Source organism: Platalea leucorodia (genome assembly GCF_965183815.1).
Source record: "Platalea leucorodia genome assembly, chromosome: 1".
Classification (NCBI taxonomy): domain Eukaryota; kingdom Metazoa; phylum Chordata; class Aves; order Pelecaniformes; family Threskiornithidae; genus Platalea; species Platalea leucorodia.
Window position 1 is genome coordinate 50,642,975 of NC_138823.1, and position 144,179 is coordinate 50,787,153.

Consider the following 144,179-nt stretch of genomic DNA (forward strand, 5'->3'; position numbering starts at 1 on the left):
GGGGGGGGACGGGACCGACCCGGCCGCCGCCGCAGCTCAAGGCTTCCCTGAGGCGGCTCCCGCGCGCCCCGCCCCGCGCGGCGCGGCTGCTAGAGTGAGCTGCCCGGGCGCAACCAACTGCCGCGGCGGGTAGAGGGGGGAGGAACGCGCGCCGCGCGTCACAGCCGGAGCGCGTCCCTTGTGCCGTGCGCACCACAGCGCTCCCATCCCCCCCCCGCCGCCGGCCGTACCACTTCCCTGCCTGTCCGGCGCTGAGGCGCGTTGGGCAGGAACGTACCAACGCTGCGGAGGGGAAAGGGGTAGCCAAGAAGGTCGCGCGACGAGGGGAGGTCATGTTTAAATGGCGCAGCGCCGACTCTCGGTCCCGTTGTTTTGGCCGAGCGGTACGATGCGCCCGCGGCCTCCGCGGGGCTCCCCCTCGCAGCGGGAAAAGGGGGAGGAGCAGCCGGTCCTCCTTAACCCTTCCCCGGCGGGACGGGGATGGGCCGTCCCGCTGGGCAGCCGCCCCCGCCCCCCGCGCGCAGCGTTCTTCCCGGATCGCTGCCGCCTCCCGCCGCTGCTGGTGCCGCGGGGCGCGTGAGCCGACCCTCCCGCTGGCGGCCCGACATGTCGGTGGCGTTCGCGGCCCCCAGGCAGCGGGGGAAGGGCGAGATCACGCCGGCCGCCATCCAGAAGGTGAGGGCGAGAGGAGCCCGGCCCCGGGGGCTGCAGCTGCTTCCTGCCGCCGGGCCGCGCGGGGAAGGGGGTGGCGGCGCCCCGGAGCGCCAAGGCCGCGGCGGGGGGAACGACCGGGCCGCGCTCGCTTGCGCTCGGGGCACGGCCCTGGCGGGGGCGGTCGGTAACACACTGCCTCTCTGCACTTCGGCACTTGTTTGGGGGTCCCGGGGCCGGGGGGAGGCGCCGAGCGGGCGGGCTGCGCCGTCTGCGGCGGGGCGGGGCGCGGGGGGAACATGGGGGGGCGGCCGATGGCCCTGGGCCCCCCCGGCCGCCCTGGGGCTCCCCCAAGGCTGCGGGCCTGAGCTAATCCGTAAGATCTCGGGCTGGCGCGGTGGGGAAACGGAGGAGTGGAGTAACTCCTTCCTGTGAGGGGTGGCTGTAAGTCGGGTTGTGCCGAAAGCCTGTCTAACTTTGGGCTCTGCCTCCGCGGGGTAAGCGGCGCCTGCAGCTCCCAAACTTGGTCCGTCTAGTAGTAAGGCTGCCCCTGAACTTTTAAGTGTTATTAACGAAGAACACGATGGTCGGAGCCAATGACAGCAGCTCTGAACGACTCCATTTAAGCTTTTGTGGGAGGGAGCACTTAACTCGCTAAAGCAGTCAGAGAAAAGCATATATAGGATTTGTAATAATGCACGATGTTTTGTATTGGCAGAAGCAAAGGAGCATGTTCAAGTTCGCTAGTAACTGGTGGTATTTAGAAACTTAATTGAAGAGTCGCACTGTTATCGGTGTAAATAGTCATGAGTCAAACAGATTTGAGATTACTACAAGCTCCTTGTGTAGGAGCCTTTTGGGTAGATACAGCTAAGCTATGGTTTAGTAAAGAATGAGAGCATCAATAAGGTAGGTGTTGCAGGGATTGAAGACCCCTCCTCAAAGAAGACCCCAAAGTTATAATGGAGACCTCCAGGTTACTGTAGCAGAAGTCAGTGCTTGAGAAGTGTAGATGAAAAATACATACCCACTCGGTGGAAAGCTGCCTAAAGGTAGTCAGTAGAGACATCAGGTCACTGGGGTGCATATGGAGAGTGCAGACAATTAAGTTCTTCTTCTTCTGTAGTCAAACCACTAATTTGATGGTGGTGTGGTGGCAAAATCCTAGTATAGTTAAAGCTGAAGAATCTTTGTAATGTACATAAGTCGTTAGAAGCCCTGGAGGTGTCCTCATCCAGCTGGAAACTAAGTGCTCTTTTTGATGGTAGGTGTTTATAATTCTTTCAAAGAATTATTTCAATTTTCTATCAGTAACTGCTCAATCAAACTTGTATAAAACAGTGCCTGCAGCCCCGCCTAGGATACAGTTTTATTCCTTCTTGTTTGCTTTCTTCTTGGCCCTAGCTTTCCTTTCCTCCCCTGTCCCCTGCCAAGAGGTCCAGCTCACATGGCGACAGTGAAGAAAGCAACCATCTCACTGATGGTCTCAAGGTCTACCTGTCTGCTAAGCATTAAGTATCTGCCACCTTCCTCTGGAAGGTGAGAGACATTCTGAGGAGAGCCTTGATTCAAGGCTTCCTTTGCAAGTGCTCTATTAGACTTTGGTATCAAACGTATTAGCTCCTTTTTCCTTATTTTTTTCTGGTGAAAATGGCCACTGTGTTTCTTACAAGACTTGATGTTAGCACATGTGAAACGTGTCTGTGTAGCAGTGTGTTTGTGATCTTCTTCAGAGTGTGAAACTACAGTTCTGCCTAGTTTCTGAGGCTCAGACAGTAACTCAAAATACTGCGGCTCTGTCTGTGTTTAGTGCTAAATGATAGTGTTTCCAGATCCAGCAGTTTCAGGCAAAATAATTACTCGGTGATTGTTCTAGTCAGTTCTGGTGAATTACTGGTTTAAATTTAGGAAGACTCAGCTGGTTGGCTTGTTCTTACATGGATATAAGTCCTGAGTGGACTTCATGAGGCTTCTGACTCCATACGTTTTTCATAGTAGAGATGGCTTAGTCGGAAGAAAAAAAGTGTCAGTACTTATTCCCCCCCCATAGAATTTGTTTAGGTTGGATTCCTAGGGAAATAAAGGTGATGTAATAACACTGTTTGTGCTTTCCTTGTAGAAGCGTGAGCCTTTTGGCTAGTCTCAACCATGTCTGGAAGAAGGAAAGAGTCATGCAGATGGTTAAGATCCTATTAGTTTTGTGAAGTTCAGCAGCTGGGTAAAGGGATCTAAACTATCTTTCCACTGAGAGGAAGCAAAGGGAGAAATAAATTCAAAATTTTCTATTAGGCAGTAAACTCTCCATTTAGTTCAGTTGACTTAGGTAACTTGGCTGGTCGCTCAGATTAGCCGTGGTTCTGCTGACTTGTCAGATCAGAGTGTGGGAGAATGGTTAAAGAGACATGAGTGTGGGGATGTGCAGCTCTAGGAAACCAGGCTTTATTTTTTCCCTGTTTAGGGAGCTTGGAATGCCTTGAATTCATGAGCTTTTAGTAGAAAGCCATGAGGTTTGCAATTTCCCATGATTTTAGGACTACTATTTTTTGGCAGAAAATTAATTTACATATACTTCAGAAGTGTCCAGGAGTATGAACATAATAGGTTTATTGTGTCCATTATACAGAATATTTACGAAGTGTAGTTTATTTAGAGAATCTTCATGTAAATACAGCCTAGCTTTTCCAGTGCATTTCCTTGAAGCGAACCTGTCTGGTAAGCTCAGTTTCTATCAATAACCATTTCAATGCCTTTTATTATTAAATTTATGAACAATTGCAGGCTTTAGAAGGAGAAGGGAAACTAATTTTTTTAAGTAAATTTCTTGGTAGAGATCAAACAAAGAAATGCAAAACTTTGAAAACTTCTTAAGAACTTGGTGCAGAACAAGCATAGGTATTCGAATGGGAAGCTTCACAAATTTAGCTATAATAGTGATATGAAACCCTTAAACTGAAAGCTGTAAAACTAATCGGAGGGGGGGAAATGAGCATTCTAGAAAGAGTGTTCTATAAATAATTGATTAAAGTAGAACTTTCTGGAATACTACTTTTTTGTTGGTTTGTTTTTTTTTTTTAAAAAAAAAAACTCTGAGAAGAGGAGCAAGACTCAAACTTATCTTCAGTTTCTTTCCACAAAGAGCATGAAACTTACTTCAAACTTCTTCTTTATCATTTCAGATGTTGGATGAAAATAACCATCTTATTCAGTGTATAATGGACTATCAGAACAAAGGAAAGACTTCTGAATGCTCTCAGTAAGACATTAATCCAAATCTACTGTGGACTGGGTGAATTTCCATCTAGATCACCATTCTTGATTTGTTTAGCTTACCTTGTAGGAGAACTGTGCTGTGAAGAACAGAAAAGTATTGCTACAGATACTACACTTAAAATTTATGGGTTTTTTATTTGCCATATGACTATCATTTCTGTCACTGAAATGTTGCAACTTGCCTACTGCAAGTTCATGTCATGATAATGACGCTCATAAAAATGGGGACTGTATAACCAAGGTCTTTTTCCTCTGTATTGTAATTACACCTTGGGAAAGAGGTAGTTTTCTCAAACCTTTCAAAATCATGTAGGGATCACAGAATCGTAGAATAGTTAAGGTTGGAAAAGACCCTTAAGATCATGAAGTCCAACCGTTAACCTAGCACTGCCAAGTCCACCACTAAACCATGTCCTCGAGCACCACGCCTACCCGTCTTTTAAATACCTCCAGGGATGGAGACTCAACCACTTCCCTGGGCAGCCTGGTCCAGTGCCTGACTACCCTTTTGGTGAAGAAGTTTTTCCTAATATCCAACCTAAACTTCCCCTGGCGCAGCTTGAGGCCATTTCCTCTCGTCCTATCGCTTGTTACTAGGGAGAAGAGACCGACCCCCACCTCGCTACAACCTCCTTTCAGGTAGTTGTAGAGAGCAATAAGGTCGCCCCTCAGCCTCCTCTTCGCCAGACTAAACAACCCCAGTTCCCTCAGCCTTTCCTCATAAGACTTGTTCTTCTAGACCCTTCACCAACTTCGTTGCCCTCCTCTGGACACGCTCCAGCACCTCGATGTCCTTCTTGTAGTGAGGGGCCCAAAACTGAACCCAGTACTCGAGGTGTGGCCTCACCACTGCTGAGTACATGGGTCAATCACTTCCCTAGTCCTGCTGACCACACTATTCCTGATACAAGCCAGGATGCCATTGGCCCTCTTGGCCACCTGAGCACACTGCTGGCTCATGTTCAGGCGCCTGTCAACCAACATCCCCAGGTCCTTTTCTGCCAGGCAGCTCTCCAGCCACTCCTCCCTAAGCCTGTAGCGTTGCATGGGGTTGTTGTGACCCAAGTGCAGGACCTGGCACTTGGCCTTGTTGAATCTCATGCAGTTGGCCCTGACCCAATGATCCAACCTGTCCAGGTCCCTCTGCAGGGCCTTCCTGCCCTCCAGCAGATCGACAGTTCCACCCAACTTGGTGTCATCTGCAGACTTACTGAGGGTGCACTCAATCCCCTCATCCCCAACACTGAGCCCTGGGGAACACCACTTGTGACCAGCTGCCAACTGGATTTGACTCCATTCACCACCACTCTCTGGGCTGGGTCGTCCAGCCAGTGTTTAACCCAGCGTAGAGTCGACCTTTCTCCCTCCTGATGGCATATTTGAAAACTACCTGCTTACTAGTTGCCCAAGAACAAACAGCCTTGTCTGAAAGATTTGGCTTGCCAGGATATCCCACATGGACTTGCTGTCCAGCGGGGTCTCTGGAGAGTGATCTGAGAGAACTGTGGAAGGAGTGAATTATTAAGGAATATTATTTTCCCGTTACTCTTTTCTGGCATGGGATGATCATGGCACCCTTGGAATTGGACGAATACGGAGTCATGCGATAGGGCATCGCAGTATGGCTCAAGTCCCTTACTAAAAGAAGTGGTAGTCTGGGAGTAGGAGGGGAGTCATAAATAGTAGGTATTTTTGCTTTAAGGGAATGCTTTTATTGTAGCACCGTTACTGTATTAAGCTGTGTGCAAGTGTGTAGTTATGTATTAATAATCTGTTCCTGCTTTCAAGGTTATTTTTGTGACTGTGGGCTAGATGTTGAGACTCTGGAATGTGGTTCTATAACAGAAAAACAATTCCATAGCAAACTTCCAAAGCTCGAGGTTCTGATGAAATACTTGCACTGTTCTTGATCACGATTCACATAAATCTATGATCTCTTGTATCTGGGGACATAATAGAAGGAGCTTTCTTTCCGTAATGTTTGTGATGGAAATTACACCAAACAGCCACGCATACACTGTATATGTCTCCTGGTGACTTAGTTTGGGGCGGGAAGTGAAATAGGTGAGAACAGTGTCACCCAGCTTTAGTTTTTTCATAGCAAGACAGAAGTTGTAGAGAAGATAGAGGCACAGATTTGATGGAGACATTGGGAAAGATTGGGTAATAGGTAACTGTGAGGGGAAAAGTCTTAGGATTCCTAATAACGGTATTCTTGTAACTCTCTTGAATCTTGTTTTACGTAGGTAACTTTCTTCGTATGTGTAGAATTAAAGTAAATTCTGATGTTATTGTGTTTGTGACTTAAGATCTGTTTCGCTTTTGTTTATTTTGATAGATACCAGCAGATGCTGCATACAAATTTGGTTTACCTAGCCACTATAGCTGACTCCAACCAGAACATGCAGTCTCTACTACCAGCAGTAAGTACAAAGTAGTGTAAAAGTAGGGAACAGATTTCATTTGGGTTCTTGGAGGGGGTAAAAAACCAAAACCAAACAGAAGTGTTTGAGGTAATGACCAAACATTTAGCCTCTAATTTACTGTACAGTGAATACATGATGCAGTGTCTCTTCATGCTGTATTTGGAGTCATCTCACTGCTTAGGTCTTGCTCAAAATCTGACTTGTTTAACTGAAGACTTACTCTAACTTAAATGTGCAGTGCACAGATTATCTGGCCTGCATCACAGATAGTCTTAGATTTTTATTCCCCCCCTCCCCAGCTGAGAATTCTAGTGGTGTGGCTCTTAGCTCCTACAGCAGTATTCTGTTTTTCCTCTTATGTTAGGGAAAGGTGGAGGGGGGATGGGATTTTTTTGTTATTATTATTTTTTTTTATTTTTTGCTGGAATATCATCCATTCTTTTGCCTCAGTGGAAGGAGGTTGGGTAAATCTTTGTCTGCTTTTCTATACTCTAGGTGACTCTCTTAAATTCTTTGCCTCTCTCCTGTATCAGAAAGCAACCTTTTTTTAAGATGGATAATGATAATATGCAAAAAATAAGGTCACACAGGCTTAACTTGAAACACTGCATCACTTTACAAATGAAGCATTTCTTGGATAATGTTTCTGGGTTTTTTTTGTTTTGTTTTGTTTTAATCAGGAGTTTTCTGAATCTGTATTCCTAAACTCTTTATTTTATAAGATACGTCAATTTTTTTTCCTTTTTTGTTGTTTATGGAGCAGTAAGGAAAGATACAACAAACATTAAAATAGCTTGCTGTCTGTTTGCTTTTTGTGTTAATCGGAAAGCTTGGGGAGTTCATTGTGAGTAACACAAGGAAGTTCTTTGTTTTTTGGTAATAAGACTTTTCTTGAATTAATATAGTCTTGATTCATTTCTGTAATATGAAGCTAAAAAGAATGTCTATAAAACAGCCATTCCTAGATACTAGTTTTCACCAACTGAAATTGAATTACTTTTTCTTTGGTCTCTGGAGAAGTGTTCTCCAATCATTGCTACTAGCGAAGCATCCTTTCAAGTTGGTACCTAGAGGACCATAGAAGCAGTGCTTCATTATGTCCAACCTGTTGTGCCTGTAGAGGCTTTTCTCTTTATAAATCCATGCTTGTAGCTGAGGGGGAGGGAAAGAAACCTTTAAGAGGGCTGTGTGTATTACTCAACTAATATGTTTTTGGAGGCTTAATTCATATCATGGTTCTGATGACAACTGAAAATGAATTTGACCTTATCCTAGTCCCTCAAGAACAGCCCTGTTCTTGAAGTTGAATGTGATGACATTCTTTTCTTAAAGGAAAACGAAGGTAGGGCTGGGAAAGACTTCTGCAGATCAGGACTGAAGTGCATTTCTGATCTTGAATGTAACGAGTATTCCACAGTAGTAAGAAAGTAGCGTACTGTGTTTTTGTTTAGGGAGGGAGGGAGAGTCCCCTTGGGACAACTGAGGAGGGGGATAAAAAGGTAGCTTCTTGGTTTTTCTTTCAAACTAAATTACAAAATGAAATTTAGATGTTCAGTCTTACCTAAGTGTAGATGCTCTCACCTACCGAGTCAAATCTTTGAAGATTTGCCTGAAATGTGGTGACATAATCAGATAAAATGACTTTTTGTTGGTGTTTTTAGAAAAATGTTCTTTAAATTCTTTCTGTCTTCCCAACAAATTTTAGCTAGAATAAATCGGGAACATGTGAGTCAGTGGTGAGTTTTTTTTTTTTTTTTTTTTGTCTCCGTGTCCCCCCCCCATGCAAGGTAAACTAAACTACTTCAGAATCTTTTCCTTTATTGGCTTTCTGTTTAAGAACTGATGAGGCTCAAGTTGACTTGGAAGTATTATGTTTCTGCTCACCATGCTTCTGTGTCAGCTGTTGAACAGTCTTACTAAATTCAAGTGTTGTGGGTGGCAACAGTTAAATATGGAGCAGCTACTGTGTGTGTAAACATCTACTATTTTTAATAGTGAAATACATCAACTTTATGATACTAGCATTGCGGTAGTTTCCCGCATAACTTAGGAGGGCTTGAGTCTGGATAGCTTCTGAAGTTGGATTGTATCTGAGCTATTAATATTGGGAAGATTGTTCCCCTAGTAAACTATACTTTTTTTTTTGTTTAAATTTAATCTTGTTTTTGTTCTAATCTGGTAAATAACACTCTCAAGAAATCTCACAACTTTAATATTACTTTTTATAAAATGCTTTATGTGATAAAATGAGGTTGAAAAGAGAATACTGCTGTTAAGGTAGCATTCACACTGAACAAAAGAGCTAAATGGTCAGATTCATTGAAGTTTTTAATATAAGCTAAAATGACTTGAATCTGATGATAATTTCGTTGTATCCTCTCACAATACTCCTTAGCCTTAAGGCTTCATATTGTTAGGAAAAAATGCTGGTAGTCAGCTTCTGTGCCTCTGTCCAAATCTTTTAGAATGCGCTATTCTAATCAAATGACTGCGTCCTTCCTGAAAGTGTGGTATTGCCTGTAGAGAACAAGATAAATCTTATACTAAACAAAAGTATAGTGAACCAACTGTGCTATGCAGAGAAATGCTTCTATAAAGGGGACCTGGAAGTGAGGAAAAGGTGAAACGAGCATTGCAGGGTGTGGGTGAAGGGAACTAGAAAGACTTTGAAACTCCAGTGTCAGAACAAAGCTCCTGTTGTCTTTATGCATGATAAATGTAGAGTATTAAATTAGACTTCTGGGGTAAGAGACGTTCCTTTGCATCAGAAGACAGAAGTGTGAGGTTCGTCTTGAGTCAACCAGTCTTTTCTCAACCATGTGAACAGCAGCCTTACGAAGGACAGGGCTGTTTTGGAGTGTCTTCCCAGCTGGATGAACGTGGTGGCTAAGTCTGCCTGTGAAGTTGATGCAATTTTTTGCTGCCTCTTTCCGAGTTATGGCAGGTGTTCTCTTCCTTGGACAGCAGTCGAAAGTCTATTTACCGCCACCATATGGGATAAGGTAGCTTCACTAAAAGGGCTTGTATGGCGAGGAACACAACACTGTTGCATTCTTCTGATTTTTCATTGGTGCTACTTTTTGAGGGGGGCAACAGCAAAGTATTGATCTCCTTGAACTGTAGAGAGCAAAGATACAATTAAAGTTTGTTACTGGGACTTCCAAGAGAACCTTCAAAAATAATAGTGAAGTATTGTGTGTGTGTGTTTCCAAACACATTAAGTTTCAAACTGCAGTACAGGCATCTTATCTTCCACAACTTTTTGTTTTGTTTTCTTGAGAGAGAGCGTTTTAGTGGCATTAAAAAGTCATTGAAAACTATTGAATAAAACAAACAAACAAACAAAAACCAAAGACCTTTTCCATTTGGACATTTTCCCTCTGCCATATGTCTTCATTTTGCCAAATATTTATAAGAAAACAACCCATGACCATCACTTTATTGGGAAGAGTAGAGGGGAACTTTTGTCCTGCACTCCAGCTTTTTCATTTTGGCATTAGTTTTATAATAGGCAAATATTGAGGTCTGCAGGAATTATTTGATTGTGAACATTTGTGGGTTTTTTTGTTTTTTTTTTTTTTTTTTTTTTTTTTAAACACAGAAAAAGTGATTTTTTTTTTTTTCAGGGTTTTTCTTACATAATGCAACTTGCCTTCTGTCAGCGTGCAGAGCTCTTGATTTCAATATGTATTTCAAGAAGGTGATGAAAATAAATGCTTATGATTATTACTTCTATAATGTACCAGTTTTCTTTTATATTGAAAGTGCTAGTTTCTTCCAGTAGCAAGCTAAACTCTGTGTGTGAAGTGACTTCCAAGAAAACTCATTGTGCCTGAGTTGTAGAAAAATGTGCACATTGTTTCTCTTAATTTCATAATCTTGGAAAGATTATTAATAAATTTATTAATAAAAAAGTGATTTTTTTCTTGCTTGAGATACTTCTCTCAAAACTAATGCTTTTTGTAGCACTTGTGAAATCCCTTAATGTATGCTGTTCCCAAACTTGTCACACAGATTACGGCAGAGTCCATGTCATTTTAGTTACAAAACACTTCTATACAAAATGGTGATTGCTTTTTATAAACACCCAACATCAACAAACACTGAAATGCTGGTTACTTCCAAAGAAACTGCTTCAAGAGATAGAACCATTAAACAACATTACTAGCATCTGACTAAAACTTTTGTTCAAGTTCCTTATTGGAAGATGGGGGGGGTTGTTTTCTTTTGTTTTTAAAGCTGCGGAGTTTGGGTGACTAGGAGTCTTCAGTGAAAGAATGGTTTTACTCAATTAGTAGAAAGTCTCATATGATCTTAAATACACTTCAGTATTTTTCAAAGGGGTAATGTGCAATCTCTGTACTTGTGATTAGTTTGTAGAAACAATTCAGAGTCTTAGGAACAGAACAGTGTACTCTGCCTTTTTTTTTTTTTTAGTAGCCTTCATTTTGAACATAAAAGTTGTCTAAAATATGTATGTTAATTGAATTATCTTGATACCGTTTTTCTTGAAAAAAGCAAGGTGGCATCCAGGAAAGCAGAATATGGCTCACTTCTAATATCTTAAAATAAAATTTGCAAATAAAACTCCTGTACTGAAGATGAGAAGAATCCTCAATTAATAAAATTCTTGTCCAGTTACGTACCAAATGCCTGGGAAAGTCTGGTATCTGTGGTAGTATAGCAGAAAGTCTGTTTGTGGTGTCTGCTTTCCTGCTGATCACAGCTGGCATTGGTCTTTAAACCTCTGGCTTAATTCTGTGTATATGTAATGTTAGTGTGTTGATTAAATTAGTTTTAAAGCAGATACACCATACTGCTTTGTGTATTATTCTGCATTAGCCTTTCAGAACACAAGTCCATGCCAAATTCAAGTTCAACTATTCATAAACTGAATTAATAGAGAACAGAGCAAAAGAAAGGTTGAATGTTTCCTGTCAAGAGGCAAGGGAGCTATTAGTCAGAAGTGGAGCTTGGATTTTAAAGAATAATTGCTCTGATTAAACGTTTGTTAAACAGTTTTCAAAAATCATCGTAATTTCTAAAGGCTTCTTAAAAGAGAAACATTAGGTAGCAGATTTTTTGAGAGGGAGGAAAGGTGTTGCATTCATACCTACCATATTATTCAAGTACACTCCAAGGAACTTTGCTGTGGCTCTTGAAACGAGAGGCAAGTAGAGCCACTGTGGTTGGGATGGGTAAAAGAAATCAAGCTTCACGTTCCTGTGCTGTTACTAGAAACTATCAAGATGGTGCAAATCCCTAATTGGTAAAAGCTAGTCTATTTGTGCTTTCATCCTCCCTGAAGAACATAATTTCTTAAATTATTCCTTCCTCCAGCAGTTCATACTCTAGCTTTTTATTTGCTATGTTGATTTTGCATAGCAAAAAATATTTCCTGTGTTTTGTGAGCAAGAAACACATGCGGTAAGCCTCCTTTGGTAATAGTCTCTAGCCCCCAGGTAGTTAGGCTTTGTCACTGAAGCACGGGAAATGTGGGACATTTAAGTTCACGTTCTAATATGACGTTACTCTAAGAATTCAGCGTTACCACTGTGTTAGTGATCTCGGAGATTCAGCCCTTTGAACAAAATGGTAAATAAGACTTTTCCTGATGTTGTACAGTATTACAGGTCTGTTAGAGATGAGATTTAATTCTTTATTGCTGTCAGTAGCTTAGTTCTTAGGTATCACTGCAATAACCAGTCATAAAAGCAATGCATTAAGATCTAGCTGTGTAAGTGCTTACAGAGAGGTCTAGTGTGTCTGTGTCTCTTAATTGTCTTTGCTCCAAGGCCAGGATGTGATCATCTGTATCCATTTTCTTTCTTTGAGGCTTTGCATGCTGTTTGACTTCTGACCTCTCAGTGAACACTCTGCCTACACGTTCATTGTATGTAAAAATGTGGTTATGGGGTATTAACCATAAGAGAAATAGTTTTGCGGATAGCTACTCAGATTTTTTTCTTTTTTTTTTTTGGGTAGAGCATGAAAGAACACATCTATCGCTTATGCTGTGAAACTGAAAAACTACTCATTATGGGAAGGAAATCTTGTAAAAATGTCAAGCATTTTAGAAGACTTGAAGGCAAAACAACCAAATTTGCTATGGTTTAAGTTTTGTGGGTTGTTTCTCCCTAGCCTGTTAGTTCAGTCTCTGTAACAACACCAGTCCTTGTGTTGATACACATCTTTCGGGGCTAGTAGTATCATCCCGCTTTAGCAAAAGAGAATTGGGTATGCTGCATTTCTAAAAGAATTTTCATATTGTGGATCCTCAGTTTATCCATGTATGCCATGGTCTTATAATAAAAATTGCTTTTCCAGGTTGTTCGTTTTGCTCCAGAGAGACTTTTAAACGTTGGAAAGAAGTTTGGCTGTTGTTTGACAAGATTTCCTTTTGATAGTAATGGTTATGATGATGTAATCAGAGCTGTATTCTCCTCAGCTGCAGTTCTGCTGTGTGGTGTTTTAAAGTTGTTGGATGATGAACCAATCTGGAGAATCAGTCCAGATTAATTAGGTGGAAAGGGGGATATTTTCATTCTGGATTAGTTCAGATTAACCGCAGGGATATATAAATGGCTGTGTTGGCACAACTGAAAGAGTAGTACTGGGAAATGGAGAGCAGCTGGATGGAGCTTCTTAAGCCAGCAATTCCACTAAAAAAAAAAAAAAAAAAAAAAAAATCAGAATATTGGAATTTAAGGTGTTATCATGTTAGGAGTGAATTCGTAGACCACTAGTGTACTCCACTTCAAATAAGAGAATCACTCTAACTTCTGTAAGCTACTTTGCATGTATTGCTAATCAGGTGTGTCCACATGGGGAGCTAGTGCACTGTACACAAAAAACTACTTATATTGCCTACTAACTTCTGTGGCTGATTTGGAAATCACTAAAAATAGCAGCCAATATGAATTAGGAGTATGCTCTAAAGTGTAGTTCTTTCATACTCGAAGATGTGATTTGCCTCTCTGTAGTACAGTATCTGTGAAATAAATATCTGTTTCAACCCTAGGCAGTTTGCTGAGAGCTGTACCGGGCAGTCTGGTAACATAGATGCTGAGTCCTTTAGCCTACATGGTTTTGCTGTTTCCCCAACGAAATGCTCTGAGGGTTCTGCAGGATTCTTTCTGCTTTAATTGAGCTTACATAAGGCCTGCCAGCTGGAATACAGGTGGAATTTTTCTCTTAGGTTACTAAGTGCAAGCAAAACCTGTAAACATTGGACCAGGCGTTAAACCATCTTAAAAGGTAAAGAGGCAGGAGGTAAACAGCTGTGAAACAGAAAGCTCCTGCTTTTGAGGACAGATATGAACTGCATTTTATGGGGGAATTATAGAGTACCTCTGAAGTTGTCTAGTTTCTGTAGCTCAGTGTCTCCCAAGTTAATGTCCACAGTTAACTTATTTGTAGTCACTTAAAATAAAACCATCTGAATTCGTACCAGACTGTTTAACTTCTGAGTTAAATAATTTCTAGTTATATCAAGAGTTAAGAATTTTGTGTGATTATTTTTTATGTATCAGAAGAGCTATTGCTATGTGGACATTAAGTATTTTAGGGTTAAATTTTCTGGTTGTTAAAATGATGCTAAGGAATATTTGTACAGTGAAATATTTTTGTACAGTGATATATGCAATTTGAAACAACTAAAGATTCCAATTTCCTCTTTAAACAAAGTGTTTAAGTATTACATTATGCACTACTTTAACATTTTGTTCAAATATTAAGTCAGAGTTTCTCTGATTTTTGAAGATACTGACGTAAATTGAGATTTAGAAACTCTTTGTCATTCTAAAGTTAGAATTCCTTACTGCTAGTGTCACAACTGGTACTTCCAACAGTGAGAGCACAAATTACATTTGTAATTAACTTCACTATTTAGACATGATTGTAAATGCTTTTCACGTAGAAGTCCTCCCTACCCCCAAATATTACACTTCCTGAGAATTGATACAGGTTCGTTATTAAGATACGCTCAGAACTAGAATACCCTGCACCTTGTAGAAGAAGAGTCGTAACCCAGTTAAATAAATCTCGCCGCTTTCAAATCTCGGAAATGTATTCCTTTATGATCTTATTTCCCAGTCTGACACCTCACTAAGTACTCTGCAGGTGCCATCACCACCTATCAACAGAGTGCTGTTCTCTGAGACTGGGACAGGTGCTGTGATATTAGCAATGTGATATTAGCAGGGCAGGGTACCTCCTGGGATGGGATATTTTGCTTTGTAGAAAATGGTGTTTAAGAACTGAAAACAAAGATGATTGATGAAATCCTGAGCTACAGCTTCTCTTAGAAAGATCAGAAGGCTTTTATGTTTGTGTTCCATGTAGCTTTTAATTGTTATTCTGAGAGAATTTCAAGAAAATTGTATTTCTGATGGTGTACTTTAAGTATCTATTGCTATTTGTATTGATTATGTCTTTTACATTTTATTGACAACTGAGTTGTTATTCTGTCTCAGTTTTTATAACAATAAATGTTCCATAAACAAATCTTTCAACTTGCTATTGATGATAAGAAAAATCTGATAATATAAAGTAGGGCAGAGAAGAGATGATAGATTAAAGTTCTGGGTGTACAGTTCCACCATGACAGCTTTTATTGTTTGCTGTCTTGCATTTGATCTAATTTATTATTTAAAAGAAAATTTTCTAAAAAAAAAATGCAGTTTGGCTATTGTTTTAAGTGTATGCTTTCAAATAATTTTTGGGATTAGTAGGATTTTGTTTGCTAAAAGTTGTTAGTTAAAATCTAATGGGTTTTTTCCTTGTCTCTTTTATTTGGTTACAACTGCAGGTCAGTTTCAGTCTTTTTCCAGTTCAGATTTCCAGAGTTGGACAAAATAGCTTATAATTTTTTTCTTTTTCATGCTCTGATAAATTTTAAAAGCTCATAGTGGCTATAAATTGTAATCTGTGTGTTTAGGGAAGTGAGCCAAAAATTAGTGTTTAGCAAGTGAAGCTACGTCTAACATCTTACTTCTAATTCTTTAATTTACCTTTTACTGATAGTAAAATATTTAACATTTCCTACTTCATAATCAGCAGTGATTTTAATTTCCATTCTTTTCTGTCACTCATGCAGCAGAAAGAGGAAAGTAGCCTTTCGTTTGGTTCTGTTAACGTAGCTACATTTGAACGTTATTTCACCCTTCATATCTAGACTGAAGGGGTAGGGTTCATGTTAGGTTAACTTTCTTTTCACAAAGGATGGGGGGTTTCTATTTCTCTTTTCTTAATAGTTGGCTTTTGAATACTGTGTGGTCATTTTGTATTTTAAAAGGTCTTTATCATGCGTAGTGCATATTACTGGGCATAGTCAATTTCCTTAACTTCTGTAAAGAGCAAAAAAGGTTAAATGACCCAGGTTTTGTAGGTTGGTTGGTTTGTTTGTTTTAAAATTAAAGGTGATTTAAAAGAAGTCTATCACCTGTAAAAGCTTAGATCAACTCTGATAGAAATAGGGAAGTTGCCATTTAAAAACAATTTTTCCTTGTTTTCTTCTGGATGTGGCCAGTAGAAAAATACTCTGGAGGAATTTCACTGGGGAATAATTATATCTGCAAGAGACATTTCTTTTTAATTACTATCAGGTAGGGATTGGTTTACAACCCTGACACGAAGGCTTATAACACACTTTTAAAATACCCTATATAATGTAACTGTTTTGATTGTATATATCTATGTGTAATTATCTCTGAATCTTAAACTTTGTTCTAGTGCCTTGTGTTGATGAATTCCTCAGGTTTATGTGATTTATGTGGTGTCTTGTATGTTTAATGTTATTCCTCAATTTATTGACCATTCTCCTGGGGTTTTCTTTGTTGTTAAAGCATAAATTGGATGATCTACTTTTTGTATGTATCGTACATTAAACTGTATTTCTGTCATATCTTCTTACGTTCATTTCCTTTCAATGTAAAAAAAAAAAAAAATACATCCTTTTTGCCTTGTTTCGGGTGAAAGACATTCAAAATCTTTAATCACTGATTCCTTGTCTTTGGAATTCTTCTGCTTTTACAGTTTATTTTTGTGATTGCTTTCCTCAAATAGAGCATGTATCATGATCAGAAATACCATGGCGTTTTTTTTCTTGCATATTGTACCTCACTTTTGATATATCAAGTACTGCAGGTAATCAGAAAGTGAACACAGGTAATTTGAGTAGTTTTTATGGGTTATTTTTTAATTATTTTTTCCCACCAAACTGCCTGAGTAGTGGTTAATTCTTTTTTTTTTTTTTTCTTTTTTTTTTTTTTTCTTCTTTTTCCCCTGGATTAGTGGCAATAGGAGTTTCCTCTTTCTGAAAAAAGAGTGGTTCAACATTCAGTATAATTGCCATATATTTATCCATGTTGAATTTCACCTAGCACCATTCTGCTTATTCTTTCTTCCACAATTTTCAGTATTTAATGTTGCAACATCTTCAAATGTTGACATTAACTAATAGATACTTTCAGGGGACCTCTATGTGTTCCTTTATTCTTTGAACTTCATGTAAGGTTATTGCTTATTTCTTCGCTTTGGGCAGTTTCTGATCAGTGAAAGTATGTAGCCCTGGACAACGTATTTTTCCAAATGGCTTTGTCAAAAAACTTGTATTAAGAAGTTTTTGTTAAACATGCAGCTAAGTGGTTTAATTTATATATTTGAAAATTTCTAATGGATTAGAAAGGTATGACTTCCCTGTATTGACACTTTAGTAACTTATCTTTATTTTTATAATCCTTGGAGTTTTATAGTACTCTAATTATTTTCATCAATTCACTTGTAGCTTGGGAAACAAGGCGCACAGATTTATGATTCTTAGAATTGGTCCTACTACTTTTTTATAAGAAGAGGTACAGTGTTCGTCTACCTTCTAGTCATCTTACAGGGTAGTTTATTTTAATGAAAGATTGAATTTTTTAGCAAGTTGGACCTTTTCCTTGCATTATTTTCAAGAATCTGAAATGCATTCACACAGGTCTTTGGGCTATTTCCATATCTAGAAGTTCCTATTGCTAAATTATTTTCTGGTAGTACCTTTTTGGGTGTTTTTAATTACTTCCTCAGTTCTCTCAGTTCCCTGTGGTTTGTGAAGTCTTGAAGGTTTTTGTATCTAATGGGATTTTTAAAATCCTTAATACTTTTTTTCCCTGTGCTTGAATGTTTGTGCTCTCACTGCTGTTTTTTTGATCACTGCAGTGTTTGTCTTAATGTTAAACAATAGTTGTTTTGAAAACTTCCAGAATAAATTTCAGAATTGAAATATATAGTTTTGTCTCAAATAACCTTTGGAGTTTTTTTCGTCCATCTTTCCATGCATAAGGGCATGCCCATGTTTGTGCAGTAACACCTGCAGGAAAGCTAAAACCTAGGTATGATCTAATATTTGTTAGTACTTCGTAGTATTTTTCATTATCAGCATGTTTTGTGAACATTGGATTTACTAATGATTTATACTTGGAATCTAAGAAGTTGATTTTAATTCTGAAAATATTTCAACTTGGATGTTTTTTGGCTTTGCTCTCTTTGCTGAAATGGGGCTGCTGTTACGCTCTGAACTCTGGCTGCTCATGTGGAGGTACCAAGTGTTAGGTGCAAAAGTAGGATGATAGCGAGATTTTGAAGGTGAAGGAAGATGTAACTGAAGCGGCCTTACTTTGGTTGCTCACTAGTGGAGGAACATCAAGCAAAACAGAGCAGCATTTCACTCACTGTTCAGAGAGTAGGGCTGCCTTTCACTCTTACCTTTCCTACCTTCTGCCACTTCTGCTATGGGATGAGGAATAAACTTGCTTATAAAAGGCCATTCTCTTCATCATGGAAGAGTGAAAGGAATTTAGTAAGAGAAGTCGCCTACTTGTTTGCGTTTTCCTTCATCTTCTTCCTTCCTCCTGCTGAAAAAAGCCTTCCACTAATTTCTGGAGGTATTTTTAAAAATATTGTGGGAAAAATAATACCTGCCTGAGGTGTTTGAAGAAATGTTGAGAACATAAATTAATACCATTCCCCCCTTCCTCCTGGGGAGTGAATACATGTACGTGTCTCTGCATTACCCAGATGTTGCCATCTCCAAGGCCAAAAAGGGGTCCTGCCTTACACTCATTTGGAAAGCGTTACTCTTTTCTACTGTATTACAGCGTGTCTTTATGAATGTCCTGATGAGTAGGTGTAGGTATAAGGGGGGGCCGGGCTAGATGGGTACTTAGGGATCACCCCGTTCGTTCTTTCTGTGAAGAGAAATGTTGAAAAATACACGTTTATCTCACGGGAAGGGTTTTGCCTAAATAGTTACAGCCTTTTAGAGGGGGTCCTCAAAAGCCAGAGACCCAGGCGTTCGCTCTCACAGAGATGATTTTTATTCCCCTGAAAGCATTTGGCTAAGGTATGTGAGGAGGATCGTACAGTCTCGCAGGTGTTTTTAATAGGAAAATGAAGCTGGCTTCTAGCAGTTTCTGCATCTCCTTACATTGCCGTGTGTAGAACCTAATAGTAAATTCCCCCTTGTATTTACTGTTTTTCTTGCTCTCCCTCTTTGAACTCTCAAGGTTATTCAGTTATTTTCCTCACAATTTCATTAGGAAATTTGCCAAAAACATCCTTTCTAGGCAGCTGTCTCTGGACCTTTGGAGGCCAGCACTAATGTGCTTTCAGTCTGTAGGGGGTGTTTGGCACGAAATTATGAACTAGGCCTTCAGCGCTTCGGGGGAGAGAGGGGAAGAGATCGCAAACGTTTTACCACACCCAGGTGCAAATTTTTGCTAGTCTATGAGCATTCAGAGGCTTTCATCTCTTGTTGTACCTGTTTTGTCCCGGTGCAAGGTCTGTTAGCAGCAACAAATTGTTGATGTGAGAGAATTGTAAGGGAAGAGTTATTTTTCTGTTCGCCAAATGTTGCTTTGAAGGAAAGCTTTTGTGTGTGGGGGTGGCAGCGACTCTGGCAATCTTAAACTGTCCAGATATAATTTTTTAATGAGGCATTGATTTGTATTTTTTATTTCAAAGCGGTGCTTGAAGGTGCTGTAGTGTTGTCTGCATGTAATACTTCATGTAAATTTGATTGAAATATTAAACGTTTTGCCGAAATTAATGCTGGGAGGAGTTAGACGTATCGGAAAGAGCAAGAAACGCGTTTCAGTGCTTTCTTTCATACCCCGCTTAACGATATAGGCAAGCGCTGTACCATATGTACATATAATGTATTTGTCAGACTAACTGCTTCTCGTGTTTGACTAAACTGTCTCCTTTCAGCCACCCACACAGAATATGCCTATGGGTCCGGGAGGGATGAGTCAGAGCGGCCCTCCCCCACCTCCGCGCTCGCACAGCATGTCTTCAGATGGTATGGTAGGTGGGGGCCCTCCTGCACCACACATGCAGAACCAGATGAACGGCCAGATGCCTGGTAAGTTTTTCTCCTCTAAGACATTAACACCAGCGTTGCCTGGCAACTGAAACGACATGGGGGCTCAAGGGATACTAGATTGTTGATGACAAAACTGCTTTGAATGCCCCCGAGTACAAGCTCTCTTAGAGTTTGTTAGCTACAGAGCTACGTGACCTGTATTCAGTGTTTATCAGGCTGCCCTTGGGCTTTGATGTAGCTGACACACAGCATTCCTCTGATGAACAGAACTGGCTAAATTTAGTCTGTTTGAAACCATGCAGTACAGCTGGCTTTAGAAGGCTTATTGGGGAAAGGCATTGGCCTGTGGCTGAGTGAACGCAAATACTTCCATAAAAAGACAATGTGAAATCATCGTAGCCAAATAATTAGATAATAATAAAATAGATATATCTTAAAGAGGACGTTTTGAATGTGGGTAAATGTTAAAAAAAAAAAAAAAAGAAAAACAATCGCTTTTATACAGGAAGTCATCCAGCTTCCACTAATCCTCTGTGTTCTTTATTATTGAAGATGTGTTGAATCGTAAGGGATTTGTAAAGAAATGGCCTCCAGATTATTGTTCTAGGTGTAAATTTTAAGTCACTTTTTATGCCATCCTGTCTTCTAATAAAAAGAAAAGTGCTTGGGAAGTCAGAAACAAAGCAGTGAAACAAGATGATAAAATTCCACATTGTGCCTACCGGTACTGGCTTTGGGGTAACTATTCCCTTTAGCAGTCAGATCGGAATGGAGTAGGCCCTGGAAAAGCTTGCTTCCTTATACAGAGGCTGTTTTCCAAAATTTCTACTCATAAAGTCATACTGCCTATTTCATGTGAATTGGCTTTCAGCTTAAAATTGCATTCCCAGGATTGCTTTTGTTCAGGACTCCTTCATTATTTTTTTTTTGTATGGAGGAACTTTTTGTACAAAAGGTCCTCAAGGTATTGATTCTTCCAAGAAAGGAAACTGCTGTCAAAGGGTCTTTGAAAATTCATCTCTCAGTGGTCACAAGGATAAGCTGCACGACAGCAAACACAGTAAATAACTATGCAAAACTTAATATGAAGTAAAAAATGTAATGATTGCTGTAGTCTCTAGTTTCTGTGCAAATCTTGATAAAATGGACCTGATAGCGTTAGGGACAGTTTTTCTGAGAAGAGTAGCTGAACAGCCTCCAGAGGCTGTGTGTAAGAAGTGTAATAAAAGATGGAGAAAAGAAGTTAGTTTCATCATACATGTTGGTCATGGTCTGCATTTGGAAGTGGAAAGAGAAATATATGCTGCTCCCTAAGTAGGGCAGAGATATTCTAGTTGTGGAGTCCTCTATCCACCTAAGATCCATCAACTCCCATGGAGAATAGCATTGCCTCTCACAAATCAGTCTCTTTGACCCTCTAGTGTAATCATATTATTGTTATTATAATGATCTTTTCCAAGGAGAAGGATTACTAAGTCACAATGTGAGCATAATGACTTCACTGCAGAGCCACGGGGGAGAAAAGTCACTCCTTAAACATACATATTTTGTAATTAGATAGAATAAGAAAAGAGCTGTTATGAAAATATGTGAAAGGTAAATAGGTTTGTTTTGGTATTCACCTAGACAGATACTTAAATACAGTTTCCAACTAAGCTTTAATTTAGCCTTTCTTCCAACATATTCCCTTTTTTGAATGTCTCTTCCTTCCCTTCTCTGTTTAAGGTTGTCTCTGAGGATGTGAAGATAAACAGCTTAGGATGAGGGCATCTCTAATATCGGAAAGGCATGCTAAAATAATTTCATAGTTAGGCATTGGAGAAGGGGAAACAGAATCATCTTGTTAAGTGGATAGCTGAATGATTATCTTATTTTTTAAGTGTTTGCTAGTTTGCCTGTATGTGAGCCTTTGTGTATTTCATAGACATGTATTTGTAGTCATTTCTGCAGTGTATCCATTTGCTTTCTCTTTATAGGGCACTTACTCTAAAGTTATGTAGACACTTTGTAATAGAAGCCAGCTACAAAACCTTAAATATCTGAAGAGATGATCTGTCCAAAAGGAATAAAGTCATTAAGGTGCAAACCGAGAGACTCCAGGGTCGGCAACCATGAGTTGACTAGCCTGGAAGAAATAAAATGCAGGCTCCTGAAAATACCAGCTAAGGATTTCTGGAAGGCCTTATCTGAGTAGGGGCTTCCACAGGACTGAGTACGGGTGGAAGGGTTGATGGGAGGAGTAAAAGAACTGCCTAGCGATGGTCAGGGCATGAGTTGATTTAAAGTTCTGCTGTAGACCTGTCACATTACCTAAAGGGCAAAGGATGATTTTTCTCATACTTGTGTTCTGGTTAATAAAGGACCTGAAGTGCTGCTGAGGCCCTTAATTGCATCCCCTGACAAATGAGTGTCTTTATCCTCTTACCAGGGAAGACAAGTCATGACAAACGGTTTTCAGCCTATGGTGGAATTGAGTGTTTTCTGTACCTGTGACAGATTATGGCTTTTACCTGAAAAAATTACTGTCTGAAGAGTTACATTCACTGAGAGTTTGTGTGATGCAAAGTAAGGGTGGTCTGGATTTGGAAGGGGATGATGAACTGGGTTTAGCTGGTGGCAAGTTATCGTCCCGATTTCTTGAGCTTGTTTATCATATGTAGAAAGTTGAAAGGTAAGACTAGCCGTAGGGTTCCCTGACCTTTGTCCTGGCACTGGTAGGTCACCTTCCGGAATAACTGGTGCTCGTGTATTACCAACAAGTTCTCTCAAAGTCATCTTTCCTTTCTGCAAATGTAGTCTCAAATACACTTGGCTCTGAGAAGCTGTAAGCCAGCCTTAGGTACTGTCCGTAAGTGGTTAAGAGGAAAAAGGACTTCCGTTTATAGTCAAGATAGATACTTATTCCACTAACTTTATTATAACACAGAATGTAATTAGTATGGCGTTTAAAGCAGTTATTTTAATGGCAGACATGCACTTCATGTCTCATTCATATTTCATTCATATTCCATTCTTCCTATTTCATTTATTCATATTAAAAAAAAAACCAAACCCAACTGTTGTGTCCTTATGTGCAGGAGAACCTTTAAGTATTTTGGCAAACTATAAAAAAATTTATTTGTAAAGCGTGTTCTTACTATTTTTCATTTGCAAGGATTTTTGATATTGTGGTCTTAGCTTTTCCTCTGTCCTTGTCTTCTAGCTTCTGACTAACAAACTACCTGATCTTGACCCCAGAACATAAGCATGCCTGATGTTTCGTGTGCCAGCTTTTTCTTAGGAGTGCTTTCTCCTGTTTTGGTGCTACTCGAGACGTGAAGTGTGAATCAGCCTTTTGGAGAAGGTGTTTTATTTTTTCAGCTTCTTCTCTCGCGCGATAATTTTTGCCTTCCCTGTTTTGGTTCTTCCGTTACTGGTTTTTAAAAACTTATTCCACTGTGCGCTTGGCTAGCTCTCTGAAATCTATTATTGACAGTTTCTTCCTTTAAACAAAAAGGAACAAAACCACTCCCAGACCCTGACTTTCTGGCACTAACCCTGTGTATTCCTTCCTTTTCTTAGGAAAGACATTAAGAAAGTATTCTTCCAGCAGTCTTGCAGTAGTTGCTTGCTTGGCACTACAGTCTGGAGCCTTTCTTCACCTCAGCTTTACTTTAACACATTGATGATTGATCTCATGGTTAGAGATGATTTCACTTTTTCAGAATTAAGCTGTCTCCATGTTCTCACTATTACAGAGTTAGGCAGTGTTGGCATCTATGCCATGGTCACAATCCTATTCACTGAGTTAGTTATTCTGTATTTGTGGTGGATCCACCTTTGTACAATTCAGCAATCTCTGCCCACCTTGTTTTGCAGGAGCAGTGAACTGCACCTATGATACCTCTTTTAGCTTTTTCACTTTCCTTGATAAAATAAGCTTATGTGTTCATTTCAGTAAGGTGCCTTGAAAAGGGCAAGAGGGTAAACATATTCTTAAATGTATTCTCTGTTTCTTACTGGCTTTTAGTAGCTGTGTTCCTTGATCATTGTTATCTTCTGCATCTTTTTGTTTGCAGGTCAGTTGGTATTGCCTCTGTGACCTTGTGTACAGCTCCTCTATGTCCTTATTTTAGCCTTCATTCTGTCTTAGATTAGTGCAGTTGTTTCTTTAGCCAAGACAGGACTTGGGAGCTGTTTACATCTGAAACCAGATACTTCCCCCCCCTGCCTCGCCCCAAGGAGATGTGTAACCATATCACTATCTTCCTACAACTGTACTGGCATAGTTTCTTTTAGGTTCCTCTTCTAAGTTTTCTGTATTTCTTATTTTTTTGTAGCTTAACAAAAACCCTGTGGCATGTTTGGCAACTATGGCATCTTCTCAGTGAACTCTGTATATATCAACACTTGCCTTGTTTACAGTTGACCTGCTCTGTCACATGCTCTGGTTGTACATATCTTTATAAACTCTTAATGTGGTACTTGTCATACATATAATCCTTGCATTTCATTTACTTTTTTCATTTGTCATATTTATATCCAGTCACAGCTCTTACTAATTTTACTCCTAGTAGCTGCTAACTTATCCCAGCTGAAGTAATGAGTAAACTGATCAGATGGTATTGTGATGTTTATATGTTTTAAAATACCCATTGAGAGTAGATTTAATTCAGAGAACAGTCCAATTCCAGCCGATGTTGTCAAGAAGTGAAATAAAGGGTGAAGAGATGTAGTTGGCCTCATGGGTATATGAACAGGTTGCTCTTCCTTTGAATCTTTGCAAGCATGAGAGGTGAGCTGATAATTTGATGGCTGTCCTTCCAGTCATCATCTCCCACCCAAGTAATCTGTAAATACAGTTGCAGAATATTGGCTATAGGTTATATGTTCAAACAATGTTAAATATGCCTTCAGCTATTTTTATTCTACATGTATTTGTACCATGTCAATGTTAATACTGCCTGACTTTTGGGAAAAGAAAAAAGTTAACTGTTACTTTCAGAGAAGTGTCTAGTACGGTTTGTTTTTAAATAAACTGAAATGTTACAGCTATTGTAAAAATTATATGTGTAGCTGTGATAGAGCTACCAAGCTGTCTGTTAAACTGATACCATGCAATTCAGGTTGAAATTCAGGGTGTGTTGTGCAGGTACTAAAAAGACTAGTTTTGCATATGATATGGATATAAGATGAGCTGTATGATATTTTACACCTTTGTTTTAGTAGCTTCAGCTGCTCAACAAAAGAAAATGTATTGCATAGTGGAGCTGAACTTTTTTGTTAACTATTTTTTTTTTTTTTCTAAATTTAAGTTGGTCATGAACAAACTCTGTTTTAGCTTTGTTTTAATGTAATTGTATTTAGTAACTTTTATTTAGTTTTGTGATTCAGTATGTCTAATTTGCTTGTTTTATGATACTTAATGTAGAACCTTTCTTCCTTATTTTTCTTTCTGAAGGACCTAACCATATGCCTATGCAAGGACCTGGACCTAACCAACTCAATATGACAAACAGTTCCATGAACATGCCTTCAAGTAGCCATGGGTCAATGGGCGGCTATAATCACTCAGTGCCATCCTCACAGAGTATGCCAGTGCAGAATCAGATGACTATGAGCCAGGGACAGCCGATGGGCAGCTACGGTCCCAGACCAAACATGAACATGCAACCAAACCAAGGTAAGTGAGGTGCTTGTTAGCTTCTGTAAAAAGGAAACATCTTGGTTACAGACTTCTTTTAAAGGTCTTTTCTTGTAGATTTCCTTCTCTAAATGCATTTGTACCCATGTTTGGAGGACTCTACTTCTCCTTTCTCCTGTGTGTCAGTGACTTTTTATTTATTTGCAGACATTGAACTGTTTTCAGGTATTGTGTGAGAATCTGGGAATGGATCTGCTTTCATCAGTTATAAGTTTGAACTACTGTTTATCTTTCTCAGACTTTACACTTCTATCTAAGTGTTATTATTGCTGGAGTTGATAAAATACATCTCTACTCTGAAGTCTCTTGGGTAAATTGAAAAATTAAAGTCAGGTAGCCCTCAGATTTTTGTACCTAATTAATCTTTGTTCTCTGCTGCATGCTGTTTTAGTGTGGAATGTCTGTTAATCTTAAAGAAATAAAATTCAGTTCCAGGAACAAATCCGCTACTCCCTACTGTTTTCAGGAGATGTCCTTGTGTATGTAGTAAAATTCAAAACTAATTTTGTATCTGGGATATTTGCATAGCATAAACAAATGATGTATCCTGTTGACAGTATGGTCCTTGTTGAAGTGCAAGGACATTGCAGAATTAAAATATTACATTAGAGTCACAATAGACCAAATTATTAAATCGTATGTATACTGCATATTCTTACAAATGTGCTTTACAAATCAGCAAGCAGTATTTTCAGTTTACCTGTTAAGTCTGTTACTATATTTGGATCTGGACGTACTACCTGCTAGAAGACATACTACAAAATTAAAAAAAAAAAAAAAAAACTTCTGCCAGGTTACAGCAAGTATAGTTTTTTGTCCCAGTATGTATGAACTCTTATGGCTATATTAGCTGAAGGATATGACTTGAGTCGAAGTTTTCATCTCTTTTCTGATGCTGTAGGAGAATGTATTTTTTTCTAAGGCTCCCTTCCTGATCGTTGTAGAAAAATAATCCTCCAGTGGCATAGGTTCTTCTTATTGCAGTATACTTTTGTTGAAGGCCAAAGCTCCACTTTGTTAGGTAGATACCATTTGTTCCTGAGGTGTTCAAACAGACCAGATCACATTGATGAGTTTGATTATTAGATCACAGAAAGGTTCAAAAGAAACAAAAGACTAAGTTTAATGAGAGACGAAAAATGAGTCAAGACGAAACAGCTGTTTCTGCAGTTTTCTTGGCAGTAGTGAAAGTGGGAAATCTGAGTCCTTCATTGTCCACATTGTTAATGACATTTTTCATAAAATTTAACAGCAGAGGAAACAAAAGATAGGCACATAGCAAAGGAAACCGTCACAAGTGGGAAGAGTTTTGACTGTCTCTCTGAACTGGCAAGTTAGCTGTGTATTCTGTGCAATACACAATGGAGTAATTCTGTAAACATTGTAAGATGCTTTAGAAAAGTCCTGTGCATGCTCAGTTGAAATTTCTTAGTTGCAGAGAGTTAGCAATAAACATGTAGCAGTATGTGTGAGGGAGCCATCCACTAAGTCGCTCTACAGAAAACAACTTACTTTGTATGAGTGGCTTACAATTTAGGACTAGTGATTATTCCATCTCAAAGTAGTGTTCTTTACTCTTCCTCATTCCCCTGCTGTATTTTCAGTACTCTGTCAAACTTGAAAATTGCTCATTAGAAATTAGGCAGAAAGACATTTAAAAGGTTTCTGTTCTGAACAAATAATAGTATTGAAGTGTCTTTGGGGAATAAAGCAGTATCTAACCAAATTATGCGTTCAAGAGCAAAAGCAAAATCTCTAGTTAGAACAAGAGCTGGTACCATTGTCTGCATTTAGGTCCACAGTAAGCTTTCACATTGAGTAATTCTAATTTTGCTAAATTTTGGCCCTTTAGACTGAGACTTTCTCCATTCCAAATGTCTGCTTCGAGGCTGATTTTTTTTTTTTTTTGCAAAAGTTTCACAGAAGTGGAGAGCCATTTCTAACAGTAGGGTGAAAAATTACGTTATTTAATATGTTTCAATGTCCCTCAAAAACATGAGTAAATAGAGCACTTCTTATGTAAATGTAGGAGTGCAGGTGCCCCTTACTTTAGAGCAAGGCTTTGAAACTTGTCTGTTATGCCAGCAAGGTGCTATTTGATGTTTCAGTGAAAATATTGTCCCAAATTAGTAAAATTTTAAATATCTGTAGGGGAAGAAGTCTTTAAATCTGAAGATGTGCATGTTTGTTACATATTGGTAGCTAAGGTTTTTGACATAAGAATATTCCCAGTCAGGTCTACTTAATACATTTCCTCCATTTTCTGCTCTTAGTTGTTGCATTTGTATTGAGATTTGGTGACAAATTAGAGGAAATATTTTTGTATCTTCACTCTCTTGTGACTCCAAGACAGCAGGTGAGAGAATGGCAGAGAAATCAGTGAGACCATGAGAGATTTAGATAGGTAGCCAAGATCCCGTCGGGCTGGGCAGAGGGTCCCAGCCAAGCAAGGACACTGCAGGCTTCTCATCTAAGTGAAGAAACAAGAATGAGCAGAATTGAGGTGCAGTTTAACAAAAAGGGAATAAACAGATTGTGACTTGAAGATTTCTTAATTGGTAGCATGTGCTCCCATTCAGAAACAGAAATAAACTAAAATTTTCTGAACCTCTGTATTGTTGTCAGGAGGCATTTGTGAACCCCTGAGCGCGCATTGTTTCTTATAAAGCAGTGATCCATATGGAGAATGAGAGATCCTACTATATCTGTTAGTTAGTAACAGCACTAGCTGAATACAATGCTAAATATTCTGTAGGATAAGGCCCTAGCATCTCAAGGTGGCTGTTGAAAATTAGTAGATGTTTTTGACCTTAATCTTTCCCTGCATGGGTTCCCCATCTGTAGAGGAATGAATCTGATGATAAGATTACAACATCATCTGATTTCACAGGAGTGTTGTGAAGTATATTCATTATGAAGATTTGGACATTTTAGTTACAAGTGCCACAAGAAAACCCATGAGTAAATTAATAATTCTGTCTTCAGTGTTTGACTAGGCATGGCATCTTACATGAACAATCAGGCGGAAACAAAATATTGAAATAGCTTTTCAGTGAATAATATTTACCGTGTCCTGAATGAGGTCAGTACTTTTAGAAAAAAAGCATGCTGTCATATAATAGATAAAGACAGCATAACACACAGAAAGGTTTGATCTAACTTTTGGGTGGTTTTAACATAACTTTTTATGTGCATTTTCTAGCAAAATATCTTGCTGTATATACACATTTGGAGGCAGATGGTGTTAGTAAGAAAAAATGAAAAAGCACTAATTAAGAAATAAAATGCATAGTAACAGAACTGATTGTTGGATTTACTTTCTGTCTCCACTTCGTACTCGTTATTGATTTGTACTACTTTATAAAATGCTAGCCAGAGGAATATCTTAAATGAGAAGCAAAATTTTCATAGTATTGTTTTTATATAGTCAGTCCAGTTAAAATAAGAATCTTAGACATTTTGGACTTAGGAAGCAGAATGTTGTAAGTGGAAGATTCTGTAGACGACTCTTGATTAAAATACTGCTGTAGCAGCCTGGGACATCTGCAAGGAATACTGGCTACTTTTTTGGAAGAGAGAGGAAGCAGCAGGAGCTGGGTGAATGTGGGATAAACTCCTTCCTTATGGGTGCATTTCTTCTTTTGTATGGGAGCTATTTCTGCTGAATGAAATATTTCACATCTTGCCAATTTTTGACTTTTCAGAGGGGAGGTGTAAGCACGATTTTCTGGAAACTGAAACTTAACATGCAAATTCCTCTTATCTTATATTGAACAGATCTTTCACAGTCAAAGAAGAATAATAAACAATATAATTCAAATACTTTAGAAGTAAGGACCAAGAAATCATAGCTTGGCCATCTCAGAAACTTGGTTTCTCGGATCCTTTTACTAGGATTCTGTTCCTTTGCTAGAAGTGCTTGAAGCAAAGTTGCCAAACTCCCCAGTTTGTGTTTAATGTTGCTTGGGGTGAGGGAGGGGAACTAGCTTACTTTTAACACAGCATATCATCTTGACTTGATCATTTGCAGAAGACCAATTGTGGAATCTGGTGCTGAGATTTTTTCAAAGACAGTTTCATTTATATCAACTTACAAAAATTCCATCGAAGTTTCAAACTCTTTCAATTACAAGCAAATACGAAGTGATCATGGAGACAGCAGAGACAAGGCAGGTGCAGAATTCCTGTTCTTTTGTTGTCCACATAAAGAAAGGAACAAAGATAGGAACATCCAGTGTTATCTGAAATATAAACATATTCAGTATATGACAGATCAGGATAAAATGATTTCTGAGGTTGAGGACCTTTTGTGAACGTCTTGCTGTCTTTTCATTCCCATGTAAGCAGAGGCTGTTAGTTTCAGTACCTCAGCTGCTTACAGTAGCCACGATGTCATGGACAAAGCAGGGCAGTCTCAATTTTTTGGACATCTAACCTATTAAAGAAAAATGAAATTGCCTCCACATTCTGAAATGCCATCATGCTATAGCTGGATCTGTAGGATGTCTAGCTGTAGAAGACACTGCGGTTCTTCTATCTGGAAAAAATAAAGATATAAACAGGTGGCACAGTGCTTGTTCTTTCATCTTTCTTCCCTAGTGTAAAACATGAAAGGCCACGTTGCTAACTAAGGAATTTTTTTGTATGACCTATTTTTATGTATTTTTTCCTCAAATGACACCTGAAATTATGGTTCAGTTTGAGATGAGAACTTTGTGGAATAAGTGAGTGTGGAGAAGTTTCTACTACCTTTAATTTGCAGCCTAAATCATACATTAGGAGTAACAAAAAGTTTTGTATCCTCAAAGTCTTTTAAGCTAGTGTTTAAACTGCCCTTCATGTTAAAACACCTTTAAGATTTTGGTTCATTTGACCAAGTACATCTGAATTGCAGCTTTTGCCAAGAACCTTGAGAAAATTGAAAGTTAAATTTACCCTACGGTAGGGTTCCTAAGCTAGCTCTTGCAAGAGTTATCACCATCACATATGTTTAAAGACAAGCATTTTTTTGTAAACATGAAGAAAAACAACAAAAAAGTTTTTTGCTGAGGGCTGCTGCATTGCTAGGTATATATTTTGTTATTTATGTAACAGTGGACACAATGACGAGATTTACCGTGGTATATATGGCATGGCGCACTTTGCCACTCTAGATGTGGATATCGGATTGCTTCATTGATATGAGCGCACATTGTGAAATGCCTAAAGAATAGACCTCCTCTTAGCGACAAAACTAACATATTTTTGAAGACTGAAGAAACCATAGCTTGTACTGCTGCTTTTTGGTTATATCCAGCTGCTCCCATAGCTTTTTAATCAGAACAGCAGAGCCACCAGTTCATTTGTGAATATGGTTCCTCACTTCTCTGCTTCTTTAGAAGTTTCAACCTTGTCAGCGGTTATTCTTGTCCTCTCATAGCATTTGCCACCAGTATCTTGAGTTTCAGCAGAAGAGACAAAGCTAAGGAGACATTTTAAAACTGCTAAGTTTTTCTGCAGCTCTTTCATCCTCAGTGCACTTCTGGTCTCAAATTTCTTAGGTTTATCTGGGACCCACTTGCTGGTTTGCATTTCTGTTTCTCTCTATTCATCTTACACATCTGAAGACCAGGTTGTCAGTTTCTTGAAGTCATTTCTTGTCAGGAGACTGCCACCAGGTCAGTGCATTTTTAAGAAGATCAGGTACCAGCCCATTTTTACTTAAATCCACATACCTTTTCTCCCCTATACGCGAGTTCTTCTTATGAGACACTGGCTGGAACAGGTTTTTTTCATTTAGTAGGTGTAGATGACTTTGAAGTGAGGAGTTGAGGAAAATGTTGTGTATTCTTGATAACGTAGACTATTTTTTACTTAAACTGAACAATTAGCAGTTCAGTTTTCACCTATTGTCTGGCTTACTTTATACATTCACTTATCCCATAAGACTGATTTGGTTCTGCACTGTGCATTTTTCAGATGCCTGATTAATGACTACCAAAATTGCCTGCACTCCTCACAGGACCTACAGTATTATTTCTTAGCTTCTTTTTCTTCAGACTTTTATCCCAAGAATGCTTCCAGTGTATTGACATGTGATGGCTGCATTCTGAATATACAGAAACATTTATAGGGCTTTTGTACTGTTAAAGTTAAAATAGTTTCTTGGAAAGACAATAGTCTGCTTGTGTACTTGCATATTTGCAGGGATAGTCCTGCACAATATTTTCTTGGACTCATTTTGGACTCTGTACAAATCAGATATTTTTGTCCTCTCTGGAATAAACAGATCTAGAAATTCACAACAAAATAAGAGTTTTTAAGGAGAGTTTTTGAAAGCAGTGAGCATTTTCTTGCAGCGCACAGTTTTGTGAACTTCTGTGTGTGAGGTCTTATCTCCAAGTAGTTTGTTGTGACCTGATTGGAGATTCAAGAGCTGTATTTTAAGTGGGCTGTAAAAAATATGCGCTACAAATATTAGAATGTCTTAGATCATGAAATAATGGTCTTAAGTTTTGACTGAAGTTTTGTGAGGGGGTTTTCTAGGTTAGTTTTATGTCATCTTAAGTATAATACGATGAGTAAAAATAGCTTTATTGTAGCCTTGATTTTTCGAAAGAAAAAACAAATTCGAAGTTCCCTCACCCCTGAAAACTACCACATAAAATGATTCTGTTGTGTGAGACGATAGACCATGGTTCTTCTTCTAGGTAGCTTCTTAATAAGAGAGAGATGTGAACCAAACTGGAAGGAAGCCAGGCACTCCGTTATTAACACAATACACAGTCTGATACAGGGTAGTGAATTCTCATTGTGGCTCTACAAAGCGTTAATGAAGTTCTAATTTAAAAAGCAAACAGAAAACCTCTACATTGCACCACGGGGACCCAACACATTTTATCACATTGTATTGTGACTAATATTAATATTGTTAATTAACAAGCTTTCTTGAGATCTAGGAATATTATGGCAACAAGTTTTTATTTTTTTTTTGAGGCTGCCTAATGTTTCTCAGTACCTCCAAACAGAGGAGCAGTGAAATGGAATGATCTAAATTACCTACTCGTTCAGAAGATCAAAAAATGAAATATATTTTTGCTAAGTGAAAAATAATTACGGTATCTCAATTTAAACAATTTTTTTTACTTTAAAGTTGGGACATGGACACTGCCATGCTGAAGGATAGAAGCATGACTGGATCATTTTAAGAGTGGCCAATATTTATCTTCAGAGGAAAATGAAGCTTAACAGAACTAAGGCCACTTTACTTCTCACCGAGAGATTCAACACAGGGGTTTAATGGGATTTAACTCACGCACTTTAAATTCATACCATTAATTAATTTGGCTTAACTTTCTCTTGTAACCCCACATAGACAGGATCTAAGTGACTATGTGTTCCTTTCCTTACATAAATCCATTTGCAGTATTGACTGCATCCAGGTAGTTTTCCAGTACTGCGGTTTTTATGTAGGACTTTCTGCTTGTGCTGTAGCACCTAGTTATTTAAAAATATTAAATGCAATGGTAAAATCTAGCATATAGAAAACTAGATGATACCTTCCTCTTTCTCCTGGGATGGGGCTAAGGAGTGGCTGTGCTAGTTTGATGTTTTGATTGTTTTGGGGTTTTTTAGTAAGATTAGTTACTTGTTGTCTTTGTAGTTTATAAAATAAATTAAAAAAGGGGGGGGACGACAAAAAAAGCTTTGGGCTTCACCATTATAAATTGTGCAGTATGTGTTAAGTGGTTTGAATTAATATGTTATAAAAATATGTTGTTTAAGAAGCTTAGCTTCTTGTCACAACTCTTTTCATATTTTTAATACTGGAATAACTCTCTTCTGAAGCGGTACTACAGAGGAAGTGAGGAAGCTGTTCATTGTTAAAAGTTACATCAACCTAACCTGCAAGCCCATATAATGAAATGGCATAATCATCATTTTCATTGCTGTATGGTGTCAATAGGGTGCTCTTTAACTGTCTGTTTTCATTACTGAAGTTTGCATTTCTCCAAGGTCAGCCTTAACCAGATTTTCTCAGCTGATAAAACATGGACAGTACTTGATCTTCCCTGGTCTCTCCCTGTGGCTCATAGAAACTTGGTGCAGCTTGGTATGACAGAAGATATTTGTTACTGCTTGGGACTCTTCAGTGGTGGGCAGAGCATGTATTCCCGTGGGCCTTTCTGCATACTGCCTGTTGTGTGATTGCCTGACTCACTGGTACACGTGGTTTGTCTTTGCAGGCTAAATAAAATTGTTTATTTTGTGATAACAGCAAAGTGGCTCGTTGATGGACTATAACAACAACTACATGTGTATTAAAACTATGCCCCGAGGAGTTCACGATGTTAAATAATTTTTCTATGGCTTATCTAGGTTTCACCATCAGGTTTTCATCTACACTTTCTTTGCAGATGCTTTTTGAAACAAACAAATAAAAAATGGTAAAAATGTTTCAGTTATCTTTGTGCATGAGTAAACTACTGTCTGTGTAGTTCGAAGAAAAATGATCCAGAAAGCAGCCTTATTTAGGCTGAGTTCTATTTTGTAACTTGGTTACTAAATTGATTGCCTGCATTTGCATAGGTCCAGAAACAACGAATCCTTATGAGAGCACTAGAAATACAGAGCCTTTTTGGGTCCATTTTTAAAGGTTGGGTTTTCCATGTTCTTGTGTTACAGAAGACTTATTTGCTACTTTTCCTTTTACAGGTCCAATGATGCACCAGCAGCCTCCCTCCCAGCAATACAACATGCCACAAGCAGGTGGCCAGCATTACCAGGGGCAGCAGCCACCTATGGGAATGATGGGCCAAGTTAACCAAGGAAATCATATGATGGGTCAGAGACAGATTCCTCCATACAGGCCACCACAGCAAGGTAGGACTTCACTTCAGTGTTTTTATATTGATTTTAAATAACCATCTTTAAAACTATTTTAAATCACTTCCTTGCTTACACCAAATTTTGATCAGATCATTGGGTATCACAGACTTTGTTTGCCGACTCTTTTTGTTACCCTCTTATGAGTGGTTCTTGCAGCAGCAGATTACTGGTATCACCATGAAACGTGAAGACAAGTATTTCTTTTGTTTTGAGTTCTTTCTGACAAAAAGTATGTAAAAATATGCATCTCAAATATGCTGATGCAGAATTCTGTTTCAATATTTAAATGATAGGTATAGAAAAGGAACAGAGTACCTGCTTTGTTCTGAATTTGTTCAGTTACAAAAAAGGAACAACGTTCTACAATCTTGCTTCTTTTTTTTTAGTCCTTTTAGAAAAGGAATAACTTTATTTTTTAACACCTTAGTCTTTTATACGCATGTTCCTAAAATGAGCTCAAAACTGAAGTTAGATATATATGTGCTCAATCTAGTGCAGCCAAACAACTGTGTGTGTGTGTGTATTTATATAGAGAGATATATTTAATTTTTTTTTTAAGTAAATCAGATTACATATGTTGTCTGAAATGCAACGATATGGGTGGGGAGTACATTTGAGAAATATTTCTCATACTAAAATCAAAAATTAGCAGGCTTTATAACAGAGAAAACAAGTTATTTACGTATTGACTGGTTGTGGTTTTTCAGGCCCACCACAGCAGTACTCAGGCCAGGAAGACTATTATGGGGACCAATACAGTCATGGTGGACAAGGTCCTCCAGAAGGCATGAACCAGCAATATTACCCTGATGGTAATCTCTCATAAATGTTAACTTTCCCATTTTCTATACCTGCCCAATATTAATGTAGTCATATGGCCAAAATTAGGGAATGGGGCAAGAATAGTCATTGAATATCATACCTTACATTTACAAAACCTTCCAAATTCGGAATTGTTACTACAGTTTAAGTTACTATGACTAGTTAATTTTACAACTTATTCAAAGTATGTAACTTGTAATACTCCCATTTGAAACTCTTAGCAGCAGTTTTAGTATCTCAAAGTGAAAATTCTGTAATTGGTTTATCTAAAAGTATGGAGGGTTCTGTAGCGTATCTAGTATAATTGAGATGAATTAAAACAGTCATACCTTTATTACAAATAAGAGAGGGGGCGATATCCTTTTGTTAAAGATTTTATTGAAGTGGAAAAACTTGGTGAAAAAATACGATTTTTCTGTAAATATTCTATTTTTTTAACTTAGTGTTTAGTTTTAATATGTCGCACAAATGTGTTATTGCTGCTATGGATGGTATGGGCCTTGAGCTTAATTTTTACAAAGGAATAAAATGGTCCCTGCCCTGAGGAGCTTGTAATTGTGAGTCCTCTTTAGAAGTCCCTCCAGTGCGTTCAAGACAAGACCATAACTTTGAATTGCATAAATCTGTCCTGCCTCTTGGAATTTAGAGTGCTGAAGGCTATTGGATTGTGTTTTAAGTTAGAAAAGTTGCAATTAACCTGTTTTTAGGCTCAGCAGAGACTGGGTGAACAAAGATGCTGACTCATGACTACTATGATAACCGTGTGTGCACCTTAACGGTATCTTATCAAGTTCAAGGAATGTGGTAGATGTTAACATTTTGAAAATGTATACAAAGCAAAGCTGTGTAGTTGCCAAATCAACTACTCATTGCAAATAAAAGGATACAAGTTAGTTGTTTGAATTTTAATTTCTGTTAAATTGATTTTAAGATACATCAAGCCATGTCTATACAAGCTTACATGTGTTATTTCTGGAGATTTATGTGCAGAGTTATTTTACAAGTTGCATTAACTTGTAATTATTAAGCTCTCAGTTTGGACCTTTTACGTTATACACATGAACTTTAGATGGTTACAGGCAATTTACTGTAGTAAGGGCAATTGGATGTTACCATCGACAGCTCTGTGGCAGCACAGGTTACTTCTCTAAGACCTATTCCTTCTAAAGATTCATTCTTTATCATTACCTCATTATTACTCTTATATAGAATGTAAAGAGACTGTAAGACGTGTAAATGGTTATGTATTTGTATTAGATTCAGTCAGTGACATAAGGTGCAGTTGCAGAATGAATTACAAAGACCACTTAGTTTTAGAACTATTTTCTCCTTTCCTTATTTTTATTCCAAAATTTTATTCCACATGTATATATTTTATATAATTTTATTTCAAATTTAAACAAAATTTTGGCTTGTTTTCTTGACCAAGTTAGCAATAAGATATATTTTGGTCATCTGTAAGGCAAAATCTATTTGTTCTAAGAACAACAACAGGTGGGATGCTTACTGCATGTATTGGTTTCTTTATCAGAGATACCTGTAGTCTCTGAAAAGGAAGGTTCATTTGTAATGATCCTACTCAGGACTGGAATGTAAGAGGAAAACTCATAGGAATTCTGTTTGTAGGGAAAACCTTGAGAATGTTATTTTTCTGTCACTTAAAAGCAAAATTTAATGTAGACTGTGGTTCATAACTTCATTGAGCTTTATTTGTTATATTTCACACTGCTTTTAGCATATGCTTTTGAATTGGAGATCAGCAGAACAGGTGTTAGACAAAGTATGATAATTGCTTTCTTTGTTCATTCTAATTTAATTCAGGTTATTTACATGTGAAAGGCCTAAATGCTTTCATTTTTTTTTTTGAGTGAAAGATAAAGTACTTTTTTTCCCCCCAACAAGGATTATCAGAAGGTTAAGACCATCCCTTGCTGTGATGTTGCTAAAACTACTGCATTAAGCCTTTTTTTTTTTCCTGTCACATGTTAATTCAATATGAAAGGAAATCATATTAATAAATCTTTGGCTAATACAATTGAAAATTCTTTTTCATGTATATCCAGTTGAAAATTTTTTCATTTTTCTGAGAAATGAAATATTTTAGGGTTTTCACTCAGAGGCCATTAACGTTTCTTCCTGTCTCTTGTCGAATTGATGTAGGTCATAATGATTACGGTTATCAGCAACCGTCGTATCCTGAACAAGGCTACGATAGGCCTTATGAGGATTCCTCACAACATTACTACGAAGGAGGTATCTATATACCTTCACACACATACGCACATACATTCCCTTTCCTCCCCCACCCGCAACGGGAACAAAAATTCTTGCACAACACGACTTATACCCATGCAAAGCTCTTGTAGAATACTAGTTGCTGGCTGTCTTGAAAATCGCAGGGAACTTGAAGCGTTCAGAATAATTTCTTGCAAACACCTAAAATATATAACCACAATTTGCCATTTCTAACAACAGTAAAATGACTAAAACACTCTAGAGATTTTTTTTTTTTTTTACCTCAATGGAAATTTTTATTTAAACATAAATTTGTTGGTTCAGTTGTATATCTTTTTGTGTGTGTATATATTTTGTATAATTATAGTGCCGTTAGGAAACAGCTTGCTGATCTTGTGTAGCTAGTCTGTGCTCTTGTAGCTGTCCTTAATTTTGTCTTTTTTAATTTTATTTAGCATAGTCATGATCTTATGACTGTGATGTTCCAGTAAATGTAATGCTCGTTTGGCAGAGATGCTGAAAATGCTGCAGTTCAACTTTGCAAAATTGGCTTTAACTGCAGTTTGTTTGGCCGAATTCCTTCTGTTTGGTTTGAGTTTTCTTCGTTTTGTTCAGTTTTTGAAATCAGTATTGCATTTTCATTTTGTTCTTGTGTTGTTGGCTGTGCATCTTAGAAGGAAAAAATTAATAAAGTAGGTATCTTTATAAGTTTTTGCTTTCTTGCAATCATCTTACAGGAAACTCGCAATATGGTCAGCAGCAAGATGCATATCAAGGACCACCCCAACAGCAGGGTTATCCACCACAACAGCAGCAATATCCAGGCCAACAAGGCTATCCAGGACAACAGCAGGGTTATGGTAAGAACCTGAAGGCACAAATACCAATCACAGAAAAGACTAAGAGAGATCCTCATATGTTATTCCATCTCTCTTTTACTGGGTTGAAAAGCCAGGCTTGTGCAAAACAGCTGTATGCCCGCAATTTCGCTAGACTAAACCAAGAAAGCGTAGAAGACAGCATATTTTGGGAAGTAGATCTGTTGGCAATCCAGGACAGTGTGGTAGCACAGAAAACCGAAGGTGACTGGACAACATTATAACACGTCTCTAATTTAGAAAGATCTAGAAAGAATCTGCTATTTTCTGTCCTCTCTAGGTGAACACAGTCAGGAGGGCACAAAGATAGCAAAGAGCCATTTATACCCTTTCATCCTTGGATTTGCCATTTAGAAAAAAATATTTTAAAAACTAGTTTAAAATTTCATCCAACATACATGAATCATTCTTCTAAAATTCTTGTACTGACCAGTAAGGAAATGAATATAAGCATTGCCAATGCAGCTTTCAAGAGTGTTTGTCTTCTAAATTTGCAGTAGTAGTGCACACCTTCTGATGTATAGCAGGAATGAGAAATCCTCTGCCACAAGTGAGATAATGTAGTCCTTGGATTCAAGGAGAACCTCCCACGCAGGAAACTTACAGTAGTGTAATTTTTGTGCATTACTTATGAAAACTTGAGGTCAGAAGAGCATACTGAAAATACTGCTCTTTTAAGTTTTACTTGCTTGCATATTGTAAAGCTGTACATATTTATCTCAGAAGAAAGAATCTCTGAAATCTAATTCCATATATTTTAATTTCTAGCTTTGTTGCAGGTTAAGTGCTAAAACTTTCAGCATTGTGGGTATGCAAGGAAGTGCATGGCTGGTTTGTTTGCCATGTAGATAAATGCCAGATTTGCATTCAATCCAGTTATGTTGAGAGAGAGTTAAGTTTTAAGAGCATCCACTGAGATTTAGCAAGTTTTCTCCTCTTGGAGGCTATGGATGAATTGATAGTTCTAAAATAATATTTACGTACTTACATTCTGCTAAACGTAACATAGGAACAGAATGAAGATCAGAGTGAAGGTCCAGCTAGCTTGCTATTCTAACTTTTGTAAGTAAAGAAATAAAATCTGGCTTACTCTGAAAATTTAGGTAAAGAAATAAAATCTGGCTTACTCTGAAAATTTAGGTAAAGAAATAAAATCTGGCTTACTCTGAAAATTTAGGTTAAGAAATACTAGAGGAAAGGGATGAAGAAATCTGTAGGAGTGACTTACCCACTCTAATTTGTAAACCCAAATAGCATAATTCTCAATTTCTACTTTTTAGCAGAAATAGATACTGAAGTTCCATTTTTATTTTATAAAAATCTGTCACTGAATATTTAGAATTCAAGTATAAAGAACTATCATGAATAAATAAAACCAAGTTTCATTTGTCAGATGAACACAGCACTTTTTAGGATGTAGTATCCTTGCTCAATTTAATATTTAAATGGTTTCTAATTTGCAAAAATAAATCAGCATCCCAGTCATTATTATCAATCTTTAAGGTTTTGTTCCACTGTAGAATGCTGAAACTGCATAGTTCAAGGGGATTTGAGGCCTGAGAAGAATGGTAACAGCCTATGGAGCTTTTCTTCTCCAAGTCATCTTTTAGACTGTCTCATAGATCCAGAATTTACTGAAAGAGTTACCAGCTGATGTCATCCTAATGTCCAGTGCCTGGAGCTAAAACTAGCCCTCTCTAGCACTAACATTATTGCTGAAACACACCTGTTTCTTCTGAGAGGAAAAAAACAAACAAAAACAAAAAAAAGTGTTGGTTTGGTTAAAAGAAAGCACTTCTGAAGAGCTGCAAATCTTCCTGACTCTGCCAGTTTTTAAGGGGTGGTGTTGAAAAAGCTAACTTAGATCCACTGCAAAAGATCCGTATGGAGTGTCACAGAAATACACAGTACACCATCTCTCCCAAGGTAGGAGGGGATGAGGTTAATTTTGTCTGGAACATGCCTGTACTGTTTGACGGCAGTAATGTGCAGCTTCCAATGGTAGGCAGGCTGAGTCCCTGTGAATAGTAACAGAAAGAGTTTGTATTGACAAAAGAACTGCTTCCTTTTACAGCCAAAAAAGGCTGGTGCCAAAGTTGGTTGGTTTGTTTGTTGTTTTGGTTCCCCCCCCCCCCCCCCCCCCCCCGTCCTTTTCCTGGAAAGTTAAGATGACCAGAGGAGCATGGAGTAGAGGGTGCTTTTTTCCATCCCACAATAGCATTTACTGGTTGTCACATCTCACATTTTATGCGTGTAACTTGCTTGCCTGATTGCCTGCTGTGGTGTGTGCCTGCTGTGGAACTGACTTTCTGGCAGTGCAGTGCTGCTAGTCTCTTCAGAAGGTCCAAATGCTAAATGCAGCTGATCATCTGCCTGCTCCTGGCATTATGAAGTTCTGGAACTGGAGCAGCTTACAGCAGGAGGAGAGTGTGCCTCCCTAAATCCTGGAAAGCGCTCATGTTTATGATTTGTCATTTCTTGCCTTATTCTTCTCTGTCCTATGACTTCATGTGTGGAACTACATGCATTGGTAATAAATAATGAATATATAAATAAAGGTAAACGTTTCCGTGGTTGGAGCACAGGCCCTGTCAGCTAAGGTGCTTTCCAGGGTGAGAGGAGGACCACTGATCCCTGGTGTGTTTTTAGGTAGGAAGAGACCTAATTGCACAGAAGTGATACTTCTTAGCCCTTCTCAGTTGTAAAATTCAATGCTTTTACTGTTCTCTTCTTCCTAAATTCCTCAAGCAATCTTTTTTTTTTTTCCTTTTTTCATTTACATTTTAATGATCTCCAGGCCCGTCCCAGAGTGGTCCAGGACCTCAGTATCCCAATTATCCACAAGGACAAGGCCAGCAGTATGGGGGATACAGACCCACACAGCCTGGGCCACCACAGCCACCACAGCAGAGGCCTTATGGATATGACCAGGTATTCTTTCATTTGATGAGAAAGTTGTGATTCTTACACGCTCATTTGATAATCTTAGTTTCATGTGGACGTTTGAGGACATGGTCTCTCAGGTGTGTATATACAATCCTTACGGACTTTATTTCCAGGTGAGTTACCCAGAATCATTTGTCTGGAGGTGTGATTAGTCGTTCTCTTCTGAGTATACAAAACGTTAATGCAATTTGGCAAAGTGAGGTACCCCAGACAATATTTTTGGACCTTAAAAATTAAGGTGCTCTGTTTCATAGCCTCATGGTGAATGACTAATACGAAAGGTTCCTAAATCTCATGGTGGATCATCCGTCATTACTGCTCTGCAATAAAAATGGTTGAATTGATTTTCCACAAATGCAAATCCAGTAATCCTCCCCTCCAGTTGCAGAATCACCTCGGGTGTGCAACTGAAGTCCCGCTACTGTAGAGCTGTGTGGGGAGACATGAAGCCTATTTTTGCACAGACTTTCTCTGAGCAGTATAAAGGAACACTGAACATGGGAAAGAAGTGACCTGAAAAATCAACTGCTACTTTCCTATCGCTACTAAGATAAGTTTAAAACAAACAAGAACCACCAAAGCTCTATGCTGGAGTTGTAGTGGAGGACTCCTTAAAAAAAAAAAAAAAACAACAAAAAAAAACCAAAACCAAAAAAACTGTCTTCTAATTAAAGGATGAAGCAGAGGTTTTATTCCTGTAGAAGGTACTAAACTGTAAAAATCTAATCTTTGCAATATGAATCATTCAGAAATGTCATTAATACGTACACTATTACTTTCCTCAGCATAAATAAAATGGAGAGTAACTAAATATACCTTGCGATCACGTTGAAGTTCTAGTGTTTAAATAAAATTCTGATATGTCAGTAGAAGATGAGTTGAACTTTGAAGAACTTTCCCTTGGAAGTGAGAACAGCCACAAATGCCTGCATTTTTAAAGGAGAACAGTTGACTTGCTTTCTACAGAAATTAGAAAAGACACGGAAAAAGGAACAAACTCTTTCAGTGTGGTAGTTTAGAGGTGCAATTACTTTTAATTATTTAACATATAAACAAAATGCTCATGAACAGAACTAATAGCTTCTTCCTGCAAATAATAAGCTACAGGAAAATGCTTTGCTTGTGGCAAATGTAGGGTCAAGGCAACTTAATTTGCTGAGTTTCTTCCAGCTTTCTGTGCAGTAGAAGTGGATAACCCTCTCTGTAGATAGGCTCTACTCCTCCAGTTTGTGCAATGTTAAGTTCCACTGGGAAACTCAATTGTGGAAGACCCTCTCCACTTTTTCATACTAGCCATTCCCTTAGGAATTGTGCTGCTTAAATTCTCATCTGCCAGCTGTTCTGAAACTCTTGTTCCTGACTGATGGTCATATTACAATGGAAAAAACTGACATTGCAACATAAAATGGGAATTTAAAATACTGCCTTACCATGATGGTACTTAATATGGAATAGTGGTGGGACCGCAGTTTGGAGAATGCTCACTTTGTAGCACACTACTTGTTTCTGCAAGTCGTGAACCCTGTGGTGAAGGATCATGGTAAACTACGTAGCATTGATGCTTTCACCTCTGCCCTCCTCTGCAGTACACGACGTTCTGTCAAAAGAAATAGAGAATAAGGGTAATAATTCTATGTGTTGGATCTATGGAATAATTGATTCCCATAGGATATGTTGACTAGTTCTTTATGTTCACCGGGATGTGCCTTGATTTTTGAGATACATGTGTCAGTCCATTCTGTGATGCTTGATATATGAATACTTTAAGTATCTCTGAAAGCAGGTTAGTTTCCTAAATGACTTAGAATTTAGGTGACCTTGTCTTTTTGAAATCGCTTTCAAAGTTTAGGTGGGAAGTAATTCCCATCTTTTATTTTTGACAGTGTTCTGCAAATTCCACAGCAGTCTACTGGATTTAAAGATACACTCTTCTGATCAAGTTAGGTTCCTGGCTTTAAATCCATATCATCAGTCTCACTTTTACATTAAAACACAACAGATTTTTAGTGAGATGAAACTGTACCACTTACTTGTATTGGTTTATCATTTATTTTTATTTGTTTCCACCTTTTAACATCATAGTTTATTTGGATGGTCTTCTGATTTGAGCTTTTAATACAGGAAAATATGCCTTGTGGTCTAATTATGTATTTTGAATTTCTTTCTTAGGGTCAGTATGGAAATTATCAACAGTGAAAAAGTACTCACATTCCGGTAGGCAATATCTGTTAGCAGCCATGTTGTCTCCTCAGCACTGTGGACATCTTCCTGAGATGAGAACCTACCATTCCATCTATCTTTTGGAAAAATCTTGTGGCTGTTTAATGGTATACAGTCTTTATGGGTTAATTGTTAAAGACTGTAGATTCTCAGAAACTGATTTCACATCTCTACTCTAGATGGCAATATTGGACAGAAAATATGCGACATAACAATTTGCAGTGAGTTGAGAACTATATGTCAAATAGACTGTTACAGACTGAAAGGTGCGAACAGCTTCGTATGTTTATGAAGGTTATGGGAATTTAATATTTTTTCCACAGATTTTTTTTTGTAGGGGGAAAGGGGAAATGCACACTTTTTACAGCAGCAATATTTTGTATATTATGTTTTTCATGTGGTGAATATGCAAGACAGTACACTACTCGCTGGGCAGGATAAGAAATCTACTGTTAAAAATAGGTTGGGGCATGATAAGTGCTTGATTGTGTAAGTCTTGAAATGGTGTACAATAAAGATAACAGTGAAAAAAGATGGAGAACATCATACATCACTGATAGGTTCGTGTACAAAGAATAAGAATCCCAGTTATCTAAATGGGAACATAATTAAGGACAGTATAATATAGTCTTGTGCAAAGATTAATTTTTTAAGCTTTCCAATTTTTCTGAGTGAAGCATTTTTGTAAAAATTGTTTCTAACATAGTTTGACAATTTTCTGCAACATTTTTTGGGTAACAAGATAAATGTTTGGGTTTTATTTCTCAAGTGTTTTGTCACAGCTTTGCATAAGCAAGCTGTAATCCCTCTTAATAATTGCAATAACAAAGAAAATGACAAGTGTTAATTTTACTTGGCTTGAATATGCAAAGAACTTGAAAAAGAATATGGAGGACAGGACTGTATTGTATAAGTGTATTTTAACCTTTAGTTGAATAATTTGTATGTATCAAAATAGCCTAGAAGACTTTGTAAAACCTATCTAAACTTTCCTAACTGGGAGGTAATATCTTTAGAAAGGGGGCATTTTTTGTGTGTGTCCATTTTTCTTATTGGTTAACATGAGACCAAGGGATGTTTTATAACATCAAATATAAAACCTGTCGGTGAGGTAAATGCCACATTTTGTTTTGAACTGCATTAATGCTTATAGTGTTGCATGTGAGATAGAGGCAGCACCTTGATCAATAGCATAGTACACAAAAAATTGGTTTTGAGACTGTCCTGCAACTGTATATCAGATAAATAAATGGATATTCTGTTGGGCAGGAATATATGCATTCAAGAATTCCTGGCAACTTTTATAAAGGACAAAACTTAAAATAAGCCCGGGAGTAAAATAGTTTGGTTTTGTTTTTTTTTTTTTTTTTTTTTTTTCTCCAGTCAGCAATCATGTTTGGGGGGAAAAACAGAAAAACAACTGGTGTTCATAATATGTATGACATTGTACCTGGAAGACAAGATTTTCAACTTGTTCATCATTTTTAAAGGGAAAACAATTTTCTTAAAGTCAATAGAAAATACACATCAAGGTTCGAACAGATATGGCATGAGGAACATTATTATGAATGAAATGCTTGTAGGTTCTGTGCCAATTTTCCACCACTGTGTACTTCATTGCTATTTAAAACTGTACTCCATCAATTCTAACGGAAGAATAAATTATTTGTGGTTTTAATTTTCTCATTTGTTTCTTTAAATTAGATCCCTATCACTCTGATGTCTCATCTGGAGACTCTGCTGTGGGTTTTTATTTTATAGAAGTTTGGCCAGAACAACCAAACTGTATTTGCATTCTAGGACTTTATCAAAATTCTCTTGCCATAGCCAAGTTAATTAGAATTAACTGTTCAGTAATCAGCATGTTGTGTAGGTTGTTTGTTACGAAATTCTTCCTCTGAAAATGAAGGTCCATGAGGCTATAATCAAGATGACTGAATTAGATAAATGAGTTGAGGAGGCAAAAATGTGTTGAACCCAACCTGGAGTAGATATGTTATCTCATTTGAAATAAGCTCAACTGACATTAAGAAATAATTTGTCTTGCCAGCCCATCTTCTGTTGTCTTATTCTCCTTTTTAATGGAAACTAAAATTGCAATTTTAATAAGCAGAATTTCCTCCAGGGTTTCCCTCCTAGAGACTACTGCATTTGCAAGGTTTAATTGTTTTATAACGGTCCTGTTTCGTAAAACTTTTTAATTGGTGGTGACAAAAATTACCTTATTCCTCTGATACTATGCCAGAAGAACAACTTGAGAGGAGATAGCTCCACATGAAAGTATTTCTACTAAAATTACATATTAAAAAAGAGCCAGTTTTCCCTAAACAAAAAAGAAGCAGGAATGCACGACAGGACCAGGATGAAATAACAAGATGCAAGGTTCATTTTAGTAAGTATTCTTTATTAAATGAAACCCAACCAATAAGAAACTAGTAAAAAAGGTGTTACATTTGGCATTTTACATGTAGAATGTAGAAAAGAGACCTAAGAGGGGGGCTGAAACAGCAAATCAAATATGTGAACAGAAATGATACAAATGTTCAAAGAGTAAAGAGGAGGAGTTAATGAATTAAGTGACTTTTAGTTATCATAGCGCTGTGATTTTTGCCATAGTATTTTGCGCTTCGGGCTGTTTTATTTCCCTTTCTGCTCTGTGAATGACTCGCAGAAGGGAGAAGCTGGCTCACTCTTTCAAATGAAATTGACTTCACGATGTTGTAACATAAGTAAGCAAACGTGCCACTTTGTAGAGCAGGATAAAGGTACCTTCTTGCAAATGGTCCCGCTTTCATTTTCGTATCTAAAATTACTTTTAAATGTTTAAAGTAATTGATTTTTTTGAGAAAATACTCCTGATTAAAGAGGAGCAAGGACTTCAGTGCAAAAATATCATTTAACTTCTACAGTTCTTACCACAGAGGATGCTGAAACACTTAATGTGATTTAAAAGAAAAAAATACAAGATTTTAGATTCAAAAAAAGGAGAGAATACTTAAATTTACAAAATTAAGAGAAATTGTTACATCAGCAAGTTCAGATGGAATCCAGTCAGAAGCCCTGAAGAAGTTTAAAAAGTAGCTGATTTTCCTACATGGGCAACAGTTGCTGTATCATAAAATAGAAGCATAAGGGTGAAATCCTATGAAATGAACCCAAACAAACCTTCTGAAGTGAACAGATAACTGGATAAAGTAGTAAGTTAAATTAAAAAAAAAAAAAAAAAAAAAAATAAAATTGAATACTATAATAAATGTTTAAAAAAAAAAAAAGACCCAAATGTGCCCCTTAATCTGCTAGAATTACTGTAAAAGATGATAGCACAATCTGATGGAATTGATCTTTATTTGTATGTTCAGAAAGCCTGAAGTTCTCTGAGAAGCTGCTACCATAAAAATAAAGCATGCAGTAAGGAGGACTGTGAAGCACTGGAAATTGGATAAGATGGGGGGAGAATAGGAATAAATGCTAACTATAAAAAATGACAGAGATTGATAAGAAATTATGCCAGAGCTCTATTGGGACCACTGATTAACACTTACCAAATAAATTTGAGAAAAGAATACATGTTCCAGTAGCAAAATGAGGTGGAAATGGTGCTACTTCGATTATGCAGGACTTAAAACTTTGTGGAAATGCAGTGGACCATAGCAGAACTTCAGAAATGGCTGATGTTTACAAAAACAACAAAGTAGGTACTGGGTGGGATAATACCAATTTACTGATACGCAGTTAATCAACTGTCAGGAGAAATTCTATGGCTAGGGCTGTAAAACGTCTGTTCAGTGGGTATCGGAAGTCACAGGGCCACCAAAATGTTCAAGAAGAGGTGGTAGGGAACGCTTAACAAAACACCGTAGCACTGGTGTGTTACTGGTTTTATCAACACGCTTAATTACCGTGTTCATCCTTGTCTCTCCCATATCAAAAAAAGATCGGTCAGGTAAAAGACAAGGTGGTAATGAGTTTTCAAATATGAAATATGTTTGGGATTCTTTATTTCAGAAGTCGGTATGTGTAAACCAGAGGTATGTAACACGTAGTGTAATTTTTTGCAAGGATGTGGACAATATGATGAAAATTAAAGGCAACACCTTTAAAATCGATAACAGAAAATGCTTTTTACGACATGCATAACTGCAAACTCAATCCTCAAGATGCTGTTGAAGCCAGGGGCTTCGTAGGATTAAAAAAATGAACTGGATATATATATGAGAACATGTTACGTTAGATTATATGAAACAGTTTGTTTTGAAAGAATGTAAAACCTTGTGCTTCACAGCTTTATGCAACAAGCAGCATGCTAGAGTTTGGAAGATGATTCTGTTGGTGCCTTGACAGTAAATATTGGGAGTATATTTAGATTTCTTTTTATCATAACTTTTAGAACCTCGGTCTGCAAAACCTGGCAGTAGGCATTACCAGCAGCAGACTATTGGTTTAGGTTGCAGAATTAAACTGAAACATAGATCTGAACTGGAGTGGCGATCCTTCTGTTCAGAAAATTATTTTTTTCCACTGTGGTGAAACATATCACAAAAATAACATGAATAGTGAAATACTTACGTTGCAAGCTTGCAAAATGCTGGATGCTTTCACTCAGTTCTCATAAGCTTCCTGCGACAGTTGTTCAAGAAAAATTCTTGACTAATCTAGCAGAACGTATGATTTCCTATTCCTAAGACCTGATGATTTTACAAGAGGAGTTTTTTCAGTTTTCTGTAGGTAATGTTTTCTCATTTTCCCTTACTGCTCTTCACTTGGTCTTAAGAAATGAAAGAAGTTCGGTATGTCAGTGGCATCACGTATTTACACCTAGGGCTTCTGGTGGGGGAAGAGCTGTGGGGCTGGAAAGGAAGCCGCTGGGAGAGCCAGAGCTATTAGTATGTGAACTCTCCGGAGCACTGCCTTATATTCACTTCACTTTTTAAACAAGTGGCGTAGGTGAACTGCCTTCTAAATGCTTTTGCATTTTGGTCCATAATTTTCATTTAATCTAGAAGTTAATTTTACACAGCATAAATTCTAATCACCTACTGCAGTTGGTGTTGCCAGAAGTGCGCTGGCACCTTGACACAGGTCCATTACAGATACTTTTGTAGAAAAGCGCCATTTGCTAGGGCAGGCTTGGTAGGAATACACATTTTGTTTTTACGAAATTAAGTTACATTAGTTCTACCTCCTGACTCTTTTTTAGCAAACTTCAAGTGAAGAAATTCTAGTCTGCAGTATGAAGTTGCCTTCTTTACATTTTTCCAGTCATAGCTTTTCTCAGCCCAGAGCCTTTAGACTTCCTTTCCGCAGGGCTACAATATAAACAAGTGCTACAGTTCTTAGAGTTTCTATCTAAATACTGATTATGGCCTTGCTAAGATAGTTTCTTGCCAGGTTGATACGGTGTCAATCTCAAAGGTTAATGATCTGTATATCTTTTTATTTTTTTTCCCCAGCAAGGATACAGATCATTTCAGAGCTAGCTCTTCTTATTTGAGCACCTAGATAACTACATCTATCTGTTTGCTCCCAAAGCTGTTTCCAGCTTGGATAAAATATTTGCCTTCTGTCGTGAAATACCTTATTTTGAAAGTTACTGTTGGGGAAAAAGGGTTCTGCCTGTAAACACCAGAGTTTTTAATTTCTTAAGCCCAGAGACTCTGCCCATCTGAGTATGACAAAGTATTTGCCAGCTTGACACTGGTTTCAGATTCATCACCTGCTTCAGTAGCCGTGTAGGCTCAGGAAAGGTAAGAACATAGCAAAACTGAGGCAGGCATGAAGGTTTCTGTTGTATCCCCCAAAGTTTTTGGCTGATGGCAGGTGGCTGATTTTAGGACCGTAAATAGATGCTTGGTGGGTACTAGGATATCTGTAACCACTACGAGTACCTCGTGTGGATGCTAACTTGTCTAATGGAGCCTGGTGTTCATTGGTGCTTGTTATGACTGGTGCTATGCTCTTGCTGTAAAGACAGCCCTGATACTTTATTACCTCAGAAGCGTAGTTCTATATGGCCTGTATTATTTGCCCTTCAGTTTCACGTTGCTTCATGTTTTCCTGCTCTCCGGCAGCAAACAAGGAAGGCAGAAAACCAGGAATCTTAGGTGAGACCCACTCTGCTGAGGAGGGAACAAAGAACATGGAGATAAATTAATTTGACTGCTTCAGTAGTTCTTTTGCTTGTTCACAAATTTGTTTAAAATGTGGTAGACCTGAGGTCTGTGGGCCAAGCATGATAGAGGTGACCTGCTGACTAAGTTTTCTTGATACTCTGCCCTATTATCATTATTTAAGTGACCACTGGCAGTTGGTCACCATTTGAACGAACACTTGGCAGACTCTCTGTGCAACCTTTTGTATCAGTTTTTTGAAGTGAGTTAGTGGGTTGAGCTGGGTACGTTTCCACTGAGAGCAGGAGGATGCTGCAGGGTGTCATGCTGGCTGGCGTGTATTCGTGTCTTTGCAACACGTTGGTCCAATGACCCAGTAACTTGTAGGCTACCCCATGTTATGCCATCAGTAGTGCAGACAGTTTGTGTATTTAGATGAATATTGAGAAGCACTCTCCTTTGTTGCTGCTTCTCATCATGTCACTGTGTTGACCATCTGTTCTGTTTTTGTAAGCCATGACAACTCACCTTTTGACCATGCCCATCTTCTAGAAGGGTGGCAGGCAAGACTCACCTCGAAGCCTGACAAAGATGCAAAGGTAGAATTGCTGGTGGAGACACTGGAAGATGTCTGTGACAAAGAACAGATAGCAATTATTTAAGGAATTGCCCACGTTGATGATAAGATCATCTCTAGTTCCTCCTGCGGTATGTGTTTGACACCACCTTCTCATTGCTATGAGGAGGTTCTGAGCCCAAGAGACAGCTATGAATTAGTGGATTTACATCATACTTACCATTTGGAAGCAGGGCTTTTGGGTGAAGATCTCTGTAGGGAACTGCTCCCTGAGTTTCTAAAAGAGTACACCACCTTCCAAGCACCAGTACATGTGAGGGAGAGGGTGCCCAAGAGGCTTGCTTCTGTTGCTTAGTGGCCGATGACTTTGGAGCGGGAAAGTCTACTACAAGGAAGATGGACAACAAAATCTGCCTTCTCCTGGCAGAATCCATAAGGTCACGTGGAACCTCACCCAGCATTGAGTCCTCAGTTTCTATCACTGCGGGCACCTGTGACTACATCGACAAGAATAGTTTACTACTCCTTTTATATGAGGTTTCATGGATTGCCACAGATGTACTGACTGGCATCACTGGCCCAGGCTGGGACACCTCTTTCCCCCACCATCTTCTGCACGTGTAGATCTTGAAAGCAGGAGAGACTGGTACTCCTTTTCTCCAGATAAATGAATATCCAAGGAGAGTAGATCCTTAAGTGCACTCTGGGCAGTGGTGCCAAGAGCCTGTGGCATAGGGTCCTAAGAGCCTAGGCAGACAAGCATGTGTGGTATAAAGGGTCCATTTTTCCACCATACTGTACGCTGATGAATCTGAGAGCTATGTAGCCTTTGAAAGCAAAAAAAAAATCATGTTTGGGAGGGTGTAGAAAGCTAGGAGGAGGAAGAGGTGGCGAGACTTAGAAACATCCACAAACATAAAGGCTTCCCTAATGTAACCCAGGAGCCTTGTAAGGACAAGGGAAGGTCTGTAGCACCAGTGCCAACACAGGGAGGAGAGGGGAGAACTTGGTGCTTTACAATGACATTGATGGCTGATGACATTCTCAGAAGGCAAAAAGTCAAGTCATAAAGTAATACGCATTGGAAGAGACCTAAGGAGGTCTCTAGTCCAACCTCCTTCTCAAAGCTGGGTCAATTATGAAATCAGATCAGGTTGCTTAGGTCTTCATCCATTCAGGTCTTGAAAACCTCCAAGGATGGAGATTGCACAACCTCTCTGGGCACCATGTTCCCCTGCCTGACTTTCCTCTGTGTGAAAAAGTTTCTTCTTTTAGCAAGTCTGAACCTCTTTTGCTTCAGCTCACGCCTGTTGTCTCTTGTCCTCCAACCATGCACTGCCATGAAGTACCTGGCTTGGTCTTCTTGCTAACCTCCCTTTAGGTGCTTGGAGGCTCCTGTTAGGTCCCCTCCAAAACCATCATCTCAGCTGAACAAGCCCCGTTCCCACAACCTCTTCTCAAAGGGCAAGTGCTCCATCTTGGTGGCCCTCCACTGAATTTGCTCCATCAATTTCTTTGCTGGGGGCGGGACAAGGCTGGACACAGTACTGCAGGGCCACGCAGCTACCGATGCACAGTCAGTCCGTAGCAGCCAAAAATGTCAGTGCCCAGAACAGAAAGTTTCAGGAATCAACGATTATATAGGAGGAAGTGTTAATTTATAAAATCAGAAGAGGAACAAGAATGAGGATAGTGAATCAATATGCTTAAAACTCCCGATGTCTGTATATAAATGCAGTTAAGTACAGGAATATACAGAAAGATTCTTAAGTGTATGATCAAAATTATGACTGCATTGGCATAACAGAAACATGGTTCTATTTATTTATTTATTTACAGGGCTTGAACATTAACATATAAAGAACTTTTCTCAGGAAGGACAACGAATTGAAGAGAGAAGATACTTTGTCAGTGAATAAGGCAGTATGTCTTCTCTGATGTGTGGAAGACTGACCAATTGAGAATCCGCGGCAATAATAAATGGAAAGAGAGCAAATGCTGTCATGGTGGTGACAGTTTACTATAGACTTTAAATTAGATCTGCCTGAATTGTAACTGTGCAAACACCTCTTGGGCAGGGGATGCAGCAGAATACAGGCAGTTTCCTGGGAGAGTTTCGATACAGAAGGCATGGAGAAAGCAGCCCAATGGAAAAGGTCTTATGTGTTCATTCTCACCGTGAAGAGGAATCACCTCTCAGTTCAGGGCTTAAAGGCAGCTCGAGTGAGAGATCATGAAGTGGTAAGAGTTCACTCTCAGAAAAGGAAGGGAAGAGAGGAGCAAATAATGTTTTGAACAGCAGAACCAATGATGCCCATTTTTGCATAGTAGTATCAAGAATAAGTTTATGTTTGGATTCTCTGATGCCTAATGACTTGAGCTCTAACAACAGCCTTTGCTGAACTGAGGTATTTATCAAATCTCTTTTCTTTCCTAGTTGGGTTGTTTCACGACCTTTGTAGGAATGTAATGTCTTGAAACATCTCTCTCAGAGTTGAGTGAAATTTGTCAAATTTGGTTGAAATTTGTTCAAGGAGTTCACTTCTCCTCAGAAAGCCTAAAAAACAGCAAACTTCCACAAAGAAGGTGTCTGTAATCTCAAAGAATGAAGAGGAAACATGTCACGGGGAAAAAAGTCTAAAGAAAAACAAGCTCTGGAGAACTGGCAAGTCCTTAAAGAAATTATACTATGGCTAGAAGTACAAATTATCCCAATGTGGAGGATCAAGAAATCATCAGTGCCTTTAAACAAAAGAGGAAGTGCACAGAAAGCTCTCATTGTTAGGACTAAGCTTAAAAGAACAGTAGAACACATTGAAATAAAATCAAAGCAAGCCACAAAATGAAATGTAACTATTCAGAGATACTGGTAGAAAAGGAAGAGGTGATCCATTACTTCACAGAGAACAAAAGGTGTAGACAGTGTTGTTGAGGAGTATTTAAGCTTAAGACATTACTCCTAGACTTAGGTAGGAATAATCAGTTACACAAATACCTGATGAGGAACAGTTCTTTAGGTACATCTAATTTTACTATAGTTACAGCAAATTATTAGATTGCTACCCCTATTTTAGGATCAAGGAACTAGTAAAATAACAGCAATAATAATGATACAGTCTAGATTTGTTATCTTAGTGCCTCTATCAGACCAATTTATGGCAGGAGAAAAGACAGTGGGCACATTAGAGGTAGGCTCTTGGTGGGGATAATTATCCCCAAATGACTACTGGCAAGAGGTGAGTATGGAGAGATGATGGTGGGTGGATCTCAGAGGGGAATAACATGTATTGATCGTATTTATCAAACACAGTGAACTGACCACAAGATCCATAATAGTATATTGGCTCATTATAGTACAAAACATATATTAGCTCTAACATAGATTACACCTTTACTTTTAATCCCCAGCACCGCTGAGGGAGCCATGAACATCCAGCAAAGGATCTGACAGAGAGGGAGTAAATAAATGGTCTTGCAGGGAACCTGCCAGCTGCCACATCCCATGGAAATGGACGCTGGGAAACTAGTAGGAGAAACTCCCATTTTGAACATCAGTTGCTGCTGCTATTCTGTTGTACTATTACTCCTTTTTAACTTAAGAAAGCATCCTTTAATTTTAAACTTTGCCTACACAAATTCATGATATGATTCAGAGGGTCCTATACTCCTGAGTGATTTTCAACCTTATTAAGCATCAGTGCAAGTTTCCCAGTTGGTGCTGAGAAACTGTGGCTTTCAGGAAGGTGAGAATCCAAGTTCTCTACTAAATAAGCTGTTCTTCAACCCATAGAAGATGGTGGTGCTTTTTCTCTTTTTGATACTGAGAACCTAACAATGCTCAGGATACCTTTGCACCATCTTTGGCTGAGCTGGAGATGTCCTGGCTGGAGCTGCAGACAGTGCCGGTGCTAGGGAAGGAGGCTGTATCACCATCACAAAGGGAGTTCCCATTCCCCAGACACCTTTGCTTGAGCAGGGAGGAAGAGGAGGTGTTCTTCCTCTTTCTCTGGAGGAAGGAGCAGGTCAGCTGAGCAGCTGGGTGCCAAGCGCAGGGGGAATTGGTGGGGACCACTGGGGTGGCACAGCAGAGTCCCTGCAAGACACAGAGCTCAGCAGGAACTGTCTTTCAGAGATATTTAATTGACCCGCACACACTGCTTTAGACCGTGCTAGCTGGTGTGTACACAAAAGCAAGTACTTCTGAGGTGTGCTGAAAAAAAATATTTTTGCACCATCTGTGGATATTTCCTAGCTAGTGAGCTCGGAGACTAGGGAGGGATGGAGGGGGGAATATACCGGGGGACGATGATCATATTATGCATATTTTGGCAATACCTGGAACATCTGAGACCACAGGAGCAAAACAACCATACCTATGCTATCTACAATCTCCTCACATTTTTAAGAAAAACACTTCAGACTCTCCTTAAAGGTTTATGAACAGAATCCTAAAGACTGCAGCTCTCTTCAGCAGCTGTAGCTCTACTAAGCCATCAAGACCTAGTACTTTCATTTCAACATCCCACTCCCTAGCAAGTTGTTGAAGCTCCATAGCAAAGTTGAGTACTTCAAATCCTGCCAGTTAGAGCTCAGTCCTCATTCCCACATAAACACAACCATTTTGCAAACATGATCTGATATTAATTACCCCCCTGGCACCAAAAGTCAGGATTTCCTGATGCAGCCCGCTAATGTAAAATGCATTAGTGAAAATGCTGGCTCCAAGGGGTTAGGTTCTCTAAATAAACATAGCAAAGTTCTTCTTTATTCGCAACTCCCAGGCTATTCTGAAAGACTGATTTCTCCAACAAGGAAAAAAAAAAAAAACTAAAATCATCCTTGGGTTTTTAATAGGTTATAAATGCCTTTTTTCTATTCAGTTGCAGGAACTGAATGTCAAGTTGTAGATCAATGAAATCTGACTCTTTCTTGCCTTAGAATGAAGTTTGTCCGAGCTCCTTTCTGCTGTCATGTGCTTTGTGTTGTCTCTCTGATGGCAGATGGCTGAGGATCAACAGGGCAGGATTGCACTTCTGAGGTGGGCAAAGGTGGCAACACTAAAATTTGTGGGTAAAAAAGGAAAAGTTTGTAAGAGCTAGGGAAGATTATTATGTCAAAAAAAAATCTTAATTTCTAAGGCACTGACTTAGAACTATTTTTCTTCCACTAAAAATGGGAAGGAGGACTCAAACAAAGCCAGCTTGCAATGAATGAGAAGCGTTCAGCTCTGTTAACAAAACATGGCTGCGAGGCCAGTGATTTCCATCTGAGAAATTGCCCGTGTCCTCATTGGCAATACCAGCTTAAGGCATTGCCACCTTCTGCCAGTACCATGGTGCATTGCCTTCGCATTTGTGCCAAGACTTGGACATGATCAGGAATTTGATCTGGCTCGTGCAGAAAAGTAAGGAAACATTTAAAAAGAAAACCAAACAGGGTAAATCCCCTGAGCCATTCCCAGCTCAGGCCCAAGCAGTGATGTCCTGGGTCACCTGACAGGCACAGGGAAGGGTGAGAATAAGAGACAGCAGCAGCAGGAGCTAACGCAGACACAATTGCCCAAAGCTACCTATTGCTGAGCTGCTGCTGCGCTCCGAGGGCCAGCAGCAAACAGCTGGGGATGTAACCTTGTGGTTTGTGCCGGCAGCGTTTGCAGGGCGAGAGCTGCCTGCCCTGCCTGCGCAGGGCCCGGCATGCTGGGGTTGCCTGGGGAGGATCCCAGATGTTCTCCCATCTCTTGCTGGCCATACCACCAGATTCATGAGCTCCTCGAAAGTCCCATGCTGTAAAATTTCCACACAGGCTAATAAAAGGCAGCCTTAAAACGTCTGTGTGAGATGCCACAGAAGTCATAGACCCACGAGTCATAAGCCAACTTGGGCTCCCCTGCCTCACTGACTGCTCCCCATCCTATTTATCCCCAGGGTTTTGGAGGGGTCTTTGGAAATGAGGCCCAAGGTATCCATACGTGTTTTGCCTCTTCTATTGTTGCATTTCCCTACCTTTCCCTCCTTAGGGATCAGGGAAACGGAGTGTGTTAAAGCCTTAGTCTAGCCCTTTTATAGGGTATAATGAGGCTGAAACGGTAGTGAGGATTTCAATCCATAAATGGCAAGTACTATATAACTAGATTGTCAAAATAATGTGTACTCAGTCCTCTTCCCATTTCAGAGCAGCTAAAAATATATGCACTGGTGTGATAAGTTCAGGTACAAATACAAGCATCTCATCCCCACCTGATTTGAAACGCAAATGCCTGTTTAATATTACTCGACTACAAATAAACAAATTTGTATCTGAAATGCGGTCCAGCACGTATAATAAAAGCTATTCAGCTGACAGTCCCGTCACATTTATCAGAAGGGCTGAAACCTGCAATAGGTTGAAAGAAAATTCAATTACAATTTCAACAGAATACTTGTCCAGATCAAATTTTGTTTGAATCATCTAATGAGGCACACTTAATTGCTGGAAAACTGCAGCATTTTTTAGAGCAGTTTTCAAATGTTAATTGCATCTTTTTATTTCAACAGCTCATGAATGCCATGTTTGGTTACAAATTTAACTTTCTTGATTCCAGCTAAAATGAAAACCCTTTCTGTCTTGGTATTCTAGCCTTGCATATTCTATTCTTTAGTTGAATCACATCCTAGAGAATGTTTCACATTTGTCTTCCATACTTGTGGAGGGACGAGTGAAATGGCAGCTTCAGACTACTCCAAAATTTTTTCTTAATCAAAAAAAAAAGTTTGCTGTAGAAGTTTTTTACCAGGGTCAAGATCTAGGGGAGGGGGTAGAGGATTGTAAAATTTTGAAACTAAATACCTCTTTTCTACCCAGAGTTTTCAGAATTCATTCTTTGTCGTGCAGGTCTGAAAGGTTAAAAATAACTGTACCTCCTGAGACTTCTCCCTGGGCTGTGTTCTTCCCTGGGATTCTGTAAGCTTTTTCCACCCAAACTGGGTCAGCCTTCGTGCCTAATTTTAAAATCTCTGGGATTCAAACCTTTATAAAAATCAATGAGAACTTCCCCATTATATAATCCCAGCAGTCACATATGATATGCTCTCGCCTGATTCTGCTGAAGCTTGATTTTATATATTGAAATGGTGATTATTAGTTTTAAAGAGCTGTGAGCTCCTTGCGGAAAATTATGGGGAAAATTCTTCATATGTGGAGTCTTTTCTCTGTCACTTTATGCAGACTCTTTCTTTTTCAGTCAGGAAAACTGCGGTTAAATTGAGAATGTTTCCTGATTAAACTTAGGAAATTGTCTTTTAAACTAAAGGTTGAGGAAGCACATTTGCTTATGTTTGCTCTGATTGTGTTTGTGATCTCTTTTGCTCTCTGAAAATGTAATTACAAGAGACGGTAATGGAGATCACAAATATCTCTGCACATACTGTTTTTCTAGAGGTTTCGATACCAGTGTTGTTCATGCAGCTAACCTGAGAGATCTGGGAAGAACTCAAGCAATATTAAAAAATGTAGGGGACCATTACTATCAGATCAATGAATAAACCAAAATGATTTAGGTATTTATGTAAAATACCTCATTGTTTTTCCAGTCTCTGCTTAGAGAGACTCTTCTTTGCTATGATGCCTACAAAATATTTGACAACTGTTTGACTGCTTGCATGCTAAACTGGTGTCCATCATACTCACCTTTTTCTGTGCTCAGGCTTTTCTGCTGATATCCAGCTGTTTCTAGACTTAGACTGTGCATTGGAATAAAAATTTTTTTCATCTGTGTTTATGCAGCACCTAGCACAGTGTCATCCTGATGCGTGGCAGGGAACAGAAGATGCTCCTGCAAAGCAAATTAACAGTGTCTTTGGGATTTGGAAATGACAAGAAGAATTATTCAAGATTCAGCTCCAGAAAGTAAATCACTAAGTCAAATTGTTAACGATAGCTGTGACAGGCTGCTTGGTAGCAATGCATGGTTTGGAATATTATTGTAAACAATTTGACAAATACTTTAGATAATGAACAAAGTAATAAAAAATCAATGTCTGTTCCCAGATAATTTGTGAAAAGGAAAAAGGAGTATATTTATCAAATATATTGTTTCTGCAAATAGTTCACCTCATGATTTCAGAGGGGAAATAGGTAGGAAGAGAAAATGAGCTCAACAAAACAAACATTGGTTTATATGTCAATATCCTTGTAAATGGCAACGACAGAAGGGAAATACAGCTAATACCATATGGGAGAAAAATCGTTTCTAAACTGAATATTTTGTTGCAACTCTCCTGAACCTCACCAGCTCCTTAACAATGACAAATCCGAGGGGTCACACGCTGCCGCCTGGCACTCTTCGAGGGCAGAGCTGTAGGAGAGCCCTGGCTGCGCCGCTCCGGTAGCGCTTCCCAGCTCTCCCACGCTTTCGGTCGCCATCCCACACCATATATTTCCTTGTGCTCTCTGTTTGTCTGTGGCAAATGGCTGTTTGGGAAACAAACAGGCATGTTTCTGAATTCCAGGGGAAGAGCAACCTGGCTCACAGCAGATTTCCTTATGACTTTTTAAGGACAACATTAATATGATTTATAGTCATCTTAATCATTTCCTTTGACAGAAACAACCGCAGAAGAGGGAAGCTTCTTCCAAGAGACTGACTCTGCCTTGCTTGTGGCTTCCCCCTTAATTAGGAAGCCAGAGGCATATGTCTGAAACCTACCTAGGATGGAGCTGGGCAGGTTTAGAAGCCCCAGGACATATATCATTTCAAAACTCAGCTACTCCAGACCCTAGCCAAGGTACAGATAGGTCTGCCTGACCTGCCGTCACATCCTTTCCTCGGTGGCATTGAGTTTCACGACAGCTCCCTTCCCCCTCCCAAGGTCTTCATTTCAGTCTGGTGGATCACGCTTCTCCTGCCGTTAGGGTTCGCAGGCGGAGGGGAACAGCTGCTCCAGAGAGGTACAATAATTTATTTTGTTTCTGATTGGAGTCATCGTGATTTTTTAATGGGTTATTTTTAGTCTGATCAGATGTAGGAGAGGAAACGGGTAACGCCATAGCTGAGATCAGGATGGAAAGCAAAGCCAGAGGAGTACAGAAAACCTGCCTGTGCTCAGACCCCCCTTGCTGTAGGAATGTGCCAGAAACACCAGCTTATGACCTGGGAAAGCAAGGCACTCAAGTGTGTGTGTATGTGGGTGGGTGGTGAGATGGGGGGTCCTGCCTGTGCCCATTTGCTCTCCTCTTGGTGAAGATGCTCCTCCTTGCTCCTGTGGAAAAAAGAAGAACATGAAGTCTGAGGTTTGCATTTTCAGCTCCTGTCTGCTCCCCCAAGGAGGGTAGCTGGCGTTGCTCTCGTGATGACAGCTGCCAAGCACAGTGTGCCGGCAGCAGCAGCACTCTGTGCCCAGAGAAGTCCCACCACGCAGTTCACTCTTGAAGAGCAAAGTGGGGCAGTGGTCTTCTGCTGAGGGAATAGTGCATGGGGAAGTGGGGCCCTCAAGGTGCTCGTGGGTCCTGGGGACCTGCCAGGGTGAAAGGAGGCCCTGGTCAGAGCTGGCAGCTGCTTGCTGTGCTGTCCTCCCACCCTGGCTGTTCGTTTGTGCGCTTCAACACCGCTTACCGTTCCCCTGGGTGGCTGAGGAGCAATCTCAGAGCTGACCTCTTGAAATCTGTGGCCACCCCTCAGGTCTCTGTGGTTTACTCCCAAAAACCAGAATCTTCTTAGATTTTAGAGGGAGAGACTCTCTCTGGAAAAAAGGATTTTCTCTGCCAAATGCCAGGACCCTAAATAAGAAGGAAACTGCAACTGGAGAATAGGCTGAGTATCATGAATCCCTCAGGAGGTCTCTTCTTTCCTGTTAAAGCTCTAAAACCAGGCAACATATATCTGGAAGTTTTATCTTCCTCCTTTCCACAGTATTATGTTCCATCAGCAGTAGTAATCTTCTAGGGATGTGTTTTCATTTTGTGAGTATCCCGCTATGCAGAGAGACAGGTAAGCATGATCTCCACGTAAGAGCCTGTTTGCAATGAGGGGAAAATGACGTCTAAAGAAGGTAGGTGGCATTGAGCTCTCCAGCCTCAGCTCTACATTTGCTCACACCTCAGCAAATTTTTTTTTCTAGGATCTTGGGGGGGCATTTGCATAGCTTAGTAATAAATGCCCACAATATTCAACTCATTTTGAGGTGTCAGATGTTCTTCTGCCATTATGCCCATGCAAAGTCAAGATACCCTACAGCAGGGAGTTGAGTAACAGTGCTTGGCAGCAGACGGTAGGCACTGAACGCTGCTATAATCAGTGAAGGTCTATGCAATAAATGTCTTGTAGTAGTATTTAAATCCCAGATGTCTGTGGAAAACATCAACTCAAAGAAAGAACTTTCTATCCTCATTACTTTAGAGTGTGTTCATTCAAACTGAACACAGAGCATCAAGGAGTCTAAAGTTCATTTAAAGCCTATGCAAAGTTACAGCCTCAAATTCACATTTAAAGCACCAAAGGAAAAGAAATCTGACTTTCAAAAAGTGACTGTAAGTTCTAGTTTTAAAGGTTGTAATGAAATGCCCATGGAGGAGAACTGTTTATCATATCTTCTTCCGTTGGTTTTGTTGGCTTCAGACAAAAGCAAAGAGTTGGGAAAGCCATAACGGGAGGGATTGATTTCAGTTTGTTGAGGTTACACAAGTCTTGCCCTGACTACTCTTGTTCTCCAGGAGGCTAAAAGTGGTTCTCTTAAATGTGAGGCAGTCTCTCCAGGTACAGCAGCCAGGCAGGCAATAGCAGGGATCCAGTATGGATCCCAAAACCAAACCAAAACACCAAAGAAATAGAGTCCTGGTCTACCTAGAAATAAGATTTTTCTTTTACCTACCCGACCTCATTTGCGGAAACATTATTTGCAGTACTGGCATTTTTCCTTCAGAGGAGAATGAATTTTCTTCTACAGACTCTAGCTCGCCATCTGCACTTTGCTTTCCCTTGCATAGTCTGAATTTACTTTTCCTGAGGACTGATGAGCATCCTATTCAAACAAAGACCAAATAGCACAGTGTTGGGGAAATCTGGCAAGCTTCATCCTCCTGATGGGTGAAGTATTACATCTCACTGTACCTGATGGCAAACTCTATGTTTTGATAGCTTTAGATGTTAAGTGCCAGTTTAAAAGGTGGCACAGAGATTCAGGCAGCTATAACCTACTGGAAATCAGTGAGTGCCTAAGTCTCTTTATGCTAAATCTCAGGCTCCTAGCCAGAGAAGTTTGGTCTTTCCAGACAATTTTCATGCTTGCAGTTCTTTGGGCATTTTTAAGATTGTTTTTTAAGTCGTCTTTTTGCCAGCAGCTGATGTGGAAGCCTAGCCTTAAAGCTATTTAACTCTGTAGCAGTCCTTTAGCTGAGCTTCACAGCCTTCCAGAAGGTCCCTAATGTCTGGTGCCTGGATGGTACGATGGTTTGATACAGTCCATCATGCAGCCTGGATGACTTTCCCCTCAGTGTCTGAGTGCCGGGACCACTCCTCAGGCTGATTCCCTGGGTGTGAGTGACCCACAGCACCCACTCTTCACGGGCTCCCTGCAGCACACCCTGGCATCGGCTCCGCAAAGGCACTTTGCAGACAAACTACTTTAGATCCCTTGGGACTGGTGTTAACACCCTGCACCACGAGCTGGCCCTTCCCAAAGCACCACGTCCTCCACATCCCAGTGGCTTTCCACTTTAGGTACGCTGGGGCTCGAACGCACAGGTAAACTTGGCAAATGGTCTGAAAACCAAACATTTCTTACAATGGCAGGTACAGAGCATACGCAGAACCAAACAAAACTCACCTCTTCGCCAGAAGACTTTTGCCATCTTGCTTGGACCTGCCGTTAAATTGGACCCCCTCTTGCTAAAGGATGCCTCCCTGCCTCTAGGGCTGTAAACCTTGAGCGATCAAAAATCGCAAGCTATATTCTCTCAGGAAAATCAAAGTGAAAAGGCTGCCCCCCCCAGTTATTAGAATATAAAAAAAAATTCTAAATAGTGTTTTTTTTAAAAATCTGTGCCTTTATTTTTTTAAATCCTTCTCTCCTTCTTTGCACTGTTTGTGCATCAACTTTATTTGAAAAAGCAACATTTAACACATCCAGAAATTAATACCTCTCCTTGCCTGCTCAAGCAGGGATTCTGCACATGCTGAAGACAAGGGAAATCCATGTCACACAGCAGTTTTTGGACTTTCTTCTCTGCCATAACCTCATCTCTCCCCTATACTTGCTCATGTGTAAAGATTCTAAAATGAAGATGGAGATATATTCTCTATACCTTTATATACACTGTGAAATTATTTTTCAATACATATTTATGTGAACTGCAAACATCTTTAAATGTAAAGTTGTCATTACAGCATCAACCATCTTGCTAACTGCTGGAAAACCCCTAACCTAAGCAGTGCTTTTTATAACTCAGCACATTAATTATATTTAGAATCCTTAATTATCTCTTTTCCATAGTCAACTCTAATAAATTCCAAACATTTAAAAATAATTTTAAATAATGCTGCTTTCTTTGCATAATTTCAATCAACTGCACAAATATCTAAATTAGCTGGTGATTATACGACATTTGGTTTACTTTAAAAACTGGTAATTAGCTGTCCAACTCAACACTTTCATTTTTAGCCTCCGTTGTCCCTCCCCCTCACTGCCCCGGGACCTGCTCCCAGGCACTGGGATGGAGTCCCAGCTTTCCTTTGCCCTTTCCCTGCTCCAGGCACCCCTCCTTGTCGCGGAGCCCAGGTGGAGGTCTCAGCCCCAGCGAACGGTGGAGGTGTTGGCTGCTGCTGCAGTGGCCGTGGCTCTGCACCTTATTATTCTGGGTGGCTCCACTAATTGCAAGGTAAGTACTCATCATTTTAGGAGCAACTACAATTGGCAGTAGCTACAAGCTGTTTGGTAGTGGTAGGTTCTCAGTCTCTGTGCAAGCTACTCCGACCAGGCGTCTTCTTCTTGGGAACATTTGACTGCATTAAATCCTTGCACACTCCAAGCAGCTGGAGATAAGAGAGGAGCACAAATAAACTATAAATGCCAATATAAGGGGTGAGCCACAAAATGTTTAAGACTCAGCCGTACACATATAGTAACGCTTTCAATTATACAGACTGTCATCAGTCATGCTAATTGACCAGAAAGTTGTCTTTTTAATTAAGGTTTTTCACTACAAATGTTTTTTTCAAATTTTACAAACTTCTGCTGTAAAATTGCCTTTAGACAAATTTTAATTTACCATAGTTTCTGTTTGGAAAGTGAATATTAAAAAGGAATATATTTTAGTTTGGTTTGGGTTTTTTGCAGTGGTTTTTTTTGTTTGTTTGTTTGTTTGTTTTAAGATAACACACACACACACACATTTTAACTTAAAAATAAGTTACCCCAACAGATCTATGTATGTTTTATGTACGGTTCTTGTGATGCTCAAAAATTTTCAGTGCAGTAAAACTCCATCCAGCAGAAAACTTGTGGGAAGAAGAATCACATCCCACTTTCATTACAAAAATAAGTAATTTTATATGTCTGAGCTTTTTGGTACTCAATAATTTTTGTTTGCTTTTAAGCTGTTTTTTGTTGTGGGCTTTTTGGTGGGAGGTGTACAGAGGACGAGGAGTGTGCAGGCGAACTTTTCAAAGAGAAGAGGAGAGAACATCAGAAAGAAATTACAACACTCAACATTTTCATTGACAATTTAATTTCTCCTTTTGCTGTACTGCTGCACACAGCATAGCATAGCTGCATAAGGTACCCACAAACAAGGTGATGCTACAGAGATGTCTTCAGAAAAACAGGATGATGGCATGAAGGGGAAAAAAAATCAACGTAATGTCTTTCTAAAAATCAGAAAGACCAGCTCCCTCTGGACAGTTTCATGTTTGTTAGAGAGAACTTCTTCCTGAAGAACCATTGGATTTTTTTCTACAGGATTTTCTGAAGTGATCAGCCCTGGGGAGGGGCCACCTTCCTACCTAGCTCTCCTGTTTGTGCTTGCTTAATGTACAGATTTAATAGCGTTTCCTGGTGGGGCAGAGATGAGGAGTCACAGGTTGAGTGTGAGCACTGTTCCTTCCCGTTGTGTGGCCTCAAGCAGGTCATTTAACCTCGCTGGGCAGATGGGACCCTCATTGCCTGCTCACCTTTGTAAAGCACTTTGTCAACTTTGGATGAAAAAGCAGTGCTTTTATTTGGAGATTGCTCTACGCTGGCTCTGTGGCAAAAAAAGGCGGTAATAAAACAGGGACTGAGTTTGCCCTTGGGGTAGTCAAAAAGAAGATGAACATTTGAAGATAGTTGAAGAAATATTTTCTGGCAGATCATCTCATGTGAAAGAAGGAAAGTGGAAGCAAAGGGGAAATATGCCTAACAGGAACAGAAGAGAGATTTGTGTCTTGGGGCTTCCTTTTCTGTGCCAGGACTTCTGCCTCCACCCTCTTACCATCCTTTAAATTGCCTAGTACTGGGGATTTCTTACTGTTATTGGAGTGAAGTGAAGACTCTCCCAAGCATACGTCTGAGCAAACTCTCTCAAAAACTGACAGGCCAGAAAGCCTCTATGGCTCCTGTGAGTGGTGAGCCTGAAGCAATGCTGAAGACAGCCAAGAGCCAGAGAACAGAGGAAATTGAGCCACGCATGCAGGCAGATGAGGAGAAAACAAAGCCTCTCAAATATTGTCTCGGCATCTGCCTCCTGAGGCATCAAAGAGACAACATACAGCTAGGAAAAATCATGACACACTGGAAAATTCAGGACAGATCCTTTAATGGAAGAGAATTAGGAAAGCTGGTGGTCAGAAAGAAAACACCAATCCTGACATCATGATAACTCAAAAATACTCTTCTACTGACAGGACTGAGAATAAAAGTAAGAACTCCTTAGGCTGCTTCATTACTGACTATGAGAAAAATAATAGTACCATTTTACAGATGGGTGAACTAATTGCCAAGGGAATCAAGTTTCTTGCTGCCATCACACAATATATCTAAGTCATCCCTAGGCATGGATCCCCTACACATCAGGTCATTCACCTATCAATTTGCCTGTCAACTATTAAGAAAATACTTTGGTTATAAAGAAGAACTATACAATTCACCCAGCAGAAGATGATTAAAAAGCACCCACACCATCCTTCTCTAGCCAGTACCATTAGTCTGTCCAGGCAAGGAGTTCCCAAAGGCTGGCACATAAAATCTTCATCCACAGCATGCAAAAGAGGTTTTTAAAATTTTGATTGTATCCCAGAGTTATCTTGTTATGTAGCCTGTCTCATGAACAAAGCTGTGGGTACATGGTTTGGTTTTGTTTTTCACATCGTGTGGCTACTAATGTTTGCACAAAGTGGGCGCTGGTGTGAATATTACTTTCTGGGTCTTTCACTGTTTTCCTTGTGTTTTGAGCTCATTCTGCACTGTGTTAATAGCAAGATACAAGGCAGCAGAGACTTAGACAAACTGACTACCTGTTCATATAAGTGCATCTCTGCATGTTGTTTTTTCTGCCTCTGATTCCTATAAAGTGTTTTTCCCTGTGGGTTTATATTTTAAGTTGTGTTATAAAGCTAATGCACATTTCCCCTATCCCAGGGTTATTTGCACTGGATTGCAGCTATAGAGAAAACTCAAAGGATAGATGTGCAACTAAACAACTTAGATGAGATACAGACCGCTAAGAAATACATTATTAAGTAAAATGACATTTGATTTGTAGCTGTGAGACCAACCCCTTTTGACATTCAAGGGAGCACAGCTATGGGCTGCCTTGAAAGCCTCCACACATCGATAGTTTTTCTGTTGCTAGGAGGAAGGGTTTTGAAGTGGGAGGAGAAGCAGAGACCCTCTAGTCAACAGAAGGATCCTCATGTAAGGGTCAAGAGGGAGCAGAACTCAGAGAGAGAAAAAAATTCAGCTGACCATACTGTGCTATTCTCTATTCACTTTAATACCTACACTTAATGATACGCTTTAAAGCTAAACCTCAGGAATGTCAGGAGTTTTTTTTCTCATGGTGTCATCCCATGTAGGAGGAATCTCCTGAGTTCTCCCTTTAAAACAGAAAGATGAAAAAAAAATTGCCTTGGAGAAATTTCCTCTGGATTTGAGCTTGTTGGTGTGTTGTTTACTCAAATGATTTATGGACTGGAGATTAGTGAAGTCATAGCAACACAGAAATTGCCAAGTGAAAATAAAACCAGCCCTGTGTACTCTTATTGAACATAATCAAGGAAGCAGCTGACAAACAGGATTTTTTTTCTGTTTTATGCAGAGACTTTGTACGAGGCAAAGATGATTCTCGCCTTTCAAAACTCTTTGAGCAGTGTCTGGCATTTCAATAACTGGTGTGATTACTTTGACTTTGCCAAATAATGGGGTATTTTGTATCGTGCCATACCCTATATATAACCCACAAAGACTTATTTCCTTCTGGAGAAATGAACGTTGCCCTTCTAGGCGGCAAGGGCTGGGAAAAGACTTATTCCCAGTGCTGCCACAGACCTGCTGACAAGTCACACAGGGTGAGACTTGTCTTTCTGTAAAGCTAGTGAAGAGCCACGGATCTAAGCTGAGCTTAACTAGTTACTCTCAATGTTTGTGGGTTCAACCACTGTGTAATTCTTTGCCATATCTCTTAATCTGTTTTACCTATTTAGATTGCCAAGCCCTGCAGAAGAGGACTCTCTCTTATTTTACTTTTTTGCACAGCAGTGTACACAATAGGATGATGTTTGTGGTGGCTGGAAGTTGCTGCTGCAATGCAATTAATAGCTCACTCCAGAAAGACCAAGCCTGAAATCTGACCTCAGGTGCATTGTGACAGGGAGGTGGCACCCTGTTGGCTTCCTTTGGCATGTTCACGAGCGACCTTGTGAGAGCACAGCAGGGCTTTGAGATCACTTAGATTATGGTGAAATTATTTATTCACTTGTATGCAAACAGAAAGCTTCCCTTTATGTAAATCTTATTCCGTCAATGTAAGTAAGTAGAGAGGAATGAGGAGTGTCGGTGGGCCGGGAAACCAGAGGAAGAATAGATAACCGCATCTATGAAAGCTGCCAAACTCTAGCCTCGTACAAGATCAGGGGAGACATGTGTCAAGACCAGTGAGAAGAGCAATTTGTTGAAGTGGCAATTTAGGGGCAGAAAGATCAGTCCAAGATCTAAATTGAGAACATACATCAATATCTTGCTGGTGTTTCTATATGTAGCTGAATAAAAGCACATCACCTGAAAGGGGGAGAGGAAGGACAATACTTTTTTACAAGTTCGGGGTCTATGAAGACTTCTTGGAGTCAGGCAAACACTGTGGTTCTTTGGGGAACGGTCACAGGTTCAAAGTCAAGGATCCAGTCAAGAAGTTGTCTGGAGGCTGTCAAAGACAAAACAGAAGTCCTTGTGGGGATGCAGGTAGTGGATAACCGAGAAAATGGTCATCTAGCAGAGATGCAGATCTGCTGGTAGGAAGCAGAGGTGAGTGCCCAAAGAGAGCTGTATGAAGATGGGCCACCTTGCGTGCCTTAAAATCAGCATCGCAGAAAGTAATCAGGAAAGCTTTCCTCTGCTTTGTAAATCTCCATGTGAGCTAGCAGGTCCTCTGATGTGAGGCTCTTGTGATAGTGGATTATCCAAGCTCTAATCCTTCGGTGTTGTCTGGGAGACAGTCATCTCCTCCGTTAGATACAATACTCCTGACCCTGTTGGGCTATTTGCCGTGGAAGCCGGTGTGTATAAGCAGTGTTAGTACCACTGGCCCAGACAGGTTACTGGGAGTTCATATCCTACCACGTAGCATTTCCACGTCTCACACTGTGGTTGTTTTGGTGTAACTGCCTCTCTGTAGATGGAGCTCTGCCAGGACAGCTCAGAGAAGTGACATTACCTTTACTCAGTTCTTATTGTAACAAGAAGGAATAACATCTTTTTTACTCAGCGCTGACGCAGTGGAATACTGCCAAACCCCTGGAAAGTCTCCAAATCGGCACATTTCTCCTGCCCATTAAAAACTAATACAGTACTACCAAAACAGAAAGCACTGTTGACAAAAACATATTTTTCCCACAATTTAAGATCCCAATTTACATGTAAAATAAACATTGAATACAGATTTAATTCGCTTTTTACATCTTCTGATGGTGTATAATAGGAATAACACCTCTTTTAAAGTAAACTAGAAAAAGGCAGACTTTCATGCACTGAATAAAGATCTCAGCTCACAATTTTGGCTTCCTCGGCACACAGCGCTAGTTTAGTTCCTAATTTCCTCTCAAGTGACTTAATGGTACTGTATTGCTTAATTATAGCAGTTGCAAACTCCATCCTCTAAGAAATATCACTGGGACCCAAGCATCTGCAAGATTTTGAAGGAGGAAGATACCACATAAACTACCCATTTTTGTATTATTTTGTGTTTATTAGTCTGTCACATGTAGCATAGCTACTAAGCAGATGGAACAATGCAACATTTAAATAAGAACCAATGCTAATGAAATATAAGATATTAAGGTACACAAACTCTCTCTCCTTCAAAGACTCAGACTCCAGTAGGGGGCACTTGCACGTAACATCAGTTTTTTAAAAGCAAAATACAGGTGGACCAGAGATCCTAAAGGTGACATATATGTACTGGGTCATCCTAACCCACCCCTCCCCTAGCTGGTGAGATTTGTTCTCAGCTGCCTATTTATTGCTATTGTGTCACATCTTCTTTTCAATGTCCCAAGTGATATGGCTTCTACCTTTTGCCTTTGGGAGTCTTTCCTGGCCTATTAGATCTCACTATTGGGAAGCTTTCCCCCTGATTTTTCAGTATTATTTCTCTTTTTTGTAGTTTTATTTCCTTTACTCCTGGTTATATCCTTTTTATTACCTTTAATATTTCTCCTCCCTCCCCTCATTTTAGCATTGCAAGCGAACATTTGTGTGTGATAAAAATAGTTATCTTGTGTCCTGAGGTACACAGGAATTTAGGTTCTCAGAGCAGGGGAGAGAAGACAGAGCAGGATTCAGCATACAAAGCATCTCACGCCTGTTCCAGCATATTTGGCAACACTACTTGCAGTGCAACCTCGATACCGTGCCACAAATGACAGCCACCACCGCAGAGAGATGTGGTTCAGGCAACGGTCTAAATGCAGTCGGATGTGGAGCCAGTCGTTTTGCAGTTGTGCTGCTATTCACGGGGAGCAAGTTCACTTGCATCGGTAGGCAAACTCCGCATCTACGGCGGTGTGAAAAATCAGAAGTCCCCTCAACACAACTGTTTTTGATGAGAGCAGGGCAGAGATTGCTATAAACGAAACAGCATTTGCCTGTTCAGAGTCTATATGATATTTGAAACCTTAAAGTCTGATGAGTAGGAAGAAAGTTCAAAATGCTTTAATGTAGTTGCTGTTGCTATAGAAACTATTTCCTGGGCATCTGTACACCCCGCGCATTTGTCTCACTTGGTCCCTGGCTACCCGAAAGGGGACCTGTGGGGCGCAAACAGAGAAGGTGGGGAACATGTCAGAGGTACTGCGAGCACATATTGTTTCATATTGCCTTCTCTGGAAACGGTGTTTAAAAGTAGACAATTGGGGAGCAACGGTCTATTACTAACGGAAGAGAGGAAAAGAACTATCAAGACCCAGAGAACTAAACTCATCCTGACAGAGGTCCAGTGAACAAAGGAGCTCCAAAGGAATTTGTCTTTTGCTGTCTGAAGAGCTTGGTCCATGTGACCCACCTGCCCAGAGGTTTTCTAAAGGCATCTGATTTTTCAGACTTCATTATGAAAAATGTTAAGTACTGATCTTAAGAGTTTCCCCTGTACTTTCCGAAAGTGATCAAATGGGCAACAGCTAAAGGTTGCTGTTTCCTTGGGTTTGACCTCACATTTGGAATAGCAGGATGAGAAATTCATGGAGGAACAATAGAAAGGATGTTGGCAGTGGAGAGAAAACTTAGCCTAAGACATTCCTAGAACCTTGTCTCTCGTCTCTGTGTTTTGTCGAGTTATTAAAATGTTAAAACCGAACAGGTAGCGCTTCCCTTCCCCACCACTTTCCCCAAGCACAGTGTTTAAGTGGGCCTATTTTGAAAGGTGGCTTTGTTTTTGTAAGCAGCGGGTATGCAGTTGCAGCGAGGTCAATGAGAGGTCAGGCAATGCCAGTCAACTGGGAGGTCAGGCGATTTCTTTTCTCTTCCCTGGAAAGAAAATACTTACCTCTCAGCAATCACATTTCTTGTGGGAAGGGAGTGGAATCTGAATGGGGAATGAGGATAAGAATTTATGCATGCAGCTCCTATTAATTGTTAGCTTGGGTTGTGGGCATTAGAATTTAGCTAGACTTTTTAAAAAGTGCACCCTGCAGTCAATAGAGAAGCAGCACGGTTCTCCCCCTTCAAAATGAAAAAATGAAATAAATAAATACACAAATCCCCATAAATAGCCGGTGACATCTAACCCCAGTCGGTCTTCTGCTTTGCCAAAACTGTCAGCTAGGCGTAAGGAGCCTGTTGCTGCTGGTACCTCTGCTGTTGGTCTTTTTGCCTCCACTCTTCTCTCCAAAGACTTCCTCTGGAAGAGCAAACTGTTAGCATAAGACATATTGAATAACTGTCTTCTGAAAAACAGTTTCAATTTCCTTTCACTTCTTAATAAAACCCACTATGGTGAGGAACTTACATACTGCCCTTTGCATTTTTTAATGAAGACACTTAAATGTTCTCAACATTCTTCAGAACTGTGCTCCTCCTGGAAGGAATTTAAGATTAATCTGCCTCCACAAGAAAATATTCTTATATATCAATTATTAATGAACTCTTTAATAGAATTTTTCTAGCTCCCTGTTGCATGTCTCTTTTGGACATCTTGGCCGTTTCTCCTGGTGGCTTTGAAAAGACAAGGGGAAAACTTTCCTTTATGGACTCTCTTTATAGAGATTTTTGGTTGAATCCACTTTATTCACTGAATAATGCTATTTCCGTTTGGTGAAAGCTATTCCATAATGAGGCTGAGATTCAATGAATGAACTGAGCCGAACAAGACTGGAAGAAAAAAGACAAGTTTCACACAGGTGTTTCCAAAGGGAAGCAGACTGGCCTTCATATCCCTGTCCTCTTCCAGGGGAGAAGAGTAAACTCTGTGGTTTCAGAAACGGCAACTTTTATGAGTTTTGGGGAGGGAAACAAGTAGCTCCATGGGCATCACGGTGAGCAAAACCTGCCTCCCTACCGCTTTGCAGCTACTTCTGCTTGCTGCCCTGCATTGCTGCCCACTGGTCAGGAAGGAGACCTGGGGGGAGCCTCACCCCCAGAGCAGGGGGCTGAGGCTGGACCGAGGTGCCCAGGCAGGAGGCTGGGGACAGGCAGCAGAACTAGCACAGGCAGCCTGCCTCTCTTCCCCTCCGCCGAGGCACTAATCAGGGTTTTTCTCCTCTATCCAGCTGTTCATTTTTATGAAACTTGTAGGAACTTAATATCTTTGAGACTTCTATTGCTCTTTTCAAATTTGTCTGAAAGTCGCTAATGGGTTGGAGAACTATTAAGGGAGGACTGACTGACAGACAGCCTGATTGCGGAAACCTTGTTTCCTCTGAAACCGGGCTGAAAGCAGTGAACTGGTGGGAAAGCTTGTGCCACCTTCTTTGATATAGACTTTTTTTGTATGTCATTTGGATCCCTGCCCTATTTAATACACACCTTTTGAGCATGGACATTTATTATGCAGCTAGATTAGCTGTACATAAATCTGCCGCCTATTCAACTTGTCATCCAGCTTCTGGGAAAACATTATCACTGATAAAAAGTGCATTTTTTTAAAGACCCATAAGTCAAGTTTCTACCAAATTTCAGCAGAATTATTTCAGGAGTTCTTAAAGTGAGCACGACATCCTCTGTTTCTTACACTGGGTGTTTCTGCTGGAGAGTTGTTCCAAATCATTATTATTATTATTATTATTATTATTATTATTATTAATTATTATCATTATTAATACTATTAAAATGAGGGGAAGAGTGTGTTATTTGCCTCTGGGCTTTCTGCAAAAGTGGTCTGACTAATTTTTATGTGCCCTCTCCTAAAAGCGCTGCAACTGGTGTCCTAGAATATAAACTGGAATACTGGAAAAAAGGGATTGCGTAAAGTATAGACATAATGAAATAATAAATACAGATTTTTAGTTTTTCGCACTTTTCTTTTATTCCACTTGATTCATAAGGACAAGAATAAGTATCTTCCTCAGTTTTGCTGGAGATCACCTTGGCTGACTAAAGGAGAACACTTCAGAACAATTAGATTTATCAGCCTTTAGTTTAGACGCTGAACAACAGTGATCTTTTCTCCTAACCAGTTTTGGGTATGGTAAAGAGATACTATGAAAAAATAACAAATAGCTTTAAATCCTCTGACTAGAAGTATGTTACCCTCATTTTTTCAGGTTTAGTTTCTGTCATGCTTTTGACAGTAATACTGGCTCTGCAGTCAGTTACAAACACTCCTGAAAAGTCAAGACAGACATGGTTTAATCTTTAGAACAAAAAGCAAAAACCTTTTGCCCAGTTTACCTTAACAATGGTTTACAGGGATAACAGATTTTGCATCATAAAAAAATATAGATAGATAGATAGATAGATAGATAGATAGATAGATAGATAGATAGATAGATAGATTTAAAAAGCCCATGTTGTTCCCTCCTATTTTCAGGTCAATTTTTACTCTGCCCATTGCTAGCTCCCACTATAAATACATAATAAGTGCTCAGTACGCACAGTCGTCGTTTTTTCCCCTCTCCCATTCAGTCTCTCGCAGCTGACTTTGCTTGGCTTCCAGGTTATATTAAGGCTTTTGGCTTTGTGGCTGTAGGGAGAATCTCAGCACAGACGTCGAGCTTAGCAAGGGAGGGTTGTGAATACAGTCAGCCAGAAATACTGACAGTAAGTCAGAGGTGGGCAGCAAGGGACAGAAGAAGCAATTGACTACCGGCAAAGTCGAGGATTAAAAACATATCGTTGGGAAAAAAAACCAGCAGAATATGAGATTCTCTGAAATGCTCTCCGACTTAAAATCAGAGCCCCAATAAAAATGGAAATAAAAAAGTTCTGACTTGCTCTGTTTTATATAAAAATCCCTCTTTACCTTTCAGACGCAGATCAGGTACGGGGTGTTTCCTTTCCTTCTGTTCTTTAAAAGCCAAATTAAATCCGTGGTTGTTTTATAGAGAAAATTATAAGCTAGGGGGGTTTATAAAAAGATCTATAGAATGAAAGGTTTAGTCTTTTGACAGGGAGCTAACAGGAGTGCTGCATATACTCAGTTATCACAGCCTTTCTCCTGCAATAATTTTTACTGACCTCGGCTCCAATTTTATGCTCATTACTCAGGCAAACGGCTCATTGTTTTCACTGGCAGCTTTGCCCGAGTATGAAATTCAAGAGGAAGCTTTGAAACTACAAAGACATTGTAGATATCCATAACCGTTGGATTGATTTAAAGTGAAAGCCAGAGTACCGATACTGCAAGGTGTCTGAGAGCCCGAGAGAGCAAACAGCTCTGTAGTCAGACGCCCTCTTGCCTGTCCCCAGGTCTGACCTAGATATCCTGCCTAAAATGCTGGGGGATGCCTGTGACATGAAGAGCTACATGTTAAATGAATTTGCAGCATGAATACAGGCTGTGCACAGGTGAAACCTGCAACAAATAAGTGCCGTTGCATTTTTCAGTGTAAAACAATGCATTGGGGCATAAGTGATTTGCATCTGCAAAGATGTGGCTGGCATAGAAACTGAACGTAGCAAAGGATTGTTCAACAGCTCTACTCGAGTTCAAGAACCCATCAGAACGGAAAGGGCCAGGGCCAGGATGTGCTCCAAAGCTGTAATCCCTGGGTGAACAACCTTCCCAGGACCTACCAATTTTGCAAGATCTGAAGGAGCAACTGTTAGCAGAGATGCGTCTCACTTCCTTAGCTGACACTCGTGTTAGCTCTTTTGAAGAAAAAAAGGGAACTGGAGGGAGAGAGCCGGAGCTGCAGGGAGTCCAGAAGAGCCCACTGAGCATCCTCCAGATGGCACAGGTTGTGGGTAAAGGACCACATCAGGGGAAGAGTTCAAGGGAAGGGAGGGAAACTGGAAGAACTTTTAGAGGACATTGAAGTAGAGCTTGAGGAAGAGTGGCTGGAAAGCTGCCCATCGGAAAAGGACCTAGGGGTCCTGGTCGACAGTCAGCTGAATATGAGCCGGCTGTGTGCCCAAGTGGCCAAGCAGGCCAACAGCATCCTGGCTTGTGTCAGAAATAGTGTGGCCAGCAGGACCAGGGAAGTGATCGTCCCCCTGTACTGGGCACCGGGGAGGCCACACCTCGAGTACTGTGTTCAGTTTTGAGCCCCTCACTACAAGAAGGACATTGAGGTGCTGGAGCGTGTCCAAAGAAGGGCAACAAAGCTGGTGAAGGGTCTAGAGCACAAGTCCTATGAGGAGCGGCTGAGGGAACTGGGGTTGTTTAGCCTGGAGAAAATGAGACTCAGGGGAGACCTTTTCACTTTCTACAACTACCTGAAAGGAGGTTGTAGCAAGGTGGGTGTCAGTCTCTTCTGCCAAGTAGCAAGTGATAGGACAAGAGGAAATAGCCTCAGGTTGCACCAGGGCAGCTTTACGTTGGATATTAGGAAAAACTTCTTCACCAAAAGGGTTGTCAGGCACTGGAACAGGCTGCCCAGGGAAGTGGCTGCGTCGCCGTCCCTGGAGGCATTTAAAAGACGTGTGGATGTGGTGCTCGGGGACATGGTTTAGTGGTGGACTTGGCAGTGTTAGGTTAATGGTTGGACTTGGTGATCTTAAAGGTCTTTTCCAACATAAACGATTCTATGATTCTAAGTAGGGAAGAGAAGCTGTAACAGCAGAAGAGGCACCGCTATTTTTTTTTTCTTTTTCTGAATCAAAAATGTTATCACTGATCAGGGTTATGCATGAAACTGTAAAGTGTGTCCCTGCTGTTTGATTGTACAGGGACCACCTCAGTGTCTCCACACACTGAACCAGGGGTCATGGAAAGCATGGACATGTCAGCCATGGGGGTGTCGGCTGGTCCTGTGGCACATCATTAGGTTAATTTGTGGGGTGGGACTCAGTGCCCCATGGCTGCCTGAGTAAGAGCAGGGCTGGAGCTTGCAATCACTCATCTTCTCCAGCAATGATACAGCTGTTAGGTGGCAGGATCAGGCTCCTTGTTGACTGCTTTCAGCTCTGTGCATTTGGCATCACAGATTCCCTGTCCTGCCTGGGGCTCCTGAGGGTTTCAGGGTGATGCAGGGGAAAACTGCAGGAGCTTAAAAAAAAGGCCACAAATACTGTTTCCTGTGTTGAGTGAACTCATATTTGCTTCTACTCCTTTCCCTGTCTGCTGATCTTACCATCAAGTGAAACAAGACTCTAAGCACTGCCAATTGCAGTAGCAGGTTATGTGATTTGGGGTATATCATCTCAAAAAAGCTATCAGTTACCAGACCATATTGCCCTAAGTAGGACAGTGATTTCCTATTTCATCCTAGGGCAATTTTTTTTGTTATTGGTGACTACTGTTATTTATTCCATAATAATCTTTTTATAAGCCGCTGGACAACTGAGAAGGATGCAGAAACCTGCAAAATGTGTGTTTAAGATGGCCAACAATGCTGTCTTGTACAAAACTCCTACTTAAGTTTGTGATGTTTGTTTGTTCTTTCTGTCCTTCCTAGACATCAATTTTCTCCCACAAGCTCTTGATTTTATTTTCTGTAAGCTTTGATGTACTTTTGCAAGCTCCTACCACTGCTTCTTAGACCTTAGCTTCTTAACTAAAGCCATTTATTGATATACTACATCTCTCAGTGAAGTAGTGCATCAATAAATTAAAGATTAGTTTAGTGTGTCAGTTCTCCCAGAGCATTCTGGGAAACGTTTGCCACTTTGGATGACTGTGGAGGCCACGCAACACCCTCACACAGGAAAGGTAACAACTCAGGAAGATCTAAGCTTTCTCTCCACAACATCTCCTCCTTCTAAATAGTTTTTGAAAGTCACCTTTTAAGCTAATTCATGGATTCTACTTACTACTAAACAAACAGATGGCAGTAAGTTTCTATGCTATAAAGAAAGGTGTCCAAACCAATTTTCAGCTGTCTCTTACTGAATTTCATTTTTCCTGCTCTCTGATCTGATTTTATGCCGGCCACTCATAGTGATAAAGCGTTTTGTCTTGTATTTAGATGCATCATGTTCCCTGTGTGACTCAGGCTCCTACTACACTTGTGACAAATGCGACTGCAAACTTTCATTGCACCTAATTATTTGCAACGGCATGGACTAAGGTGCATTGCAACTGAAGAGGATCCCATTGGACTTGTCTTAACTGTTCACGTGAGTTACTTAAACGTTCTTTATTGCTATTTTTACATTGACACTCCTGCATTCCTTGGTGTTTAGTTCAGGATTTTGTACTATTTACGTGCTAGATTTTATGCCTTGACCTTGCAGTCGATTTATAGGATTTAACTTCGGACAAGATTTCAAAATGGGAGCCATAAATTAGAGTTCAAAGCCAACATTTGCATTCCTAAACAGATGCTTTATGCACAAATGTTCTGATGGCAGAGCAGATCCCATTAATATGATTTCAGAGATGCAGGGTAGTCTGCACTAGTGCAGATTAAATCTTCCATTTTGGTGCCCTGTTGAAGCATTGGCTTCTGTCGTTCCGTTATGAAAATCATAGAATCATAGAATCATAGAATTGTTAAGGTTGGAAAGGACCTCCGAGATCATCGAGTCCAACCTGTCAGCCTACCTGCCAGGTCCACCTCTAAACCATGTCCCTAAGCACCACATCCACACGTTTTTTGAATACTTCCAGGGACTGTGATTGCACCACTTCCCTGGGCAGTCTGTTCCAATGCCTAACAACTCTCTCCGTCAAGAATTTTTTCCTAATATCCAGTCTAAATCTCCCCTGGTGCAACTTGAGGCTATCTCCTCTTGTCATATTGCTTGTTACTTGGGAGAAGAACCCGACCCCCACCTCGCTACAGCCTCCTTTCAGGTAGTTGTAGAGAGCGATAAGGTCACCCCTCAGCCTCCTCTTCTCCAGGCTAAACAACCCCAGCTCCCTCAGCTGCTCCTCATAAGACTTGTGCTCCAGACCCTAAACTGCTTCAGTCCTTCCATTGTGAAAATGGCACCTGTTTCTTCGAATACACATCCACTTCTTCGGGCATCCCTGGATGAAGACGGACATGGTATGGCAAACTAGAAGTGTTTCAGGCACACAAAAAGCCCTGGCTAAAAGGAAAATGGTGCCAACCAGTTCCCTCTGGTGTTTTGAATCAGTTGCTTGGGGAACGTGACTTTTTTCCTGTTTTCTGCTTGTTGGTGAGACAATTCAGATTTCTGCTGTGGCTGCACTAGGATGGTATTTGGAAACCCCTATGAAGGACTGGGGCTTAGCTGTGTTAGGTGTTATTATAAGAGAGTGTTTGTGATTTGAGGAATGGTCTTTGCAAGTTGTTCACTTCTACTATTCACTATTGGTGCTGAGCAAGCGAGCTGTCACTGAAGTCTCTTGGCTGGGTATGGTGAAATATTTGAAATGGAAGAATAATGAATGATACATAGCAGATAGGCCTTGTAATGAATATTATTTTGTGCACAGACATCAATGTTAACATATGACTGTGTCCATTTGTATGAAGAGCAGTTGTTCTCCAAATCTTCACAGGGAATAAAATCCTGTTTGCACAAAGGTTCGTGAATAATGACTATAAACAGGGACATGAAGAGGGCACTTAGATACCATGGTGAGCTGGTTTTGGCTGGGGTAGAGTTAATTTTCTTCATGGTAGCTAGTATGGGCTATGGTTTGAATTTGTGCTGGAAACAGTGTTGATAATTCAGGGATGTTTTAGTTACTGCTGAGCAGTGCTTACACAGAGTCAAGGCCTTTTCTGCTTCTCACCCCACCCCACCAGCGAGCAGGCTGGGGGTGCACAAGAAGTTGGGAGGGGACAGAGCTGGGACAGCTGACCCCAACTGACCAAAGGGATATTCCACATCATGTGATGTCATGCTCAGCATATAAGGCTGGGGGAAGAAGAAGGAAGGGGGGGACATTTGGAGTGAAGGCGTTTTCTCTTCTTAAGTAACTGTTATGTGTGATGGAGCCCTGCTTTCCTGGAGATGGCTGAACACCTTCCTGACGATGGGAAGTAGTGAATTAATTCCTTCTTTTGCTTTTCTTATGTGCATGGCTTTTGCTTTACCTATTAAACTGTCTTTTTCTCAACCCATGAATTTTCTCACTTTTACCCTTCTGATTCCCTCCCCCATCCCACCGGGGGGGAGTGAGCGAGCAGCTGTGTGGTGCTTAGTTGCCGGCTGGGGTCTCCTCCACTGAGGAGAGCTGGAGTCTTGAGGAGCAGCAATGAAGAAAAAATGATTGTATTAATTGCCTACCTGGCATTCAGCAATGGGCAGGTTTCCTCCCATTGCTAATAGACAAAATAGCAGAAAATTACTTAAAAAACACAAGGCTCCTGCAAATTATGCTTCTGTCATCACTGCACAAGGAAAACAAATACCTGATGCCATCCTACCTGTTCCAGGAGGTAGAGTTACTTATGCACTAAACTGTGGTGGTGGGATGAGACAAATTCATCTCAGCTCCAGTGGGGAGCTTCTCTTGTGAAATTACCTCCATTTGTAGATAATCTTCATCTGGTTGAAAATTTTCTGAGCTAAATTTCTCAGCTAGAAATGAGTATACTCACATTGAGAGTGTACTAGATACTTTGGGCTAAGTCTCCAGGGAGATGTTCTTGGTGTGCCCCGAGTGTCATCCCAAGGAATGAGTGAAAACCCCTATATGTGACCCCAGCATAATGCGCTGTACATTCCCTGCGTAGGCAAGAAAGGTATCTGGGAACTGTTAATATCTGTCTAGCAGAGAATTACACACATTAGCCCTGGCATTTAACTCTGCAATGTTTCCCCAGAAATCCTACAAAGGCAGTACTTTGCCCTGTGTTTCAGCAAAGCTGGGGTGCAGGAAAAATGAACAGTAATAGTCACATGCAGTGCTGACTCCTCTGCCACTGTACAACGGGTTGCTGTAGACATTCGTGGATGTATTCGCACCCCTAGTTACAGAATTAGGATGTAAGCACTTATAGGGGAGACTTTGGACATTTATCCAAATGGATACTTCTGCTGTCTAGTTAAATATGTAGTAGTTACCAGTTATTAGGAACCTTCCCATATATAGACCATTGGTGAGCTTTTGTTAAAGCAAAGAGTAAAATGTAAACTGTCAAGCAACGATCTCTGACTGACACTTGGGAAACGAAGCTGCTGATGATTAGTATCCCATTTACAATTAAAATCTGGCCTCCTTTTCTAATTTTTGTTGACGTGCTGTTGGTCTGTGGACTCCTAGTAGACAACTTGGATTTTTAAATAGACCTTGCTTTGACTTCCAATTACCATACAATTAACAATTCTAAAAATGCTGCCTTTTAATTTCACTGCTTGTATTCATTTTTCTGTGCACTCTTAATTTGCTATCCTGGCATGTCTCTTGTAGACTCTGGTTTAGTACATCAGACGTCTGTATTTCTATTTAAGACACAGAAGTGGCTAGTCTATATATCTATATTGGATCTATTCTTGCTTCTGAACAAAGGAAAGCTCTACATAACTCCACAAGCTACGCTTCCCCCTAATCCACTGCATTTACTTGGAAATACCATGCTGCGATTTAATCACCGTGGTTTTGAGGCAGAAAGCCCCGGCTGCAGGAGTCTGTGCCAAAGGGCCCACGGTCCCCAGCTGGGCCACACATACAGAGCTGTGCCTGCGTGCGTGAAACCGCTCAGGTATTTCAGTACGTGGTGTGCAACTCTTGACTGTCCCCTTCAGCATCTCTGGCAACAAAAGTTTTAAAAATGCTCATAAACCCAGTTGGCTCTTCTTCCAAAAAGTGCAACAAGAAAGAAAATGGTCCATTGCATTGGAAGCCAGTAAATTTTTCAGGAGTTGCCTTTATAAGATGCTGGCCCCTCATATTTGTTTCTCTTCTAATAACCACAAGCCTTTGAAAATGGCTAGGGTCCCAGGAAGGAGGTGAGGACACAGTGCTAAGTCAGAAGGAGCAGTGCCTTGTGGAGAGCCGCGTTACCTCCAATGCCTGCCCAGCAGCACCCTGTCTCTGCAAGGGAGATAGCTCCCTTCAGGGCTCGTGTGGGGCAGACAACCAGCAGTATGGTCTGGGGACAGATGTCTGGTCGAAAAAAAAATGGGGTAGGACCCTGGAAAGTTTTATGATGGCGCCTTCTTATTTTAAGAAAAGAATTATGCAAAGTTGTTGCCTGCCGTCACCCAGCTTTGCACTAAATGACCCAAGGGGTCCCTTCAGCCCTGTGTTTCCATGAGCTGCAGGAATAGTCAAAAACCACTGTGGTGAGTGTTCCGCTTATCATTCATTTGGGTTTGTTTATTGCTGTATTTTCCCAGGTTGATGCTATGTTACTTTTTTCCCTAACACTGTTCTTGCTTCATGCAAATACTCAGAGCTTTCAAGAAGAGAAGTATTACCTATTAGTGCGCCCAGGAAAGGTATTTAGTAATCCTAGGTGCTTAAACTGGTAATTTAACTGGTATTTAATGGGTGGATGCTTAGACTGGTAATGTTTGTTTATTTTACAAGACTTCCCCAGTAAACCTATCCTTCTTGCTGCTGCTAATCCCTGGCAGAAGGGATATGGGAAGATTAAAAAAGCTGCCAGTAATTTTCAGGACCAAAATTCAGTCTCCTGATACCTCCCTGATCTCTTCATTGCTTTGTTCCAGCAAAAGGCCCTTGGTAGCCAGAAGGACACTGGTTCCTGAAAGGAATTTCAAAAAGTGCATAAAGTTGGTATCTGCTTAGAAGTAATACAAAACAGGAGCATCTGCCAGAGACAGGAGCATGTTGCTGGCTTAGTAAAACAGCAGGGGAACCTGCTGTTGACCAGATTTGTCCATATCAGTGCAGGTGTCTCTGCAGTTAATAAGAATTACTATTTACACTTGTTTTCAGAGATCTGGAGACATGGGGATAATATAGATAGCCTGTAAGTCATAAAGAGCAAGTAGATATGACACATGTTCCCATTAATGTATAGTGTTACTCCTTGGAGTTTGTGATATTGAGACATTATGAAGTATGGTATGAAATACAGATGGCTCTGAATCTTGACTATATTTGTTTAATTAAACCAGAATATATTCTCAGACAGATTTTTATCTTGAATTCAAGATGGGAAAAAGGATGAGCAAAGTTACATGTAAGCTGAGCGTGTTCAGAATTACTGAGACATGGCAGCTGGGCATAAGTAGGATTTGCTCTTTATCTTCAGAAAAAAAAAAAGTGAATGTTGAAGCATAAGCAATCATCTTCCTTTGTCAAAGTGTGTTCTGATCAGTCAGTAGATGCATTATGGCCATTTTTCAGTTGGTGTAAACGAGTCTCTCTCCACACGTCAGCACCGCAGAGGCAGATCCAGCTTCCCAGACATGCCTGTCCAGCTGCTCTGGCTTGGAAGTGAGAAATCAGAGCGAGGGACTGGGATGGAGGAAGGGGAAACCTCTCAGCAGTGGGGCTTATTGGGCTTTCTACTGCTTGGAGCCCAGAGAAGTCAGGCAACAGCTACAGGCTCTAAGAGGGGCTATTTTGCCCTTTTTTCCTTTTGCCTCCCACCAGCAGTAGCTTCACCCCCTATGTCCTCACCAACCTGGTTTTGCTGGCCTCTGGTACAGGCAAAGTAGCCATGCAGCAGGGTTGCAGTGGCTGTTTCGATGCCTCCAGTGCTGTTTTTTGAGTCAAGACTTGTTTTAGAGTCAATACCAAGAGTCAGTCCCGCAAAAAACTGATGGCAGCTGAGTAAAAATCAAAGGCTGGCTGCATGGGCGGACTATTGCAAAGGAGGAGTGCCTGAACCATGTGACTATTTGTAATTAAAACTGGAAGAAATTTTACCGTGTGCTGACTCCTGGCTGAGTAACGCAACAGGTCACGAAGGTCAAATGTGCCTCCTCCCTCACTCGGGACACGCGCTTCCTTATCCAGCTCTAAAACACAAATTCTGAATCTGTCCTGCTAGTCTTCATAGCTTGGGTTGGTTCATCCCAGGTACAGTGAGATAGCATGGTGTTTCCACAACATAACCTGCAAGAGTCTTACAGGTAAAAGAAGCAGGTTGCCTTGAAGGGGGGAGGAAGAGGGATGCCAGCTGTGGCTGGCTGACATGCGTGGGGGAACTGGCTCGCTTTCCATGTGTCATGGTCGGCCAGTGTGGAGGTGGAAATATTAGAGGATTTGCCTCCCATTGTGCTGTGTGGGGAAAAAAAAGACATTATCAGATGCGGCCAGTTTCTGTGAAGAAATATGCCTCAGCGAGTATTTTCTTTTTGGCCCTACTATCAAGTGTAAAATAGGATCACTTCCACTAAATAACACCCTTTGTGGCAGGCATTCTTGTTCTCCAACATAAAATGTTATTTTTCTTTACAATATCAGGTGGGAGTAAGATAAAACCTTCCTTCTGGGAATTTGTATAATCTGTAATTCTTCCATGGTTTCTTACTCTGTAGTTTAGATCCCATCCTACCACCAAACACACGCAGAGGAAAACTACTGGGTAGGCTGCTCAGCTGGCTTTTGCTCTGGCAGTACAGAGGCTATCCTAACACGTGTGGTAGAAGTAGCAAGAAACTGCCTTCAGTTCTGGACTCTCAGGGACTGGTCATTGCAGGATCTGTCATCTAATGGGGAACCTTGATCACTTGGCCCCTCCTGGGCTAGCTCAGGGGAATGGGAAAGGGGGAAAAGAGAATAAAGGATGGTCCATACTTAGTGGCTTGTTCTCCAAGATCAGGGTGGCAAGAGGGAGGGGGAATGAGGAAAAGCAGGACCAGGGAAGGTGAGTCTTGCAAAGATGCACCAAACTAGAAATAGGTGGGATTATGAACATGAAGATTTTTACACTTAACACTCCTTATGACTTGGGAAACGGCTTTAAAAAAATAAATATGTACAGCATGTGAGCACATGTCTGTGTGGCAGAAGGGAAAGGGTCAAGAGAGAAGCCTGAAGTACTTGGTTCCTTTTGGATATTTACTGCTTCAAAACGCTGGAAAGGGACGATATCTTTCATACTTGATTTTTGCTGAAGTACAAAGCAAATCCTCTCTGCATTAAACAGCAAAGAGCATTCTTGAGAGTAAGGACCCTTAAAGACTCTTGTGTTTTGTTTTGTTTTTTTCCTTCTGGGCAATGAATGACTAGTCCCTTGACACCACTAACTGTTTATGTAGAAAAGCTAATTTCACTTCTGCCAATAAAGTTCTCTTGCCAGTCTGAGTTTCTCATTAAAATTAATATTCTTATTGTATGTCCCTGTCTTTTCCCTTGCTGAGAGAGAAGCTAATAATCTTTCATTCAGGGCCAAATTCCCACCTCTTCCCCATCCCAAAGCAGAGGAGGGGGGAGAAGGTAATTGCATATGGAAAGGCACATTGGCAGGAACACAGTCCTTTGGAGATGTGCTTCATTTCATGGTAAGGCGAAGAATTTCAGTGGCTGTATCTTTCAGTTGGGCTGGAGGAGACCTTCGTTCACTTCTCTACTGGAAAAAGCTTCAAGCTGACATCTCATGGGGGAATACCATAACTAACAGGCCAGGGACTGCAGGGGATTGTTCCCAATTTCTCTCCAGCGAAGCAGCTCCATTTTGTAAGAGAGAATTAAGTAGCCAGGGAGAGCAAGTATGGAGGCATGGCAGGGGGATTAGGGCACTCAGCTGGGATGTTTCAGTTCCTGCTCTACTTAATATGAAAACTTCACGGAGTCATTAGAGAGGAGGCGTTATTTCCCCCACTCGCTCTGCCTGGTGTGACGCTGGAGCTGTTAAGGGAGTACCTACTGGAACATGCATCAGAGGTGGGGAGGATAAGATGTTTTGAGGAGCCTGCTGGCACTTGTTGTGAAATAGGTGGGACCAGCTTAGCGGCCCAACTGTGCGATGCCCACCTGCGCATGGGGATACATCGTGCAGAAAGGAGAAAGCTGGGAACCACATAGCTTTGGGCTTAGCATGCCTGAAGGGGAAATTAGGTGGGAAACCCTCTGTGGCTCTATGCTAGGAGGACCGTGTGGCTGAGCAACCGTTCATACCTGAGGCTTAAGCAAGTGTGTAGGTAATCCTGAAATCCTCCCCCAGCCACGACGGGGGATCATTCTGCTCTCACACGCCCAAATAGCATCACCACCACGCTGTCCTCATGCCTGAGGGGAAACTCCCTTTTCCTAAGCAGACTAGTTCACACCAGGGTTTTCTCTCTGCTCTGGTAAAACTAAAAGACCTGCTCAGGGACAACAGGATGGATAGGAGCTCAGCTAGAACAAATCATCCCGTCAGGAGGGACTATAATAAATGGGAGCTTCAACTCCTTTTCCTCTTTTACATCTTCCTGCTGCCTTTTGGGCTTGATTTTTGAGAGGGAGGGGAACGAAAGGGTGGCTTAGTGGATTTAGTGGGTATCTTGGAAGTATGCTTGAAAGCAAGACCCAGCCTTTCAAAAAATGTCTAGGAAAGCAATTCCTGACAACACTGAGAACATCACTAATGCTAAATGTTCCTTTAATTCTAATTTTGAGACAGTTGCCAATCTTGCAAATTAAAGATTTATTGCCTGAGAGTACTCAGATCACAACCTAACACAGGTTCAGCTGCTTTGTTCCATCCTGTTTGGAGTCATTCCAGAGGCTAAGCCCCTGTATTAGAAACATCACCAATGCAAAGATTGAATGATCGATCAAAGCAATGCAGATTATGAATTCTCCTATGCAGTCTTCTATAAAGGGAATCTAGAGAAGCAGCTATTTTTTTTCTCTTTATTTTTGGCAGACAGCTTTATGTCAAAGATTCTGTGAGACTGTTTTGTAGCAACCTGTGTCCTTTATTTAAAGAGGTAAATTTTGCTAGAATAAATATTTTTCAAATGAACGAGGAGATGACATAACTGAGACAAGACACAGAAATGAAATGTTCTGCACAATTCGTCAGGATAGATCAAAGATAGCAAAGGGAAAAGGTATTTCTAACTTCAGAAAGTCCAGAATAAATAGACTTACTGATGCAAACTCCCTCAAGAAAACAAATAGGATGCACTTTTGCTCTGTTTTGAAATTAATTCTAAGTCCAAGGAATGGAATACATAATGTGTGTAATAATTTCAATGTGAATCCCAGGGATATTAAACATTAAGTCTGGGCTGAGATCTCGCATTATAAAAATTATTGAGAGCATGTCATTAACATACATCATTCAGCTACTTACTGTATTTGAAGAGGCTAGGTTTGTACAAATACATCAGAGTAATACTTTGCATTCCAGGGCGTGACCAAATAATCAAATTACAAAGAATGAAGTGGTTAGGGCTTGAGATAGCATGGTAAACACTACAACTCAAAGGATCCTCTGTTGTGGATCAGATATTGCTCTCTGTAGACTGCCTGCAAAATAAAGGAATAAATAGGTGTGACATCAGGGATGTCTCTTTCAAACTATGTAGATATCATCCAAAACTTTAACACAAAGAGCAAACCCAGCAATCCAGCAGGAAAGAAAACAAGCCACATCAGGTGCTGCTCCACTTGTTCAATTTGCCTCTCAGACACTCAGTTTGAAGTGTGTCTGATTATTGATCATAATGTTTTCCTCATCACAAACCTCTCTCTTCTTATCAGTAAAGAATATTCACCCTGTTGTCCTAGTTCACTTTTTATGTTTCTGGGAGTTTTTCCCACTCTAACGTATGCTGTTCTCTAGATACAGCAACTAGGAAAAAAGGTGTGTTTAAATCTGGATTAATCTTCTGAGAACCAAACTTTTAATTAACTCACAGAAGAAGTTTGTAAGAAACGTGGCAGAAAAATCCCTTGAGCCTGTATCTTTGTATTTAAGTTCTCTGCTAGAAAACATGGACCCGTCACCACTAATCCTTTTTACTGTATTGCATCTCATCTTGAAGGTGGGCAGCTTTGTAACTCCTTTGATGTGAGCAGGTAGCCAAAACTCTATATTATTCCAGCTAGGAGGGGGAATTGGTGATGGAGATGGTGTATTTGATAAAATTCTCTTTATTTACAGAAATATACCAAATCCTGCTTTCTTGACGTGAGAAAAATCCAGAGACAGGCAGTTTCCTTGCTTGAAGCTCCTTTGCAACTCCCTGTGAAAAAAGTGTACTTTCTGCTGCTCTCAGGTTGGTTTGTGTCTTGTCTACTCTCTCTTACCCCCGTCCTCACATTTTTTGCAAAATACCAAGAAAAGCTTTTCTTTTCTGTGTCACCTTTCCTCTATTGTAGGTGAAAACACATGGTTATCTACCTCTTACAGTTATCTTAAAGGCTGATAGCTAAACATACTAATCTGAAAGAAGTAACCTGATGTAAAGCCTTCCCCTCAACTCAGTTCACTGAAATGGTGCCACCTTATTTCAGTCAAAGTCAAAATAAATTTTCCCACATTTTAATAAATCAAAATTAAAGAAAGCCTAAGCCTTCCCGCATTTATAAACTCTTTCTATTAAGCTAATTTCATATCACCAGACATTCCTAGTGTTTACAATAATACTCTGATTCATTTTCTTCCAGCTGCCAAATGGAAGGTTAGCTCTAATGAACCCCTAAATTTCATGTATCCTGTATTTTCTCTCTAAGATCCCTGTATTCTCTTTCTGGGTCTATGTTGTCCCCCAGATGAACCCACTCTCACCTTTTTCCAGTATAAAAGAATTGTCAACACTGGTAGACTGCGAAAGAAGCAATCACTAGAAGAGTATGGTCCTTTTTTCTTATGCTGCAAACCATGAACCAACACCTTCCTATGTCCACATGCATAATCAGGAGATGGGGACTTTCTAGGTATGCCCTACAGGAGATAACAACAGTTAGGGCAAGGCGAACTCCCTGCAGAAGTTGGCAGTGCCAACTTCAACAGTCCTCAATGGTTCAATTTTTTGCCAGAGATGCAGGTGAGTGCTGAGGGTCGCCTGACATACCATTGGCTTGAAAGCAACACTGGGGATGTTGAGCAGCAGGTGTGATTCAGGAACTGAAGAAATGGTCACCACCCAGCAGAGACATTTCTAAACCAGAAGGTATTAAGTGATCCTTCTAGTGAAGGGTATAGGTTTTTTTGATACAGTATTTCTGTTCTTATCAAAGTTATGGAGTGATTCTGGTGCTGTTCTCAAGCCCAAAACTGAACAGGATCAGTCATAAAAACTTCTGCTTCTGGAAGAATATGAGGTTTAGGCCACCTCTACACTGTCTCAGTTTTCTTGTGTCTTAGGGCTAATTCAAATTTTGCAAGCAAACCTTCTTTTTCTTTATTTATTGATAGTATCTTCTGCTCAGCAGTAAGCAACAGGGACTTGGTCCTGGAGTGGACTTGCAAGAACTTTAGTAGGTAAAGTTTCACACAGATTTTTGGGTCACAAAGCAGATTTCCACCACTACCGTTTTTCCTCTGTAGAAAAGATAGCACAGTATGTTGCTATTGTAATGGTTTCTATGCCTGGAAATAGGACAGCTTATTTGCTGCAAACCAATTAGAAAATAATTCGTTTCATTTGTTTCAGCTAGCCCACATCTTCAAAAGGAACTTTGAAAGATCTTACTTGCGAAATATCTTTCCTGTTGTTACCAGGTATGATTAAATCACTTATTAGTTCATCTATTACCTCAGTTACTCATACTTCTTGTTCAAATTACAGAGGTCCTGGTTTCAAAATCTATTTTTCCAGTTTTTGGATGCGTTCACATTCCCCCGACGTTCTCTCCATTTGAAATCAATTAGGAGGTTCCGTTTTGCATCTCCCAAATCCCTAGTCTTTTTGGCTTGTCTAGTCTAATAAATGTAAGGTTTGAGACAACGTCTACAATTCCTTCACATTTCACTGATTCTATTACACATTCAATTGCCAAAATTCCCATTATTGTTGTTAGCTGTCCAGCTTGAAATAAAAATGGAGTGCTGGTCCTTTTACACGGCCCTGAGTTTTGCTTCTTCAGTTTTGATGTCCTTCCATTTCCTGAGCTGAAAGAGAAGTTCTCTAGGAAGTAGCAATGGTCTGCCGATGCCAGCCTTATGTTCATAATAATCCTTCTTTTCACAGGGCCAGTTTTCAAATGAAGTTCACATTATTCTCAATTTCATTTTACTGGGCCAAATTTTTCATTTTTATTATTTTTCAATAACATATTTGTATCCTCTTTCCCTGATACAGAACTGCACCTAGAGAATTTGTAGTGACTGTCTTTCATCCCTGTCACCAGAAACTGCTTCCTCATTTGGTCCACAGCTGCAAGGGGAGAATCACAATTTCCATGGTAAACTCCAGAGACCCCTTGGAGTTTCTCTGGCTGCCATTCACTGACCTTCGTGTGAAAGCCTAAGTCCAGTTGAGCATGTTTGAATTGATCCCTTGCCAGTTTATCCTGAAAGCCCTCACCGACATCTGCACATGCCAGAAATAGAAGTTTCTGCAGCTTCTCTTGCAGTTCAGGTAGGATTTTCTCTTTCCTTTTCCTTTTTCTTCTGGCTTTTAGTTGCACCTGGATCGACTCAGATCTGTGGATGGTTCTAATCAAGAGGCAAAGGTTTGCATGAAGCCTCTTTTTGGGAAATCAGAGCCACAGCACTCTCCAGGCATGGTTATTCAGGCTTGCTGCTAGAACTCCTCCTTCCTCTCCATCTTCACCAGCTTTCATTCAGCCCGTGATGTCATATTTAGCAAAGTAAATCTTAAACGGAGTTTTCCCTAAAAGATATTAGGTTATTTGACCTACGGAAGTCCAGCCTCCCCCACGGGACTCTGTGACTTTGCCAACCAAGTGGACGAACTGCAGTAAATGTTTTTGCCTAAGCTCTCCGATTGGCCCAACTGAATGTCCAGATGGCTGGCTACCATGATGGGTCTGTGACCAGACATTTCTTCCTGGAGCTGAAATTTAGCCAGTGAGTTCCTGTTCATCCCTGCTACTGGGTTCCCAGCTGGCATCTCCCTGTCTTGAAGCATCTATGGCAGTATCGTTGCCGTTTACCTTTTTGGGCTTACCAATTCAGACTGGAAGTTTTGCAGCTGGCCTTCTCAGTCTGTTAGGACATTTTGTAGTCATTACTCCAACAGAGAGTTCACCTCTGCCTGCAAATCACTTCAGCCATTTCTGGGAAACCTCCAGATGCTGCTGTAATTCCTTTTGTAAAGTTTCCAGCTCTTGTTTTAGCACCTTCTGGTCTTGCTTTAATTCCTTTTGGCTAGTTTTGTTTTCTGAGAGCAGATTTGTTATTGGTTCAAGAAGAATACCAGCTCATAATTTCTCTATTTCAATGCCGTCCCAGTGCTGACACCAGGCTTTTATCTTGTGACCTGATCAGGTTATTCCAATTAAAAGGAGAAATTGATGGGGGAGATAGTTCTGATACAATTCTGATCATTTATAATAATGTATGAAGTTTTGCTTTCTTAGGAGAAGTGTTAATCATGCACAGATTTCTTGCCCACAGCTCTTTCTGCTAGAAACCTGTCCAAAAAATCCCCATGTTATCCTTCCCTTGGGGCCTGTGGGAAGGCCGCAGATCTGCACACCGAAGGCAGAAACACCTTCAGCAGACACTTGCTCTAGTCACAGACAGAGGTAGGTATGCCAAGCCAAAGAGTTACAGGTATGACAAAAGGGAAATGCTCTGAAACCAGCGGCCACCAAAAAAAGGTCTAAATAGGATAGAGTAGGCAACTGTGTGACAGAGTTAAGGTGAAGCGCATTCTGCTTTTCATGATTGTTTTCAGATCTACTCCAAATGTTAGCCTATTTTGGGCCACTGCATACAATAGCAGCCAGGAGAGAGGCTTTTTCCTAAGACGGAGCCACAGCAACGCTGAGAGGACTATGCATTAGATCTGTTCAGACTGCTGCTTCTTCTTTCTCCTTGTACTCTGTTTCTTCTGCATAGCTCTACCTCAACAAATCCTCTCTATCTACGGAGCTAACACTCCTAAGCCTTTATATGTCCTATATTTAGATAGAGATATCTTAAGTGAAGGACAACAATTAAATTTAAGCTCAGTACCTATCACCACATAGATACACTGTTTCATCAGCTAGCCAGCAAGATATCTGACAACTGGTGAAAGAATCAAGGATTCAAGATTGTTGGCCAAAAGAGCTTATGAGTTAAAAAATTAAAACAAACTACAATCAATGTTGAGAAGAAAGAAGGCTTGGGAACACAAGTGGTGAGAAGATCAGGATAGCACTCCCACGGGTGTTAAAGCAGGACACGGAGGAAGGAGATGGGAAAAGCTAGCTCAAATGGCATGAAAGAAGACAGAGAGCAGAGTGGAAGCAAGGGTCACAGGGAGCACTGCGAGCAGCAGAGTCGGAGCAATATGGGATCAATGAGGGAAATAGGATGAAAAGGAGTGCAAAGATAAGATTGTGCATGTTCCTCTAAGGAACAATTAAGACCACTGAAGTTGATACATCACTGCCCTCCAGTTGCTAAATACAGTTAAGGATTGGTGCCTGTCCTGTAGAAGGACAGCTGCAGATGAAGAGCACTGCTAATCATAAGTGTTGCTAAATTCCTCACCCTTGGGAGAGGAAAACCAAAAGGGCAGTATTGGTAGGGCATGTGGAAGGCTTTAGAGGACTGTGGTGAGAAGCGAATTCTTAGAGCAGAAGTCCTCTACAGGAGATGACCGCCGGCTCAGCCACTGACATAATTCCAGTTTGAATGCATCTGCTGGCCTCAGCTACGGCAGCGTGCTACAGGGAGAGACACCACCTTAATTTAATGGATCCTCAACGATGTTGAGATTTTTTGTTTTTCTCAAAACACGTCCTGAGTTCCAACTAACAAAAAGACTAAAGAACTGTGAAATAGTCCAGGTTGGAGATAAGGTGGTTAAATGCAGGTGAGAAAGAAGTGACATCTGGAGCAGTATTTGGATGTACTGCAAAAAGAAGGAAAGAAAAGAAAATAGGAGAGTTCAGTGCGATTAATGAAATCCAAGGACAGAAGAAACAGTTGTAATCCTGTCTAGTGATCTCCCTCTTGACCAAAGCCATAGGATTGCACACAGTGATCCCTGAACAGCATGTTTCTGAGGCTGCACCAAGTACCTGGGAAGATGACTTTCCCTCTTACCCTTCTGAAATCCAGCCTTAGATATTCATAGCACCGCCAGGGACAACTGCAGCCCTGACAGGCCCAGTGAGACATTAGGCATGCACCCCTCACACCCAACCTGAACTTCCTCCTAAGGCGTCACTGCCTTCCCTGCTCTGTGGGCTGCACTGTCCTCTCCACTTCCCACCAGCCTCAGAAACAGATTTTGCTCCTTGCCCTTGTCATACTGTACCGGCATTCCCTTGCAATCTCTCACAAACCCCTCTTTTCCTTGCCTGTCGCAATTTCTGAATCTCTCCCCAAGGGCAGAATTTGTAGTACACGCATTGTGGCTCAGCCAGCAATTCCAGTGCCTGTGACTTGTGCTTCTTCCAGATGTACCTGCTTTGTCGCAAGTAGACCATTTTCATGCTTTTTCTGATTCACCCGGTTCAGCCACTAGCTAGGCATCTGGATACAATTCCGGCCACATCCTTGTGGAGTTCCTCATATCACCATGAGATTAACATAGGCTTTTAGTCTTCTTTTGTCTGCTAAACTTTTTACAGTTTTGAGGGAGGCTGGATTGCTGCTCAAAAGGCTGTGAAAACCGTCTTCCTTTCCTGTTGCAGGGACCATATCACTCCCCTCTGTGAATTACTTCACTAGCTTTCTGTCATCTTCCATAACCGATATAAAGGAAGGCACTGTCCATGCCTGAGAACGTTGCAGTTTCGATCAGACATATCAGAATACTGGCTGAAGGCTGATGCAGACAGGTCTCGGGGGACCATCAGCAAGAGGTGCTGGGGAAGAGGTGAGTATAAGAAAGGATATAAATACGGAGTAGGATGTAAAACAATTTTTTGGTAATATAAGATGACGGGTAGAAACGGTACATCTATGTCCAAGAATAAAGAAAGAGTTATATGGTATTGAAGAGAAGGATGAGAAATCTGATCTTTATACAGCATGAGAAAAGAAAGTAGGTAAATGGTCTGAAAGGTTTAATGATGTGGGCAGCAAAGTGGTAGCAGGATTGGCTCCCTGTTTGGAAATGAATTAGCAGTAAAAAAGAAAACAGAGGTATGCCCCATAATAGTGCATAAAAGGATGGAAACATGAAAAGGGAGAAAAGAAAAAAGAGCAGTGCATGTGTATGCAGAGGGGATTTAGTGAATATCTTTTCTTAGAAAGTTTATTAGCAGGCTATCAGAAAATTATACAGATATAAAGTTACTTACACAAGAACTTTTGCAATATAAATGTAATTTTCAGCTATGGGTTTCATTATCTAATGAGTAATAGCTCAAGGAATGTAAGCTGGATTTTAATTCTGTCTAGCATGTAAAAGTAAATGACAGTTTGCAGTGTTTGGTGCAACGGAAAGTATGCTGCTCAGATGTCTGTATAAATTTAAGTTTTATTGGCAGCCATAGCACAAACAAGGTGCCCTACCTGTTATCTCTTCATAGAGGATTCTTGTTGTGTTCAGCCTGAGTGTTGCAAAAAATATAAAGTCATTACAGCTTCTGGATATTTTTCTATACTTTGGGGTTTTCATCAAGATTCAGAACCATTTTCAGAGAGTGCATGCCCTAAGACCCTCTCTGTCACTTACAGAATGCTGCAAATTGACTCTATCACTTTACCCGCTGCTGTAAATTGGCTCTGAGCACACATAATGTGTCAGGTTTGCCTACTCACTTTCAGTTTTCACCCGCCTCTACGGGGCATATCTAGGAGTAATGGGATGAAATTGAGCAAAGGAAAATTTAGACTGAATATCAGGAAAATTTTCCTAACAGTGAGATCTATTAGAATGTGGAATAGTCCCCCAGGAAAAGTGATGGAAACCCCATTGCTAGAATCATTAAAAATAGACTGGAAAAAAACACAGTAAAAATACGGTAGAAAATAATCTGCATTGTCAGGGGATGGACAAGATGATTCCCTAGGTTCTCTCTGGCTCTAATTTCTAGGATTTTAGGAGCTGAGCTCCATCAGTATTAAATTCCCTGAATGCCCAAGATCATCTAATTGAAACAATAGAAAGTTTGCTCATAGGCATGCCAGGCAGAGTGCTCAGTAATGATCAGGCTGCATTACTGCTGAGAGTGTATCACTTGATCTGCACTGTACAAAGAAACAAGGAAGGAGACAATTTTTGTCACAATTTACCCTTTGCTAAAGCTGTTCTTCTAAGTCAAATATGCTGGCTTGATTCAGCATTGCTGGTGTTATAGAAAGAGATCTTTAAAGCAGGTAATAATGGAGTCCAGATCACAGTTTGTAGCGGTGGAGTTTTGTATCAAAAGCTAACCACACGTGTTCAGAATCAAAATTTCCTCCTGCAACACACGTACTTTTTACCAGGAGTCTGTGCTCCTTCCATAGCAAACAGATGCTGTGCACTGCCATTTCATTTTTCTATGGAAGCCTTGCCTGTATATTGAGGGATAACAGATTACCTCCACAGGGAAAAGACACCGATTCTGAGCTTTTTCTCTCTAAAATGAGCTTGCTATTAAGATTTTCCCATTCTCATTGGTCTTAATATTTCACAATCATCAATGTTGAAAACTCAACAAATGAAAAAATTAAAAACAAATTGCCAAAGTAATTCCAGGTACTGCAGCCATACCTGAAGTCAGTGCCACTTTCTTACATTCAGCAATATTAGTCACATCCCTGCGTGCTGTGAGTAGGACACCAAAGAACAAGGAGTGAGAAATGAGTTGGCAAACTAACCATGCAGGAGAACGGACTATCCTACAGCTGGCAGAAGAAGCCACGAAGTCAGAAAATCCTTTTATTGTTTCCTGGTAGGTTGCTACGATGATTTTCCTCTCACTTCTTGCAATACTCTCGCATCCCTGAAGACATGCCTGTTGGAACAGCCACTTTTCTGGGGCCAAACATGAAGACCAAGAAGGTGAGTGAGGTGGAGCATCGCTCATGCTCTTTCCAGCACAGGCTCCACCACCATCCTCATGCACGTCCTGGAAAAGCCCGTTGAAAAGACCCTCTGCCTGATCACGCAGCAGGGCCCCCACTGGGAAGTTACTGACCGTAATAGCTGAGATTTGTAACTTTTATTTCCAGGTTTGGCCAAGAGAAGCGCATTGGGGAAACTGAAAATAAATAAAGCAACTGCCCTAGTTCATGGCAACTGATTCCCAGAGTTCCCTCCTTAGCCTTTAAAAGCAGCAAAACTTCACGGCTCAGACCTTCAACCACACTGTGGATGCCTTCTCTGCAAAGTGGGGTGGAGGCGAAAGGGCTGCAGCCATCTAGAGGGTCTTCAACGGCTGTTTGTGACCAGGAGACCTCTGCTCGGCTGCACCCCTTGGCTTGGCAACACTCTCGGGGAGAGGTGCAGTTGCGGTGCCTTGGGGGGAAGCCATCCGGCAGCTCCTCGTCCCCCCGCACGGCTGTGAGGTGTTGTGGACTCAGCACCGCAGAGAAACGCAGCCCAGCAGGTGCTGCGCAGCCCCCCGCCAGCCCGGGCCCCTGGGTCACACAGCTCGGGCTTTCCTGATCTCCTGCAGACCTCACCCAGCCGTCCCCCTGCTCCTCAGCCAGCTCCGTTTCCTAAATTAAGGCACTCATTTCTCTGTGTCGCCTTCCAGAGTCCGCAGGTTGTAGTCCTCAGCAGCAAAGCACAGCATTTACCCTAGGATCCCTCTCCCCCTTCGGAGGCTGCTCTTCACACGCACAATGCATACGCATACACACGTCATGCAACGTGTGACCATACCCACTGATTAAATAGTAGTGGCAACAATGTCCTCCTCCTTTCGTTTTGAGGACTGCGAGGGTCTGGTGAGAGCCTGGAGGTGTCAGGAGACAACAGGACTGCCTCGTAATTTATGACCATCTCGCCCTAGCTGATTCAGGTCATTAGAGTTATTGTGCAACCTTCTCTTAATAACCTGCAGATGCTCTCCTCCAACGCTGAAATCATACACAAAAGGCAAGGTTTAGGGAGATGAAGACAACGCTGATAATGAGTCCCTGATTGATTAAAAGTAAATACATTTTTATTCAGAGAAAAGGGCATTTGTTACCACAAACATTTCACCTTCAGCACAAATAGGAGTTGCGCTTACATTTACTAAGGGATTATAGCAGCACTACAACTAATTACTTCCCAGCAGCTATTGGCCTCAAGTTAGATGTAAGCTACTTCTGGCAATATGTGGTGGGGATTTATGTAAAAGGGGGCCAGTATTTTCATTGTCTTGGTAGAAAACAGTGCAACGGTGAGACGTGAGTGAATATACTATGCATAATGCAATACAAAATAAGAGCTTATTACAAGGAGAAGACTCAAGGAGATCAAACAACATTAGCCCACCCCACCATTTTATGTTATGAGGGAGATATTAATTATTCTGTTTGTATTTCGTAGATGGCCTCGAGTTGTACAATTATCACATAGGAAGGTGCACATTACTTGCTGGAGACAGACTGCAGATTCAGACTCCTTGATTACCTTCAGTTGCATGAAGTCAGTTGTATATTCCTGATGTGACCCATGCAAATTATAGTATGCTTTTGATCAGTACAATGCTATTTGTCCCTGAGTTATTTACCAGACCTTTGGTGTGAGATTTTTATTTTTTCTGTAATTCCAACACAGTCACGTCTTTGCTATTCTAATGTGAATCTCTGAACTCTCTACTCTTCCGTCCTGTGATATATAATTTTTGCTAAGCCGTTGGCAAGATTACTTTAAAATATCTATTAGGATTCAATGAAGGAGGTTCATCTAGGTCCAGGCAATGAACTGCTCTGAAATTATTGAGTTATTCATAACTTTGAGCAGTTACAAATTACTGCTATTAACCAAATCCTGTAATTACAGCAAGAAGCTAGGTCTTGTAGAATAATTTCTGGTGTAGATAGTTTTTAGTGCACATCTTAGGGAGTAAAAACTCAGGGCATGCAGAGAAATTTTCGCTGAGATTCTGTAAAAATATTTCATGTTTCCTAAACTGGATCTGCTTTAGAGCGTGACAAAATAAAAAATTCACCTTGGATGAGGCACACATCCTTACTCTGATTAAAATAGTGCAGGAATGGTGTCTTCTAGCCCAAGTGAATGCTCTCACTGGATGGACTATTTTTCACCATGACATGAGGAAGATCCTCCTTGAAGGCCTCCCACCAGAAAGTTTGTTTTGGCAATTGGCCTGTAACATCAAGAAACTGCTGACGAACTCTAGATAATCCCTTTGAGGTAAACCCCGGAGTGACTGGCCTCAGGGACCGTATCGTGGAGCAAGCGGAGACCTCAGAGCACTTCAGTGCAAGTGTCCAATAGCCCCCTGTTGCCACCAAACTGAAATGCAACACTGCAGACTGGCCACTTTTTTCACCTACGCAGCTAGTGCTGGCACCGCTGGGCCCTCTTCCATGCTACGTGTTTTGATGTGTCTTGAGTATAGAAAGCACTTAAGAAAAATAAGAGTACTTTAATTGCAAAAACAAACAGATATTCGAGCTGTTGGGTTTATTACTCTAATTCCTGATGGTGGAGGTCAGCACACACACTATCTTCCATGGCTGAGCATAGCAGCTGGGCGTGAAATTGATGTTCATTTCTGTGCTTCCTAACTGCAGTAATGATGACTCCAGCCTCTGTTTGCTAGTAGCTGTACCCCATCGTTCACTGTACCTTGAGAAGGACACCTTCTGGAGGGTATTTAAACCTGAGATATTCCTACACTTGTATTATCTTTCACACAGTCACTGAGAGGCAAATAGCCCTACATCTAGTCCAAGCAGAATGAAACAGTGATTTAGATTTCTTATCATGTATTTTTGACCTTTCTCTTGGAAGAATAACACTGAGCTTGTTTAAGAGTAAAAGACTGATGTACATCTTGTTCTGAAAGCGATGTTATAAAAATGGTATCTTCTTACTCAGCAGATCTGTTCCCGTTGTGTATTGAGAATCATTGCTGTCTGCATTCAAAACTAAAAAGTTGATGGTTTTTAGGCCTGCAAAACCAACGCTCTTCAGGACAAGTAAGCTGATTCCTCTTTATTGTATTATTAATAAAACTCTGTACTCCTTATAACTTACCAGGCCAGTCAGTGCACACACTGATTATTAACAAGTGTTCCTGGATGTCTCCCTTTTTCACCTTTAGCGTTGGCATGAGTGGAATTTCTCCTTATGCAAGAGGCCAACAACATTTGCACAGCAATAATTCTTGCATATTTTCGCTGGCAGATATTTCATGACCTGCAAGTGATGCATTGGAAGGAAAGAACCTTGCTTTGCCTTCAGAGTACGGCTGAGTTTGCGGTGGTAAAAAAATGACAGGTAAATAGCAGAAATCCATGAAAACCAAACTTCCACTAAAGTGAATGGGAGTTTAAACAGAAAAGAAGTAAGCAAAGAGCTCAGGATTTGGTCCTGAGAAAATCTATTCACATGAAGCATCTCTTAAGACTTTACCGAATGGACTATCAAATACAGATTTCTTAGTGAAGGTCGTCTTTTACAAGAGGGCAAACATGCAAGCCAAACTCCCAGCACTGAGTGTGTTTTTATTGTAAAAACAACTTGTTTGCTTAGGTATGGATTAGCTTTCCAAAGCAAGAAAAACAGGAAAATGTTAAAACACCATCCATTATTGCTGGAGCTAGTAGGCAGATTCAGAGCTTCTCCCCTTTCTCCCTCACACAGTTCCCCACAAAGAAATCAACAACCGTTGCGAGCAAAGTGATGCAGAAACCAGGATCTTTCCCATGCCAACCTGAAGAACGTGCCCCACTGAAGCCGGAGACAACAAACAACAGTGCATGCCTGTATACTAGTTGCTTGTTGAGATCTTCATATACAGAGGCTTTCTTTTAACGAAAACATAAAATTTCCATCTGTTTTGGTTATAAATATTATAACTGTTTTTATGATCTCCATTAAAGACAACTGTTCCAACGTCACTAATCAATATGGTCCTTTTATTGTTATTTCCCATTAGGAGGTTGTCCAGGCTGTTGTCTATGGCAATCAACGTGAGTAAGGACGCACTCCTCAGTGTGTGACGGCATGCTGCCTACCAGAGACTTCAACAGCTTTTCAAGTCCCATGACCAGACAGATGCTGAATTCAAAAGTTATAAGAAAGGGTTAATGCGCTGGAGTTGTTAGGCTCTCTGGGGAATCTGGGTAAAATCCTTTGTGGACTCCTGAGTTTTGAAGAGGAAGATCAGAGACCTGCTGCTATTACAGGGGTTTGCCTAGGACCAGCAGGGGTGAATCAAGGTTTCCTCACTTGCCCAAGCTTGTACAAAGGTGAGTTAAAAAAGACAAAGATGCTTCCCTGTCATCTTGTCATCCAAACTTAATTACTTGTCCCCCAACACTGCTGTCCAATATGGAGAGACAGACAAGAAATTTGGAGGAGCGAAGCTCTTAGAGGGACTGACTGGCACTGCTGTGTGTTTACACTGCTTACAGGGTGAAATTACTTAGGCACTGCGACCTCTCAAGATACACTTATCACAGTCTGAAGTGTGCCTTAAAGAGCAAGCGGGCCTCTGCGGGACCCCCCCACAGCACGCCGTGAAATTCATCTGGATGTGTTCCCCACAGCCGCAAATCCACCTTCCGCTTCCACTACGCATTCTATTAGTCTGCCGTGCCTGCCCTTTAGCATATATCAGTGCAGCTCTTTTTATTTTAGCGTTATTAATTTTTGACATGAAGTCGCTCTAAACATGGTAAATACAGAAAGTAATTGGTATGTTAAACAGGGGAAGCATAATGAGTCTCATGTACAAACGCGACTCGCTCCTGCTGCAGAGCCGGACTGAAACAGAATACACAATCGCGCTGCCAATTTCAGCGGGAACTTCTTTCCCAAGTCCCCGTGGTTCACAGGCAGTGCCTCGACCTCTCCTGTACTTATGATACATCCAGCCACAGTTTAATGGCTGAAATGACTTTGAAGCTTTCCCAGTGGAACCAATTTTCACCCTCTGTGAATACAAGCTCCAGCCTTTCAGCGAGGAGTTTAGTTTGGTGATAAGTTAACATGCGAGGCCAGCCTGAGAATAAATTTTAACTGTTGCCCTGATGGGTAGGGCTTTCACACTGCAAGTCGTGGCGACGATGTACAGCTTTTTGGGAGAGACGCGCTCTCCAGACTAATACTGGCTGATGGGATATTTTGTCAGCGAGGAGAAATGCTCCCTGCAGCTGGCAAGGCTGCTGCTGGCTTCTCAGCACTGATGGCAAATCTTCGCTAGGAGGAGCAGATAGGGAAGTCATAGCCCATCTCAGCCCGGGCTTGCGGTGATAACGGGTTGATTGTAAAATACAGGGCGTGAGTTTTAAGGGCACAGATGAGAAATTCTCCTCTAAATTTGGCTAGAAGTCAGTGGGAGGGGGAGATATATTAGAAAGGGTGAGAAGAAGGAGTTAGAAAAAAATATACACCAACAACTTTTATATAAGCTTCAAAATAATACCAACCCCAGCTTGTGTCTTTCTCTTAATTTTAGTGTTTTTAAACATTCTAGAATTCTAGTTTTGCCTTGGGAATAATACACAATAAATACAGTTACTCCAGCTCTTGTGTTGTAGTTTCAAATCCAATCAATTTTGTCCAGAATCAGGGCTGAAAGATCAGATCAAAATTATTGCACAATCCAGAATTAACAAAACACATATGCTGCTTGAGATGCCACTTTCCTGCCAGCTCTATGCCTTTTCTTTTAGTGGTAATTCACAAATAAAAGACAGGCACACTCGGCAGCAGGATGGGACCATAATATTTGACCAAGAATGGAGCTGACATACATCAGCAAAATGCCCACAGACAGCATAATCAGGAACCTGACCTGTCTGCTGCTCTACCAATGGTACTGCATAAATAATTAATCGTACTTGCCAATGTAGCATATAACACCAGGTAGTTCTTTGCTTTTTGTTTTCTATGACAAGCCTTGACCTTTTTCCGTGTTAGCTGTTGTAGAAGAATAAAACTGGAAAAAAGAGAGCAGACCCTTGTTACTTGTGTAATAGCCTACCTGCTTTCTCAGGTTATTCTTGAAGATGGGTTGTTGACAGGATATAAAATATCTCAGCGGTGCCTGGCAGAGGAGAATCAGCAGAAAAAAGCAGTATCTGGCTACCTTAATCTGAGTTTGGTGCATGAACCAAAAGAACCCATAGATAGAATTTTTGCTTGGGACACTTAAAATCGGGCATGATAATGTGCCATAAAATAGGTAGCAGGAAAAAAGCAGGAGCTGATAGCAGGATAGATTTAATGGCACAACAGTTTCTTTCTATTTGATGTTATGATCTGGGTTTCAGAAGAACCCTGAAAACAATCTGGAGACAATTTTTTCCTTTTCTTTTCCTTTTTAATGCCTTTGTGATTTAATTTAAAAACGTCATTTCATTCTGGACAAGAGGCCCATGGTATAAGGCTGACAGCTGAGACCTGAAACACACATTCTGCAATTCAGCAAGTGCATAAATAAAAAGGACAAGCTAGCACTAGTATCTTCTCTGAGGAAACATCTGAGGTAAGTTTCAAATGCTGAAACGACATACTGAATTCAGCTGAGGTACCTATGCACAGTTTCAGGCGAGCAGCCAGCAAATGTGTGTCCCTTCTTTGTTTTTCCTTCTAGGGGTTATAGTATTATTACTATTTCAATTTAACATATGTTTTCTGAAGGAGGATGGAAGCCTTGCCCCGTGTAACTCACATAACTCTGTTAAAGAGACCATAAAGCTCACAAAAAAAAAAAAAAAAAAAAAAAGAGTCAGAAAACCCAGCGCAGTGATTTCACGAGTAACTCCCAGAACCTACATGAATAGCATGCCTTAATGATGCAGAAGCTGGACAATAGCATATGATCTCACTAGGGATATGGTTTCAGCCTGGGCCTGATAAACTCAAGCACACAAACCTGCACCTGCACTTTCCAAGTGCAAACACCTGGTTTTGCTTTATAGAAAGAGTCAAAAGCCTGCATGCTCTCTTTCACAGCCTTTTGTAAGTGCAAGGACTGGAATCTGTCCCTACATATCATATTCCTGGACTACTCCTACTGATACCCTAATAACTGCAATCCTTCTGGCTATGCTGTCTTCAGTACTTCACTAAAAGCTAAATGCATTCACTTTAGAAAAATCACAGAGAAGTCGGCTTCGATCGCAGGCAAAGAAGGAACAAATCCTGAGTCTCTGCTCCTGATAGATTTGTCACACCTTCTCTTCCCATCAAATAAGGGTTACATTTATGTACCAGATTGCTGAGCACAAGTAAGCCGACATTGCAGAAGCATTTTCCAACTCTTGTTCTTAATCTAGGACCTGATCTGGGCCCAGACATCGCTGTACCTCTTAGACCCTTCCCTGAGCTTGTCTGAATGTTGGTACCAGCCCAAACGTCCAAAATCTAAGGAGACAGCTTGAACCATTTCTGAATTTTACAGCTACGTGGAGACTCTTCAAATTGGGAAGTTGGGTTCATGGGTTTAGAAAGATGAAGAATCAAGACCTGAAGCTGAGGATTAGGGTTTGTGTTTAGACTCATCATGAATTTGTAATGCACAACCAAGATGAACAATGGTACCAGCAATGGTGGCTCCCCTTTGTCATCCACAACTACTTGGTCTGCAGAACAACGGGCAAAAGTATTGGCAGAAAATACCCATTGATAGATGTGCACAAATATGTCAGGCGGAACCTCTGTACTTTTCTGAAGTGGCTTAGCTCCTTTTTAGAAGCCATCAAAAGCAACTAAAACAAAGCTTTCGGAGCTGGCTGCGCAGTACCCTCCATGAACAGCTTGAATCACCCAGCTCATGGCAATGGTCTGCCACAGAAGCTCTAATCAAGTGCGCGCATGTGTTTTCTTTTCACGAGATGACAGTTCCCAAGTGAAAGGACACTTCAGCTCTGATAAAACTTTCCTTCTATTGTCTGAGTTTTGTTTGTTTTCTGGCAAACCCCAGCGCTGCCTTTGCTTTCTGTGCAGGCATACATTTCCCATGCTTGTGCGGGGAGGCCAACCAAAGTCTTTGGAGGCTTCTCAGTAGTATTGCCTGAAGCAAATACCACAGCTCAATAGCAATTTAATATTGTAATCAGGAAGCAAACTGTGCAGTTTTGGCACATTGCGATAATTATTAACTACATGTATTAGTGTTGTGATTCTAGTAACTAATATTTACAAAAGGTTCCCTGTGTGGGGAAGACCTCGCCTAGACATGAGCAGTTGAGCTATTCCTGAGTGATTGTCAGCGGGCCTTTAAGCCTGTGCTCATGTTCGCTGTTTAAAGATAAAACATCAATACTTAGAAATTGTACTTCAAAAGACCTATTTCATGAATAATAAATTCTCAGGGTGTAAAACCATACGAAGCACCAGAACGTTTTGTGAATTTATGGGCAAGTTTTCCTGTGGAAAAAAAATCCTGGAAGATAAGATTAAAAAAGCACATCTCAAACTCCCTAACATAATATAAAGGAGATTGGATTTAAACGTTAAATCATTCTTGCTCTCAGGATTTTTGTTTCATGCCATGCCATGTCTCTTTCTCCTGCTTTCCCATTGCTATTAGAATTAATGACCTTATGAACCCCAGTTCAGAACTCACAGGCAAGGGCGGATATAAGCAACAGCAAAATGCTATCTAAACTCGAAATCTGTAATTGACAAATTAAATTTCTCCATGCAGTTATTATGTCTAGGCTGACTTAAGGTTGAAGCAAAGTTGCATTTGTCTTTGTGTCTTATGCAGCTCTTGCTGGACTATTAGCTCTTCACCCAGCAGAGCGTGGTGGTAAGGAGTGAAGGTGCTTGGGTGAGCACATTAGTATCAAACACAGATGACCTATGCAGTATGCTTAACTAACTTTGAACCTCATAGCATTCCTATTCAGACTACATAATCATATTTATTTCAGTAGTCAATTGTGTGCTTTTCCAAATAGGCGGGGACACAAACAAATACACTCTTGACATGGGGTCTCTTCTAGTCTGTGAGCTGTACCACATCACTGACATGCATATATGCACACGAGAAAAAAAAAACCTTTATTTTCTAATAGTATTGTAGTTGGGAGAAAGATTTTCTCATGCAACTTGACCTCTGTGTAGTTTTTTCCCTTCAAGCTCACCCACATTTCACACAATTTCTCTGGCAGTATTCAAAGTGCCTTTTAAATTATGTATGCTTTTGGCTAGTATGCCAGACTTGTAGTCTAAAAGACTAGACTTCCCTACAAAGAAGTCATGATTTGACATTGTTTATTTTGCTGTGTAATCACGTTACATAAGGTAATGTCATAAACATGACATGAAACAACCATATGTAAACAATACATTGCTATTCCTTTACAAATTGTTTAAACAAATCAACAAGTAAAATATATCCTTAGCTTCAGGTAGTTCCTGTGTCACAGCAGCCAGACATTAACATATATTTCTTAAAATTCAGACCAGTACTCAGTGTTATATCAATGCGGAAGACAAAAAAGGTGGTTCTTTCCATGTGTTTGCAATATACTTACCAGCCAGGAGATGACTGATGGATGCTGGCAGGGAGTAAAAGCAACCAGTGAGGCAGTGTTGGATAACATGGTCAGTAGTGATCACGAAGCACTATGACACACCAAAAAAGAAATTAGAGAGGCAGAAGGACAAGCAGAAAGAGACAGAGAAGCCAAAGGAAAACAAGATTTCAAGAAAAAGGTAGGGGAGCAATGTCTGAAGTTGTTCACAGGTTAAGAAGGGCAGAGCTGGCTATGAAGAGGTCAATGAAGACTTCACCTGACTGCAAGGCACTGGAGACAAGTGGAAGGAAGTTTTCTGGGGAGGGGAGGAGGGAAAACACTGGAGAATGATGCATCCGATGTGTGTAGGGACAGGGTAGTAGCTGTAGTGGCAACTGGGGTCAGGTATACAAATTTATGAAGTACATAATATTAGTATTAGTGTATATATAGTATTAAAGATCTTGGAAATGTTTGTTATGCAAATTTTGTCCATATCAAAGGTCAATACAATAAAAAATTTCTATGAAAAAGCAGTAAAATGGCATGCTTTATATTTATTTTTATATTTTACAGAATATAAAAATGAAAAAATATTTCATGGTAGTCAGCTAGTGTATGCCCTTTACATGTGTAAACACAACTCATCCAAGTCTAAATTATAAAACACAATATTCATATGTATTGCTTCCCAATTTACAATTTTACCTGTTTCATTCCAAGTACATATTTTAAGATTAATAAATCAGCCACTCCAAATTCCATTATTCTCACATGTTACTGCTAGGGCATGTAGGCGCAATGTTAGTTTTTATAAATTCCTTTAATTAAAGTAATTATGTCAAAGATAAGATATGGTAAGCATATTAATATTTTAAGTAAATATTTGTGCTTGTTTTCAGATATGTAGAAACAGGAATTTGGCTACAGTTAGGGTTCTTCACTGGTTCTGAGTGCTGTAATAAAGAAGGAGAAAGGTAAGTGTATGCCTATCTTTAAGTAGGTGCTTAGCCTTTCTAACCTGCTGTGAAAGCAGCAAGTTAAGGGAACTAAGTACATACCTAAAGGTAAGCACATGCTTGACTGCCTTGCTGATCCGAGGCTAGAGACAGTAGGATGATGAGGTTTCTGAAAAGGGTGCTGGCACACCTACCACATCAGTTCAGGCACAATGAATAACTTTTTCACAAGCAACTTAATGATTGAAGGGACCAAGGATTCAATTATGCAATAAACTGGCTTTGGCAGCAAAACCAGTTAAAACTCTTTTTTTCTCTTAAGCGGAGACTTGATTCTAGTGAACCAGTTCAAAGCATGGCAGTGGTACAGTCATGACTGCAGAGATGATGAATTTTGGCCTAAGAACAAATGCCCTCCAGGGTGCAAGAAGTTATTAAGTTAGGTTCACGGTCAAAGCCATGAAGTCGTATCCTGTGTCCCTTTAAAAAGTATTTTGAGGTTAGATACACAAAAAAGCTGTGGTACCTAATACTGGCCTGACTCTAACTGCAGGTGCCCAAGTCTGGACTTGTGATCCTAAAATTCAGGGGTAATTCTGGAGTTGCTAAAGACATTGATACTAAAATGCACCTTACAGTGGATTTCTAAAGTTCAGCTTCTCTGTATGGCCAAAACTACCTTTATCATCCTTGGCAGTGTTTGGGTGCTGTCTCAGTCTTATCTCTTTTGAGATCCACAAATAAAGGGTTTTCTCAGTCTCTAAGTGGAACGCTGCTGTAGATACCTGTGATGAAGATCAGAGGGAAGGGGAGGAAAGGGGGAATTAACTCTACTGTCCTTTCATCTATCAGTTCAGTGATTAAAAACCTCACACAGTATACGGCAGAAATTGGGTAAAGTACTGAATAGTTAGCATAAGCTGTTGCCATTACTTCCTTTGTACATATTGTAGTTTGATGTTCTATGGTATAAAGCAAATGGTCTAAATTCCACATTATACCATACCAGGCTACATGATGAGGTAAAACCCAAATGAATAAACAAAAAATATTGCAACTAGGGAACCTTCAGGAGATCATTAGAATATTGAAACATTGAGAGTTTTTTGAAATCTTGAACGACTACCTCAGCAAGCCCCCAAATCTCCCGGTTTTTCCATAAATATTGAGAAAGAAAGTCTGAATACTCTTGCCTCTCAAAAGAAATTACTCACCCCAGGCAAATAGATGACTAGGACCTTGCAAAGCTGGGATACACTGTTGTTGTGAAACTGTGTATATACAAAAGGCAGTCTGCCTATTAATATTTATAGATGAGAACAGTTAAGCAAACACTAAAGCTCCATAACTTTTTATGATAAAATATCAAGCTTGCTAAATATGTGTATACCTATATAAATAGATTGTATTTTCACCTGGGGGGAAGGGTCAGAGGTGGTGCCTCTGAATAAACAGCTCTCAGACCAGTTCTCCCCCATCTCTTCCACTGCTGCTGCCTCAGGCTCTGGGTTTTTTTGCCTGCTAAGGCCAGCTGCTTCCTTGCCGGCTGGATCCTCTGCCATGGCCCAGGCTGCCTCGGGGATGGCGAGGGACCACCTCCACTGGGGCCAGCCGGGCTCTCCCGGCTGTGTGCATGCGTGTGGTTTATCTGCCTGACGGGCCCGGGCAGCAAGGCAGAGCCGCTCTTCTCTTCTCGCTTCTTATCTTTCCCTCGCTTCCCCAGCAACAGTGACCTGCATCACCTTGCCTGAGTGCATCAGCTTTGCTACCGCCGGGACCCGGCGCAGGCAGTTGTAATCAGGTGTTCTGCCCAGCTCCTGATGTTTTTGAGTTTTATCAGTGCTTACCCTAGCGGTTGTTCCCGTGACTATCAATAGCACAACATCCAGAGGCGAGGCGCCGTGCCTCCTCACGTCTAGGCTTTCATGGGGTTACGCCTGAACAACAGCGTACCGACCTGGGCTGCTACAGCAGCATTATAGATCCCCGGTTTTAGTTGCGGCTATGTCTAATTCTTCAAGAAATATGCAAGGGAAGGGGGCATATACAGCGCACAGAAGCCTTGAAATTGCCCGCTAATGCTCCGAGCATTCTGGTCAAGGGAGCTGCCGGTCCAAGTTGGTGCCTTGTTGTGTTTTCAGTGGGGCTGCTGTGGAGCTGCCCCCGTCTAGTGCTCTGCAAAGGGTCCCTTTGGTACTGCCCCTTGAGCTCACCTCTCCCAAGGAACAGGTTTTGCAGATGGTGGTGTTCATTGAGGATTTTTAGTCACGCCTCCTCAGTAAGAGAGCAGGGTGTTTATTTAGCATGAGAAGGGTCTGAGAAGCATTTCACAGGTGTCAACAAACAGCTGAGACCATCGCTCAGTGACACGAGGATCACAGAAGACAGTGGGAGACAGACAATTTTGGCAATTCTAGGAAGCATCCTGGCACAGACTGGAAAGGACTCACTGGGGCTGGCCCCAGCTCTCCTGCGATGTAAACTGTCTGCCAGCTCAAATTTGTACGTACGCAACCAGCACTCAGAAGAAATGATAAACATTTCCTCCCTGCTCTGAAAAATGCTAACATCAGAAATTGTTACATCAGAAGCGTTCACAAAGCAAGAACTTCATTGAAGTCTCCTAAATAGTCCTGTATGTGACACAGGAACATCACAAGACACTTTCCATCATCCTTTCACCCAGTTTGAAAGTCCTTTTTAACAACATGCTGATGCTAGACGTTTTTCAAAGGAAACATTGCCAGAATGAACATGAGAAAAACTGTAGTATCCTTCCCAGCCCCGTGGAGCAACAACAACAAAGGCATGTTGAACAAGGAGGACTTTCAAATTGCATTTTGCACTTGTACTATCTAGATTTCCATACACAAAACTTCTTGTGGTGGATCCAGTGTGGAGCGGATTGCTGAAACACTCCTTGGCATGCACAGAAATTCCCTTCAAACTAAAAAGCTGGGGCTGGGGAAGGTTAATGTTGCCTCTAATGATTTCTGAGTCTGAACTGTGTCTGATGCAAGGCCAGATCTGTCAGGTAATATTTTGGCTGCCTCCCCGCCTCTCCTGGTGGAAAGTTTCCCTTCCTTCGGCAGGTTGGAGGACCTGCAAGGCCACCGCACCGCTCACAGGAGCACAGTGCATTTTTCTCTTTGAGATGCCGTAGGTGCAGTAGCTAGAAAGATTGCCAGACATCTCCCAGTATGAAAACCTTTTTCAGATGCCCAGAATTCAGCCAAACTTTAATATTAAAGGAGAATACCTTTTTTTCCTTATATCAAGACAGAAAGTCAAGATTTCACACACTTTCATAAACCAAGTATTGAAAAAAGCCCAATCTGTGAACTCGGGATGTTTCACAGCAATGCTCCAGACCTGTGTCAACAGATTCTGACTTTAATTCAGGAAAGGCACTAGGTAATTTTGATTTCTCAGTGCCCTCCTCGGTTCTGTTGTTCTAATTAGAAAGTCAACATTTACCCACATCTATCATGAGAGCTAGGAAAACTGTTAGTTGCAAACAGCTGATTTGTTGAATTTAGTGCTCCTTCCTGATTGTGGTTGATCAACGACCACATTTTAATTTCTATTAATGTTATTCACTGTATAAATTCTTCTGTGAATTCACTTGTTCATGTGAATATATTTCAGCCTATATATTGCTTACAGACTGGATGGCGTATCAGAGTTTTTGCGAGTGGTAATTCACTATTCAGTTTGTACGTGAAGGATCATTTGAGTTGCAGTCTATTGTTTCTGGTCTTTAGGTGAACAGTCTTCAAAAATATAAAGTGATTTCAAGATGACTTCTGCAGAGAGTTTGGAAGATTGTTGGAAACAAAATTCGCAGAAGTACTTGTTTCACTGTCTTTTTTAATATAAATTTATGAACAAACGTTTCTCCTATATATGTGTATGCAAAAAACCTGGTGAACTCCTATTGAAAACAACAGGAATATTATCACTGAAATAAAAAAGAATCCCGTAAAGTTCAGTGTGGATGTAATGGGTGAAATCATTCTCCAATTAAATGTGTGGAGGTTTTTACTTAATTTTTGTTTTCCATAAAACTGATTCCCAGAAAGATTGTGCTTTTCTTCTTTCCTCCCTCCCCCCATTATTCACCCACCTGTAGGCATCTCTCTGGTCTCAGAGACATCTCAATTTTTTGTTTTTTTCTATTCTTCCCAAATAACAGCGTGGGGGAAGGCTGAGCTTCTAAAAAAAAACCCCAACATTGCAATGCTATTTGAGAAATGCAAAAAGAGCGCAAAAAGAAGCTGCCTATCTTTTCCTGAAGCATTCATAAGTCTCTCGAACAGAGGGAAGCGTAACACCAAGTACAGCCCAGCAGACACCCGCCGGCGCTTGCGGGCTGAGGGGACACGACTGAAGACCATCCACCCAAGGTCACCGCCGACCACAGCCCACGCCAAAACAGCTCTGCCCGGCTCGCCTGCACGGGCATCGCTGGCTTTTAATGGCAAATTCTGTGCATTTGTTTTAAGTGGTAGCGTGGGCCAGCTATCGGTATGGAGTGCGTTAATCCTGAGCTGTCTTACGATCCTCTCGCCAACTGCCGAAAGGCGTCTTCTGCCTCAGGGGCCCTGGTGACACCCCACCTTTGCTACACGCCAGGAAGCTTGGAAACATTACCGAAAATGTTATTTTGGAAACACGTTATTTGGAAACGGGGGGGGGGGGGAGCGGAGAGAGAGAGGAGCAGGGCCTCAGGCCTGTAACCTGGCGGATCACTAACGGTGGTCCCAGGGGCCACAAAAACGTGCTGCCATTAAGAAACTCCGTGCAGCCGGTGCCTGCCATCGCCCCCCTCGCACCGCCGTGGCGGGCCGGCCCCCGCACCCCGTGGCGGCCCTGGGCGGCCCGCCCGGCCGGGGCTGCGCCGGCGGGGCCCGGGCTGCGCCGGCGGGGCCGGCGGCCGCGGGGCGGCCTCACGCCGAGAGCCGGGAGCCGTTGCCATGGCGACGCCGGCAGAGCCGAGCCGCGGTGCGGGAGCGCGGCCCTGCGAGTGATCGTATCGATTAAACGAGATTTTTATATTATTATTATTATTATTTTTTTATTTTTTTTTTTTAGGGCGGCCCACTGCAAGCCACGCACAGGGAAAGCACTGAGTGGAGCTCGTATGGAGGGTGTCCGCCAGGGCCCTTCGCTGTCCCCAGGAGTGGGTGACCCCGCTTGTGCGGTTGTTCTCCAGGGCGAAGTCTCCCCTCTGCACCACACACAGTGAATTAAGTATGTCCTCCCGGTGCCGAGCCCCCGACGCGTGCCGTCCTGACGGCGGGCCGCGAGGAGCGCTTGGAGGCAAAGTTAATGTGTTTTTATGATGTTTAGGGGCAGCGCTCGCCAGCGGGGCAACACTCGAGCCCCGCTTGCCAGGTCTCCTGAAGTCACTGTCGGTCTGCGGACACCTCAGGTGGTCCCACAGGGATTCCTTGGATGGCGGGTAAGGACCTTCCTGCTGGAGGAAGGGCTCCTGTGATACTCATTATCCTCGGCCTGGCCTCAGCGTGAGGGTGCAGTGACCCCCTCGCAGTAACAGGGCACCCCTCGCTCCCGAGCCTTACGACCTGCGCGGGTGCGTGCGTGCCGATGCGGTCCTCTTGCCTCTCCCATCTCGGGAAAGCGGCACGGTACGGAGCGGCAGTCTGCTGGAGGATCTGTTACTAAAGGAATTCATGCATCTTGCATCTTGAAGATGCATTATTAATGCCTGGACAAATCACATCAGGTGGAGCTCAGCAAGTCCCTGGCACTGCAAAAAGCAACAAAGGCTGGTTCTACAAGAGAGAGAAGGATGAGACAAATTATAACAGCTGGGAGTTTCTTGTCAGTAAGATGGCATAGAAACAGAAATGCTAAAATTGTTTGCACATACGGCAAGTTTATATTTTTATTGGGAAGGAAATTACACATTGCACTGTGAAGAAGATACGTTATTTGTATCCTAATAAACGTCACATTGTTGGGCATCTTTGAATTTCACGACAAACTGGGCCAGCTTGCTGGCATCCAAATTACTTCCAAGTGCAGTTTTATTTAGTATCTGGAAAGGACTATAAAGACTGGATTTGCTAGCAGAGGGCCTGCTTCTCGTCTCCTTGAAGTCAATGGCAAACCTCCCATTCTCTTCAGCAGTAACTGGATCAGGCCAGAGTTTGTAGCAATCTTCCAAAGGGAAGGAGGCAACGCTGCCTGCAACAGCACGTGGGAAGGCATGGACCCCAGCCTCCTGGGCAGAGAGCAATAGTTCTTCATCTCTCTAACTCTTGATAAGAAGATCTAATTTGTGCAGCACAGGCTTTGGTGCCAGCTAATATTTTTGTCCCCATGATGCGAGTACTTAGCCAAAATCTGGGCCTTGCTGGCTTTGTTGCATTAGGAAGGGAAGAGGATGATGGGAACCCAGGATTTCTTTTGGAACAGCCCTGTTTATTTACAGAGGATGCACGCAAAGTGCTATTACATCAAGGCATGAGTGCGCAGGGTAGTTTCTTGTTTGGAAGTGTTAAGTCTCTTTTTTAGTGAGCACTCAGCCGGGAAGAACTGTATTTTGGCTTCACCCCATGACAATGCACCATTGCTTATTACTCTAGCAGGCGGCTTTCCCAATGTCTTCTCTTTTCTCATTGTTTTTCACTGCCTCACACAGTCACCTATAAGCATACAAACCCCCAGCTGTTTTACTCACAGTCTTCACCCAGGAGAACTGCTGGGTCTGCTCTCTGTTCCTGCCCTTTCTGCTCTTGCCTTGTCAAGCTGAGCCATGCTCTGGGCAATAACTTCAATTGTTTCTGCTGCCACTAAATTAAAGGGCACTTAATTGTTGTTCCAGTTAGTCTTAAAAAAAGTTCGTTAAAAAAAAACCTCTGACTTTCACCCACCCTGTGTTTTGTGATTGCCATTTCAGCACATCCGTGCATTATTTTTGACTTCAGACTGACTGACTGGAAGGCAGTATTTTCTTCCCTAAGAGCCTCTAAGGGCACACTGGTAATTTGTGTTTAGCTGACAAAAAAACCCAAAACACTTCCAGACATCTTCTACTAACTCGCTGTTTTTTTCTCCCCCAATATATGACTCCATAGGATTTCTATCAAAGCTACTTATCTAACTTTTAAAAAAAAAAAAGTCATCAAAGTGCTTAAAAAGAACCTGAAGTAATTCTTTTATCACTAAAACAGTATGAAATGCATTTCCACTAAGTCACTGAAAACAGATCTAGCCTTTGGTATGAAGTGGAGAGAGGAGAGTATTTGTTAGGGATCCACATGAGATGGTAGGAGATTATTGGGATATCTCTAGCCATCACTATAGTGATAATCACTCCCTTGGAGCAACAGATAAAGCCCTCCAAGAAATAGGACCCAGTGAGGAGAGGGAAAAAAGAGAAAAGACAAAACAAGCAGTTTTCACTATAGCAAAAAGTAAAAAATGTGTCTCTCTCATTCTTTAATGTATTGGCAAGCTGATAGTGGGAATCTTGTTTTGCCAGAGCGGACGGATGAGTGAAGGCCACAACAGAGGAGCACTGGTGTGAGGACAGGCAGGCATGCACTGAGGACACTGTGGGGTTATAGGCTTCATGCAAAGAGAACCTGCAAAGATGAAGCCGTTTAGATGTGGCAGTTCTTAAGTAAGGAGTCTTTAGTCAGCCTTCCTTGGGATTGAAGAATGGCAGGGCACTTAAGGCAGCTAAAAGCAGCTAGGTCTTCACCTGAAGACCGTGCACACAGACACGTGGCATTTGCTCCGGTATTCGAGGCCCAGGCAGAGTTAAAGCACTCTCATCAATACCTCTTGTTTCCTTCAGTAAAACTCTTGTTTGATTAGACCCAAAGTGCATCTTCTGCTCGTTGCCTATATTCTGAAAAGAGGATTTTATTTTATTAAATCGCAGACTAATGATTTCTAGCACATTAAAAGGGGGCATTTTTCCAAAGCTACTTCTGTGTAATCTGTCTGTTAAATAAGAATCTTCCCGGCATCCTAAAGGAAATGACATTCTATTTAAACATGTTACCTGCTGATCTACTAGAGAAGCAGGCCAGCAGGTTTTTTTGTTTCGTTTGTGTATGCATGTGTGTGTGGTTGTTTCGTGGCTCCTGGGTAATGTTATCCATATTTTTCTGTTTGGAGAATCACTTTTCCCTACGCACTCACCAACCAACATGAAACCACCTAATTATATTTTCATAATCATGATTAAAAACCATCTAAATTATCCTGCTTGATGTACTCAAAGAGTTTGTTGATTGCTTTTTGATGTGTATTAGAGCTTTTTGCAGAGCCACATCAAATGGTTTGCTCCACAATGAAATAAAAAAATCTTGTAATATACATATCTTTAAAAAAAAATATATAATTTATATTCTGCTAATTAAGCTACATCAAAACCAAGTCTATCACCATGAAATAATTGTGTAAAAGCTACTCACCTATTACAAGAACATTAATTTCCACTTTACTTTTTTTTTTTCAAAATATCGATTTTATCTTATACAAGGCAATTCAGCATTTCAAAGCCTCAGAGTCTCAAAGTGTTTTTCCACATCCATGGAGACCTTAAATCTTGAATACAAAATCAAGTTTTAGAATAGAAAACTCAAGTAAATAATATTTTCCTGTAGAATATGCTCCTTCTGCATAATGGATCACAAACATTTTAATTTTTTCTCTGTGTTGCTTTCACATCTTAAATATGCCACGCCAAATCCTGACAAAAGTTCTGTCCTCTGTAGAGAAGGGTTTGAAAAGAGGAGGGGAGAAAGGAGTTTGCAGAATTTACCCCTGATCCTGGGTTTGAGACTGATCCATAGCCCATTTTACCAGGAGACCATAGCAATGTACAGATGTAGGTTTGGTGCTGGTCTGGTTAATTCTGAAGACTGTGTTGGGACAACATCATGTGGAGGGTCAGAATTGAGTGGAGGCTGGGATTCCTCAAAGCAGTGAAGGACTTTATTAGATCAGTCCACGAGCATGTTGGAGTTAAGGTTTGCTTCATGGCTGTCCAGCACCGATCACAAAGTCAGCACTCATTAAATAATAAAAATAAAATACTCTAGGAAAACAATTAAATAATTCAAACTCTGCCTACTTGATATCAAATCTGTTGTCATATCAAATATTCATGCGAAATAAATCTGTAGGTGTGTCTGTATGAATGGAGTGCAAGTGCAAATGTCGATGCTTTGCTACAACTTGACGGCCAGCCTTCTAGGGCAAGAGCATGGAGGTTGATCACACGTGCAAAAGCGTCCTCCTCCACTGTTGCCTTCCTTAGCTCTTTGTGTGTGTGTGTGTGTTTAGGCTGTCTCTCCTCTCCTGGAAACCTGTAACATGCTGCCACTTAATCTGTGGTATCAGTGACAACTATGGGGTATTCAAGTACAGCTCCGTTCATCCATGTGTTTCCAGTTTGACTTTCAGTAAATGTTTAATGATCCTTTTCAATTACTGGACCAAACAGTATTTGACAAGAATGCACCTTGTCTAATACTAGCACTTAGACAGGAGTGCATTTTTTAGATAGCACTTAGCATCCACAATGTTGTCATGATACTTGTGAATGTACTCTCAGGTTGATCTTAATGACCCCATTACAAAGGTCTTCTCATGCCTTGCTGTGTTATTGTCTCTCTTTCCTTGACTTTACTGATAAAGAGCTGTCGGAGTTCACCTGGGAACACTCTTACACTCAGCGTCCTGGGTTCAAGCCCTAAAAGGACATTGGCTTTACTGGCATGGCCGTAACTGCCACCGGAGAAGTAGGTTCCCCCTGTGAGACCATGCAAGACTGACCCTTTGGCTTCTCTGGCTGCATCTGCTCTCACCTGTGACCCATGTGTATCGTGCACCCTTCTGCTGTGTGTCTCATGCATCCCTCAGCCTCCATGCAAGGGAATGGTTTCAAGTACAGTGTGGTCTCACTCTGGCTGCTGCTCCTGTGCTTGATGTCCATGGGAGCCAGGGCATACAGCAGGAGAGGCTGTGTCCTACAGCAAAGGCATGGGCCAGGTGGCAGGACACAGCCCATACAGAAGACACAGAAGTATATAAAAAGACAGATGAAGGACTATTGCTATTCAAATGACTTGGCCAAATACTTGGCAAGTAGGCAATTAAATAAGCCGTTGCGGGATATGGCTACAGGGCTGTGACTGCCCCTTTACCTGGCATCCAAAGGTACTTTCTGTAGTTCTGAAGACAGACAATGAATTCCCCTCTAATGGTATGCTCAGATCCTCCCCTTCTTACCTACCATCCCTTCAACCCGTCAGGGTGTGAAAACAGATCGTCTGCCCGATGCCTTCCTCTGCAGTAATGAACAAACAACGGGATATGGCAGCCCCTTGGCGGGCTCTGGAGATGCTCTCGGAGCATGCCCAGCATAGTCTGGCTAGACTAAGTTCCTTGTGAAACTCTCTGAAGGCTTCACTTTCTTTTAAAAGACTTCTGGAAAAGCAACCACCACCATTTCTGTCTTGCATCAGCCTAGGGGTTAGGAAGTAGGACACCTACATTCGGTTCCTATCCTTGTTGGAAAGAATTCAAACACACTTCTAGTCATTAGACTATAGTTTTTTCTGGGAATGCTTTACCACTCCTCGTGAAGCTGCACCACTGTGCAGAAAAATGGTTTGAATTCACTGAGAGAAGGAGAAGGGGTGAGCGAGAGCATGACTCCCCAGGCTGATGATTAGGCAGCTTTTTCGAAAGTAGGAGGAGGTTGGCTCCAGTCATTCCTCCTGTTTTGTGCTTTAGCTTATGCCTGTTTCATATCATGTCCTCATTCGTTCAGTTAAACTGGTGCATTTTGGTATTTTGAACAAGAAATTATAATCTGGTACCTACCTACTGTGCATGCTCACGGTGTTCTGCCTATGCAGTGATTTTATTCTGTGTATGTCAATGAAGGAAGCTGAGGTTTCTCATCTATTTCCATTTATATGGGATGGGATCTATAAGGCCGATCCAGTCGCAGTGAAAACTTCTCTTTTTGTCAAGTTTTTTTCCCCCCAGCCTTTTTCGCGGTGTCATCTTTTATTAAGATCACATTAGCGCTTCTGGAACAGCCGTATTTTATCAGGATCTCTTAAAAGAGGATGAGTCAGACCATCTGATTTTATTTTGTTAAGTTCATTTTTGATTTGCTGAGTTTAGTTCAGATATGAACACATCTTGTCCAATTTATCTTTAATATAATACAGACGCTGGCACAGGCGCTGATCTTGGTTATACTAGTGTAAATTTGGGGACATGCCAATGGAGCGCTGCCAAGGCCATATTAAAATTTCACTTTCAGCATGGCTAGAACTGCTAGCTTCTCAGGAAGCAGGCTGCCGTGATGGGACGAGCCAATGTACCACTTCTCAATAGTTCTGCAATTCTCTCTTGTTTGGAGAATATCCCAGGTAACACAATACAACCGAAGTCAGACAGAGCCAGAAGGCTACTTTACATAGCCTGAGGCTGACTGGATCGCTAGTTCACATAAGCCTTGACTGACGGGGATAAGCTGGTGGGATTTAATGAGTAAAGAGGGAAAAATGAAATAAACTTTGTACGGATGGCAAGAACCATGACTAGTCAATGTATTTATCACCTGGCTATTTCCCAGAGTCATACAGTAAAACAAAGAAGAAATGAACAGCATCCAACCTGTCCAAACTGTGTTCAGAATTAGCACACACTGCAAAGCCTGTATTGGGAAAAGGCAACTGGATGCTGTCACGGCTTTTCCCAGAAAACAGGAGTTCTGTGTAATTCCCCCCAGTTTATGTGTGTGCCCCAGCATTCTGCAGTAAATGTTAAAAATGTAAATGATTTAAAAATGATAAATTGATTTATCCAGCCACCTAAGTACTTTGATATATCAGTATTCTGATGAAGTTTCAGATTTTGGCCCATGCAATGCAACTTCAGAAAACCCAGCTGATAGTAGCTTATCCTTGAGACTCAGAATGGATAATTTGCACTCTATATCCAGTGAAAACCTCAATAATTTTTTTTTCTTTACTTTGTAGGTCTGAAGGCTGCTTGGCATCTCTCACTTAACTGAAGACAGAGCACATGATACGAAATCCTTTTAATATGTACTTCATGCTAAATCAGTGATAAACAGGGGGTAAAATTGACCCCGCTTCTTTGGAATGAATCATGACAAGCCTGGGTTGGCGTGAATGGCAGCCTGCTGTGAACATTGATACCTCTGTAGTTACTGATTTATGGAACTCTCCTGTCTTTGCCCAGTGGTCTTCCTACCCTTTGCATGTTTTTTTGCTTGTTTAATACTGCCTATGCTCTAACTTGTGAGCTCTTTGGGTTAGCGATTCACTTTTGTATAATTTTGTAGTGGCATCTTGTACTCACTTAAGAGCCCTTAGAAGCCTCTGCAAAGAAAAACAGTAAGGTGTGGGTTTGCAGTCTTTGTGGAGCTAAAATGCCTCTCGACATCCATGACATTGAATATATGCAGTGCTTTTGCCGTCTTATCCTGATTATTTGAATCAAGGTTTGATTTGTCAAATATTTTAAAAATGTTTAATCCTTTCAACAAATAAAATTCACCATAAAAATACGCAGCACACTTTACTGCCAAGAGTAATAGTCTGGGATGAAGCCAACACTATGGATGAATGGGGTCTGCCAGGCCTCCAGGCTTTACGTGAACCTTTTGGGACTGCCTTCCTGAAGGCCCCAAGTGTAGCTCCTTGCAAGGCAAGCCTTGCGGCTCTGGAGTGTGGAGACTGGACCTCTGGCTTCCCTCTCTTCCCAAATGGAAGCCCCAAATTCTAGTCTACACTTTACCCCTGCCTTAGTAAAAGCTGCAGGTTTTTGTGACAGCACAAGACAAAAGCTTTTTAAAAGACCATAAGGCACCTTGAAAGCCCCTGGGTGTGAGCAGACATCTGCCTGAAGATCTCAGTGAACTTGGGACTTTGAAGGGTGGGTGGGCACTGATGGGTGGTGGGGAAGAGGTCATGCTTTACTTTTCCCAGTAGGGACCATTGTGGGTACACAAAGCCCCTGGACTACGACACCTAGTAGGCTTGTGCTCATGCAGCAAAGCAAACCTCAACCCAGGTATAGAATCATAGAATCATTGAATCATAGAATCATTTAGGCTGGAAAAGACCTTTAAGATCATCAAGTCCAACTGTTAACCTAGCACTGCCAAGTCCACCACTAAACCATCTCCCTAAGCACCACATCTACACGTCTTTTTTCTCCAGCTGTTACTGCTTGCACTGGAAACTGCAGGAGTCAGATGAGATTTGGGGCTCAATGCTAAACGCCTTGGGGCTGTGATGGGTTTCCACTCGCTGCCACTCAGTGACTTCACACCCACTGTCAGGACCCCCAGGCAGATTGAGAACCACAGGCCGAGCCCACAGATGGGTCCCCCAAATTTTATCATCGCTCAGGTACGCACACTCTGGCAGCAAACTTCTTTCTCCAAGCATCAAAGAGATTTTAGCTTGTTTGCACCAGGGGTGCTCTCTTTTAAGAATGACAGGGCAGTGAGAGTGTGGCCAGGGGCTGGTGACCCTGTGGTGGTGCTGGATACTTGACTGTTCACCTCTGATCCCTGCTGGTGAGGTGACAGGGTAATTTTCACCCTGGGGAGGTGGTCCCTCACATCTCCCAAGCTGTACTTGGTGAATTGCATGGCTGGGACACCATTTACAAGTTGCTCATACAGGAACCTGGCTCTTACACCCAGACAGGTGCAGCACAACCTCTCCGATGAGAGCGTTTTCCAGGTAGATAGTCAAGAAGATTTCTAAAGCTAGCTGATGGCTCTGAAATAGAAACAAGATAATATTTCCTTTCTCATCCTCTGTGGTCTGTGGGGAGGGAATAAAGACAGCCACCACTCATTTAGCGAAAGCAATTCAATTTTTAAGAAATGGGAAGAGACACTAAAAAGCACTCTATGACTTAGGGTCATTTAAGCAGATAGCACTGAAGCAAAACCTATGATTAAGAGCAGCAATTATTTTTATATACATTATTACATATTATTCAAATTCATAGCAACTGGAAAATAATGCATCTATCACTTTCATTTTCTATTCATTTTCTTTTAAATAAGCCCTACAAATGTTATAAAGAGTTTGAAACATAATTGCTAGCATGACTACCCTATCTGCAGCCAAATAAGCATTTTTTTATGAGACTTCATTTTATAAATGGAATGTGGCTTGCAAGTTTGAATTCAATCCTTCTCTGCTCAGCGCTAAGCCATATATTGGAGAGGCACAGCATTTAAATGTTGCCAAGATACCTTTGCAACCAGAAGGGCAAGAGAAAGTTCAGTTCTGTAAAGTGAAGGCTTAGGTTCTGGAGAGCAGAGCCAAATCTGTGGAGAAAATCCTAAAATTGCAAATACTGTGGATTTAGATTGATCCTAATAATGCATTTTATTATTTAGATGTAATAAAAATTCAAATGATGTGAAAAATAGTAAAACCTCTAGTTTAGTGAGAGAGATTGAAGTGTTTTTAGACTATGCTACATGAATGCCAATATAGACAATAGAGTTTTGATAGCTATTCATCTAACATTTGCAGAAAGACATTAACAATTTATCACCCTTCACTGCCAGCTGCAAACACATAATATCATTCACAAATTATGTATTTAGGTTTTGGGAACATGAGACGTTTTTTGTAATGCTAATACCAAGACCGTGTGTCCGGAGATATTGAACAGAGAGTCTCTGGCCCAATCCTGGTCTCTTTGATATTTCTATTGACATCAAAAGCGAGAGCCATATGCAAAGGGTTTAACACTGCCATCTGCAGATTGCTATCAAATTTGCTGGGTTTTCTCACTGTTACACGACTGCGTTTTCACATAGTAAATCACAACAGTTAAGTTGTTGGCTTTTCCGTTCACTGCTGGTTACCCGAAAGTCTGCTGGATATCTTCTGATGGAGTTTCTCTGGGAATGCTACTCCAGGCTTTAAACACTAAGTCAGTTTTGTCAAAATATCCTTTTTTTTTGTCATCATGCCTCATTATTGACCTTTCCACCCATGAGGGGACTCTGAGCAACCAATCTGAGTCAAATAAGCGTGAGGCTATTGAAGATGATGTGCACGTCCTGTGTTCTAGGACTACTTAGGAGCAGTGAAACTCAGAGCTGATATCTTCCTCTCAATAAAATAGCCAGAAGGGAAAAACCTTCACTGTCAGAATGGCTATATGAATGGATGAATTAGGATTAATAGACATTTTTAATGAGCTTTCTAAATTGGTTATAATTGTGTCCCCACAATGCCACCCCAGCATGTGAAGGATGGAAAAGAGCAAAGATTGGACACAAAAGACTTTATGTAAATAAGTGGTTTGTACAAGAGAGAGAACAAACTAGAAGAATCTGAAAATCACTGCATCGAAGAGCTAATCCCAAAAGTGACATCCATGGGACGCTTTAATAAGGATGAGGTATGTCTACACCAAAACCCAGAACCTGCTGCAGAGATTCATGAGCTATCAAAAACCTGAATAAGCAAGTCCACATGGCACAGTGCAGTGTTGTGGAGACTTACCAGCTTGGGCTTCAGTCTGGGATATCCTGATTGATACTGCACTGAACCTGAGGCATATAAGGATCTGCCTTTTACATAGTTTTGGAGTCCGAGCACGTCGCACCACCATACTTCTAGTGCTATTGTGGGCAATATCTACTGAAGAGATACAGACCCAGGTGATTTTGATTCTATTGAAAGCTCTGGCAACTGTCTACAGTGTGACATTTAACACAAATTGTTTCAGTTCTTTGTTTTCATATCTAAAATTGAGATAAAAGAATAATCATACCCCTTTGTAAAATGTATCTGAACTTTTAAAAAAAAATATATGAACTGATATTTGAATCATTCTTTGGTTATGAATTTATTCTTGATAAAGATTCTGAGTAAGGATTTTAATTAAGAGAGAGAATAACTAAATAATCCAATTGTGAGGGTTGAAATAAATCAGTTTTAGCAAGTTTCATAGCCTATCCATTCTTAGGGGCTGATATTAAACTGGGCACTTGTCTGCTTCAGAGAGAGTGGTATAACTTTACAGGAGAATTTATTTTTGAGAGGGAAGAGCAGACCCCATAAATGAGATATTAATACTTTCTTCGTTACAGCAAGGTCATATGCAGCTGCATTTTCAAAACCCAGGTGTTCTGCACTTTAGGCAGTAGGTGCTCAAACAGATCTCTGCATGCTGCTCTGGCTGGGAGTTTTTAACAGTTATCTTAAATGCTGATCTCTTCTAAAAATATGACCATATAATTACATGCTCAGATACTAAGAATTGTGACGATGGTGACTGGAGGCATGTGTACTGGTTCCCTGCTGGACACTTGGAAATTAGCAGTCCTTGCCTTTACTTCTCAACGGGATTGCTACAAACATTGGCCTGTCGTTACAGATGGCTTCCTTATTCTCTGCCTAGCAGCGACAGAAAAATGATGCACCCAATTACTAGTGCCACTTAAAAAAAAAGTGCACAGCTCATTAGTTTGAATGGGTGTGCAGTTCTGACCTAGTGTGTCATTTACATATTATAATGAGTCATTAGCATATGCTAATCACAAGCCTGTGCCTAGCCCTGGCACTTCTAAAAGATGCTGGATGATGCTCGGTAGATGCTGGCTAGCATTGGCTGTGTTCTGGATGCCGGCTCCTGCTTCAAGCAGCAGCCTGGGCTGGTTGGCTCCAAACTTGGTACCAGGAGAAGTCTGCATTTCTCTTTGCAGGAACGAGTGCTAAATCAGGTTTGAACACAAGTAGAGGATTTTTGAGGGAATGCACGTTGCAGGAGGGCAAAGGAGATTTCTGGGGACCAGTCATAACAGGCAACCCTCTGTGATCTGCAAGAGAAGCTGGTCAAAAATGGATGGAGACCTGCAGACCTTTCCTAAACATGACAGCAATGTCTAGTCCATTCAGCAAGAAGATACGAGCAGAAAAAAGGCAAAGTGCCAAACCCCTGGGATGGTCATTGAAGATTTCTATTGCAGACCTTGAAAGAGCCATGAGTAAGAACAAAACATGTTGAAGCTGAATTTCTCCCACACCCCACACTTCTAAAGATGTTTTGAACTTATCTCACTTGCCTTGGGGTCCAGTCTCCACAGCTTCACCTACATTTGCTGCAGGAGGGACACAGGTCCTCCCTGGCTTTCCTTCCACCTGCCACCACAGAGCAGAGAGCAGGGGACCCTGGTTGCCCTTCATGTCCTGAGGGAGGGCAGGGGAAGGATTCATTTGCCTCCAGCTGAGCCTACTGGAGTGCCTTGGCTTCCTTCTTCTAGGATGGAGCCACTTACAGCCCCTTGATTTTCTTTTTTTCCCTTGAGATTTCAGACTGTCTCAATTGGTTCTAGTTAGTGGTGTTCCTGAGATAACTTACCTATTGGGTTTGGTCAGAGCCCTTCACCTTTCCTCCCTGGGGTACATCCACCATACCATATAGCATCTTTCCTATTAGTAAATGTGGTTTAGCAACCATGAGAGCTAAGTCTGGGAGCTGGAGCTCAGGGGAGATGTCTCCACCTCAGCAGAAATGTTGCTGATGTTTCTCTTTTTCTCTGCACTGACCATGAGCTGGCAGGGGAGTGGAGCAAGGCAGCATCGCCTGCTGTTCTCATGCTTTTTGGGGAACTGTTCCTTTCTTCTGCAAGCTGAAAGCACTGGGAGCAATAGTACATTTCTCCTGCTTCGTGCTTATAGTCCTCTCCCATTGGTAGTCTCTCCTGTCGTTACACCTATCTGGGTAAAAAGTGTGGAGGGTGAACTGTGGAAGGTGCCTGCTTGCATGCACAAATCCAGAGCAACCTTCGCAATGCACACCCTGTCCTTCCAGCCACGTTTGCCTCTCCTGTGTAATGGGTGAGGAGTCGACTGGAAGTGGTCACTGTATGCCCAGTGCTGCAACTGCTGGATATCACCTTCCCAGCTACTGGTACCCCTGCCCACCTTCCCTCTTGACTGGAAGAGGGGAGCCACACTCAGTACTGACAACCCTCAATGCTCAGAAGTCACGTGTTGAGCACTTATTAATTGTGGGATTGGCATTAAAATCACGGGATATTAAAAACAGCACATTCTTTGTGCCTTCTTGTTCTGGAGCCAGCAGGGGTCAGGGTCTCTAGGGCTTTTCCTGCAAGCATTAGACATTGCTGGAGAGGAGGAAGGCAGAGAGGAAGGGAGCACTCTCACACAAGTCTTCTGACTTCAGGGGCTGCAAGAAAACAGACAACAAATGTTGTGGAATTGATTATAAAATTTGGCAATGCTGCACATGTTTTTGTCCGTGGGCAGAATAAAACAGGCAAGTAAGGGCTGAGCCTAACTAACTTAAGCATTCATTTCTTTCTGTTGAATATTTTTTTCTAATTCTTGCTGATCCCAATCTCCATTCTGTTACACACAACCACCCAGAAAAACACGCTTCCTGGGTGTTTTCAACTTTAACTCTATGTTTGTTTATCCTGAGATTTCACTGCCCACTACTAGAGATGATGGCTGTTATTACGTGACTCTTCATACAGGTTTCACTGAAGCAGAAGTATCCTGTTTTTCAAACAAACTTCTATCAAGTAGAAGTGATTAGCCAAATTAATGTGAAGTTAATGTCCCAAAGCAGCACAATTTGTTCTCAGAACTTCACGCGACATTTAGCTAACAGCTTAAAGAAAGGGTTCCATTTGATAAAGCGATCAGAAAGAGTCACAGCAATGAGCTCGGATATGCAGGGCTTGGTATAGTTTTTCACTACCATAAATTAAAGAATAAGTATCAAATAATGTATTTAGCCAGGCAAGCATATGCAAAAAAAAAAGGCAATTTGGAAAGTTTCTTGCTCTTTCCATGGTGCATCTTGGGAACGGTAGCTCTGAGGGCCACCAGCAGAGAACAGTGCAGGGAAAGGAGGGAGAGGTTAGGCTTGGGAAGGCCAAAAAGCCAGACTTGAGGTGGAGGTCCTGGTCCTTCAGCCCTTGACATGTTAACGCCAACAGGCCTTTAATGAAACAGCTCACTGCTCATCCCTGTGCAATAGCCTTTCACTTATGGAAACCTATGTCCAAATCATGTTCAGAGCAATAAAAGTCTGTCATAGGACAATGAATGTCAGCTGTTTCCAAAAAGGCTCTCAGAAGGATGCTGAACACTTGTTAGTGATCTTTCCCACAGAATAAATCCAAAGAGAGACAAGACTGGAATGGTAGTCTTTTTGCAGGTGCATTGCCTGAGCTGCCTGGGGAAGTGCATGCAACACCTGCTCAGGCACTACCTGACTGGAGTTGAACCACTGCAATTAGTCCCTCATTTTAATGAGCACCAGAGTCAGTCACATCTTTTTTAAATCACCCCCTTGTGATTTTATCCTTTGAAGTGCTGTTAATGCTCCACTACCAGCAAGATCAGTGAGGAAATGGCTCACAGTACCACTCAGATGTGCTGGGCACCTTGCAAGATCAGGCCAGGTCTATACAGCTTCTTGTTTATAGTTTTCAGGGTCTCCTTTGGCTGAAAATGGGACCTTCTCAGAGAGAACATCTCCCATCTGCCAGTGGGGTAGAGGGCTCCTATAATGTGGCTGACTGACCATTTGACCTAGGATGGCCCAAAATGGCAGTGTGGCCATGCCAGAGAGATGGGTTTAGATTAACTCACAGAAATCTCCTCTCAATTTAAGCATGCGTCTTCTTTGCAAGGACAACTCCATGTTCTTTAAACCCAGGCTTCACACTTGTCCCACATTCCTAGGACTTGTCACGTAACTGTGGATCGCTCTGCCCATTCACCTCAGCTAATGCAGATAAAGTATAAAAAGGCTTTCAGTATAGTAAATGTTCAGAGGATGAATGTCTGTCTGTCGGGCAGAGGAATTCTGCTTGCACTTCAGTATTAAAGAAATCCTGCAAATTAGCATGCCATCAGCTACAAATCCAGCAACTTTGTGGGAAGCTTTTAAGAACATATTCCGTGGTCAGATGATTGCATATTGGGCTAGAACCAAAAGTGATTAAACGTTGAAATTAGAAGCCTATGAAATAAGCTGGGATCCCTAGAAAATCAGTGCACAGCTTATTGTAAATTTGATTATGAATTTTTTAGGCACTAAGTAGACAAAATTACTGTTAATCACATGTAAATTGAGATACTGGAACTAATCCACTAAAATTAGTGGGATTTTTGCCATTGATTTCCACAAGAACAGGATTGGGCCTGCTCTAAGCAAGGAAGGGGAGGTGGAAAATTAACATCTTGAAGAAGAAGGACTTAGGCCAGGTCTCACTATCAAAATGATGGATGACTCGGTAAGTAACCACTTACTGACTCGACTCTCTTTCTCTCCCCCAAAAAGGCATCATTAGCTGAAAATCTGTGCCAAGCTCAAGTGCCACTTCTGTTAAAAAAGTTAAAAAAGTTAAATTTTGTTAGCATGATGTATTATCAAAGATCAAAACGGGAAACTTGTTTACCGAATGCGTGCTGATGAAACGTTTGGTAACTGGTGCAAAGAGCAGAAATCCAGTCTGTAATGGGGTGTCAATAGAAGGGTTGCATTTGCTGGAAGTGCTGCTGTGGGGTGCTCTGGTCTTTTCTGCCTGCCATGGTCGGATGGCATGGGTAATCTGCAGAGACACTGCAGCCTAAAGTCAAGTAAGCATCCTTACAGCAGACATAGGTTTCTTCAGAACAGCTAATAATATGTTCAGGTAATATAGGGACAGAACCTCGGAATTAAGAGTAAAAATCAGCTGCATTTCAGAATGAAACAACTGCAAGCTAAAGAAAGAATATTTTACTACCCAGAGTTCAGCCTTGGTATGTATTTACCTACTGTAGCATTTGGGAATAAGCAGGCACAGTTTATGAATCAATTATTGATGGTGCTGTAACCCCCTCCATGGCGGGCCAGAATGCACAAATGGCCTTTGCACTTTTAAGGTACAACCATCTAATATTGATCACTATTTCCTATGCTGTTTAACCTCGTGGACAAATCATTATCAGCTCACATTTATGGAGGCAGAGATTCCCTAATTCTCCTTTCCCCCTTTCTTGGACTCAGCACAGCAACCAAGGGCAGAATAAGGAGAGAAGTTAATAATCACTTTAAGCTGCCTCTGCACCATATTCTCAGGCTACTGGAGATCCTTGGCAAAAATTTCATCTTGAGGCTGGCTCTGCATCGCTCTAGATGAGTCCTCATTCCTGAGGACTCATTCCTGAGGACTCATTCGAATGACAGCCATTGGCCATGGCTTATGAGCCACACTGCTCCGTCTGTTTTCTCCTGTTGCGTATGCCAAAACCTGGTGGAAGTGTCTTTACCCATCCTGAGAAATCCCCTACATAAGGTAAATTCTCCAGAGGCCCTTTATGCATGATTTACAGCATCATTATGCTATCACGCAGCCATAAAACGCATAAAGTCCCAAACACTGAAAGCAAGACTGACACAGGCTCGCGCTTTCCTCTCACTGCTCCTGTACCTGCGGAATATGTGCAGCACAAACTGCCTCTCCTCACCTCCACGACCCAACGCGATGCCCTGGCAGGTCGCAGTGGGTTGCCAACCGGTTGCATGCTGCACATGATGCCCCTGAGGGAGAAGAGGGCTGGAAAGCCCCCAGCAGATGCAGGCGTACCTGCGACATGGCCGGGTGACAGAGGTTGCGTCCAAGGGTCGTTGCTCTTCCCACATCATCTGATGCTAGAAAGTTTTCTCCTGTCAGCAGATAAGCCACTGTACAGCCTCAGCTATCAAAAAAGAAGCAGCCTGAGAGTCTAGGCAAATGTGAATTAAACACAACTGCTCGGGTACTGTGTTATGACAAGCATATTTCCATCCATTATTTTCAGCTACCTAACAAGAAATCATTTCGGTATCACTGGCTAACTCTATATACTCACTCATTTGAGTATAATGACTTTGGTTTCATCTGAAGACTTAAAATTCCTCTGGGCAAATTGGATATTTTTTTAAATCTTTGCGAATTGAAAAATTTAGTAGCCATGGTTGATTTCCCATTTTGATGGGTACATTGCTCGCTTAGCTATCTCTCAGGCAGAGTATATCACCTGAAGTGTGAAGTTCTATAAGCACAAATTATGCCTGATACTGAGATGCCTTCTTTTTTTCCCCTAATTAGTAAAGTTAATTTGATTTAAATGGCATTTCTGCTGAGGTACTTGTATTTATTCCGCTTTGAATTCACGAATGTTCTGAAAATGTTTTCAAAATATTTAATGAAGCTATAAGTTTCCTGTGGTCAAGCAAAAAAAAAAAAAAACAACAACACACAAATTATTACTTGAACATGCTATTCCCAAACATTTTGAGAGGGTTTGCTTTCCTTTATTCACAGGCTTTGATTTTTTAGGACTGGTGACTTCTCTTATGTGGCAGAAAGTTGCAAGTTTCAGCTACGAAGACCCAAGAAAAACATAAATCTCTTTATGAGAAACATGTTATCCTAAGACAGTCTTTTTCAGTCTAGTATGTTTGCAGACTCCTGTGGGTCCCAGCACTCCTACTATGGGGACCACAAAAGGTAAGCAAAACCAGCATGCCCACTGCCAGTAAATTTTCATTTGCTGTGCAGAGAACCCCATTTCCAGCGATAAATCCTTAGGGGTCCACAAATTGAAAAATGTTGAAAACCACTGCCCTAGGAATTGTGCTCCTACCTTGGAGCTATCTTTGCTAATTGGGCAGAGCTGACAAGCAGGTCCAATATGGTGAAGAGAGATCCCCAGATTATTAACAACATGATGGCATCTGGAAGTTTTGTAGAGCAATAGAGGCACAGCTCTAATCAAGGACTTTTTCAGCCTCCTGTATAGCCCATCTGTTAAAGATTTAGCATATTATATATAATGCCCTCAGCAACTGACTTTGATGTATGTTCAACTGTGAAACATCTTTTGTAACTAACATAAAGAAATTATTGTTTATTATCTGCTAGGTCCTTAGAATGGAATCTCTGCAAAGGTCACCAAAATAAATGATCTATGTTTTCAATATCTATGAAATACTGATATCAGATGGAATTACTCTGCTATCCAAAGCCCACTAAGTCATGGACATTTTTTTCTGTATTTCACTAGGATTCTAATCGTGGCCAAACCGTGCATAAGACAAAGGAGACGTGTTAAACTTAAGAGTACTCAGATTTTAGGTGGAAAATAGGAAACAATGTGGTGCAAACATAACTACATTTCTGCCTGATATGAAGTGATTTATTTTAAGTATCAGAATACAGTTTATTGCAAAGTATTGAAGCAGTTTGTTCTTTGTGTTTCCCCTTTACTTGGTGCAGCACAAGCAAAGAGTAAGGGATGTGTCCTGGCCTAATTCCAATTTGGGAAATTACATTTTGCCTGACCCTAAATTCACCCTACAGTGCCAAAAAAGAAGAATAAAAAGCCTCCAGCCCTAAATCATTCTCCGTTGTTGTAATTATTCATCAGCAGGTACATCTGATGTCTTCCTTCAGTTTTGGGGAAAACAGATCATTGTTTGCAGGGCTCTTTATTAAGTTGTTATGCTTTCATTCTCTAGAATGAAAAACATACTATAAATATAAAATACATGGTTTGGGGAAGCCTTTATTTGTTTCTGAGCTAGTCTACATCTTCAGTAACTGATATTAGAGTAATATAATCTCCTTGTCTTCAAATTTGTTGTGTTTGACTTAGCAAAGAGTTCCTTCCCCTGTTCTTCCTCAAACAAAATCTCCATTTAATTCACAAAGGGCTTGTCTGGGTTAAGAGCGTGTACAAATCAGTCAGGATTTCAGCATTTGGTCCTTATGGCTGCCGTGGCTTGTCAGCATCGGCTTTTCAAGGACAGTTGCCAGAGCAGCTGCCAAGATGTCACTGTGCGAAGGTTGGGAGACTACCTCCAGGTACCTGACAATGGTCCACAGAACGTGGCAGAGCATTTTGCTGTTCCAGGAGCTGCTCAAGCATGCAATGTGCTGAGCTCTGTGGATTGGGAACGCCTGTTTGAGGTGATGTTTCAGCAAGTGGCTTTCTTCCTGTAGCTGGGTCAGGAAATTTTTTCCTTAAGCTTTTGACAGGAAGGCTGACTTGCTGTGATCTCATGTCGTTCCCTGTGATATCTGTTAGTGCTCCTATTACGACGCCAGGAGCAGGTGATGAAGGAGTGTGAGGAGTACACGCCATGTGGTATCAAGCTCCTGTCCTTGCCACCAGACTGTGCACATGTGCTGCGAGGATGTGGAGGTGCCAGGGAGGAGCATGCAGCCCCAGCACCGTACCGGGTGCTTGCCAGGATGCTTTCAGCAGTTCCCAGGGATTTCGTCTTGTTAATGCCAATGGTTGTCAGCTGGAAATGAAACTAAACCGTATTCAAATTCCTACAGAATCAGGGCTAGCGCATCTCAGGACTGGAGTGCCCTTCCAATCCTGCTTTAGATCCAGCTTTATTTTCCCTGAAGTCAAAGTCACATTAAAAATCTTCATGTTTCTTCCTTAGTTATGCAATCCAATGGCCTTCTTGAAACTGATAAATAAAAATAAATGATGCAATCACTGCTTAGTTTTTGTGTGCGTGTTCTTATTTTTTGCAGTTAGAGCAGGGCAGCTCTGCACTGGAAGAATTCACCAAGCTACTGTCGTTTTTAAGGTGAACTATGCTGAGTACTTACTTTCATTTAGAGATAATAGACTCTAAAATTGGCCAGTTTTGATTTACAGACATAAATTAGTAATAAAAGTCTCTAATGACTTTAAACATTTCACGTTGATAATTAAATTGTAAAGGGGGCTATAAATGGATGGGAAGAAGAGAATATGTTCCTGTTAATATTTATTATACACATTATAGGCTTGACTTAAATATTTGAGGAAGAGGGGAGACCCTTTGCACTAGTCGAGGAACAATGCCACACTGAGTGACAGACCCTGCCCTGAAGAGTCCACAGTTTCAAGAAAGAAACAAAGCTTGCAGAGAGATAAAGTGATTTGCCTGGGATAACACTGTTAGTTCTCACCAAGGATGCTGCTTCCACGTCCATGACCCTGTCCACTGCACAGCAGTTGCTGCACAGGACATAAAGGACAGGAATTTAAGATCTCAAGTTCCCACAATACTAAATAGAGAAATATTTTTACTTGTGTTCATAACTGGTCCATTGTACAAAAAAGAGTGGTTTTTTCCTAGACATCCACCTCAGTAATATATGAGAGGTCGCTTAGTCCTGCCAGCAGGTGCTGCACGTTCCAGAAAAATGCAAAGAAGAGATTGACAAAATCAGGATCTTCTAAGAGGATCGTGTAGCTATATTTTAATTTTCAGTGGAAAATGGCAGTTGCCTACCTGAGTGCTCACAAACCATCAAAAAGACCTCTTGAGAGACATACAATTGATCATAAACCCATGAAATATATAAATATATATAAATAATACAATAATAATTGTAGTAAAGGTCTGATGCTTGTATGTATTTAATATAAAACTTATAAAATGTATTGTATGCACATTAAGGCTTCCTCTTTAACTGTAAGTTAAACTTCCATCTTAATGAAAACTGAGAACTCACTGGAATCACTTGGCCCTGGCATAGACAGCGTTCAGAAAATACCATATATTGCAAGACTCACTATGAAAAGCAAGAACCAATAATTGAGATATGGTCAGCTAAAGAACATTTCAGCCTTTACTGGACATCTTCAATCCCTGTAATGCAAGTTTGCTCACCTCCAAACAATCTTTTTCATTATGTAATTATGCATAATTAAAAATGTACTTATAATTTCTAGATTGAGTTTTTTAGTAGTATTACCCTCCAGCAACAGTATCTTCTTATGCACTTTTCTGGCATTAGTTGCCTCCCTGGCAAAGTTTTTGAAGACAGGATATGACTAAGTTTTTGTCTTCCGTGAAGAAACTCTGTGCATCTCCCAAGTACACATGACCAACATTTAAAACATCTAAAAAGACATACTCAGCTTCTTCCTTATCATACTTCTTTACTTTCCAGAGAGGAAAAACAAAAGCTTTTGCTAAATAGGGAAAAAAAACCAACCTAGATTTGTTTTAAAATTTCCTGAACTGGGTGTCAAAGTTAGATTGTTTACCAGCCAAGAAATATTTCAGATATTCATTCACAGATTTACAAAAAAGAACAAACCAAAAATGTATGTATAACTCTTGTCTGTTTTTTCCTGACCTTGAAAGTTCATAAATTAATATTAACCCCAAAGTTCAAGAAAATTGCAATAGAGATGTACTCAGACTGCTGACAATTTCTGAGAGAAAGTTGCAAAGATCAGTATCATAGATTTTGATGAGAGGAAGGGTTTTGCAAAGAGATGGTATCGGCTTTTAAACATACTCTCCATGGACAGGGGTAAAAAAAAGAACAGAAATTGCTTAGGACATGCCTTAAAGCTCAGCAAGTTTTTGAAGGGATATGTTCATGTATCTGCTCATCTGAAACAAAGCAAAAAATCACTGAGTGATTGATTTTTATCCCAGCATAAAAAGATTTTATATTTTTGTTTTGCATTGCTCTAGAAGCTATCCAATGGTTGAGTACTAAACAAACAAAGATAAATTAAGTCATTCACTCTCAGAAACTTCAAAAGTGAAGTGATACAGTGTTGGTGGTAACCAGTTAGTCTTACACAAAGTACTTTTGCTTGCTTTCATAGGAAGATCACAAAAAGAGACAATCTTACCCAGTTCACTAATTAAATGAACATGATGAGTGAGTATACATTAATAATACATAATTCAGATGCTTTTCACCTCCATCGTGAACAGATTTTATGAGATTTTAAGTATTTATTATGGTGGATTCTCAATATGAAATAAAACTCCTAGGACCCAATGTCAAATTTAGGGCTCTGATTTTCCACCCAGATTTCTCCAGTTCTTGCTGATGTCAATCACAAGTCCCATGGATGCTATTAGTTAAATAACATGGTGTACAAAATCCCATAGTAAAGTGGTAGATTGCTGGAATTGTCTCCAAGGTGTAAATGTGTATCAATATTTGAATCCTCTTTATGTTGCTGGATGTATCAGAATACTGTATAAGAACATCCTGACTGGCCCAAACTGAATGTCTATCATCTAGTCCAGTAGCCTATGGTTGACAAAGCCAAATAGGAAATGCTTAAGGAAACAGTATAAGAAAGTGGGAAGGAATCAAATGATCTTTGCACTGGGACATACTCTTAAACTCTGGTCTGGTGGTCTGGCGTTACTTGGTTGCTTATTGTCCAGGTGGCTTCCTACAAAGTCAGAAGAAAGAATACTGTATGAGCTGAGGTTGCATCTACACTAGTGTTTTGGTTGAAAGTAATAATCAGATTTTTACAAGATTTCCAGTTGTCTCCTTTACCATGTCCTGGTTTGATTCAGAGCGTGGCTTTGGTGCGTGTGAGTAAGATTTCTTTGAGAGCAAACTAATTAAGAAACTCTCTTCCTGGTTTGTATTAGATGGTCTCAAAATCCAGATGGAGTCATAAGGGTAGAAATAACTGACTGGTGCTTTGAATGGCTTTGAAACACGGGCATGATAGGGAAGTTCAACCCAGAGGACCAGGCTGAATCTAGCCTGAAATAAAATCCTGTAATTGTATATAGTGTAAATGTAGAGACTTCAATACCGACCTCTCAGGCTATGTCTGAGAGGGCAAAGCTGCAACTCTTTCTTGAACTACTCAGATGCAAACCAGTCTTTTTCCACTGTCTTTGTGGAAAGAGACTTTAGCATAAGGAACTCCGTAAAACCCATGACTGATGGGAATTCATGAACTTATGTAGCAGCAGTTAATGTTAAACAATATTACCTACATATCCATCTCTCAGACATAATTTTAGCAGCTGCTGTCTTCTTGTTCGCTGAAAACAAAATTTATCTAAGTCTAAAGCAACAAAATGCAAAGGGAAAAAGCTCTTTTTTTCTCTCAAATTGCCCTGCATAGTTTACCAATTAGTTTCTTTGACACTGAATTTATTGGAATTCTGGGTATTTTCAGTGATATTAATGAATCACCTGACAAATTTAGATAAAATAGTATTTGTATGGCGGGGCAGAGGGTTGCAGGTACTGGTTAGTACCTAAACACCTGCTTCAGAGAGGAGGGACAAAACACAGCCAAACACAGCAAAAAGGGACTGCTTAGTTACAGAGTGGCTGCAGAGTCCCTTTTCCATGCTGTGTAGTCACGTCCTGGACCTCCACGTCAGAATTCCCCTGTGTGGCATCTGGCCTGTGTGGGAGGGTGAATGTACAGCCACACTGGCACATAACCATCCAGAAACTAGCTGATAATGCAGGATGTATTGTAAGCTACTGTTGCTCTGAGCAGCAATAACTAGCTGCCTGGCTTAGGGAATTGTAGGGCACCAATCACTGTAGAATCTAAGTGCCAATAATGCTTAACATTTATTTTACACTTTACAGAGTTAAAGTGCTGTACGAACATTAGCTAATTAATTATTGCATCTCCCTTGTGAGGTGGGTCGGTTGGTAAGTATTAGTCCCATGTTACAGATAGGAAAACTGAGATGCAGTGTTTTCCCCTTTTATTTTTCTACTGCATTCTGTAAAGCTCCAGACACTCTCTAGACGAGTTTGCTGCAAGTTACTTGCCCAAAGCCACTACTCAAGTTGGGGGCCTAGGTGGTATAATAAATTGGACTTCTAGTTCTCTGCCTCTTGCTCATTCCGCCACGCACCACACGGCCTGTTTCTGGATGGTAAGGAGACTGTTATGTTGCAGCAATCACATCAAAAAAGCAAACAAATCAGACCTAAAGCAACAAACCCAGTGCTCTGGCAGATCTGCTCTGTCCAGAACTCCAAGCAACTTATCCAGGTACTCTGCTACCTCTACTACAGGTTTCCCATATGCACCAGAAATAGGGTAGATATGCAATGGCTTTTGACTAGGCATCCAGAGGCAACTAGAGAACCTTGCAAGAAACAGGAGCTGTGCTTCTCCGTTAACCTGCTGCTTGGGAAGCCGAGAGCTGTGACAGGACTGGGGTACCTGAAAACTCAATAATATTTCTGAAAGCTTTGTACAGTGTCATACCATTCAGCATTCAAATCCCTGGAAGCGGCCCTAAAGTCCAAACACTGACTTTGTTGCTTGAATCCAGGTTCTAGCAGAAATCAAATTTCTATTGGGCTTATGTTTTTTTGGGAACGACTCTCAGGGGCTTGCTAGCGCTTGGAGATGTGGCCCTTTGATTCCTCTATCGGTTGCATTAGTAAACCAAGAACATTCATAGGTGTTTTAAGACATGACATCATTGACGTAAGAAGTTTTGGATTGTACAGAACCACCAGACCTCTTCAGTAGCAAACTTGGTGGTTTTCAGAAGCCATTGGCTTCTCCTTTCAGTCTGCTAGTGCGTTCAGTTTAATCCTCCTTTGAGTTCTGAACCTTGTTTATGAAGTAAAAGCCTTCAATCTGAACCCTGCAAGAGGGACTGGTGTGTTTTCTACATGTTCACAGTTACAGCCCAGAACAAAAAGGCAAGGCTGATACACTGAGCACCCACTAAATTATTATACTTTCTGATAATGAAAGGGTTCTGAAATGTGGGAGCTGTAAGGTGGCTATAGGTGGAGCGCCCCCAACATTGCTCTGTCTCGGATGAGAACATTGCAAATGTCACGTGAGCATGACAGAACATACATTAATTAGTATTTTAATGAAAATGGTCCAAAATATTGAGTGATGAAAGACATGCTTAAGCAGTGAGATATTTGGTACTTCTTGAATCTGTGAATGATACTTCCGTGAATATTTTCATACTTGTAGGGCTCTGACCTTCTCCATGTTGGGTATTGTTGAAGAGAAAATAATCTGACCATAGACGGTAAATGGAGAATCACTCAGCTTTGACTCGTACAGGTTATGTTTGGAATTGGGAAAGGGTCAGTCCCCAGAATTTAGTGATTATAAGTCATGCCCCCAAATCATCTGAATAATCTCATGAATAATGGGTTATTATTTGCCCAGATAGTATTTTCAGCTTTGCCTTTGCAGTTGTTACGACTGAAAGCATAATTTAGCTTTTTTTCATTCTTAGCTACGAATCTGATCTAATCACATGCCTCTAACAGGTGATGCTTTAAGAAACCCCCAGGATTCACAAGACCCGGCAATTTCAAAATGCGATTTATAAAGCTAATTGCAATTCTTCCTGTAAGTAGAACTAATTACGTGTATGTACTTGACCTTTAAACACCAGTTCTGCTTTCTCTCTGAGACTTTTGTATTTTTAATTTCTTCACCTGTCTGTTTATTGTTCTTAATCAAATTGTGCCCTCAAGTGATTAAGAACTCAAATTAAGGTTTCACACTTTTCTTAAGTATGTGACGGGGAGAAGAGGGTTAATGCAAACACTTTCATGGCAATACTGCAAAAATGTAAATTATTAGTTTTGTTGATTTAAATACTTCTTCAGAGTGCTAATAATACAAATATTGCTGTATTATGCTAGTAGACAAGATCCAATGATGAGAGTTTTCCTATAAAATTATTATAGATAATGTGATAGCAAGGTGTCTTCTTTAATTAAGCAAGGTGTGAATCAAAAACACATAATGAAGAGTGCATTTTATTTTAAAAATCACTTTAAATAAGATAATACTTAATCAGTAGCATAAGCAAGACTATAAAAAAATCATATTTAACTTTTTGTTTTGGCAGCAGCCTTTGAAAAACGGTTTCTGGTAGCCTTCCCTGGCATTCACTAAGTATTGGCAGCCTTGGCAAACTGGCAGGAAAGAGGATGCAGAAATTATCTAATTCAAATGTCTGAATCATTGCGCATTGGCTCTACCAATCTTTATGTCCTACCCTCGGGTTCTCCTGCACCGTCCATCACTGCCGTGCTGGGGATTGGGCTGGTGCCTGCAGCTAATGAATACTGCATTTCCTCCTCTCGTTTCATCTCACCTATCAAGAAGGAATGTGAAATACTGTATGTGGAATCTCATCCTGCCTCCTACCATCAACATAACCATGAAGCAGTGTCAAAGAGGGGGAGGCTTGGATGGATGGTTTTGGGCTGCTCTCCCTCCTGACCTGGTGCCTCTAGTGGAAAGCTAACGCCACTTGCTGTGGGCAAGTTGTAATATGGTTTGTTTAACAGGGTACATCATGCTTTTATCACTGGAAATAAGATGTGGTGGAGACATGTTGTCATGGTTACTTAGCCATTTCCCCAGAGTCACAACACCAGTGTCTCGGAGGGGACATAATTCTATTTTATGCATATGCATGAGGCTAGCAGGTGCTTTGGCACTTTAATTATATATTTTTTAAATGGCTAACTGTAAAATTGTGACAGAAACACAGAGTAAAAAGGATAAGAAATGGACTTGGAAAGCAGGCAATAGGACTGTCAGGGAAAAGAAAAAAAACGTCCAGGTTTCTGAAGGCTGCTGCCAGAATTTAAAATAAAGTAAACAAATATGTTTCCTAATTATGTGGGAACGTCAAGGAGATACTGAAAATTATGATCTCCAGGTAGGAGGGTATGTGAAAGAAACTTTACAGAAATTAATTCTTGTAAGAAATTTTTCTCTAGGAAAGTTACTCAGCTCATGGAAATGGCAAGAAGAGTGGGAGTGAGAGAAACAAGAATGAATAAAATATTAATAACTCTTAAATAATTAAAAAAAGCCCCCCAAAACAACAATAAAACATGTAACTACAACAACTATTGGAAAATCATTGGTATCATCAGATTACTACTTTCATGTCTGTTCAAGAGGTTTTAAAAGTTACTGCACTTCATGCAGCTGCTGTCTCCTCATATCATGACATACCAGCTCCTGCTGTCCCAGGTGTTACTGTCCCTCAGTTAAAAAAGACTACATATTTTTAGCTCAGTGCAATTGAAAGTAAAACAGCTTTAAGTCAAAATAACTTATAAGGACAAAGGTTTCCCGAATTATCTTCAGATATGTCAGCTGCTGTGTAATTACTGTACATTCAAATATTGTACAAGTCTGCACATGTTTTTACAGGTAACTGGTATTTAGACATTGGTTATTGTGTCCCATAGTAAGATGAAATCACAAAATCTGGAAAACCTCTGAATACTGATACCTGTCGTATGTGAAAGGTACCATGCTGAAAGAATAACCCTTTACAACTAGTTCACCTTATATGTGTCTTCTACCACTGAAACATAAAATTCACTTTGCTGCTGCTGATCATGTTAGCGATGTTTTGGACTTAAACAAAGATTTCTGGAGTTAACAGGAATAAAGTGCAGTCACAGAAGGTGACTAAGCTAGGAAGAATTTTTCTGAGCAATGTCCAGCACTTTTCACTCTACTTTTTAAAGGAGGTTGGGAAACAGTTATTTTGTGAAAAAATACCAAGATTTCTTTTTTTTTTTTTTATTTGGTGGGAATGAAAATGAGGCTTTTCTCTATTTTTGTGAGTGACTTCAAGTCAGATCAGGCATTATATTGTTTTGAGGACATTCACTTGGGATTTGCGATATGTGAGATGATCTTTATTGTGTTTCAGGGATATATAAAGACACATGCAATCTTTCTCTATCTCCCTCTCCACTTCTCCTCTTTCCCCCTTAATTTTTGCCAAAAGTTATATGTTTCCACAAAATATTTTCTTTTTGACAGAAAACTGCATTCCAGTGAATGTTTTGTCAAATATTTTAAACGGCTCTGGTTTTATGTTCTTGAGCATCTTTTTTAAGAGTGTCACATTAGGTTGTGCTTTCATGGGCGCTTGGTTCGGCTTCAATGCCCTTTTGTACTGTAGGGTTGTTTTTAACTCAGGTCAACTCACAGGACCTGCAAACAGATTCAAGAAAGGGGCAGGAAGAAGCAGGGGTAGGAAGAAGCGGAAGCTGCTTACCAAAGCACTTGTATCAAGAAAAACATTTGTGTAACTGCAGGTTTTGATAGAGCAATGATAATGTGTCCTCTGAAACACTTTATTTCTGAAGAGAAGTTGACAAGATCCAGGACCCTCTTTCCTCAGTAGTTGCTATTCTGGAGCGAGCTCAAGAGGCACAGAAGCCAAAGAAGCCCCATTGATACACAGGGTGAGAAACATCCATAACCAATTGAAGTGAGGTGTGAACTGAAAATGTTAAGAAACATTGTTTTCCTGTTCCAAGTTTGCCTAAATGTTTACGTTCTCCTGGAAATGTTTCATCACAACCAAAGCATATTTGGCTCATGCAGGTTCTGATAAAGGTTCAGGCTCTGCATTCATTACTAGAGTTCTCCTCCAAAAAATTCATTTATGCAACCAAGTGATATTCATTTTATGAATGCTAGAAGCATTTTTTCCCTCCATTGTAAACTTGAAGCCTGAGAAGTATCTTGGCTGTTTTCTGTGACATTCCGGCTAGCTAGGTAACTGCACTGCTGTTATGGACATGTACTGTAAAATGTACGTCTTCAATACAGGCAGAAGACCAAAGAAGTATACTTGAGTTATATTGCAGGTTTTTTTCAGATGAAGCAGAAACTTCCTAAAAGGCTCTGCTCTGGAGTATACACACATTTAGCCAATATCTTGGGAGAGATATGTATTAACAATTCCCTCATGGTAGTTCCAAATGTTAGAGAGTTGCATACTGCTCAGTTTTAGCAAAGATTTCTACTAAGAAATATTTCACAAAAGAGTTAGTTTCAGTTGCTAAGATAGCAGTTCACCAAAGGAGTGCAAGAAAAGCTGTGTGGCTGTGGCCACATTTCCTTCTGGTTCCAGATGTACCAGGTACCATCCATCCCCTCTCCAACCTGCTGTTGGCTGGAAGTTACTGTTCTCTAGGCTGTAGCAGCACAGCTGGTTCTGCAACTGCTCTCTGACTTGGGTTGCTCTAAACGAGCCATGTTAACTAATACCATTGAAACAGGTCTTTGCTGGCACAGCTAGATATTAGTGAATCAGGTTAGGGAGAGCTCATACAGCCCTACTAAAAGGTCTGAAGGGGCACTGTGCTCCAGCAGAGACAAGGACTGTGCAGCTGGGGTGCTCTAAGGGCAGGAATACCCTGAGCTGGCAAAGACTTGGGGGCAAGGAGCATGTCTGTTGATTCTCCATGTAATTCCTCCAGAGGAAACATCCTGATTCAGTGGAGCACTAAAGCATGTATTTGCACATCCCTGAGATGAATGGGACAGAAGCTGGGGAGAGACCCCAGCCCTGCTGGAGCCCAGGGTGAAACTTCAGCTGATTTCAACAGAGCAAGATTTCATCCCTTGCGTGTAAGTACTTTGCTGAATGGGCCCTGGGACCCTCCAGATGCTCAAAGCTAAGTACAAGAGGGAGAACTTTTGCCTAATCAAAGGCTGAGTCCTTACAAGGAGAAGCATGGGCTTCTGTGACACTACTGTATCCAACTCTGCTCCTACGTGGGCCAAGTGGTCAATGTGCCAAACACAAAACTTAAAAGGAACGGAAATCAAAACTCTTCTTGCAACTGCACCACCAAAATCCACCTTAGGGGCTTATAACACCCCAGTTACTGCTGTATTTAGGCACCTCATGTATTTATCTTCAGAACTACTCCATGGGGTGAGGCAGTGCTGCTAATCCTGCAGTACTGGCAGCTCAGCGGGGACAAATGGCTGCACAGTGGCGCACAAGTAATTCACCATCAGGCCTCACTCTCCCACGGCTCAGGCTAATGCTCCCATGCTCGAGACTATGTCCCCTCTCACCACGTGTTTTACAAAAAGCCTATTGCCTTGTGTGCATCATGGTTTTACTGCCTGAAAAGAGAGCTGACTACCATGTTCAAGCCTGGCCTAGAAACCTCTACTCTTGCAAAAAAATCATGACATGGAGTTTTTATGGAACTACTCGTAGGAGAGAGACAAATGAAATGGGTGCTGGAATTGATTGCTATAATAGATTAAGGAGGAAAATTTTGCTTGAGAAGCATTTATAGGAAGCCAAACCTGGACAATGAGGAGGGACTGGGCTCCAGAAGGGGCTGGGAGGGCTCATTCCTCCCATCTCCCAGCTCCTGAGCAAAAGGAAATGGTGGCCGTTGTACATTGCAGGAACGGGCTGTTAGATTTGCACAGCACCTAGCACCACCTGATGCTGGTTCATACCCCAGCCACTTAGGTGCTACCTCTCTGTAAATACAACTGTCCTTAACTTTAAACTTAACCCCATGAAGTCCTTTAAAATCCGGGGTACAAGTTAAGAGTTTTGCAGATGCTGAGTGAAGCTAACTGGAGCACTTTGCTCTTCTACAGCTGAAAACTTGAAATAACATAAAACCAGGAAAAAAATGTCAGGAAAAGATCTTAGGAAGTTGCCTATTCTACTCCTCTGTCTTCTCTGTGGCATCTTGCCCTACTTATGCCACCTCTGACAAGGGCTCAAGGGTCTCTACTGAAAGAAATACTACAATCTCAATAAGCAACCTCTCCCATTTCATTACAGTCCTGTTAGAAACATTTCCTAAAGTCAACCCTGAAACTCTCTGTCTTTGTTACTCAACTCCTTCACCATGGATGTGACAGAGCATTCCTATGCCCTTTAACAACTTTTTACATACCTGACGACTGGCATTGAATCCATCCTCAGCCTTTTTTTCTTTAGATTAAGCAATCCTAGATGTTTAAATCTTTCTTCCAAAGTCACCTTTTGCTCACCCCTTTCCTCCTCTTTGCTTTTTTGAAAAAGTTATCTCCCCTGTCCCCACCCAAGGCTAGACACAGCATTTCAGCAGAGGCTTATCAGTTCTGAGAAGAGCTACAAGATTACTTTGTAATGGAGAAACAGGATTTTGGTTAAAATTGCACTGAAGTGTTACTTGCAACTTGCCATGTCATCTGCAACTGTATAAGCACTGCACTGAACTGAACCAGACCCCAATCAGGCCTTTACAGGATTTCACGATAAATACTTTTGTTTTGATCATAAACCACTGTAATTGTGATCCAAAATATTCTCTATCTCTCTATAATCTCTTATAAGCATATCAGGTAGAATAGTGTCCAAACCTTACTAAAGTCAAGGTGCGTATCATCTACTAATTCCCATTACCCACAAGGCCCATTACACAGTCAGAAAAGAAAAGAAGGTTCATTTGACATTGGATCATACATAAATATTGATTTCCAGATGCTTTACTTCTTACAGAATTTTTCTGAGGATTGAAGTTAATTTAACTTCTTCAGTAACTCCTCAATTCCCCCTTTTGCTTAAATAAAAGCAAGTTATTGTGCTTTTCTAGCTATCTGGTTCTTCATTCCCTCTCCACAAGTTCCCAGGAACACTACTAATGACTCTGAGATAGCTTCAGCCAGTCCTTTAAGTATCCTATACAAAATTCATTCAACCCAAAGGATTTTTAAAAAAATTAACTTCAGTGAATACCCTTTACTTATTCTTTCCCTTTTCTAGGAAAAAATCTTCTTTTGTTTCTAATTTTAATCATGCCAACCACATGCTTACAACTGACCTTTTAATTGATTAGGATGCAGAAACCCCACTTCACACATAGGCCTTCTCTGCATCCTTTTTGAGGCTTTTCTGCCTCATGATCATTCAGTCAACACAGCTCTTGGCTTACCTCTTACTCCTAATGCACACGCAGAATGATTTCTTCTTACCCTTGGTGCCTTTGCCTAATGGTGTTTCGTTCTGTGTTCCAGCTTTTCTTGTTCTGTCCTTACATGCTCCTGGTAATCTTTCATACTCAGTCCGTAGTATCTGAACACGGCTTCTTCCTTCTGTGCACCCCATACACATGCTGGTCAGTCTGTCTCCTACTGCAGGGGCTTTCCATTTCCAGCATCATCAAAGCCCCTTTGCTACCATTGAAAGCTTCACTTGCTTGATCAGTTTTGTGGCCAGTTGTCGTGGCCCTCCCACCATGTAAATATCTGAGTTCTTTTCCTCTATAGTTATTACCTATAAAATTTTCAGGTGGTTTTAGTCTTCTCTACATGCCAGGCTTCCAGCAAGTAAATGTATCCAGGCTGAGGCAATACCCCTCCTGTTTTCCCCCTGCCTGTTCTTCCTTTCATATTATTATTCCAGTCATGCGAATTATCCCACCAAGACTCTGTTATGCCAATTAAGTCATAATTTTGATCTTGTATTTAGACTTCCAGCTCCACCTGTTTATCCCAAATATTTCTTCCATTAGTATACAGACATCTGAAGTCTTCAGTGGATTGATTCACTACCCTCCGTGTCTCTCCTGTGACCCTATTATGAATACCAAAATCTCTGAAATTTTAGGCCCCTATCAGGCTGCTCTTGTTTATGTTCACTTTTTTTTTCCCTAGTCAGCCCCTCCCTCGGTCCTACTTTAAAGCCCTTCTAAGTAGGTTAGCAGTTTGTTGGATGAACAGCATGGAGTCAGTGCAGCAGAAAAGCCTGAACACCCTCCAGCAGCATCTCAGGCTATGGCAGGCAGCACCCCTTCCTCCCCTGACCTGCTTCCCCTGAATAGCAGATCCAGCCAGCAGAGAACCTTCCTTCCCATCAGAAGAGGGTCATCACCTTCTCAGCTATTCTTTTATTTTGGGAGAGGGCTGGCTACAAATCTCATAGCTGGCATGGGGTGTATGATTTTTCCTTAGCACTGGGATTTAAATATCTCTTGCTCCCTGGATAACATACCTGTTCGTGATCTCCACAGGTATCATCTGCCTCAGGAGTGAGCCAACTCCTGCATCCCTACCTGTGGAGAAGCTGTTTCCTTCTCCATTGACGGTGCTGCTCCCTGCTCTAGCTAGCCAGCCTCTTTGTGCTTGGAGATGTCCTCACACACTGTGTCCTTGGCCCCCCCGGCTCCCTTCCCTGCAGCTCCCTGACTTGCCACCAAAGACCCAGGGGTACAGGCACCTCTCCCGCTGTTTGTCTTCCCTTCCTCACTGGAAGTGAGAAAAAGGCCACATTCCTTGCAAATCCAACCCAATACAGGGGCTGAGGCATCCAGGATTAGCATTCCCCAACTGAGTTGCACCTCCCTGGTGCAGACCAACATCAAAGCTTGTCTTCATGTACAGTACAGCCAGACTGATCTCACTCCACCCTTAAACCGAGAGGTAGGGAGCTACTCCTCTGGGAACGGGATGGATGCTTCAGGGTGTATCTTCTGTTCATGGCCATCAGTACATCAGCCTGGGCACAAACCCACAATGAGATAGGTTCAGCCAGTCCTTTAAATATCCTATACAAAATTCATCATACTCAGAGGACTTGAAAACACTGGAGAAAGGAGCCTTACAGTTTCCACATCACAGTTAGCTCATCAAGCTGACCTGCTTGGCGTCCAGGCAATGCGAGTGCATGTCCCACTGCTTCTCTTCGCGCAGGCATGTTGTAAAAATTACACTTCAGCCTCATTTCTGTAAATGTGCAAGATGACAACGCCGCCACCGCAGTCAGTCTTGTGATATTTTTCTCCTTCCAACTATGTTCTAATGAAAGAACATTTTGTTTAGCATGTGAAATGGTAAATATCTCAAATCATAGGAAAATATACAATAGTTGCATTTTGTTATAAACAATGAGTACTCACTAGGAAAATACTAGAAGAATGAAACCCTCTTCCTTTTCCTGTTGATTGTGTGTGCTATGCTTTCAGGCAAAAGGGCATTTCCCTCCAAGACCTGATGCTCCATTCTTTTCAAGCACTTGCTATTGACATAACTTCCTAAGTTATTATTACTCCTCTTATTGATTATTATTGCCAATACATGGAAGGCTTATACCAGCATCCAGCTCCTTCAAGGGCAGCGCAGACATCCTCACAAGAAATCTGACTGCACACTCACAAAGGTAGGGGAAGGTGTGAAGGACCAGCACGAATAAATGGGGGTACCAATTGTACAAGTACTATTGTAGCCTATGCACCTGTTTATCTGAATGTGTTATTTTATACAGAATGAGGAAATTCTAACATTGTAGTTACTGCTGGAACTGAGTTGGGCAGATCAAAATGATAATTACCGTGTTCTAGAAATCCCTATTTTTGATGATGAGGTTTTTTAAGCCTATAACAACACATGGATCCAATTGCGAAAGCTTAAAATTGCCTCTTCAGTAGAAGCAGGGCTTTGATTTCATCTAATTTGACCCTTCTACCGCACTTATAAGTGCACTCCAGTGTAGCTAGAGATAAAAACTTTGAAATTTAAATGTGCAACTTGCAGCTGAGGTTGGATTTGCGAGCTAGGACACAGAGTACCTTTTGATGAGCAGCAGTTTTCATTACAGCAGTCAGAAAATACCTCCCCATTAGGAAGCGATGAGTACATTTAATTCAAGTCCAACCCTTCCAACACCATCACTTACAGACACTCTTCTGCTCTGTGAGTGAGGTTCTAATAATACGCTGAGCC

At 41.0% G+C, this 144,179-nt stretch overlaps 1 protein-coding gene across 3 annotated transcripts; it reads left to right on the forward strand.

Moving 5' to 3' along the window:
* Positions 1–463: 463 nt before the first annotated feature.
* SS18 (SS18 subunit of BAF chromatin remodeling complex) lies at positions 464–45,025 on the forward strand. 3 transcript variants are annotated; one of them, XM_082321367.1, is made up of 11 exons: positions 464–675; positions 3,828–3,904; positions 6,260–6,344; positions 19,596–19,749; positions 25,151–25,372; positions 34,088–34,255; positions 34,969–35,073; positions 37,244–37,336; positions 38,056–38,178; positions 40,994–41,127; positions 43,312–45,025. In XM_082321367.1, exons 1-11 carry the CDS (start codon positions 481–483, stop codon positions 43,336–43,338), a joined length of 1,383 nt encoding a protein of 460 aa, XP_082177493.1. In that variant the 5' UTR covers positions 464–480; the 3' UTR covers positions 43,339–45,025. The 3 variants fall into 3 exon arrangements, with proteins under 3 accessions (XP_082177493.1, XP_082177495.1, XP_082177494.1); XM_082321368.1 differs by lacking the exon at positions 37,244–37,336 and having other exon boundaries at positions 467–675; XM_082321369.1 differs by lacking the exons at positions 34,969–35,073; positions 37,244–37,336 and having other exon boundaries at positions 465–675.
* The last annotated feature ends 99,154 nt before the right edge of the window (positions 45,026–144,179 follow it).

Excerpts from the sequence above, each read along its gene's own strand:
- SS18 (XM_082321367.1), top strand. The coding sequence starts at position 481 with ATGGGCCGTCCCGCTGGGCAGCCGCCCCCGCCCCCCGCGCGCAGCGTT. Across the intron at positions 6,345-19,595 it reads TGCAGTCTCTACTACCAGCA|CCACCCACACAGAATATGCC; the intron begins GTAAGTACAAAG and ends GTCTCCTTTCAG. Across the intron at positions 37,337-38,055 it reads ACAACATTACTACGAAGGAG|GAAACTCGCAATATGGTCAG; the intron begins GTATCTATATAC and ends ATCATCTTACAG.